The sequence below is a fragment of the Leopardus geoffroyi genome, chromosome B1, assembly GCF_018350155.1.
Source record: "Leopardus geoffroyi isolate Oge1 chromosome B1, O.geoffroyi_Oge1_pat1.0, whole genome shotgun sequence".
NCBI lineage: Eukaryota > Metazoa > Chordata > Mammalia > Carnivora > Felidae > Leopardus > Leopardus geoffroyi.
Window position 1 is genome coordinate 86,407,648 of NC_059327.1, and position 144,179 is coordinate 86,551,826.

General features: G+C 42.6%; 2 protein-coding genes and 1 long non-coding RNA gene across 4 annotated transcripts; 1 reads left to right on the forward strand and 2 right to left on the reverse strand.

Annotated features, from left to right (window-relative positions):
- Positions 1-15,341: 15,341 nt before the first annotated feature.
- LOC123592208 lies at positions 15,342-34,756 on the reverse strand. The gene is made up of 2 exons (XR_006709633.1): positions 33,819-34,756; positions 15,342-16,851 (listed from the first exon to the last, which is right to left on the reverse strand). It is a non-coding gene; the product is annotated as an uncharacterized LOC123592208 (long non-coding RNA).
- A 1,591-nt stretch (positions 34,757-36,347) lies between these two features.
- Positions 36,348-86,489, forward strand: SETD7 (SET domain containing 7, histone lysine methyltransferase). The gene is made up of 9 exons (XM_045467236.1): positions 36,348-36,674; positions 37,348-37,480; positions 44,980-45,109; positions 58,286-58,487; positions 63,135-63,324; positions 69,075-69,156; positions 72,918-73,035; positions 76,089-76,246; positions 80,682-86,489. Exons 1-9 carry the CDS (start codon positions 36,606-36,608, stop codon positions 80,860-80,862), a joined length of 1,263 nt encoding a protein of 420 aa, XP_045323192.1. The 5' UTR covers positions 36,348-36,605; the 3' UTR covers positions 80,863-86,489.
- A 31,321-nt stretch (positions 86,490-117,810) lies between these two features.
- Positions 117,811-139,064, reverse strand: RAB33B (RAB33B, member RAS oncogene family). Of its 2 annotated transcripts, none has more exons than XM_045467257.1 (3): positions 134,141-139,064; positions 133,630-133,897; positions 117,811-120,637 (listed from the first exon to the last, which is right to left on the reverse strand). In XM_045467257.1, the coding sequence occupies exons 2-3, from the start codon at positions 133,876-133,878 to the stop codon at positions 120,197-120,199; spliced, it is 690 nt and encodes a 229-aa protein (XP_045323213.1). In that variant the 5' UTR covers positions 133,879-133,897; positions 134,141-139,064; the 3' UTR covers positions 117,811-120,196. The 2 variants fall into 2 exon arrangements, with proteins under 2 accessions (XP_045323213.1, XP_045323222.1); XM_045467266.1 differs by having other exon boundaries at positions 134,093-134,256.
- Between the last annotated feature and the right edge of the window lie 5,115 nt (positions 139,065-144,179).

Below are 144,179 nucleotides of genomic sequence, written 5' to 3' on the forward strand. Positions count from 1 at the left end.
ATTCCTCCCCTGGTTGATGTCATGGGTCTCATGGCTTTCAATGCTATCCACATCCTGGTGCTTCTGTATTTATAACTCAGCCCGTACATTGCCCTGAGCTCTGGGCTCATTCACCCAGCCTGCTCAACATCTCCACTGAATGTGAAACAGCCATCTGACGCGTCTGACCCTGAGGTCCTGGACTCCTCTCCCGAATCTGTTCAGCCCACATTCTTCCCCATCTCAGTTGATGGCGAGTTCATCCTTGCAGTTGCTCAGGCTGAAATAACTTAAGAGTCGTTGCAGTGAGTTGAATGGTGGCTCCCAAAAAGATGTGTCCACGTCCTAACCCCCAGTACCTGTGAATGTGACCTCGTTTGGGAAGAAGGTCTTTGCAGATGTACTTAAGTTGAGGATCTGGAGATGAGATCACATTGAATATCTGGGTGGGCCCTAAATCCAATGACAAGTGTCCTGAGATGAAAGAAGAGATGACATAGACACAGAGGTGAAGACCGTGTGAGGAAGGAAGAAGAGACACAAGTCTTGCAGTCACAAGCCAAGGGGTGCCTGGAACCCGCCCTCCCCCAGAAGCTGAAGAGGTGAGGAACAGAATATCCCCTGGAGCTCCTGGAGATAAGGAAGCCCTGCCAGCTCCTTTGTTTCAGACCTTCTGGCTTCCAGAACTGTGAGAGAAGAAATTTCTGTCATTTTAAGCCTCCAAGTTTGTGATGCTGTGTTACAGCAGCTACAGGAAACTAATACAGTCATCTTTAACCTTTCTCTCTCATGGCCAGTCTCAGAGCAGATCTCTTAATCCCTGACAGTGGACTTTTTTTTCTTTTTCTCCTTTTCCTCCCCCTCCTCCCCCTTGCCGCCTTCTTCTTCTTCTTCTTCTTCTTCTTCTTCTTCTTCTTCTTCCTCTTCTTTTTTCTCCTCCTCTCCTTCTTCTTCCCCTCCTCCTCCTCTCCTTCTTCTCCTCTTCCTCCTCCTCGTCCTCCTCCTCCTTCTTCACACGAGTGCCGGACTTAAAGCTTTGATTACTGAGGCATCCACTTCAAAAAGACATCGCTTCAAAGATAGGTATCTCAAAAACCACAAAAAACACATTCCCAGCCACAGGACCAGATAAAGAGCCTGGCCACCGTCCCACCTTGAGGATCCTTTGTTTTGGAGGTCTTGGTTGATTTCAATATCTGACCATTTGGACCACTTGTTTTTTCTCTTCCCACATTTTAAATTCCTGCTCTTAACTTTTAAATTTACCCATGAAGAATGAATGTGATAAAACCCTAGGTCCCCAGCCTCAACCCCAGTAAAACCAGAACCCCAGGCCTATGCCTTTTCTCTACCAGTGACCTTGCTGTGTGGCCTCAGGTGTGCTGTGCAATTATCAGGTCCTATAAGTAATAAATTAACCTTAATTTTTTCAGTTTCCTGATGGTTATTGCTGAAGGATGTCTTGCAATAATAATAGGAACCGCAAGGGCTGCTCCAACCACAACATTGGTTATTGGTAGACTGACACAGAAAACATCCTATTTTCAAAGTGCACCCAGAATCTGACAACTTCTTACTCCCTCCATTGTTATCTACTTGGCTTGAGGTCTCAGCATGTCTTATCTGGAAGACTGCAATCTCACCAGTCTCCCTGGCTCTGTCTTTGACCCCCCTCGGTTATCCTTTCAACACAGAAATCAGAACGTCTTTCCTCTAGCTACCGTCTCAGAATAAAAGCCAAAGTGTTACTAAAAATGGGTTGCCATGGCCTTCATGACATTGGCTGGCCTCTTGTGTCTCTAACCTCATCTTAAGCTACTTCCCCTTTACTGCCTCTGATCCGGCCACCATGGACCCTTCACTCTTCTTTGTCCATACCAGTCATGCTTCTACCTCAGGGACTTTGCACTCACTTATTCTTTTGTCTGAGAAATAATCTTTGTCTTTGAAATAATCCACATGCCAAAGTGGCACATTCAGGGAGCAGGGGTGCTTGTCCTGAACCCTTTCATATGCATAGGGAAAATCATAGCGTATATTGGGCTCAGTACCAGTGTGGTTTCAGTCATCCACTGGTGGCCTTGGAAAGTATTCCCTGCAGGTAAGGGAGGGAGATTATAGTCATGAATAAATCAATTGAAGAAGAGGCTGTCACCTAATTTTACTTTCCAGAACCATCTGAATTTCCACTCTATCTCCAACTGAGACACTTCCCTAGAGAGATTTTTTTTTTAATTGGAAATGATCTGTCTTCTAAAATGATAGGCCAGTAGACTGTTTCCAGTTCCAACAAAAGACACAAACCACAGGGAAAATAAGAGCAGTGGTTAGAACCCTTTGGAAGAGGGTTCCACCCCTCCCATGCAAGCCTCCAGACGCTCATACCTGACAGAAACCCTCAGCTTGCCCATGGTGGAGCTGGAAACCAGTGTAACTATTTCAGCCTTGACCTACCCTCCCACAACCCAAGTAAAGAGGGACTCCTGAAGTGGAGACTAAAATATTTTTTTCCTCTTCCCCAGTTCTCTCAGATTCACTCTTGGGTTATCTCATAGAAAAGGATTCAGTAATCTGGAACTTTCAACAATGAATCAAATTTATAATAGCAGTGCTCATAAGAAGATTTTTAATGTCTTTGATTTTTATTATGTGTTAGCCACTGTGTTACACACTATATATATATATATATATATATATATATATATATATATTCTTACTTATATAAAAATATATATTTATATATAAGAATACATATACTCATTTCTTACATATATATATATATATTTAAATTTTTTTATGTTTATTTTTAAGAGAGAGAGAGACAGACAGACAGAATGCGAGTAGGGGAAAGGCAGAGAGAGAGGAAGACACAGAATCCGAAGCAGGCTCCAGACTTTGATCTGTCAGCACAGAGCCTAACACAGGGCTCGAACCCACAAACCACGAGATCATGACCTGAGTCGAAGTTGGACCCTTAACCAACTGAGCCACCCAGGCACCCATGTTTTTTTTTTTTTTTTTCTTTTTAGAGAGAGAGAGAGAGAGAGCACAAGCAGGGGAGAGGGACAGAGGCAGGAGAGAGAAAGAGAATCTTAAGCAGGCAACGTGCCTAGCACGGAGCCTTACATGGGGCTTAATCCCATGACCCTACGATCATGACCTGAGCTGAAATCAAGAGTCAGACGCTCAACTGGCTGAGCCACCACGTGCTCCCCTTATTTTCTTACTTAATCCATACACAAAGCTTTTGACATAGATTTAGTATCCCCATTTTACAGAAAAGCAAATTGAGGCTCAGGAAGTTTTTATTAACAAGACCACACAGCCAGTAAGTGCTGAATCCGGGAGCCCAAGCCAGTGTAATTCCAAAGCCTGAGCTTTGAGCTACAATGCCATGTTAGTGCTGAACTTCAGATGTAAAAATATCACCCCAAACCTTCTCTGAAAACATAAAAGCCCTTCACAAAACACAATTTTATTAATGGGTTCCTTTGGACATCATTGCAGTAAATTTGGTCTGTGTCCCAGAAAGACTTGTGTACTTGCAGGGAAGAAAACACAGGCTGGGTCAGGTCCTTCCGGGTGCTGTGATGCTGAGAAGCCTCCCGGTGTCCCAGGCCTGGACCCATGAATTGCTGGAAATGCAACTCTGGGAGAGGCATGTGTAGGAAGCAGGGGATGGGGGGAGGTGTGGGTGAAGCCACTTACAGGAAGCAGCGAGTTCCTGAGAAAGATTCTAAATCACCAGAGGATGCTACCTTTATTTCAGAAACCAAGGAGTTTTGTCTACCAGGTCATCGCTCTGGTTTTGTTCATCGCCAAGTAACTTCACTAAAGATGAACTCAGATGTGAAAAATAAAAATGGTCATTAAAAGTTTTATTACAGGGATGCCTGGGTAGCTCAGTCAGTTGAGCACCTGTCTCTTGATTTCAGCTCAGGTCATGATCTCACAGTTCATGAGTTCAAGCCCCAAGTGGGGCTCTGTGCTGACAGCATGCAGCCTGCTTGGGATGCTCTCTCTCCCTCTTTCTCTACCCCTCCCCTGCTCACGCACACTCACTCATGCTCGCTCTCTAAATAAATAAATAAATAAATAAACTTTTTTTCTTGTAACGTTTTATTATAGTACATGCCCAGTGCCTGTGTTCCCCCTCAGTGGCTGTTTTTAAATACCATCCCTTTGAAATCTTATTCTTTACATTTTTTTTTCATCAAACGATTGGAACTGTTTGATGGGTGAAGTGAAATTTCACTTTAGAATTATGTTGCTTTATAACATTTTAAAAAATGCCCCAAAAAGTGAGGTATTCATTTTAACTTTTCTTCTCATCCAAAAGAAACATCAAATTCAAGTCTGGAGAAAAGAAATTGTGACAATTTCCTCCTTTTTTTCAACATAATTGTATAAGGCTTATTTTTAAAAATCAGTTAAATTATTAACCTTCAAGAAATGAGACAGATAATGAAAACCGAGATGGCCTCAGAAGGTCATAAGCACCGGGACAGCCATCCTTGCAGGAACTGTAAATCGAAGCTTTTCGATGAAATGCACCGACAGAACCAATTCATTTGCATCCCATTTTATAGGGCACTAAACAGAAGAGCGGGTGTCACCATTTCATTATCCCTATCACTCATGCATATTGCATGATGAATTAATGCAGTGATGCAAAATCTGAAGCAACCTTAAAGGGGACAGCATGAGGCTCAGAGCCACTTACGCCAAGGTGCATGGTTCTATCAACTAAAATCTACCATCATTGTGTCATCTCGCTCTCTTGCCGCCGTAATCTAATGATATCAGAGGCATTGAATCTGGAAACGGAAGTGACAGGACAGGCCTCTATGCTGCAAGTAATACTTACGAGAACCAAGCCACTGGAAAGAAAACCCTCCCCTCGGGGAATGGGCAGCCAATGAGAGATTGCCTTGATGATGTAATGCCTTTTCTCCCTGGTGAGTCCTTGGTTAAATGAAAACAAAGATAATGATAATGTGCTCCAGGAGTTTGTGAATTCCTTCTGCCTGAACAACTCCTGGCATTTTGCAGACATCTCATTGATCTCAGGAGGTGGGCATGATCTCTGCTTAAGAAAAGGCAAGGATTTCAAACGTAGGACCAAGCTAGAGCCCAAAGCGACAGATGGACCATAGCCTCCTCAGAGCAGCAACATGACTCTCTCTGTTCCTAGGGTTTGCCCTGGGTTGGGTGGTCTGGAATGTTTTCCAACACCACTAAGCAATTCTCTATTTCTCAGTGGACACTGAGTGGGTGTCCTACAAATTTAACTCAGTTATGATACTACCTGCAAATAGCCTCAGATCACACAGGTTAAGGGCTAAAGTCCCACAGTCCCCATTTCAGACACCAATTACAAGTCCAAATGGTTGTGCTCTGAGCAGCTGGCTATAAGTCAAAGGTTCCCATGACCCCCTCCTCAGGTTTGATTAATTTCCTGCAGCACTTCCTAGAACTCAGAGATACACTTACTTACCTCTGCCAGTCCATCATAAAGGATATTGTAAGGGATACAGATGAGGAGGAACATAGGGCAAAGTCCAGCAGGGTTTTCACACAGTTTCTACCCCCATGGAGCTGGGGTGTACCACCTTCCCAGCACTTGAAAGCATGCACCAACCCAGAAGCTCATCAAATCTTCTTGCTCAAGGGTTTTTGTAGAACTTAATCGGCAGCCCCCTGAGGTTGGCTTGTGGGGCTGAAAATTCCAACCTTCTGATCAGTTGGGTCTTTCTGGCGACCAGATGCATCCTGAAGCTATATAAGTCACTGCATTAGCATAAACTCAAGTGTGCTCTAAAGGGACCCCTTATGACTACCAAAAGACCCTCCTATCACTCAGGGAATTCCAAAGGTTTAAGGAGCTCTGTGTCAGGAACCAGGGACAAAGACCAAATATATCTCCTACTATACCCTGGATGGGCATCACCAGCACTTTTCAGGGATGGTGGGCAGGGACCGGTCCAGATAAGAGAGGATGGCAACCCCCTGGGGTGAGGCCTCCAGGGTGTCGCCCTACATCCAGCCTCACCGCCTCCAGTCTCTCCCCCCCCTGATCTATGCCAGACTTGTTCCAACAAATTGTATCTCTGACGACATCTTCTGCTCAAAATAAAGTCCTGGCATCACTGAAATCTTGTCCTTCCAGATTTACCTCAAACTACTCTCTGCCCACACTCCGGGCTCCAGCCCAGCCCACACCTGTGCAACCCCACCTCTGAGCCTTTTCCATACTGTCCTTTCTGCCCACCATGCTCTTCGCCCTGCTCACGTCCCAACCCTCCCCCGTTTGCACGTGAAACCATCCCCAGTGCTTGTCCTGATTCCCTCCTCAGAAGAAAACTCTTCTTTAGCTTAAAGATAGAAAGAGGTGCGTGGTCCGGTGTGAGGGTCCACAAACATTTTTGCCTGAAGACCTCAATAAGTTTTTGTAAGACCATGTGTCCCCTCACACATTTTAAATTGACATAAAAAGATATTCATTATAAGCTTAAGTAACTGCAAAGACAGTCATTTCTGATGCAGTGGTTCTCAAATTTGTGCATGCATCAGAATCACCGGGAGGGCAAGTTAAAACACAGCTTGCTGGGCCCGTTCTCAGAGTCTCTGATTTGGTGGGTCTGGGGCCACCTGAGAATCTGTAAAGTTCACAGGTGATCCCAATGCTGCTGGCTCAGAAACCACACTGTGAGAACTGCTGTCCTGGTGTATTGTGACTATTGACATTTGAAAATAAAACTGTCCTCTTGCTCTTTTAAATGCATCCAGCGAAATCTAAATACCACAGCAATTGAGAGCCACCATCATCCATTTTTCTAACTCCTCCATTGAATTTTATGCTAATGCTAATATTTATTCTTAAAAAATATGCTATGCTAATATTTATTCTTAAGATTATTTTACAGATTATTTTTTCGTATATCCCTGCCATAAATATATGTATAGAAGTTGGAATTGAAATTTATTTCATTTTCCTATAACTAGTAGGCTGAGTGTTTGAAATGTTTACTTTGGATTACTTAGTATCACAATTATTAGTATACAACTGAAGGTATGTATATTTCTTAAAGATGAAATGTATTGGACATGTATCTCTTAATTAGATGGGCTGTTTTTTTTTTTCAATTAGTTCTTGTATTTTTTCATTAACATTCGTTATTGCAGAATGATACAAGCTTCTATATGAATTCTATTCCTATTTCTACTTTTTAAAGATATATGCACCAAAGAATATTGTTGACATGAAGAAGTAGGCGAAAAATGGAATGAATTTTGTAACTTCAATTTTACTTAATTCTCTGAATGCCTTCCAGGTTATAGACCAACAATGATATAGTGAATAACATCTAAAATTATTCTTAATGATCTACCAGCTAAAAATCTCATTAGGTTCTTCTTCAATACAGTTGAAAGCAATGAATTAGAAACACATGTGGTTTGCAAAATGCTTTGTTCGCCAAATATTTTCAGTACTGACACCATTATTTCTAATTGCACCTTTCTTTGCTGCACTGGAGGTTTTGTTTCACTTGTTTGCTGGGTTGGGATGTTTGTTTGTTTGTTTGTTTGGGGGTTTTTTTGGAGGGAGGGGTTGCTTTTTTAATTACTAGGACAGAGGCTGGCAAACTAAGGGCAGCCAAATCCTGTCTAGCCTGCTTTTGAACAGCCCTCAAGTTAATAATGGATTTTACATTTTTTAAAGGATTGTAAAACGCGTGCACACACACACACACACACACACACACACAAGAATATACAAAGGGATAGTATGGCCCACAAATTCTGAAATATTTACTATCGCACTCTTATCAAGTAAAGTCTTCCAACTGATCTAGGACAAAGCAGCCTGGTAAGAATGGAGGGTGCACATACAACTTTATTTGTAAAGTGAAAGAATGGCCTTTCTGACCATCTCAGGATGATCAATTCTAGAAGAGATACGTGTGGAAGATTAGAATCTGGAAGACGAGTCCCACATCTATTGCTGCATAACAGACCACCTAAAACTCAGTACCTTAAAACAACAATCATGTACTTTGCTCACAAACATGTAACTTGGGTAGGGCTCAGAAGAGAAAGCTCATCTCTGTTCCCTGTGGCTTCAGCAGGAATGGCTTGACCAAGGGGTGGGGAATGTGTTTCCAAAATGACTTCCTTACATGGCTGTCAAGTGTTGATGGTTGTCAACTGGGACCTCTGTCAGGGTGGTGGTCAGAGGCTTTTAGGACCTGTGCAGAAAAGAGGCGACACAGCAGGCCTGACTGCTCTCCTTAGGCGTGTCTACTTATACGGCTGGCTCTGACTGGTATTTGAAAATTTGGATTTGGGGAGGGGTCTCATCACCCTAACTGGCAAGGCTATCTTCTGGTACTTAACCTGTACAAACAACGTGGTTTAAACTGAACCCCTGCTTTCCTTCTGGGGGTCTAAAATCTTGGTACCTGCTAGGCAGAAGATACCTACATGATGAACCCCCAATAAAAACCCTGGGCACTGGAGACATTTCACATGATCATCACTGCTCATTGCTGAAAGAATTAAGCATGTCCCGTGTGACTCTCCACTTTGAAGGTTTGCACCATGTTTCCTCCTGACTTTACCTTATGTACCTTTTCCTTTTGCTGGTTTTACAATGTATCCTTTTACTATAATAAATCTGAGCCATGAGTACAACCATATGATGAGTCCTGTGAGACCTCATAGTTGAATCATCAAACCCGGGGGTGGTCTTAGAGTCCCCAGCACAGTTTCTTTGTATGTGGGTCTCTCCTTGAGGTCTGGGATTTCTCACAGCATGGTGGCTGGATTCCAAAAGCAAGCATCCTGAGCGAGAGAGCAGGTGGACCTAGCCTCAGAAGTCGTGCAGCTTCACTTCTGCCAACTCTATTAGTTGAGATGTTCACAAAGGCCTACCCCAGCTTCAAGGGGGAAGACACAGACTCCTTCTTCTTCCTGTTTGGGTATGCAGGATTCCAGAACAGCGTGTGGGTGGGAAATACCATTTAAGCTATTTTTGGAAAACAAAATTGATCATACCCTTAAAACCCTCTTCACCCATATACCCTTGAAATATCTCGGAATGCCTCTGGGTCAGGTTCCTTCATCTACTGGTACAGCAAATAAAACATTGACTTTTGAGTCAGAAAGACTGGATTTACGTCCTGGCCCTGTCACTTCCTGCCTATGTGATCTGGGGAGGGCTGTCTCTTGTTGTCTCTAAACTTCAATGATATCCATCTCAAAGTTGCTTGGAGAACCACACGAAATTATTTCTGCAAAACTGCCAACCATGAGGCTAAGATCAGTGTAGATATATTTCCTTCTCCAGTTGCCCTCCTCCTAACACTCTATCTGTGCCTCTAGCGCGCCACTTACAACTTTGAACTTTGTTCTTTAGTTATTTGCATACAAACTAACCTCCCCTAACCTCTAGTAGTAGGGGTAGCATAACTTCTTAGGGCATCAGGAGTAGCATAACCTCCTTAAGGGCATCAGGTAGGTCTTCCTCTTCAGTCCCCCAACATACACACACACGCACACACACACACACACACACACACACACACACCTCCTAACCCAGCACCTAAACATGGAAGTCATTTAGCAAATCTATGAAGAATGCTAATTTATGGACATTTTCCACTGAGCTTAATTCAGTGCCATCACAAAGAGTGCTGAGTCCATGCTTACTGATTCGCTCATTGCCACAAGTCCACAAGGCTAGTTACCCCCTTGAGTTGCACTAAGGAGAATGCTAGAGATATGTGCTCCACGTGAGTGCATGGTCGTGTGCGTGCATGCCACAGACACACCTCTTTGGGGGCGGGGGATCATGGGAGGGAGGCCTTGAGGCCCACAATTATGCTCCTGATTGAAAGGAGATGAAATGAATTGGTACCCTTTGGCCTAGTGAAGGGTGTATATGTCGTGGTAAAGCACTGGCTTTGGAGTCAGATGTTACTTCTCTCTCATCAACCACCTTTTATTTTTTTTTTTAATTGTGGTAGACATAACATAAAACTTATCGTCTTAACCATTTTTAAGTGTACAGTTTCATGGCATGAAATACGCTCACAGTGTTGTGCGACCATCACCTCCATCCATCTCCAGAACCCTTTCCATCTTGCAAAAACTCTATGCCCATCACATAATGCCCTGTTCCCACTTCCCCCAGGCAGGCAGCATTCTATTTTCTGTCTCTACGAATCTGACCACTCTAGGTACCTTACACAAGCGGAGTCATACAGTATTTCTTTTTGTGACGGGCTTGTTTCCTTTAGAGCAATATTCTCTGCATTCACCCATGTTGTAGCATGTGTCAGAATTTCCTTCCTTTTTAAGGCTGAAAAATACTGAATTATTCCAGTATTCCAATATTTCTATTGCAATATTCTATTTTGTATATATGTGTATTATATGAAATATATATGTATATACATATGTATGGAATATATGTATTCCATTTTATGTGTGTGTGTCTGTATATATATATATATATGTGTGTGTGTGTGTGTGTGTGTGTATATATATATATATATATATATATATATATATAATCGATTTACCCATTGATGGATGCTAGGGTTTCATCCACTTTTTATGCTTTTGTTGTTGTTGTTATTATTATGTTTATTTATTTTGAGAGAGAGAGAGACAGAGTGTGAGCGGGGGAAGGGCAGAGAGAGAGGGAGACACAGGATCCAAAGCAGGCTCAGGTTCCAAGCTATTAGTGCAAAGCCCAACGCGGGGCTCGAACCCACAGACCTGAGCTGAAGTCGGATGTTCAACCAACTGAGCCACCCAGGCGCCCCAGACTTTTTAGCTATTAAATAATGCTGCAATGGATATGGGTATACCAGCCTTTTTATGCCTACCTCTTCATCTAAATAGTCTCTTCTCCCCAGTTCTAGTCCATCTGTAATTCCCTTAATTTCCAACATCAAATTCTTCAATTTCTCAAGCATAGCAAGGACACAAAGCTAGCTCCCACTAAAATTGAGATACACAGATAAAATGTAGCTACTTTGTTTTGTCTATAATTAGTTTGATTTTCTTCCTTAGCTCTGACACTGTGGATGTGCCAGAAAAAAAAAAAAATTAAGTTTGTTTTGATCTGATCATTTATGTGTTTTTAGGATACAATATTTTTAGATAAAAATGCTCACTCCTCAGGACTAAGTTAATGTCTGTGGTGATAGAAGTATTCTGTATCTTCACTGGGGCATGTTTTGGTTTTGTGAGTACCTTTGTCAAAATTCAAACTATGTACTTAATATCTGTGGCTTTATTGTGTGTAAATAATATCTCTGTAAAGTTAATTATAAAACTTTTAAAACCTCACTCTTTCAGATAGCCTTTCCCTCCCCTTACTTCTTTGCTATAATGGCTCTGGGGTATATGAGGGAAGAGAATTTTGTGTCCCTGGCTTGTCCTGGGACAGAGTCTAGTCAGTTCTGCAGCAGAAGAGAAATATAGGATATGGTAAGACAAGGAAATGGGTGGGATCTGCCTTTGTCTTCCAAGAGGAGAAATGTAGGGGTTTCTAGCTTGGTAAAACCTAAGTAGCAAAATCTGGGACTGTCCTCCTGGATTGTCCCAACATAGCTGTGGTCCAGAGTTCTTTCTTTGTTGTCATTCATTCCCTTTCTGACAAACATTTCCACCTGCACCACAGCAGGATGACCAGACAGCTCAAAGATTTGTTTGGTATTTTCTGACGTGCTTGATTAGCACATGTGTTTGACTGTCCCCATGGTCCTGGGTGGAGGGTGTGACCCTGGCTTGGTGTGTGTGTCTGGATACTTGCTGACTGCAATCTGCTGGTCTCTAGACAATCTTCCTCTTTCTCCTGGTGCTACTGGCCCCAAATACTAAAACTGGCAACTGCTGGTTCAGCAATTCTAGGGCAGGCAATGCAGGAACATGGCAGGGATGGAACAGAGGCCTCTTTCCTTCTCAACTCAGCATCGTCTCAGTTCTTGCTGCAAAGTCCTAGGCTTCCCATCAGTCCATATGGCCAGCTGGTCTACCCCAAGCCCTGCTGTGGCGGCCACTCCTCTAGTGCTCAAAAAGGGCCCCATGGTAAGACCGCCAACTCTCAATTCAACTTACGCACCATGTGAAAGCTGAGGGCAGCTCAGGAAAGCTAAGCTCAGGGCCCCTCTTTTCCTGATCAGACTGCTCTACCTCTCTGTGGCTATGCCAAAGACTGGATGGGCCAGAGATCGTGTACCAGGAGAACAATGCTCACGAATAATTTCCAAGCTTGCAAACTTGTTAAAGGTTCTAAGAGTTTAGGATCATTTCCTGGAGGCCCAGAGTCCAGTTATGAAGCTTTGAGAATTTACTAATTTACTCATTCCTTAAATATTTACTGAGTGCTTTCTACAACTGTATTAGTGCCAGATGTATAGGGCTTAGCAAAACTGGCCCAGTCCTCACAGACCTCACACAAGAGGAAACAACTGGCAATCTAACAATCACAAACAAGTAACCACACCCTATGTGAAGCTCCACGAAAAGAAGAGTTCAAGGTGCTATCTCCATGAGAATATAAACTCCACAAGAGTTTTGTGTGCTTTGTTCCCTACCTAGAAGGCAGCCTGGCACGTATTAGATGCAAAATAAGTATTTGTTGAATGAATAAGAGCTATGAGATGACTTCTGAGGAGGTAGGGTGAATTCCCTGAGGAAGTGCTATTTTGGCTGATGTTAAAGATAAGAAGCTCCATTTTCTTAGCTCAAATTCTACTGAATGAATTTATATTAACCAGACTCTCAGGAGACTAATTCACACACCAGGATACACTTATTATTTTTGCAGTAGGAGATATACCTGATTTCATATTTCCCTAGGAAGCACCCAAAAAAAATTCCAAGGGGAACTATCTTTGGTGTTACTGAAATTCTGTTGAGTTGAGCAGTATTTATGTGTTCTGGGAGCCAAATTAATTATCCGAAGGCTAACACAGAAGAACTTGGAATCAGTAAAGTGGACACTACCTTGACTTAAAGGACATTCAGTGGCGCCTGGGTGGCTCAGTCGGTTTAGAGTCTGACTTCGGCTCAGGTCATGATCTCGTGTTCATGGGTTTGAACCCTGCTTCAGGCTCTGTGCCGACAGCTAGGAGCCTGGAGCCTGCTTCGGATTCTGTGTCTCCCTTTCTCTCTGCCCCTCCTCTGCTCACACTCTGTCTCTCTCTGTCTCTCAAAAATTAAAATAAAACGTCAAAAAATTAAAAGATAAAAGAACATTCATAGAAGTCATTCATACAACTTACATAAAACTACTTTCCTACTAGGGGCGTTCCTGTGCGGATCAAAGCTCCCTCCCCCCTGCCCCCCACAACTTGGTCGTACTGAGGAATGAGAGCACATCACATTACTGCAATTATTCCTTTTCCTGGACTCCAAGCTGGGAACTAATGTGAAATTTCAGGGCCGTATTATTTTGCCTTTGGCTGTCTGTGAACCTATTGTCATCAAGGCAGTTATCATCCTGAGATTGTGCCAACTTTACTTTCTTCCTAGTTCCTGAGATCCTTTTAAATCAGCAGTCTAGGACGGCTTTTGTATGCCTCTTACAGGATGACCTCCACACAGCCATATGCTCTCTCTGGGTAATAGATCTATTTCCATATGGATACGTGCATGTGCTTCTGTGGGGCTGTTCATACATCTGCATTCAGGTGCATGGATTTATGGTATGACAGCAAAGTCTTGTGCTTTACTTCACTAGCCCCATGTGAACATTTACCTCAGTGTTCAGGCACATCACCCATCTGTGGATACATACATGTGCATATCTGGGTTTTGAAAGTGTATACATAATATTTATGGGGCACCTGGGTGGCTCAGTCAGTTACACGTCTGACTCTTAGTTTTGGCTCAGGTCATGATCTCACGGTTTGTGAGTTTGAGCCCCATGTCAGGCTCGAAGCTAACAACACAGAGCCTGCTTGGGATTGTCTCTCTCTCTTTCTCTCTGCCCCTCCCCTGCTTGTGTGCATGCTGTCTCTCTCTCTCTCTCTCTCCTTCTCCCTCTCTCTCCCTCTCTCTCAAAATAAATAAACTTTTAGAAACAAAAAAGAAAGTGTATACATATATTTACTATACAAATCCTTCAGGAGCACTGCTGGCTGCCCAGAAGTGACAATCTGTTTAAACCAGATGAAAGTTGAGTCAAGGGAGTCTAGAAGGCTGGGCCCTTCTTGGACACCAGAGAATCTGTCCTTTGCTGAGCCATGGAGAAAAGCAGGGAATGAGTTAATGTGAATGCTGGCAGATCTCAGAAGAGTATTTTGCTCACAAAAACTGAAAATAGCATATGGAAGTAGGACATTTGAGCCTTATGGAAAAGAATTAAAGGATACTTTGTAACAAAATGCCATTCAGGAAGTAGGGGATCTCTACGGTCCATGTGGGCCTGAAGCACTATGGGTCCAAAGGGTCATTTCTAGCTCATGAAACACATTGAAGTTAATTTCCTTAAAATGAAGATTTTCCCCCATCCGCCTTTATAAAACAGATGTTTCTAGTCAGAGCCTTCCCTAACAACAGTAGGTTTCTCCTTTGAGCAGCAGTGCTGTGGAACAGACACCCTGGTCCCCAATAATTTTCCTGGAAGATCTGAGAAGTGAGTGCAGCTGAGCGGTGAGGAAGGAGTTAGAAGCTGCACTATCTTGACGGTTCTGGCCTTAGGACCTCCGAGGTCAATGCACTGGGCTCGATGAACCTCTCACCCCACCTCCGGCCCTGCCCCTCCCTCCCTTCTTCCCTCTGACACTTGGCTTTGCTTTCTCTTGAGTGCTGAATGTTTCTTGAATTAACCATTTCATTTAAAAAAAAATACACTTTCGTCACCATGTATTAATCGCCTCCTATGACATAGTCCTATGACATCAGAGCTGCTGCCTGTCCATGTGGTGCTTTGGGACAAATTAGAAAAGATGTCCCTTCCACCTTACTTTTCTCTAGGAAAACATTGTCATAATATACTGATTTTGTTTGAATGAGACCCGTTAGTGCCACCTGCAGGAAAACCATCCGTGATGTCTATAATGTGAACTGTGCCCTCTTAGAGTTAAAAGCACAGGCCCTAAAACAGGACAGTCTGGATTCCAATCTAATTCTGCCTCTTCCAACAGTGTGACCTTGGACAAATTGCTTCACTTTTCTCAGCACTAGGTTTTCTCCATTTGTAACAGGGGAATAATCTACCAAAGTATCAAACTTGTTGTAGAGATGAAATGAGACCATGTATGTAAAGCACTTGGCATACCTTCCTCAAATAGTACACGTGGTGCAAAAAGGAGGGGAGCATATTAACAGCACATGTGGTGTAAAGTAAAAATCAGATTTATTGGGGAAACACTAAAGGCACAGAAGTCACGAGTGTTGACGAGGCTCTGAGGTCGCACGATTCCCCAGGGTGGTGTGTCGCACTTGGCTCGGGAGGACAGCTACACTTGGGAAGATCCCAGGAAAGGGATCCGTGCCTTCAGTGCTCCACACACATTTGGAGAAAGAACAGGAACATCTGGATGACTCTGTGGTGATGGAGCTTCCTGAGCGGAGAACCAGCCTTGCTAGAAAGAGTCTCCGCCTTTGGCATCGGCCTCGTCCTCTCTTATCTGACTCCGACCAAATCTACACATCTTTTGTAGATTTCTTACTACAAAAGAGAAGGAAATGAGCCTCCAGGGCCACGTGACTTTCTCTCTGATTGTGTCACACAAGAAAACATGGCAAGGGTTGAACTCAGTTTTTCTGGTTTCTGCCTCAACTAACAGGTCAGCCTAGAAATCATCAAGCCACTGTAATTGAAACTAAGTTCAAATGTCTTAGAGCCCTACATTGAAAAGGACACATGAGAGATCATGTAATTCAATCCTACATTTGTGGATAAAAAGGAGACTCAAAGCGCATGGTTTATTTGGTTATCAGTAAAAAGTGGCTGTCAGGACTCGAGTCCTCATCTTCCAAATTCCATTTCCTCTTAAATTGCAATGAAGTGCAATTTAACCTTGTTTAGCACATCAGTCACAGACATCCTATTAAACACAAGGGACTGAAGAAAAGACAGTAGCTTCCAGAGTGAACCCAGAGAGCGAAGAGACGCAGGGATGACCAATTTTGTTCAAAGCCTTTGACTTCTGTAAACAAGAAAAGCTATATAATTTAGCAAATAATGATCAGGAGGGCACCACTTGTTCGGATCTAGGACAGGTAGTCAAAGGTTTGTTCAGAGGAAAAATTATAATCTTAAAACCTTTTTAGTTTAAGAAGAATGCATGCTAAGGAAGCAATTATTCGGGAAGATAAACTGAAGACAAAGCACAAAGTCAAACATCTAAGGAAAGTAGAAGGAAGGAATTAAAAGTAAAAGCAGAATGTCATGAAGTTGAAAACAAAATCAGTGGAACTGACCGCCAGGAGAAAATGCTGCACGTGGCTCTTGCGGCCTCTCTGCACAGCTCCGGAGCAGATGCACCAGCTACTTTGTTGCAGACCATCTTTTCAAGGAGGTTTGTGTAGCCAACAGCTTTTAAAAATAAGAGTGCCTCTGCCCAGAACCAAGGGCAGCATTCTTACCATCCGTTGTAAAAGATTCAAGTTCCCTCAGCTTGGGATTCGATTCCTCCTCCTGGAACACAAGGCGCTACGTGAGCAGGCAGCGCGGGGCGTTCACGGCGTCGACCTGTGGCAAATGGCACGAATGCCCACATGTTGGCTCTCCCGAGCCCGGAAGGCTTGCGTGTTCTGCCAGCAGACTAAGCAGTTAGCTTGCAAACAGAATAAGATCTCAGACCCTTTGCAGGTCTTCATTTCCAGCTTTGCAGGAATCCAGAGCTGATTCATTGAAAAAGACAAAAATAGCAACAATAATAAATAATCCATTCAATTAGCTTGATCAAGAAAAAAGGGGAAAATACAAATAAAGTTAGGAATTAGAAAGTGAATTAGCACACGTATATAAGAAACTACAATTCTAGGGGCATCTGGGTGGCTCAGTCGCTTGAGAGTCTGACTTCAGCTCAGGTCATGATCTTTCATGGCAGTTGGCGAGTTTGAGCCCTGCATTAAGCTCTGCACTGACCATGTGGAGCCTGCTTGGGATCCTCTCTCTCTGCCCTTCTCTCTCTCTCTCTCTCTCTCTCTCTCTCAAAATAAACTTTAAAAAACAAGAAAAGAAACTGTAATTCTTTTTTTTTATTTGTATTTGTCAATTTGAGATATAATTGACATACTGGTTTCAGGTGTACAATATAACGATTCAATATTTGTCTTTGGAAACTACAATTCTTACAAAAGAATCATTTGTACAAATATGCGCTAATATCTTGAAAATCCGAGTTAAATGGATACCTTTTGAGGAAAACATAAGATATCAAGATTCATGCCAAAAGAAGCAGAAAACCTAAACAGACCCATGTCATGGAAGCAATCAAAGGCTGAAGCCAAGGTCTGGGTCTGCTCTGCAGATACGCCACATTCTTCTAGTGCCTGCCGGCTGGCTTCTCCCTGGCCCTTGACCAAGGATCTGCTTGAACTTGAAGGTGGAGGTCAAATCTGCCAGCCTTGACTGCAAACATTATGATGTGATGAAAATGACCAAGTAAATCACATCTTTTCACTAGAAAGAGGAGATGACAGATGTTATTTTTTTATTAAGTAGCATGCATACACATTTCTTATGAAGCCTATCGCTTAACTTCAATGCACTTTTCTTTACGTATAAAATAACACTTTTGCTCCGGAAATTGATTTGACAAGGACAGCAGGATCACCAAAAGGAGTCTTCCGGTGTCTGTCAGTGCATTCCTTTGGTTGAATCCACTGCCATGGAGGGCGGCCCTTCCCTGTACACTTCACCCCACCCCACTGTCACCATCATAACAGAACAGCGGTTCTCCGCCCAGCTGCACCAGCGCTGCCTGAAAACTTGTCAGCAACGCCACTACTGAAGCAGAAACTCTGGGGGTGGGGCCCCCGCTATCCATGGTCTGACGAGCCCCTCCAGGTGTTTCTGATGCACAACCAAGTTTGCAAAGTATTATAATAGACTTCATTCATGTCATAGAATTGAGCATCTGTCACAGCCCACTTCCTGTTGGTTGCATCAAAACTACTCAGAAGGAAAAAATTCCATTGCTTTGCAGCCCCCCTCTCGCTATAAATAGTGAACACTTGCTCACCAGCAGCTGGAGTTCTGGCCCAACCTCGTTGGAGCTCTCCAGGCTCCATAAGACAGCTGCTGCAGAATACCAATAGCGGAAAGAACAAGGGCATTCATACGTGCTGAGGGGGAAATGTGACCATCTTATGGGCCGTGCTCCATAAAGCCATAAAGCAGTTTTGCAGTGGGAAGAATAGGAAAGCAAGAGTTGCCCCACTTTTTCTTCTTTTAATGAGGAAAGTTAAGGCGGAAATAATTCACAGCTACATCTCCGCCCCTTATCCTAACTAAATGTGGGCTTTAAAGAAACAGCAAGGTCTAACGCTGAGGCAACAAAACGGGAAGGATCAGGAACCTGAACCCTTTCCCTGTTTCTGGTACCAATTCACCATATGACCTTGGGAACGGGACTTAAGCCTTTAATTCTTTTCATTTGTATTCCTGTGCGTGAAATATGAGTGATAATAACCCCTCCTTCCTTCCTCACAAAAGGGTGAGTGGATTCATTATGTGATCCAGAAAAGAAGTTTGAAAAGAAAAGAGCTACAGGCAAAGCTGGCCCTAGGACACCCCAGCCCAGTCTCGACCCACCTCTCTAGAACTCAGGGAGATATTGGGGAAGGGGCGGTATTTTTCTAATTCTAATTTTATTTTTTTAATTGACATCAAAGTTAGTTAGCATATGGTGCAACAGTGATTTCAGGACTAGATTCCTTAGTGCCCCTCACCTATTTAGCCCATCCCCCCTCCCACAACCTTTCCAGTAACCCTCAGTTTGTTCTCCATAGTTCTCCATATTTATGAGTCTCTTCTGTTTTGTCCCCCTCCCCGTTTTTATATTATTTTTGCTTCAGGGAAGGGATGGTATTTTTAAAGACCCCTCCAGCTCATCCACACGCACAGCCTGAGAGAGCCTGAGCTGCCGACCTAGAACCCTCACCACTGTCAAGGCTAATTGGGCCCCTTCGGGCCTTGGCTTGTCCCTCTGACTTTGAGGATGACGGGGGAGGGGTGGAGGGTGCTTTTTCATGATTCTCTCTTATCCCATGCCCAGCCTGACCAAATGTTTTGAGCCCAGTAGAGGGATACATGCCTAGCAAATGGAAGGTACCTACGGAGAAATGAGGCTGGCTTTTTTTTAAAATCGAAAGGCATAGTTTGCATTCCCTGTCACTCCTGGACAGTGTCTCCCTCCCGAGAGGTCTGTAGTCTGCCCACCTTTCCTTCCATTGGAAGAACTGTGTCGGATCTTCGCTATTCCTTTGCATGTTCCAGGTGCTCCATACATGTTTGTTGAATGAAAGATAAAAGAAAAGTGAATGGACTCGTTCTTCCCCTTCGAGAGAGCACCTGACACATATTTCACCCGGCTTTGACCTGCTGGCTGTACTGATAACGGGTTGCTTGCGTTACCCCCACGGTGGACCGCCCTGGGCCACTGCTTCTTTGCACAGAGGATTTTCTCACAATGAGCCCTGGTTGTTGCTCAGACAACCGTCTTCTATGCAGTAAAAGGAGGCTCAGAGAGAAGAAATGATCTGGATCTCTGCTTCATCTAGAAACTCGCCCACAATGCTTCTCTAGAGACTTCGTCGTTAATATGTTAAGTGATTGGACGACAATCACTGTATCAAAGTACTTAGAAAACTTCAGAAGCAAAGCCTGGATTTGGGATTTAAACAACATCTGGACATTGTCTTTGAGAAGTGAAGAGCACACTCACACACTTGCCCCTGTGTTACTACAACTCCAGCTAATTCAGCCACAATCACAGAGAGCAAGAGAGAAAGCTTTTGACAATAAGGATGATGTGGCTTGGGTGCTACAGACCCACCTGAGCCCTTCCCAGGGTTACATTCTTGATCTACGGCTTACTTGTTCTAATCAATTTGTGAGGGAGGCCTTGGGTTTTGTCCATCTTAGAGAGGAAAAAGCTGGGGCTTGGAGAGGAGCACCCTGCCTTGGTGGGAAGGAATCCAAAGTTCATAATTAAGTCCACCAGCAGGGTGGGTCTGGACAGAATCCGAAGATACACAAGGTTGTCCCGTCTTTGCTGTGTCCCCTTCTCTGCTCCGGCCTGCCCTCCTTGCTCTGCAGAGGCGGTCTCCTGAGCCTCATGCCCGCCCCCAAACCTGTGTCTGGGGTTGCCCTCTCTGGCCTGGCATTGGGTCCTCATGACAGCCAACTACCCTTTTCTACCCGACATCTCCCGCTTGATCGCCCCTCCCAAACACAACTTGCTTCTCCTGCATTGATCTCATTTGTGCAAAGAAAAGGGTTTCTATTCCAGATCCACCAATGGCTGACTGGAAAGGGGGCCAGATGGCCAGAAACAGTGCCCCCTCCTCTGATAGCAAAGTGAGGCCACATTCACATCATACCACTTACTCCACTAAAGTGGGGTACAGGTCCACTGTTCTCCCTCAGGAAGGTATGTGCAGAAGGCCTCAAGCAAATGACAGAAAAATGTCCCCATAAGTCCCCAATACATAATTCTTCCAAGATAAGAGCACGACGATTTGTACACTGTCTACCAGAAATCAGGAACTCCAAACGTCACTACGCCTTCTGACGTATTAGTACCCCCATGTTACAGATGCGAAAACTGAGGCTCGGAGCCATTCGTAACTGTGCACTGGTGATAGAGCTTGAATCAGAACCCCGGTCTGCTGGATTTCAACACCCATGCTCTTAACTCATACATTCCTCCTCAGTCAGCCTACCTCTGAGGAGGCTGATTCGTCCCAAGCAGCACTGATAGCAGGCAGTATCTTAACGTAGGGAGCTGGATGATGCTCCAGTGGGGCCTCTTCCTCCTCTTCTGTATCCCCAATTCTCGCCTCTGTGGGGAGCTGACTTCCTGTCACTTTTCTCCCTGCCCTGCCCATACTTCCTTTAATCCCTCTACCTTTCATGGGTGGTTTCTGATGGAAAGGTGTTGATGGCTCTTTTTTAAAATTTTTTTTTTTCAACGTTTATTTATTTTTGGGACAGAGAGAGACAGAGCATGAACGGGGGAGGGGCAGAGAGAGAGGGAGACACAGAATCGGAAACAGGCTCCAGGCTCTGAGCCATCAGCCCAGAGCCCGACGCGGGGCTCGAACTCACAGACCGCGAGATCGTGACCTGGCTGAAGTCGGACGCTCAACCGACTGCGCCACCCAGGCGCCCCGATTGATGGCTCTTTATAACTATCCTTTTAGTTCTTTTTTTAAAAATGGAAAAAAAAAAGTTTATAGTTTAAAACGCGGAAGCATGGTCCAGTGAAGTAGAAAATTATGTCGGAACAAACAACAATAAAGACAGAACCCTTAGAAGGAGATGTACCAGACCTGTACAGCCCATGGCAAAGCTATTTCACACCTCAAAAGCCTCTGTGGAACCACTGCACGCAGCGGGGGTTCCTCGTGCTGTCCCTGCAGACATCACCAGGATGAAGGCCCTGGCACCATACCAGGAAACATTTGGAGCAGCAGAACCGGCCCGTCACTAGGCATCGGTGAGCTACTTAGCAACTGACCAACCTTGGTAATCCGTCAGCCTCTCTGGGCCTCAGCAGCCCGCCTGCCAGTGACTTCCAGATGCTGGTGCCAGGTCGACTGTAACCGAATCACCTAGAGAGGCTTTTAAAAATTCAGCTCCCCTCCACAACTCTTACTGAACATGTCTCAGATGAAGCCGCAGAATTGGTGTGTTTTGAAAGTTCTCTGGGTAATCCCTACCTACAGCCAGACTTGGGAACCACTGGACTAGATGATATCTAAGAGAGCTTACAACTAACTGAGAACTTAGGAAATTTCCCCCTAGTCCACTAAGGGTGGCCTGATAGCACCCTCACGGTGCAGGCATTGCCAAGTGCATCCCAAACGTCAGGTCAAAAGGGACACCGGTCTCTATTGCAGACCAGAAACTGCAAGGATGAATTTTTTTTTTTAATTTTTGTTTTTAATGTTTATTCATTTTTGAGAGACACAGAGAGAGAGACAAAGAGTGAGCAGGGGAGGGGCAGAGAGAGAGAGAGACAAAATCCAAAGCAGGCTCCAGGCTCTAAGCTGTCAGCACAGAGCCCAATGCAGGGCTCGAACTCACAGACCACGAGATCATGACCTGAGCCAAAGTCAGATGCTCATCTGATTGAGCCACCCAGGTGCCACAAGGATGAATTTTTTTAAATGTTTATTTATTTATTTATTGAGAGAGAGAGAGAGAGAGAGAGAGAGACAGAAAGAATCCCAAGCTGTCAGCACAAGATCAGCTCATCTCACAAACCATGAGATCATGACCTGAGCTGAAATCAAGAGTCAGAGGTTTAACTGACTGAGCCACCCAGGCGCCCCTGCAAGGATGAATTTTGATGACCTTTTGAAATCAAGACCCAGCGAGGGGCTTGGCTGCCACCCAAGAGAGAATGGGGTTTGGCTCTTGCCTGGCTGATAGAAGGTGGTGAGTAGTTCATTGGAAACAGTGACAATTCATAACATGTTCTTGACAGAGAGAGACCTGCTGGAAAGAAAGCTTCCCTCTGTAAACAGAGCAGATTCCTTACTTTTTCGAGTTTATTGACAAACAGAACCAACTTCAGAATTTCTTTTATGTCTAAGCATGCTTGATGAGCAAAGTCCCTGTGATGATAACATCTTGCAGGGGAAGGGATTTTAGAGAGCAAAATCTAAGACACTAGCTATTTTGGGAGAATTTTCTTAGGAACTATTGCTGTTATATGAGTTGCATTGTGTCCCCCTGCAAAAAAAAGATATGTAAAGTCCGAATTCCAGTGCCTCAGAATGTGACCTCATTTGGAAATAAGATCTTTGCAGAGGTAATCAAGTTAAAATGAGGTCACTAGTGTGGGCCCTAATCCAATATGACTGGGTTTTTATAAAAAAGGGGAAATTTAGACACAGAGACAGACACACACACCAAGAAGACCATATGAAGATACACGTGGAAAAGGTGCCATACGGGGCGCCTGGGTGACGCAGTCAGTTAAGCGTCCGACTTCAGCTCAGGTCATGATTTCACAATTCGTGAGTTTGAGCCCTGCATCGAGCTCTGTGCTGACAGCTCAGCCTGCTTCAGATTCTGTGTCTCCCTCTCTCTCTGGCCCTTCCCTATTTGTACTCTGTCTCTCTCTCTCTCTCTCTCTCTCTCTCTCTCTCTCAGAAATAAGTAATAAACATTTCTTAATTAAAAAAAAGAGAAAAGAAAAGATGCCATAGGACTGGTGTGATACGTCCACAAGCCAAGGAACACCGAAGACTGCCAACAAACACCATACGCTCAGAAGAGGCAAGGAAGGACTCCACTGCACGTTGCAGAGGGAGCATGGGCCCTGCTCACACCTTGATTTTGGACTTCCAGCCTGTAGAGCTGTGAGACAATACATTTCTGTCATTTTAAGCCACTCAGTTTGTGGTGCTCTGTTACCACAACCCCAGGACACAGATACTAAGCCTAGATTTTAAAATCACAACAACAAGGGCATCTGGGTGGCTCAGTGGGTTGAGCATCTGACTTCCGCTCAGGTCATGATCCCTTGGTTTGTGAGTTCGAGCCTCACGTCAGTCTTGCTGCTGTCAGCGCAGTGCCCACTTCGGATCCTCTGTCCCCTCTCTTTCTGCCCTTCCCCCACGCATGCTCGCTCTCTCTCAAAAATAAATAAACATTTAAAATAACAACAACAACAGCTATCATTGGTCACAGGATTTTACATGCGTGATCTCATTTAATCCCATCCACAACCCAATGAGCTGGATTTATCATCCCTGCTTTCATTTTACTGACATCCCCACTTTAGAAAAGAGGCAGGCGTGACTAAGTAAGATTAAGAAATTTGAGGGACTCCTGGGTGGCTCAGTCAGTTAAGTGTCCACCTCTTGATTTTGGCTCAGCTCGTGATCTCATGGTTCATGGGATTGAGTACCCCAGCGGGCTCTGCACTCAGCATGGAGTCTGCTTGAGATTCTGTGTCCGTCTGCCTCTCCCCTGCACATGCACAGGTGTGATCTCTCTCTCAAATAAATAAATAAATAAATACAGACAGACAGACAGAAAGACAGACAGACAGACATAAGAAATTTGCTAAATACCAGACAGCTAAAAAGGGGTGGGACTTGGAGTTCGTCTAGGGCCACCCCACTCCATATTATATTGCTGCTGACAGTGTAGAGAAGATTACATGGAAGAACCACACCTCGGGGGAGAGGGGAACTAAGCTGTTCCTAGAAAACCGCTGGGGCTGATATTTATGGCCTCATCTCATTATTTTGCTTAAAGTAAAATTGCAGATCAGAAGATAAGATAGAAAAGGTAAATACCAAAAGACACTACTAAGTGAAATGTAAAATCGTTTTAAAGTAAGTCATCTGAGATTGGCCAGACCCTGCTTCTAATTCTTAGTATAAATTCATCAATGATTGAGTCTGCATATTTATAAAGATGATTAAAAACAGTGATGTAAGGGGCACCTGGGTGGCTCAGTCGGTTAAGCGGCCGACTTCGGCTCAGGTCACGATCTCGTGGTCCGTGGGTTCGAGCCCCGCGTCGGGCTCTGTGCTGCCAGCTCAGAGCCTGGAGCCCATTTCCGATTCTGTGTCTCCCTCTCTCTGACCCTCCCCCATTCATGCTCTGTCTCTCTCTGTCTCAAAAATAAATAAACATTTAAAAAAAAAAAAAAACAGTGATGTAAGAAGTATGACCGTTTCCATTTCTCAGCCAATGAAACTGAGCCCTTCAGGGCGAGAAGTGACCGGCCTGGAGGACAAGGTTGCACCTGAGCCAGACCGGAGCCTGGAGAGTGTAAGCCTCTCCCTCTTAGTCCAGTAGGCTCTGCCTCCTTTAGAAGCAAACACATATGTGAGGCATTCCACGTACAGCTAATTATAACGAGATAACACATATAATGTGATCCTTCCTGGTTTGTCCACCGAGATTATTTTCACCGGAATTTGCCCAGTTGAATATATGAACTATTGGGGCTGGAGGTGAAAGAGTCACATGACTATAACATTTAAGATATTACTTGGGTTGCACATATATTTAAATCACCCATCACATCAGAAATATTGCTATTTTCAATCTCACATTTCACGAAACCATGTTATTCAAACACTTCACAAACATCTTCAGCTCTCATGGCTTCATTGTCAGGAGAGCCCTTTTAGGAATCACCTAACACGGTTTTCAAGAGCACATTCTGCTCCTGCCTGAGCACTTAAAATTCCATATAGAACACTGGTTGGAAGTGTTACCTCCTCTTGTATTCGCCCTCTAAATTTAGATTCCTCATCTCTACAAGTGTAACTGTTTACCAGTATTGCTCTTTTTTTTTTTTTTTTTTTTACATTTATTTATTTTTGAGAAACAGAGTGAGACAAAGCATGCGTGGGGGAGGCGCAGAGAGAGAAGGAGACACAGAATCTGAAGCAGGCTTCAGGCTCTGGGCAAGCAGTCAGCACAGAGCCTGATGCGGGGCTCGAACCCACAAACTGTGAGATCATGACCTGAGCTAAAGTCGGACGCTCAACTGACTGAGCCACCCAGGCGCCCCACCACTATTGCTCTTAAATGATCTTTAAGAATTCATCTACAATGCTACACAGCACTGCACAACAATCACGAGGACCTCTTTGGAGGAATAATAATAGCTGAGCGCCCATGTGTTAAATTTTTTTGCCTCCTTCTCTGTCAACTCTACCAGGAGATCCTCTCTACAAGCTTCCAAAATGAGGGAGGATTGGAGTTGTTCCGGGTTAATGAGTCTTTCCCAAACAGAACACTTTCTTATTCAAAATAACATGAGAAATTAGAGAACACCCTGAGAAGGAGACCTCCCTGCCCCCTGCTTTGTGAGGTCTAACTTTTAGGTGCTAAAAGCTTTGGCCACAAGGCAGTGGCCTAAAGATCAGACACAAGGGGGGAAATGCCTGACGTTACCTAGTGGTAATTTCAGTGATTTTCAATGATGAAACCAAACTGAACCTATGATTTTTTAAGTTGCATTATCATGTTTGTACTTAGATAACTCAAGCAGAAATTCCCCGAGAAGGCTCATGAGTCCGTGATTATTACATACTCAGGTCTTGGTTTTATGGGCGAATTCTCACATGTTGAGTCTAGCCTCTTGAATTCTCCAGGTGGAAGTGTTGGTGTCAGCCCCTGCCTGTCCTCTGTTGCGTGTAGACCTGGAGGAATGTTCCTTGGGACAGGCTCAGACCTGCCTGTGACCGGGCTGCCCTGACAGGCGGCCTAGCTTTTGTGCACAGCCTCAGCCCATCAGGTTTAGGTGGCCCCTGCCGCTGCCCTTCCACTCTGCTCCCCGAAACTTCCACACCCTTGGCCCCAGCCTCACCCTCCTTTGTGGGAACCTGCTTCCTCTCAAGCACTAGCATTCAAGATAAACATTTAAATTGTACTTTGCACTCATTTTCCCCATTTTGTTTCCTAGAATTTCAACATATTTTTGATACTGAGCATTGTGGGTTAAATAGGCTTTTGTAGGCTAGTCTGGGAACATTGTTTCCAGTGAAAAAATGCATTCTGTGTTAGAAACAAACAACATACACAAAGAAACGTTGGGAACACGACCTCTTTGTAGAGTAGGGACTGCCTGTCCAGCCTCATGTATCAGAGTTAAAGCATACAAGCATTCTCTTTTCAAATCTGGCAGCCTTTTTTTTTTTTTTTAAATCTCAATCTGGGATAGAAAGCTATGAATCTGGCCACATGTGGGGGACGCTGAGGAGCAGACCAGTTTGATTTTATCATCCTCTTTCTCACTAGGAGGGGGGATATAGAAATAAAGTGATACGACTGCCTTCTTCCTCTTGAGGAAAATGCCAGCCTTCTAAGGGGAAGGTGGTGGGAGGTGGTTAAATTGTTCATTCAGTTGGCAGCCATCATCCACTTAATTAATTAAATCATCCAACACCCATGATGTGCTGGACACTATTCTAGGTGTTCCTGTGAAAACTGACAAAACACACAAGGTCTGTGAGGAGACTGACACTGAGTAACAGAATAAATAAACAAGAACATGTAAAGTGGCAACAAATGCTTTTTCGAAAATCAAGCAGCGCAAGTATTAAACAGGAGAAGTGAGCCTAGGGAGCTACTTTGGGTTGGATGGCCAGGGAAGGCTTCCCTAAGGAGGAACTTTTACACCAAGATCAAAACCCAGCTATGAACAGAGAGATACAGAGAAGAGAATGCCAGGCAAACGGAACAGGGAATGCAAAGGCCCTGAGGTTGGACAGAACTTGATTTTATTCCATGAACAAAAGGGTCAGTGTGGCTGGAGCGCAGCAAATGAGAAGGAGGGAGGGTAATGTGAGAGCTGGTGCAGAGGTGGTAAGAAACCAGATCCTGCAGGGCCTTGGGGCCAGGGTGAGATGGTTAGATCTGATCCTAAGTGCAAGGGCAACATTTGGAAGGCTTTAAACAGGGCAATGGCTTATGTCATCTGACTTGAAAGGCCACTCTCCTACTCCATGAGAAGGCCAGAGGAGAGGCAGAAGTTTTAACTAATACAAAGACAGTCAGATGGTGGTGGCCATCAGCTACTGTGCACTTACCCTGTGCCTGGAACTCTTGAAAGTGTTTTTACCTACTGGGGCGCCTGGGTGGCTCAGTAGGTTGAGCGTCAGACTCTTGGTTTCAGCTCAGGTCATGATCTTACAGTTGGTGGGTTCGAGCCCCGCATCGGGCTTTGTGCTGAGTGTGCAGAGCCTGTTTGGGATTCTCTCTCCCTCTCTTTCTGCCCTTACCCTGCTCGCTCTCTGTTTCTCTTGAAATGAATGAATAAAAACTTAAAAAAATTAAAGTACTTTACATGCAATACACTGATTAGTCCTCACAACCACTCTATACAGTGGAAATTATTAGAATTTCCAAATTACACATACAGAAAATAAAAAAAAAAAAAAAGTAAAGAAACTTCTCTTTGGCTGGTGGCAGTACAAAAAAGCACCTGGGTGGCTCAGTCGGTTAAGTGTCCGACTTTGGCTCAGGTCATGATCTCGCGGTTCATGGGTTCCAGCCCCACATTGGGCTCTGTGCTGACGGCTCAGAGCCTGGAGCCTGCTTTGGATTCTGTGCCTTCCTCTCTCTAGGCCCCTCCCCATTCACGATCTGTCTCTCTTTCTCAAAAATAAATAAACATAAAAAATTTAAAAATAAAAAGTCCTCCTTTTATAATTACATAAGTAAACAATAGTTATTATTAAAAAACCATCTTAAATGAGCAAAAAGGAAAAATTAAATCACTTGAGATCATATCACTCTGAGATAACTACTGTTAACATTTTGGTTTATATATTCATAGACGTTGTGCTATGGAAATATATTATCTACTATTCTCAGAAGCATATGACTCCTTACTTCTGTATGTCACATAATTCTTAGATCACAGGTTTTTTTACATTCTTTTTATAATTTAGAAAAACAGTCCACAATCCATTTTGAATGAAAGTATGAAAAAAAAATGTTGAATTTTAATACATAGTAAATGGTGGTTTAAAATTATAGAGTAAGACTGGACTTTTTAAATGTAATGAAGTTCTCCAAAAAGCATTTTTCTGTCCTTTTCTGTGCTGACAGATCGAAAATCATCTGTCAGACATGAATTGCTCCCAAGATGGCCATACTCAGCAAGCATCCCTGGTGGGCTTGTTTGGGTCAGTCAATGGCAGAGCACGCTTTGTGGCAATAAGCCTGCACACATGTCCCACACAGCCAGCCAGCACCGTGCCTAGCATCAGGACGCCCAGTGTAGCAGCAGCAGACATAACCTCTGCCCTCCACGTCAGCCGCTAGGGCCAGAAAAACACACTGAACAACTTGGGCCCGAGGAGTATGTCATCTCAAAAAAGTAAACGTCATCTCAAATATCTCAAGGACACCTCAAGGTATCGCGTGAGACACCTCCATCAAAGTGTACTTCCAGAGACAAATTCCTCTGCCGTCCGAGTCCCCACACCAGGGGACTTGATGGCACCAGGAAATCTCATGTGAAGCTTCTCCACAAACTTTTCCTCTACTCTGCCTTCTTCCAAATGGTTTCTCCACCACTCTCCTGTTACTTCCCTTTGCTCTCTGTACATGTTGTCATAGTTTGGACAGTCATGGCTCCAATCCCACGACCACTAGTTTATGTGAACCTCAGACAAGTTATTTAAACCCTGAGTCTTGGGTTTCCTAATCGATAAATGGAGATAATTAATATTTGGTAAGATCATTTTCAGGATTAAATGAAATCATAAGGAACAAGCACCTGGGAGACAATAGACCATCCCTACATGCTGTTGTCTCCTCGCTTCTCTCCTGCCCTCCCACGCTCACCCTTAAAAGGATCTCTTACTCTGCATTAAGCTGTGTGGTATTGGTGGAAGGCCCAAATGGGCCTTGATATGAGCCCCAACCAGTCATGCTTTTGCTGTGGGATGCTGGGCAAGCCTTTAAACCCTCACGATCTTGGGGATTACTATCAGACACAAATGAGATCGCAGATGCCAAATCACTTTTTATCCAAGATAAAGCTCTTCAAAACCTAGGAGAGGATAAGAGAAACAGCCCTTGGATGAACATGAACCTTTAAATATGATAAATCCACCGTATAACCCAAAAACGTTCCACAAGCATTTTCAGCGGGACTAGTTTGAAAGGGGAAAGTTAATTGCGAAATACTCAAATCTTACCCAAGACTGGTAGAAGAGAAAAGAAAATTGACTTATGCACAACTGAGAATGAACCTAGCCTGCTTTAATGCACTACCTCTGGCCTCACCCCAATGGGTAGAGAATCACAGGGGAGGCCAGTTCAGAGAGGGAGAGCACAGGCTACGTGGAAGACGTGCTCACCTTCCCTGCTAAGCAGTAACCAGACTTCCCGCTCTGCTGGGGAACCCACGCTCAGCCCAGGCCTGAGGCATTGCCCAGAGGCCAGATTGGGAAGAGGTGCTTAGGGTTTACAGAATGCATATCTCCACGAGACCTACCGAGCTGCATTGTCCCCTGTGGAGACAGTGCAAGGCCTGCCACAGGGCTCTTCTGCGTCTCCCTCTATCTTGAGCACAGGGGCTTTTGAGCTGGGCTCTTTAAATGTGGCTGACAGATATTCCAAAAGATTAGCCACAGCATCTTTTCCTGGGAATTGATCTATGGACTTAGCAAGGAGGATCAATAGGACCTTAAATGACCTGAAAGGACACTCTACATTCAAAAAGACTGCAGAGCATGTCCCCAGCAAAGTACATTCAGAAAAGGGATGGCTTAGCATCAAGTCCCTCTGGGGATGGGCTGCTCATGGGTTAAAGTGTCATTTCAATGCCTGGGATACCAAACACTTCGTCAACTTGTCCCTGTTTGTGACTTGTTGTGACCTGTTAACAGGGCCATGTGAATATATTCATTTCTGGATAATGAGTTCAAAATCAGAGTCCTGTTTGGACAATGAGTAACACATTTTGCTGTCCGTCTATTTTCTAGCGGATGGCACCTGTACCCCTCCAGGTGAAATTTCACAGTCTAAATCATCATAGCAAAAGGCCGACCTCTCCCTTCCTGCACAGAGGAGACAAAATATCCTTTTGCTGGATACCCAACAAAACATGGACAAATCTATCACAGCCCAGAATATATGGGTCTTAATAAGCCTGATCTCTTTGTCCAAAGTGCATGGTAACCTCAGGAAGGTTAGGATGCTGGTGGTGGCCCATGGAGCAAAAATGTAGTGCTTCTCTAAGAACTCGGGAACCAGGTCGCCCTCAGAAAGTTAGACTAGCAAAATCTGCATCCACAATGGATTTGATGAGAATTCAGAAGGAGTAAACCAACACAGCGACTACATTTGTGACTGAAGAATTTGGAGATGCTCCAAATCCCCATCAAAGTGACTGGACTGTGATATCAGGAAGGTAGAAATAGAATGTGATTATGACTTTAAAAGTGTGAATCTGCCTAGTTGGCTGTAGAGAATGCTGTGTGGAAAAACCGGTTTGAGGAGACTGGAGCATACAGAAAATAAGCCCAAAGTCTCAGAGGCAGGCAGGGCCATCTGAGCAGGGATGAGTGGGTGCGGGTGGCCACATTCAGGACATTATATCAGGAGTATTTCTCTTGGGGACCACATAACTAATCTCATTTATTCTAACTCCAGGCTAACGAAGCAAACATTTGGATGGAATTTATCTTCTCAAGTATGCTTATCTACAAAGGGAGACTGTGCTTGCCAAGACAACATAAGTATTCTGGTCTATAGGTTATAATTCAGTCATATACATCAGTCTCCTGAGGTCTGATGATTGTGAATCCACTTGAGGAAGGGCAGGATCTGGTGTGGTAACGTCTGTGGTAAGTCAGTCAGCTGGAAATACCCTTCTATTCACTCAGTGCAGAGTAATATCAAAAATACTCGGGGCGCCTGGGTGGCGCAGTCGGTTGAGCGTCCGACTTCAGCCAGGTCACGATCTCGCGGTCCGTGAGTTCGAGCCCCGTGTCAGGCTCTGGGCTGATGGCTCAGAGCCTGGAGCCTGTTTCCGATTCTGTGTCTCCCTCTCTCTCTGCCCCTCCCCCGTTCATGCTCTGTCTCTCTCTGTCCCAAAAATAAATAAACGTTGAAAAAAAAAATTAAAAAAAAAAAAAAATACTATATACCCACCCTCTGCCATGGTAGCATTTGCATGTGAATGATGGCAGGACCTAAAAAATCTTTTTGCTGAATAAACTAAAATATTTTTTAAAGCAATAAAATAAAGTAATACTTAGGAAAAGTTGTTTTTGGTTTGGCGGGGGGGGGGGGGGGGGTTGTTGTAGAGACAGAGAGAGAGCAAGCACACCCGGTAGAGGGAGAGAGAATCTTAAGCAGGCCCCACCCCCAGCACAAAGCCCAACAAGGACCTCAATCTCACAACCCTGAGATCATGACCCGAGCCGAAACCAGAAGTCAGACACTTAACAGAATGAGCTACCCAGGCGCCCCAAACACATTTGGTTTTGATGGTACTTGTATTTTTCAAATTTCGGCATCCTATTGATTTTTCTGAAGTAATTTCTAAAGCAAGTGCCTCTTTGAAAATTGCTTCCCATTTGTCTTTTTTTCCCCCAAATTATGTCACTCAGCAGCTTCACCAGACCCAAGCCCGACAAGGATTTTCATATCCCACAACGCGAGGACCAAAAGCACCAGGCACACTGCGGGGGGGGGAAGAATATTTGCCCAGAGTGGACCCAGATAGGGAGATCTGGGCTGCATCTTCCCTTCCCCCATGCCCCAGAAGATCTAAATTTAGTTTACTGGCTATACTGCAATGACATTAACATGTTGCAAGAACAAGAATCAAGCAAAAGAGAAAAAAAGAAGCTTAATGTGGTGCGAGGTATTTTAATGCCATGGCAACTATGATGTCTTCTCTATTATTTAATTCACTTCCTCAGGTCAGGTTATTCTGCCCTCTCCTGCACTTCCTGTTGCCGTAACCAAATCAGGTCACCCTGAATTTGGGAGTCCTCTTCATGACTGCAGTCATGTCTATTTCCAGCAGAATGAATTTTCTCCATCTCTTCCTTTGCTCCCGGACCTTTATTTGGTGCCCTTGATGTTCCTGGTTGCTCTTTGCTGTGCACCACATGCTGTAAATGCTTCCCTTTCATGCACATCTCCTCCCCCACACCCTTCTCCTCGCTGCTCCTCTCCCTGCCCCTCCCTCCAGCTTCTGCAGTTGTCACCAACACAGACCTTGATTAGTGACTCAGTAATTCAGAATCCAAGCACCTTGGTTCTCCTGAAAGTCCCATGCCTCTCTTCCTAGAGTAAGATAAAGGTCTCTCTCTCACGCCCCCAGATCTCAGTGCCATTAAGCTGAGTTGACTTGGGTCTTGAATATTCAGTTAGTTAGAGTTGTCCTGGCTTCTTCCCCTTTCCTTTTCCTGTGCGTGTCCGTGGGGCTCTTCATGCTCTATTTAACTTTTCCCCAGGAAAATAATTTTTAGAGCCTACTTACAGTTGGAAACACTAAGGTCCAGAATGCTTAACTGTCCAGTTGCATGGCTAGTTCTTGAAGGATACAAAATAAATGGGGTGAGAATTCAATCACATTGGTGAACGTGGTGGCGGGGGGGGGGGGGCGGGGAACGTTGTTAAGGGGTGAGCAATGCCAAAATGAGACTTGATGATTATTTAAGAGTTCCTTCACCCATCCTGTTCTGGTCTCCTTGCGGGCAGTGTAAGCAAATAATCAAAGTAGAGCCAGGATATCAGCCACAGATCCAACAGGACCCCTGAGGTGTTCCTGCTTTCCTAGATCATGGAGACTAGGAAGACCACCGAGCAGGGCAGGATGAGGGATCAATGATCCTGGAGTCACTAGCTAGGGGTCACCAGCCAGCACTAGTGAATCCCACACAAGCTCCACATCCACTAGATTTTTCACAATTCACTTAGCGCATAGCGATGAATGGACAGAATTGTTGCCCCTAATTGTAGGAGGGTGCATAAGATACAAGATGCCTCTAAAAATATACTTACTGCAAGAGTTCTAGGAGTCTTCTAAGGAAGCACCAGCCTTCTCTGGGGAAAGACATGGGCAGTAAAATGAGTAAGATAACTCAGTATTGTGACTGCTTGCTGCAGTGGGAGAGGGACTTACGTTTCCCAAGCTGAATGTGAAGAGAAGGGTATCTCCTTGGATGCAAAGGAAGCAAGACCGAGCAGCTTAGAAAAGTCACGCCTCGGTGTGAGCACGGAAGCAATCCCACCCCCAGCCCTGGCTGTCAGAGGTCCTGTGCAGCCCCCTCCGCCTGCCAGAGCTCGCTGCGGTGCTCCTGGATCTGCTGAGTTAGGAGCTGGGCAGTGCTGCTGTTGCTGCTGCACATGGTGATTAAGGGCTTTATTGATTTTCTAGCCCGTGACCACATTGGTGGGGACCGAGTACGACAGAGGAGAATGGCGGGGAGCCAAGTGCAAAGTGGGTTTATGAAATGAGCTCTCAATGAAGGAAGCTGTGGGAAAGAATGCGATGGAAGCAGATTTGGGGCCAGTAGATGTGGGAAAGTAGAACAACTCAAAATCACTCTTCAGACTTCAGCTAAAACAAAGCACTTTGCCAAAACACAGGAAGAGGATCTAGTCTGTGAGCCTCGGCGCTGTTTCTATAAAACTAAATATTCCTCTGCAAAATCATCACGGACAATGCTTAACCTTCATTCCGGACCAGGCACTGTGTTGGGTTCTACAGCCGCACGTAAGAATCAGTCAGTCTAGAGAGAGAAGGCGATTGAAAACATACACAGGTAGATTTGTAAGAAGGTAAATGCATCCTAAGGGAACCATAAAAACAATTGTACCTAAACTTTGGGCCCAGAGCCAGCAGGGATGAATGGTAGGGGAAGGGGCCTGGGGCTGTGTCCAGGCTGCTGCCTGCCTCGTGTGCAGATCTGAAGAAGGTTCTCAGGGGAGCTTTCGCTCCCTACTGCCCAGTCTGGCAGGAAGGCCCTGGTGCTTCGCACCCCTACCCTTACAGTCCAGAGGGGGCCTGCTTCTGCGATAGGGGCTGTGTGCAGTGTTGCAGGTGCTTTCAAAAGGAGCAGGTGGAACGTGAGCACCTGACGGTTTGGGTGTGCAGTACAGGTGATCTCACAGCACCAGGAAACAGCTGGACATCCTCCTCTGAACCTAAAGTTAGGGGCAGGACACTTGTGACGTCACTCATCCCCACGCCCCCACATACCTACCCACCATAAACCCAGAGTCTGTAGTTACACCCGTGTGTTGGGAGGGCCGATTTCTTCCAAGCCACCTTCTCCCTGCCTCAGCTCCCTCAGCTCAGAGTAAAGGAATAAATTCTTTTTGCTTCCTTGAAGCTTTCGGCATGTTTTCTGCCTCTTGATAAACTGGAAACTGGGGAAGAAGAACTGGTGTGTTTTTGTGCATCATGTAACATGTAAGGGAGGAGATGATATGTTTGAAAAGGAAATAAGAAAAATATCACATAACTCAAAACCAATGAGAGACCAAGTTCGGTACCTGATAGCTTTTTAAAAAATCAGGGGAAAAAAAACCCTATTTCTGTGGTTCATGTTTGAAGATGATGTAACCTGAAGTAACTCTTCCATCTTCCACTTCAGGGACACCTGCTCTGCACAGCTTTGGAGCCCATGTATTTTACTGGAGGACTTTAGGGAGGTTGCACTTAAGCCAGAAGACTTCAGAGAGGTTTAGTCTAAGCCAGGGGACCTCAAAGTAGTCTAACCCCAGCTGGGGGGGGGGGTGGTAGTGGGGGAACCTCAGGGTGGTCAAGCCTAGGCTGGCAGTCCTTTGAGTGATCTAGACCAAGCTGGAAGGAACTTATACCAGCATAGCCTAAGCAGGAAGAACTCAAAGTGGTCTAGCCTAAGCCAGGAGACCTCGGAGTGGTCTAGCCTGAGTCAGGGGATCTCAGAGTAGTATAGTATATGCCTGAGCAGTCTCACACTAGAGCAGCCTAAGCCTCTTCTCCCTGGCAGGAGGAATTTTCACACTGTTCTAAAGATCCCAAGGCCCCTCGGCAGGTCAGCAACCCCAGGACCCAAGTATCCTAACTCCTGGTCCAGGGCCCTTCCCTCTGTTCCTGAAACCAGTCAAAAGAGATTGAAATTCCTGGCAGTGAATGGGACAAGCGTCCCTAACGTTGTTGTTGTTTTTGTTTCACAAAGAAAAACTGAATTTAAGAAGAAACTCACAATACTCGATAAAAATATCTAGCATTTAAGCACAAAGCCGAAAACAAGGCGTGGTCTCCGGGTGCTGGAAGTACTCTGAAATCCCCAAAGTCTCATTCGTTGTTCTGAAAACAAAATGGAACAACTTTCTTTGCTCGCTCCTGTCCCCTCCTCCCGTGCAGTAGCTGTTCTTGGCAGATGCCCAGAGCAGCACCCTGTAATTCCACGGTACATTGTGTACATTTGCATATCCATTTAACCAGCTATTTACAGCCGCCCTTTACCGCCACCTGTAAGAGGCAATGCCACAATGACAGTAAGTGGCTGGGCCGGGAACTGGGTGCCCCGTGATTTTCTCCACTTGAAGAGCCCGAATCTATGGAGTGTTTGGCACTTGGAGAAACAGGGAGACAGCTGGGGCATCACACGTACAGGGCGGAAGGCGCGAGAAGGAGGCGCGCCAGACGGAGGGTCGTTCCTCGTTAGCTCCACTCGGTGGCTTCTTTTCCGTCACCACAACCGCGAGGAGGAACCTGCCGGGCCTTCCCTGCGGCTAGTCCCCTGCCTGATAACGAGCCCGCTGCCATTTGGATTTGCTGAATTCCCGAATCACTCGAAACGCCTGACAGTCCCGAGGAGGGTGGGGACGCGGAGCGCTGGGGTGGAAGCCCCAGCCCGGAGAGGAATCGGGGCTGGATGTCACCCCCTTGAGTCTGGGAAACCTGCTCACGGATGTGATGCGGCGACGCAGGGACACCTGCGCTCCCCTGCGTGCCTCACTCGTGCAGCTCCGGGTGGCAAACGGGGTAAAGTGGGGGCGGGGGCGAGGGCGAGAGGAAGTTGAGGTGCTGGAGCGTCAGAAACGCTGCCTTGGCTTCCCTTGCTCTTTGGAGGCTGTCCCGAGGCGGGGCTGGAGGGCTGGGCACGGGGGATTTTCCAAGTTGCCCCAGCACAGCTGGAGGGCGAGAGTTCTGAGCCCCCCCCCCCCCCGGAGGACGGTAACCGGGCGGTCCCAAGTACCCGCAGGAAGCCCGGTGCGCAGGACCGCGTGGCGCTCTCGGAGCGCACCCAGCCGAGCAGAAGCAAAAGATAAACCCTGATGGGCTCGGGGGCTGGTTGGCTGGGGCGCAGAGTCAGCGCGGACCAGGAGCGCCTTTCGTTTTAAGGAGCCTTACTTCTGGGAAGGGACAGGGAACTGTCAATCAGCGAGGGAGGGAGCGCACCGGCGCTGGGTGATGTCAGCGGATCATCTGCTCGATAACAAAGAGGGGGTATTACAGGAGAAAGTTGCAGCGGCGGCGGCGGCCACGGCGGCACCCCGAAGCCTCGGCGGCCAGGGGCCAGCGGGCAAAGGGAGGGGGGGAGGACGAGTGCTGCCGCAGCAGCTTAAGACCAAGGAATTGAAAGGGCTGTAGGGGGAGGCAGTGCGAGCCAGCCCCGACTGCCCCTCCTCTTCCTCCTCCTCCTCCAAACTCGCAGGGTTCAGCCCCAGCGCTCGCTCAGCCGCCGGGAGCACCCGGACGGACGGGAGGCAGCTGCGCGGCCCAGAGCTGGGCACCGTCCCCAGCCGCCATGGATAGCGACGACGAGATGGTGGAGGAGGCGGTGGAAGGTACAAGCTTTTCTCTGGGGTTGGGGGAGGAGGCGCCGAGGGCTTGGAACGCGGAAGGAGTGGCGGGCTGCGACCCGCGCGGCGCCGGGCCCCGCGGCCGCCACTGTCCCCTACGCGGGTGGCCCGCTGCCCGGCTCGGGCACGGGCCGGGCAGCCACGGCCACGCCGCCGGGAGCGCGCACTGCGCGGTGGGGCGCAGGCCAGGAACTGGGCTCCGCGGGGCCGGGGCCCCCGGGAGGGTACGGCCGCTCCAGCCCGCCGGCCACCGCCTGCATCCGCCCTCGGAGTTGCGAACCTGCCCCGCACTCTGGCCTTCCCCCTTTGGGGGATGGAAGCCGGGGGGTGCGCAAGAGGACAGGCCCCCCGAGACCGGCGGTCTCGGCGGAACGACCCCCCGGCCCGTTTTTGGCAACCGCAAGCCCCCCTCCGGCTGCCAGCCCTTTCCTTCCGCTCGCCGCTGCGACCTGCGGTGACCGCGGCCGCGTCCGGGTCCGTCCCCCGGCGCAGCGCACGGGGCCGAACCAGGCACGTGGCAGCCGCGGCCGGGGCGGCCGCTTTTCCGAAAAGATGAAATCATTGCAGGGCAGTGAACGCCGCTCCCGACCCGGGGCTTGAACGCACGCCGACCGGGAGGCGGTGGCCCTGGCCTCTAATGCCCCCGAGCGAACTCAAACCACCCCTCCCCCTTCCTGCTTCCGAGCCCGGGTGCCGCCGCCGCCACGCTGTACAGGCGCGCCGCAAGCCCTGACCGAAATTGCTGGGTGACACTTAACTTTCTGAATTCCATGCCGTTGGCTGTGGGTGATATCACCGCCTTGGTGTCGTGTTTCTCCGCCCCTTCTCTTCTAGCGCCCCTCCCCCGACTTTTCTCGCCACTTTGTTTTGCTGAGTTTCTCCACCTCTTTTTTTTTTTTTTTTTTTTTTTTTTGCTAGTTCTAAAGAGCGAGGTGGGGACGTTATACAATCTACTTGTTTGTATCAGGAGATGTTATGATTTGGTAACACTGAATATTGGAAAATACTCTTTAGCGTGTTTATTTATTTGATTCCAACCCAGACAGTGCGTCGTGATGTTTTGCAATGTTGTGTGGTATTATTCGAGAATATTTTAAACCAAGCATCCAAGTAAATAATTTTAAGCTTTTGGTTGAGTCTGGTTTCTATCTAATTTGTATAAACAAGTGCTCATAAAAGGTAAAGAAAAAGTAGCAACACTGTACAAATGCATAAGGATACATTGATTTTTATAAAACATAACTGACTCTGTTTGCAGTGACCTCGAGGTCTTAATTATTCTGAATTTTCTCAGAATTATCCATCTTGGTGTAACTGTTAAAACTTACTCCTTTATCTGGTTTCAAAGGCTGGTTGTTGTTGTTTTAATTTCACAATGTTGTGAACTCACAGAACTGTTTGTCTAATAATTAAAGCCAATGTTGGGGGCTCAGGGGGCACCAGAGACATTGATTGAAGAGGGCTCATTGGAAGCCTTCGTTAAATTTAAATTATTGACATCTTGTGCCTTCATGTTAGGAAAGATAAATGAAAAACATGCTCTCTTCGAATTGTTAGGGCTTGTTATTCTACAGAGTTTACTTTTACTTGTAAAATTTTAATGCAAGCCCTTGATCGCAGACAGTGCTCCCCAGGTTAGACCACCTTTCTTTTTGAAGCTTTTTAGAAACATGAGGCCCAGTTGTCCACAGTCCCTGGGCTTCTTGTAAAATGCGAACAAGCAGCTTTAGAAATGTTTCTGTTGTTTTGGGGGATTCTGTATACAAACAAGAAAGAATCTCTTATATAGGACGGCCATATACGTTACTGTCCCAAATCAGAATGTGCTTGAGAGCGAGAGGGGTCATGGTGGAAAAAACTAGTTTAAGCTTTGAATGTTTGGGGCAATCCAGGACTCACGGTCACTCAGTTGTACCTGACAGTAAACAGGTAGAGCAGCGCAGAATCTTAGAAGCATCTGGAGCTCAAACTCAGTATCTACAGCATGTGTGTGTACACGAAGTGAACTGTAGCCGTTGGCTTTTCTCCAGCCATTGTTGGCCTTTTTAGTGCCTCTGTAATAGTCTTTACTTATCATCTACCACATGCATGGGAGACTGGTAAAAGGCTAGTCTGAATATCTTGGTGTCCCAAGTATCACCTACCTGTCTCCATGCACAGAGCCTCTGTTCTCAGCAGTTTGATTGTCTTCGCAATTATTATCATTGCTGTGATTGTTTAGTTCTTATTGTGTTCATGCTCTGTGCTAATGTTCCACACACACATTATCCACTCCGTCTTCTGAGGTGGGCACTAATATTATCCTAATTTTACAGAGGAGGAAACTGAGGCACAAATCCAAGGACACTCAGTGAGGTAGGAGATAAGCTTGGACCTCCAGAACCTCTGTCCCCCATACCAGACTTTCTCCCTACATTTTTCCTTTTTTTAAAAAAAAATTTAATGAGTCATTCAAATATATGAAATACTTGGTAACTGAGTGTGGAAGCAACAGTTAAGTATTCTGTCAGTATCACTTCTTATCACTCCAGAGGTTGGTTCTGACAGAGTTCAGTGACCTTCAGAAAAATGTAGGGGAAAGAGAATTTAGCTTACAGCCCCTCCAACAGACTTCTTGTTTCTTCTTTTTCTTCCAACCTAGCAGTTTGCTCTGGGGAAGAAATTGATCTTTGCAGGATCAGAATTTATATGTTGGTTCTCTGTCAGGGTGGAACTGTAGCCTAGGTGAAGTTCTAGGCTCTGAGCAGATGAGTCCCGAGGGCAAAGGTGGGTGGTGGAGGGAATATCCTGGCCTCAGAGGGCCTGACGATGCCACCTGAGATCCTGCTGTGGCTTTTGAAAAAGCTCTTCAAGGCTCATTGGTTCAGCAGGAAGTGATGTTTAGCTTTGGGAACAGAACTGTTTATTACTAGATTTCTTTCTTTGTCTACCCATGGGTACAAAGATGAATACAAGGTGGTCCTTAATATCATTTTAAATAAGCATATCATATCCAAACAGATGAATTATGGTGGCTGAGAAGAAGTAAGACTTACTTCTAGCTTGGGGAAGTGGATGGGGAAAGATTTTCCTGGAAGAGGTGGTCCAGAGTTGGTTCTGGTGGGGAGAGGAGCTCCGTGAGTGCACACACATTTGGCATCTTGTTGTGACATAGGCACATTCAGAGACGAATCATTCACTTCTGCTAGGAGGACCGAGGAGAAGAGTGGAGGCTAAGATGGGAAGAGGCTGTGTCATGGGCCGGTGAGGTGGATTGTGTGCTGAAAGCAATAGGAAGCTATATGGGCTTTTTAGAGCTGGGAATGTCAGGCCCAGAGCTCTGCTCTGGGAAGACGAACCAGCAGTGGTGAGCAGGATAAGGGATTGCCTAGAAGGTTCCTTGAAATAATCCAGATAGGTGGCTAAGCAGACAAGAAAAAATGGAAAGTCTCGGAGAAATAGAGGAGACACTGAGGAAGAATACTCAAAAGGAGGAAATGTCAGAATTTCCAGAACTATGGAGCCAGAAAGAAAGTAAGCATCTCAGTGTTCCACTGCCCCCAACTTCCTCAAAATATTAAAAATATTTTTAAGGCCCCCTAATATCTGATCCTGTCTGTCTCTAATAAGGTTGGCTCATGTTCTGTACTTGGGAAAAAGGCATGCTCATTGCACTGGGAGCACCCTCTCCCTGTGGGCCACGCATTAAAATTAGGACCCTCACAACTAATAATTGAGCTCTCACAAAGAATTACTAAAATACCAAAGTATGTTTTTAACAACCAGTGTGAATGCATCCTCACAAGGGCATGTCCTTTGCACAAAACAGAATGTATTGTGCTTGTATTATTATGCTTGTATTATTATTACTTTTTTAAAGCATCCCTGTTCTACAAAACCAACAGTGCATGTAAGGGTCTCTTGTTCTGAAGGAAACACACACACACACACACACACACACCCTGTTCTCAGATCTCCTGTGGGGTAAGCCTGAGGCAGTAAGCAGCCAGTGTCTGATCCAGAGGGAATTTCCTTTGCCCAAGTGTCCCATCATTGCACAAAATACAGGTCTGGTCTTGTGTTCTTACAAGGATACAGGAAAAAAGCTCAGAGGTAACTCCAGGGGGAGATTTTTAACTTTCTATCTGTTCAGTAGGTAATGATCTTTAGAACAGAGTGGAAAAAGTAAATTTTTCCTTCTCTAACCTCTGTAAATATTTAGAATCGTGCTGCGGACAGATATATGGCATACGAGCCAGGACAGCATTAGCAACACAGAACAGTCATTCAAGTGAATTCCCCTTGTTGTTTGGGTCTGGTGTTCAACCTCTGTTTGGTGGGAACTGGCCCAGAAGGCTGTTGGCTGTCTTGGAGCATTTTACAAATTGACCTCAATGAGAGCAAGGAGGACTGGTGTTTCTCTCTGAGTTAGGTAACGCTTGGAAGGGATAGGAATTCGGAATCAGGACATGCTGTTGAAGATCCTGGTGGTTTTTTTGAGAACCTTATTAACTACAAAGGCTTCTTCCGCTTCTCTTCCCGGGTCCTGCGGATACCTGCCCCTAGCAGTACCTTCTTCCGCCAGCAGCAAGGAAGAAAGGGCAGTTTGCTAGTGTGCCCTTCTCTAGAGAGAAAAGAAAGGATTGAAGGAATTGGGAAGGGGCTTTCAATATCATTAGCACGTTCAGAGTAGTTAGTGTGTTTCTTAGGTGCTTAGCATTGGCTTCCTCAGATGAGGCAATAAGCTTGGAATGTGGGGGGTTGTGGTAAGGTTTACTTTAGATAACAAGGAAGGACATCACCCATTGGTTTGCACACTTTTTTCTTTTCTGTATAGCAGTAGCCCCCTCCGTTAAACGGCCATTACTGACCGGACAAATATTACAGGATGTTATTATCCAAAGGGTGCTTGCATAAGAGTTGTACCAGAGGATCTTCTATGTTGAAAGGTGACGTGAGGGCGTCACATCCCGATTTCTTCTCTTCCCTACAGTTCTTTCTTTGGAAAGCCTCTTTGTTGTTGTTATTGTTTTGGTTGTGGCTGTTGTTTAGATACAAAGCTCTACAGCGAGGAGAACCACTCCAGGCTATTAAATATTCAGGATGGAATTCTTGAACGATCACAGCCTGTAATTTCTAGCTTTTTAACTGATCCTGTCCATTGATAACATCATCCTCCTTTTGGCAAAGATGAGAGGAAAACAAAACAAACGAGCCAACAAGGGGTCCCGCTGATAGAGGGACTGATAAAGGGAGAGGGAAGTGTCATATGTCACATGTCCACGGTGTCACCCGAGAAATGATGGGACATCTCTTCCTGGCCTGTGGGAAGACACATCGACATAAGCATCCTTCTTCATGGAATGGGACGGAGTGGTGTTTTTGCTTTCATCTCGCTGGGGATCAGTACTGGCCCTCACAGTGCTTTTAGTATGTTGTATGACACTTTAAATTTTCTCGAATTTTCCACTGCTGAGGATGCACCTGCAATGTATTATCCAGAAGTAGGACAGGACTGTTGTGAATGAGGAAAGGTGCAAATGAATTTACGCTGGACTTCTTCCCCCTTGGTACTCATGAGTATCATAATAGTACTCTGGATGTCAAGTAGAAGAACAAGTTTCATCATATGTTAACTTTTTAAAGTCTGAAATACGTGAACTGTTTTCTGTGGGGAAAACAGTTTCAACTAATTAGTAACTGCCTCAGTATAAGGCTAAAATGATTATGCTGATATTTATACCTAAATTATAAGTAGAGTGCTAAATTCATAGAAATGTTAATCCTAACATTTCATAGAAGAAAGCTTTTAGCTATACACTGAGTGGGTTTTTTTTCTATGAAAATACAAAAAAAAAGTATATTCAGTTTACTTCAATCAGAGAAATGTTATCTGTACATGTTTAGGAAATAATTGTCCAAATTATTTCACATGACTCAAGTATCATTGAATATGTCATGTATAGTTAGTTTCTGGGGGAGAGAAAGCAATTATGGCCTAGTAGCTTTCTAACCACTAATTTCCTGGCTCTTTGTAGGAAAAAATTTGTGTTAAGAGGAAGGGAACCATATTGATTGTGATTTATTTAAGTAGCCCTGTTTTGCTGTAATATTCTAGGTAACTCATTCTACACAGAGTCAGATGTAGCAATAAAACAGTATATTTGTTCGTTGTTATTTTATGTTTATGTAATCAATAACACAAGTGAAGAGGTTTTTTGTTCTTCATAATAATGCTTATTACTTAACCTGTTTTCTAAGGGATGATTTTTTTTTATCATGTTAGAAGAAATCATTTTAGGAGACAAAAGCATTCATTGTGGTGATATAGTTTGTGTTTTCTTTTATGTCTGTGAGCCATCTGGAAGCCACATTTAAGTGTTTAATGTCCCTTGCACTGCACACGGTGTTTAATGCTTTCATACCTTTTTCATCCATGACCCAGGTTGTTAACCCAGGAAAAGCCAGTAGATTAATTATTGCCTTCATTTTCACCCACCTCCATAAAATTAGCTCACCAGAGAAATTGGGGAGACATCAATGAGGTGACTCCTGGGTTTTAGGAAATATGTAGAGAATAATAAAAAAAAAAAACCCTAAATATGAACTGTATACATAAATGTTAGAATATACCACCAGTCTGTGATCCGGGAAGAACCAGCAATTTAAGGATCACAGTATAAGTGCTGCTGATGTTCAAAATCACTACTTAAATGGCCATGTAGATACTTCTAGCTGCATTTAAAGCACAAGCTCTCTGAACATCGTGGTAGAGGGTATATGACAAGGTTATTACTAAACATTCAAAGCTGAAATGAATTGCAATGTAAAGCAGTTAGTTCAAGGTTAAGCTTAAGTTCAGGCTTAGAAGGACTAGGAGTTCATGTGTTAGTACAATGAGGTGTATAAATGTTAGGGCAGTTTGAGACATGGCTATGTCCCTTGTTGTTGAAATGTAACAACTAACAAGCAGTGAGGTTTTCAAAAGTCACCTGGCTAGCAGTCCTCCACATCATACTATATAATAAGCTACAAAATCATACTGTATACTGAGTTCTACAATTAGATAACTTATTGCAAAGATAATGTACCTTATAATAGACTATAAACTGGTGCTCAGTCACATTTCAATTAAGCATGATAGTTTGGGGACATTACTTCCAAATAGAAGCGGTGCTTCGTAGGGAAGTACTTGGTAAATTGAAATATGCAGATGTTATTATTGGTAATAACTTTTAGTCCCTAGTAACATGCAAGCTTATTTTTTTGGTTCATATTCTGAAACGTGTGTAAGTCCCTCTGCTGTGGTCCCCATGCATTCGCAAAGCGTACCTAACAGTCAAGTTGATCCTGCTGATGCAGGCACAGAGACCTTGACATTCACTGTCCCTTCAGGCAAGGAGGGGATGCTGCTCAGGGAACTTGCTGGCAGGATCTGAACACGAACATTTCGGTGGGAGAGCGCTGAAGATGCTAAGGTTTGCCTTGCGGTTCCCTTTCTCCAGGGCACCTGGATGATGATGGATTGCCACACGGGTTCTGCACAGTCACCTACTCCTCCACGGACAGATTCGAGGGGAACTTTGTTCATGGAGAGAAGAATGGACGGGGAAAGTTCTTCTTCTTTGATGGCAGGTACCACTCACAGTTGTGTTTTGTTTTGTTTAGGACGGGGTACCAAATTACTTTACTTGAAGGAATGGTACAAATGAAATTTCAGTGGATGTTTTAGTACAACTAATAGAAAAGGCGAAAGCAACCCCAACATGTAAGCACTGCCTTGGGGACCAAGAAAGTCACTTGTGCTGCTGTGGGGAGGCCAGCCTCAGGCTTGGGTCCGTCATCACTGCCTCCTACAGTGTGCTTGACACAGCCACTCTGTCACGCCAGAATCGGGGGCTCCCGTCGCACACCAGTTGGTTACGTGGGTCCCAATTCTTTGATGGATTCCACCTGCTCCTCCAGCGAATGGATCTCCATGAAGTCCCACAAATGGGGATTGTTTTTGTCAGGGGCCAGTTTGGGCAGTTCTCAAGTACAACACACTCAGTCCACTGCATGCAGCCCTTTCTCCCAATCACGGTCTGGTTTCTTCACATCCCAAAGGAAGATGCGGCCAGCTCGTGGGTTCATGATTTCCTCAGCATACTCTGTCCTCATGAGATTAGTGAAGAAAATATTCAGCAAAGCTCTTCAGAACCACATCATCAGGGGTCATGCAGTGAGACATGTGACAGGTAAACATAGGAGGCATACAGCTCCAGACCCACGGTGTTTGAAATACTGCTCTTTGGGATAACCTTCATTATGTGCGAGACCTTAGTGCTGTCTTAACTAGTATGTTCTGCTTAAAATATGTTTCCCAGCAGAGTTCTTGTTACTGTCCTTTCGCCTCCTACCTGACAATGCTGTGAGGCAGAAGCTCCTTCCCCTCTTGAGATAGGTGGGAATGACTGTAGAAATGACTTTCTCTTTCGAGAAGAGTTGGAGTTGCACACACCCAGCCTTTGAACCATGACTTCTAAACCTTGTCAGCTTCAGAAACAAAGAGCAGCCACGTGAATTTCTCTAGCATTTGGAGGAATTCTGAGCCATGCGAGGACCAGCTCTCTTTCTGACCACTTGGTTGGGTAATGTGGAAATGGATTTAGCTAAAGCAGGTTGTAGGATTCTGCAGGGCACAGGGCAGAGCAACTGCTTCTAAGCTCTGGACATTGGTAATGAGCTGAAGCTTCCTAAAACATGGATTTCCTTTGGGAAAGGGAATGTCTAAGGTGACAGTTCAAGGGTGATCAAGGGACTGGCTTGTGATCCAGAATCCCTTTTCTATAGATGGAATGGGTTTTTTTTTTTTTTTTTAATGTTTATTTGTTTATTGGAGAGAGAGAGAGAGAGGAGAGCACACACAAGCGGGAGAGGGGCAGAAAGGGACACACAGAATGGGAAACAGGCTCCAGGCCCCGAGCTGTCAGCACAGAGCCTGACTTGGGGCTCGAACCCACAAACCATGAGATCATGACCTGCGCCGAAGTCAGGTGCTTAACCAACTGAGCCACCCAGGCACCCCTGGGGTGGGTTGTTTAAAGTTTTTAACAGTCCCTCAGGCTCTCCCATTATCTGATACAAGGAAGAGTAAGGAAAGCAATAAAAACCCATCATAGACTTTTTGTTAAATTGTATTTTCATTATTAATTCCAACCTTCTCTTTCCCATTGTTCCCAACCCCACACCACATCTCCTTTTAGCTGAGGTTTGCTTGCAAACTGTTCATTTAAATAGCCAGATATTTCCTTTATTTTGCCCTGCTGTGGATACCTGGCAGATACCTGGGTCCCACAGAGGACTCTTAAAATTTGATATCAATGCTTTCTTCTCTCGCGGTTCCTTTAACCTGTCCAGAGGGAAACTTTTCCTGCCTCATTTTCATAGCAGTTTATTTATACCTCTTTTCTGGAAAGTGTCACTTCTTACCTCATGATGCCGCAATGATTCTTTTATTTATTCATTCAACAAATTTATATCTCTGTAAATGTCTTATTTCCCCTATAAGACAGAGGTTTCCTTGAGGGTAGAATCTGTGTTTCATCTGCTACTACATCATGGCACTTTCCCTTAATTTCATCCTAACCAGAAAAAAAGTCTTGCTGAATGAGTATGGGAGCTGAAAGAAAAAGTAGAATTGTAGAATTCACCCAGAGCACCCACTCCACTCACCACCCCCCCACACACACACACACAGTCATGCTTTAAATCTGGTAGTTTGGTGATCATACCCTGTCATCCACTGACTCGGGGGAAAATAGTCCAGCAGATTTGGTTTAATTTCATGTTGGTTACTTGCTTGCTTCCCAGACCTGATGCACAGTGTTGTAGGGCTAGACTGATCTTCCACACCAGTGTGCTAAGAATGAGCTGTGTTGGCTCCAAGATACTGATCCTGTCGCCTCTGGGGGTAGCTGGGTGGGACCTGACACTTCCCAAGCACCTCCCTCCCTCTGTCAAGTTAGTAAGCTAGTCACTTCTGGCTGCGAGTAGTTTCATCCGTTTACCCCTGCGGTCAAGTGTACGTGTGTCACAACATGAAAAAGGTGAAGCACTATGTCAGGTGTTAACACTAGGCCAGTAACTACCTATGAAATAGAAATAAATTCATGGACTTTTTTTTTTCTTTTTGAAGCACTATTTCATGAGTTTTTATACATACCACGCAAACACCTGTAGAGACTTAGGTCAAATACTAGAATCAAAGAATGATGGTATTAGCAAGGACCTTAAGAGGTTATCTTTGTTAGCCTTCTTCAGATAGATGAGGGCTAATACTTTGAGGGGAGAAGGTCAGTATCACTGCTTTTATGACATGTGATGTAGTGGTGTCTAAGTTCTTAAAAGGTCACTGTCACCTTCTTTCTTAAGCCCAATACTGATCATATTATGAGACATCTGCTAAAAGGATTTGCCATAAACATTAGTGAGATAAATCTTATGACTAAAAAAAAAAAAAAAAAAAAAAAGGCAGTGGAATCTCTAAGTCTTTTTAGGGTATGAGATGTGGTCATGGAGAAGTCAGCTGTTTTTCCAGAGAATAGTACCTTAATTTACATTTGCCTATTTATTTTTCCCCCTACTACTGCTCCCAATTTTCAGGGTCTGATGTATTGGGTAAAACAAAGTGGGGACCTTGTGCTTTCACTGCCAGTCAGGAGGCTTTAGTCTGAAAAACTTCCCCCCAAAAGGCTGAAATCAAGGTTTTGAAATAGCAGATGAGGAAACAAAAGGTAAAAACTTCTAGAGTTTTTACAAGCTGTTCACACCTGTAATGCTGGCTTATGTTTCCATCAAAGGGTTTGTTTGCAATTGCCAGAACCTGTTTGGAAAATCGCAAAGTGGTAGTGACAGAAGATTTGGCCCAGTGCATTCTAATCTTCTATGAAACCTGAAACTGGGTGTGGCATTTTTAAAATCCACTTTATGGAGGTGTAATTCACCTACGATAAGCTGTACATATTTAATATATACAACTTGATGAATTTGGAGTCAAGTATATATTTGTGAAGCCATTACCACAACCTCTGCCAAAAGCTGGGCATGTGATTTATGAGAGCGTTTCAAGCAAATATAAATTTATATCAGGGAAAGTCTAGAATCACTTTTCTACTTTACATACAATATGATAATCCTGAATAAGAATTTTAAACATTGAGATCACCAGGAAAATTGGCCCTGTTAAGTTTTCAACCAAGTTCCTAGATAGAAGCAGAATATTTTATTTTTTAAAATTTGCAGGTATAGTAAATACTTTTGGAAGAATAACAAACTTTAAGAAATACACCAGTGTAAAAAGTGAACACGCTTCCCCCTTTTTCCTCACCCCCACTCCCACGCCACAGAGATGCCCGCTGTTGGTGGAGAATTGAAGCATCTTAATTAAATATATGCAAGGTAAAATCAGGAAATAGCTATCTACTTCTAAATCAATTTAAATAGCTAAAATGTACATGGTTTGCCTTTTTACTATGATCTCAGCCTCAGACTGTTCGCTAGTTTTGAGATCTTAATCAACAGTTGGCCTTTTCTTTTAGATGGCAAAATGTAGAACAGAAAAACTTATTAAAACTGGCTTAGGTCAGAAGCCAGACTCAGACCAGTCCTTCTTTACCAGATCATTTGTCCCACAAATTAGGTCCATGAAAATGGACCTTAGTTTTTAAATTGTCTTTTCAAGCAGCTTTGTTTTCCATTTTCTCCCCCTCTGTAGAGAAATGAAGAAAGTGTCCTAAGACTAAGATTAGTTAATTGGTACTTAACATCGGCTCTGGTCCTGAGATGAAGGCATTTATGCAGTGAGGAAAAAGGAATCTTGAGGCTTTGTTGATGAGGCCCTGCAGTCTATCTGGCCCAGTGGATTCGCTGGAGTACTGTGGTGGAGTATTATGAAAATGTTTACTGTGCAGAATACTTTGATGTACACATCTCTCATTTTTATACTAATCCCCAGGTCTGAATGTTCATTTTTCTAAAAATTTTAAATGTTTTTTATTTTGTTTTTTTTTTTTTAATTTTTTTTTTTTCAACGTTTTATTTATTTTTGGGACAGAGAGAGAGAGAGACAGAGCATGAACGGGGGAGGGGCAGAGAGAGAGGGAGACACAGAATCAGAAACAGGCTCCAGGCTCTGAGCGTCAGCCCAGAGCCTGACGCGGGGCTCGAACTCACGGACCGCGAGATCGTGACCTGGCTGAAGTCGGACGCTTAACCGACTGCGCCACCCAGGTGCCCCTTTTATTTTGTTTTTGAGAGAGACGCAGTGTGAGTGGAGGAGGGGAGCAGAGAGAGAGAGGGAGACACAGGATCAGAAGCAGGCTCCAGGCTCTGAGCTGTCAGCACAGAGCCTGACATGGGGCTCCAATCCATGAACCGTGAGATCATAACCTGAGCCAAAGTCGGCCCTCAACCGACTGAGGCACCCAGGCGCCCCTAATAGTGCATTTTAATGCATTTTTTCCTTAATTGTTCTCATTTCAACCAAGATTTATGGATGTAAAGGCAATTTTGCAGAACTTTTTGAAATTTTAGAATGGTAACAAGAAAGAGGTATTTGGCTTTGGGCTATGGAATATTAGGGAATTGTGTGGTTTTTAGCCTGATTATGAGTTAAAGTTGAGTGAATTCATTTAGTTATATTTTTTATATTATCGGTGCTCCCCCTTGATGTGCCAGTTAGATTTCGAAGTATTATTTACTACTCCTGGTGTTGATTCCCTACACTAATGTGTCCAGCTAAGAGGGCTTTTTGTAGTTGATCATTGGCCAAATAATCTAAGCAAAGGTGTCCATTTGGTGAGCCACTGAGAAAGGCTGCCATTTTCCAGGTGGCAGGCCCATGCAGGATTTCTTGTGTTTGGTTTTTAGAAAGCACTTGATCACATTTCAGGGAAACTGGAGCTGGAATGGACCTCTGAAGTCATGTATTCCAGCCTCCCACACAAGGCAAAAGTCCCTTCTATGTTCCTGATAGTCATCCAGGAACCGGGCTCAACAAATACATTCATCTGTATTGTAATGAACTGTGCTGATGAAAGCAACAATTCCTGTGACATACAGGAAAAGACATGGAGAACTTTGATACCATTTGTTCCACTTTGGACACGTTCCCTTCATAACAACCTGTGAAGTAGGCTTTCTAATCCTATTTTACATGTGAAGAAACTAAGGCACAGAGAGGTTAAATAACTTGTCCAAGGCCACCTTAGTCAGTAGGAGCTGCAGCTGAGATTCAGGCCAAGGTGAGTTGACTCCAGAGCCTTCCTCTTCTCACTACACCTACCAGTCTCTTCTAACGAGAAGCAAGGAAATAGCTCTGACCCTGACTGCCTTTCTTTCTTGCGTTAAGTTTACTTGAGGTCACTCATTAGCAGTAATTGTGACAAGTTCAGAGTCCTGGGGCGAATGTATTGACTTTCTTAGAGGAGCTTGAACAGCCTTGGTAGGAGCTTGGCAGATTGATGGAAAGTTTACTTGAAGAATCAACCCACAAGAGCTCTGATCTAGTGAACTTGTTTCCTCATTTATAAAGTGGGGATAATGATACCTACTTCTCCAAGTGGTAAAGATTGAATGAGAAAACCTGTAAAGACCTTGCAGAGTGGAGACTCCCTGTGAGCTAATTCATGAGAAAACATGGATTTCTTTTTGTTTACTCTGTATCTGCATTTTTCCAGTTTTATGGAGATATTATGGACATATGATATATGTAAGTGTGAGTGTACAACATGATGGTATGATACATTTATATTGTAAAATGATTACCACATTCAGGTTAGTTAATACCTCCATCCACTTATATAATTACCTTTGTTTTTATTGTGATAATATTTATTTACTTACTTATTTTTAATGTTTATTTATTTTTGAGAGAGAGAGAGAGAGAGAGAGTGAGCTGAGGAGCGTCAGAGAGAAAGGGAGACACAGAATCGGAAGCAGGCTCCGGGCTCCAAGCTGTCAGCACAGAGCCCGACACAGGGCTCGAACTCAGGAACTGTGAGAAGTCAAAGTCAGATGCTCAACTGACAGAGTCACCCAGGCACCCCGATTGTGATACGATTTAAAATCTACTGTCTTAACTTTCAAGTGTATAGTATGGTATTTATTGTTCATTATCGTCATCATGCTGTACATTAGATCCTCAGAATTTATTCATCTTATAGCTTGAAGTTTGTCTCCTTTGACCAACAACAGCTCCTCATCTCCCCCTCCCTGAGCCCCTGGCAACTGCCCTTCTATTGTCTGTCTTTATGAGTGAGGCCCTTTGAGATTCCACATGTAAGTGAGGACACACAACATTTGTCTTTGTCTGACTCATTTCACTTAGCATAATGCCCTCAAGATCAAGGATGGATTATTATTTTTATTATCTTTTATTATTGCTGTTACTATTATTTGTTGATAACAGTGGCTAGCAGAGTTTCCTTAGGATTTATTTTTAGGGAGCAAAACTAAATTTCGCTAATTGCTCTTCAGAAATGTTACTGTCAGGGGTGCCTGGGTGACTCAGTCGGTTAAGCATCCTACTTCGGTTCAGGTCATGATCTCACGGTCTATGAGTTTGAGCCCCACCTCCGGCTCTGTGCTGACAGCTCAGAGCCTGGAGCCTGCTTTGGATTCTATGTCTCCCTCTCTCTCTGCCCCTCCTCCACTCGTTCTCTCTCTCTCTCTCTCTCTCTCTCTCTCTAAACAAACAAAAATAAAGTTAAAAAATGTTACTGTCATCTTGAGCCTTTATAACAATCAGATACGACAGACTCACAGATCTATTAAAGGATAGAAAAAAACTTCAAAGGATACAACAGACTCACAGATCTATTAAAGGATAGAAAAAAACTTTAAAGACAAACAACACATTCTCTTACCTGGAAGCATGATAGTGTTCCATTCAGCTTGCATATCACACCTTAGAAGAAATTGAAGTTTCTCGCAGATACAGCCCTAGTAGATGGCTTGGGTTTGTTGTTGATGTTCTTCTTATCTTTACTTAGTTTTCAACATTTTAAGAGATAATATGTAATATAATGCTGTATGTCAATTATATCAGACTTCTAAAAATATATAATATATATTGTCATATAAAACGATTGCTGAAACAATGTTTTAATACTAAGAGTCACAATTTAATTTGGTTAGAAGTGAGAATTTAAAGTAGAATTATGATTCATTTAAAATTTCTCTCTTGGTTCTTTTTTTTATTTTAATTTTTATTAAAAAAAATTTTTAATGTTTTTATTTATTTTTGAGACAGAGAGAGACAGCATGAGCAGGGGAGGGGCAGAGAGAGAGGGAGACGCAGAATCTGAAAGAGACTCCAGGCTCTGAGCTGTCAGCACAGAGCACGACGCGGGGCTCAAACTTGTGGAGTGTGAGATCATGACCTGAGCTGAAGTCAGACGCTCAACCGACTGAGCCACCCAGGCTCCCCCCTGCCCTTTTTTTTAAGTAGGCTTCATGCCCAGCGCTGAGCCCAATGCCAGGCTAGAACTCAACGACCCTGAGTTCAAGACCCTGAAATCAAGAATCAAGTCCTAAAAGCACTTTTTGTATTCAGTGTTAAAGAAATTTTTAACATGATAATACAGTAATATTTGAATAAAATGCAGATGTGCAGGGCACCTGGGTGGCTCAGTCAGTTAAGTATCCAACTCTTCATTTCAGCTCGGGTCATGATCTCACTGTTTGTGAGATGGAGACCCCTGTGGGGCTCTGCACTGACAGCACGGAGCTTGCTTGAGATTCTCTCTCTCTCTCTCTCCCTCTCTCTCTCTCTCTGTCTCTCTCTCTCTCTCTGCTTCTCCCCCCAAAATAAATAAATAAATATTAAAAAATAAAATGCAGATGTGTCATTCTAGATAAATAATTATAAAAATTCCCCATTTCTTTTAAGTTAGTTTTTGTAATTTATTACCAGAAATTTAAGTATGAGAGCTTTGACAAAATAGGTAAAAATGGTCTGTGTGTATATGTAGGGAAAGAAATTTAATTAAAATTGATGTTTCAATTTTCTCCACATTTCTGGTTACTTGATTCAGATGCTGATGCCAGAAAAATCTAAATCAAAAGACCATTTTTGTAGTTTAACATACCAAAGAAACTGCCAACGTGTTGAAAGAGACTTTAAGAAAATACAAGTCAAGAACATTGTATTCAGTATGTTCTCATTTTTATTGAAACAGCCACAACAAAGGTGGGAAAGTACATGATATATACACAGGGGGAAAAAATCTTAAAGTGGCATATGCCAAATTGAGAAAGAGTAGTGGGAATTTCTACTTTCTACATCTTTGTAGCACTGGGGTTTTTTGGTTGTTGTTGTTTGTTTTGCAATGAATACACGTTACTTTTTTCACTTAAAGGAGCATTTATTCCATCCTGCCATGCAATGGATCACTCATAAATTACTGCAGATAGAGGAATCTTTCCTGCTTGTTTTTTTTAATTTTTTTTAATGTTTATTTATTTTGAAGGGGAGAGAGACAAAGAATGAGCCGGGGAGGGGCAGAGAGAGAGAGAGGGAGAATCAGAATCCAAAGCAGGCTCCAGGCTCTGAGCTGTCAGCACAGAGCCCCATGTGGGGCTCGAACTCATGAGCCGTGAGATCATGACCTGAGCCAAAGTCAGACGCTTAACCAGCTGAGCCACCCAGGCACCCCTTTTCTTGCTTGCTTTTAAAGTACATTTAAAGCAGTTTTATACATTTCTTTGACTATTCTAGTATCTCATAACTATTTCCCCGATGCTGTTTTAAGCCTGGTTTCTCAGTAGAAAGCTCACTATCAAACCCATGAGTGTGCATGTTTAATAATAATAGTTATTATTTATTTGAGCAGTCCCTATGTCCCAGATGATCTTCTAAACACTTGGTAGATATTAACTAATTTAATTCTTATAGTAGCTGCAGTTGACAAGTGAAGAAATGAAGCACAGAGTTTCAGAAACTTTCCTAACTTGCAGACTGTATGCCTGTATACTGCATATAAAGAATACTCCCTGCACTTGAGTAACATTGTTACTATTGTTATGTTCCCTCTCCATCTTCTCAAAGCAAAATTAGCCCAGTTTCCATTTCCATTCTTTCATTTAGAAAATAACCACTTGAAGACAGGCTGTGTCCATATGTTAGGGTGGGGATGCTTGGATGGATAATACCTAATTTGTTCCTGTAAAAGGTTTTACAATCTAGAGAAATATGACACGTAAACTGGCCATCATTAAAGACATGGACAGTCCTGTGATGGTTCATGATAAGGCTCCAGTGAGAAAGATGGACCATGGCTGCAGAGGTCAAGGTAGACTGGGGGAAGTAGGGCTCCATGCAGAGAGTGGGTAGGATCTGGGTAAACCAGGATTAGCAGACTTCCTCCAAAATGCAACTCTCAATCCAATTTCCGCAAGAAGGATTAGAAAGCTACTTCTCGAGTATTCTCAGAGAGCAACAATTTAGCTGCCACAAAACAGTGCCATTTTTTCAGTTTATTTCTTTTTTGAATAGAAAAATGCCAGAGGCTTGAGAAGACTCATTTTTATCCCAAGGTTATTTCTGTTTTGAATGAAAAACCAGAAAATGTGGCCCACAACTTTTTTCCTGGATGTGTCCTCCGGGATTTATAACGTTTGGTTATAGGGGTGCCTGGGTGGCTTAGTCGGTTAAGCGTCCAACTTTGGCTCAGGTCATGATCTCTGGGTTCATGAGTTCGAGCCCTGTGTCGGTCTCTGTGTTGACAGCTCAGAGCCTGGAGCCTGCTTCAGGTTCTGTCTCTCTCTCTCTTTCTCTCTGCCCCTCCCCCACTCGCTCTCTGTCTCTCATTCTCTCAAAAGTAAATAAACATTAAAAAAATTAAAACAAAAAAGTGTTTGGTTACATATATTTTACAGGAAGAAGGAAGCATCACATGGTATGGAAGCTAAGATATAAAGAGGTGTGCTTGGGCTCAGCGAATAAACCAGCGTGAGCGACAACTATAGAACAGGAGTCAGCAAACGTTTTCTGTATAGGGTGAGATGGTAAATATTTTAGGCTTTGGGGACCGTATCCAGTCTCTGTGCAACTCTGCAACTCTGCTATTATAATATGAAAGCAACCACAGAGGACACGGAAAGGAATGTGCGAGGCTGTGTTGCAATAAAACTGCATTTACACAAACAGGCAGCAGACTGTGGTTTGCCAGCATCCCCTGGAAGAAAAAGTTAGAATGGCAGAACCTTTCACACCAGACTAAGAAGCTTTTATTTTCTTTCCTCGGTGACAGAGGATTTCAAATTCTTGTCATTTTTATGGCCCTAGAGAACCCAGTTCATGTGATAACATGCCCCTTTTGTCATCAGATTTCATCCAAGCTATCATACAAATTTGCTAAGGGGGCTAAGCTGTTTCTTTCAGGCAGGTGCTGAAAAACAACGCAGTAAGTTTGCTCTCCGATGCCTTAAGAATTTGCATCTGTGGGGGCGCCTGGGTGGCTTAGTCGGTTAAGCATCCGACTTGGGCTCAGGTCATGATCTCAAGGTCCGTGGGTTCAAGCCCTGCATCAGGCGCTGTGCTGACAGTTCGGAACCTAGAGACTGCTTCAAATTCCGTGTCTCTTCTTTCTCTGCCCCTCCCCAACTTGCACTCTGTCTCTCTCTGTCTCTCAAATATAAATAAACATAAAAAAATTTTTTTAAAAAGAATTTGCATTTGTGTAGCTTTGTCAGTCGGGCTAAGAGGGAAATAGCTGTTTGTTTTGGTGCTATGATACTAACGAGGACAGGCTCCACGGTAAGAGGATAGGACAAACTCCTGGGGATGGTTACGGGGAAGTATGTGCAAGTCCATTTTATTGTTTCAGGGATTTGCAAGACCCATGCCATGTAGATTTGATCTTCAACCTGAGAAATACTGGCAGACTCGTCTGTCAGGGGATAATTCTGCTCAAACACACACAGGAACGTTTTGAATGCTCCCTGAGAATCTAGCCTATAGGGTTCCCAGGTTTAGCAAATAACAATCCACAGCACCCAGTTAAAACAGCATTTCAGATAAGCAACGAGAAATATTTTAGGATAACTGTGTTCCCTTCAATATTAGGGACATATTTAAACTACAGAAACTATCTGTTGTCTTTCTGAAATTCAAACCTAACTGAGCATCCTATATTTTATCCGGCCATCCTAACTGTGAAGATAGATGATGAAGTTGTTTTTCGCACCATCTACTGCATCATTGCGTCCGTTGATTTAGCTATCTTTCAACAGGGTTGTTGTTATTTTTGTTTGTATTTATTTACCTATTTTTTGGCTGTTGGGGGAGTCTAATGACGGTCAAATCTCATTAGTTCCAACCTCACTGATACAGAATTGCGATTACTTATGCAAGGGCTATACTAAAGTGCACTTCATTCTCTTCATGAATTTACTCTGCCTGTTTATCACTGGTAGTACAAACAAAACTGAAAGAGAACTATTTATCTCCTTGGGAGACTACTGATAGTGTAATTACAGTGTGATCAGGGGCTACTGTGTTGTTTAGACTGTGCCTTTCATTTAATAATTACAGCTCACTCTGTCCTTCAGTAAGCAAGACAAGACCTTACCAGGCACAGTCAGGTGCGACCACCTTAGTCCTCACAGCCCCCTTTGCGTCCCATCTGTCCCCACTACACAGTGTGTGCCTGCCAGCCTCTCCTGTTTGTTTATTTTGTTCATCAGGCTCTCTAGAACCTCCCACAATGCTCGCTACTTAGAAGGCACCCTATAAATGGTTGGTGGTTGAATTGATGAATGAACACTATCTGCAGGTACTAAAACAAACTGTCTTTGTTGCTAATAAACATCTTACATTTTAAATTTTAAAACTTATTCGAGCTGGTCTTTCCCTTATTCCAAATTGCTGTACATAAAGGGAGTTTTTGGTGAAGTTAGTTTCCTTGGTGAAGTTAATGACCTTTGAGAGGCTGAAAACATACTGAAATTCCAAAAGTGTTTTATGAGGAGCGATGGAGAAGTTATTGTAATATCACCATGAGCACCCCCGTGAGCTTGCTTCTGTTCTAGAAGTATGGGTCTCGACACTTTCGGGCTACTGATGATATTAGCAAGGCTCAGCCTGCAGTCTTCCTCACTTGCCCCCATTTGCCCTGATCATGCGCACACACACATGCACACGCACACATGCATACGCACACACGCATGCATTTACTTAAGTAAATTCCCATATATCACCCAAAGAAATGGAAGGGGTTCTTTTGATTGGCTACCAATTATGATTGTCACCCATAAGTAATACGTTTAATGACTTAAACAAACACGTAGACATTTACATTCTAAACCACTTTCGTATTATTAGATACTTATATGTACAAGCAATCTAAAAGAGCTTGAGAACTACCAGTGAGGTCTGGACCCCTCTTGAGGGAGTTAAGCATCAATGGTTTATGTGTGATATGCCACCATTTCTATTGCCCGGTATGGGTCGGCATCTTAGCCTTGAAACGTATTCAGATGAGGCTTGTTCTCAGCTTCCACCTGTACCCTTGTTCTTCTCTATTTCTGCTAGCAGAGAAGAAGGATTAATAGCAACCAGGAAGTTAAGAAGTAGATCTCTCTCTGTCTCTAATGCTACCTGTATCTCGGGAGTGTTTTTCCCAGCGATCTAGGGAATTCAGGAGATGGGCTGAATACAGGTCAGCATCAAACCAGAGCTGGGCATGCAGTGCCTTTCATGTGGTCCTTTCTTTTCAGAGAGCACAGTCATGATCTGACCATTCCCTTTTGTTCTCCCTTCTCTCACAGCACCCTGGAGGGATATTATGTGGACGATGCCCTACAGGGCCAGGGTGTGTACACTTACGAGGACGGAGGCGTTCTCCAGGGCACGTATGTAGACGGAGAGTTGAATGGTCCCGCCCAGGAGTACGACACGGATGGCAGACTGATCTTCAAGGGGCAATACAAAGATAACATTCGGCATGGAGTCTGCTGGATATACTACCCAGTAAGCCTGGTGACTGTTCATTTTGCTGGAATGTAACATGTTTCAAGCCGATGCTTTGACTCCTCACAATGAGGAGTAACATGTACTCTCTATGTTAGAAAATACCAATCTGTGAAATTTGAGACTCACAGGAGCTGAAGCCACCAGCTTACAAGGTGTGCCCCTCACTGTTACTCACTGTCCACTTAGATTGTTGATCTTAGCAACTACTATTCATTCCTCTTCAGTGGTGTTCTGGAAAGGAAAGAATAGTCGTGATTCAAACAAATCGATCGGGACAAAGTGGCTTTATCGTATCACTAATAAAGACCAAAAAAAATGCATGCTTTTTAAAAATAGTCTTCTGATATACAGAAAGAGATGGAATATTTCATTGTTGCACTTCATTCTGGTTCTCGTACAGGAGACTGATCCAGCAATCTCCCATCTTTTGGGACTTACCGCACTGTTATTACTTGATTGTACAACCCTACTCCCTACTTTATAAGTGATTTATGGCTTATGTTGTTTAAATTAAGGTGATTAAAGTTAACTTGCCTTTGAGTATTTGGTAATATTTCCCAATATTTCTAGGGTTTACTGGAGCAAAAAGATGTGGCAAAACTCATTGGGTTGGGAATTAATGCTCTAATTGTTGTTTGCATTTCAAATATCCCATCTGTTATTAGTTAATTTCCAGAAAATGTGTCAGAAAATAGACCTTAGAAAATATTTTATCTAAAATTTTATTTTGTCCGGGGCACCTGACTGGTTCAGTGAGTAGAGCATGTGACTCTTGATCTTGGGATCATGAGTTCAAGCCCCATGTTGGGCAAAGAGCTTACTTAACATAATAATAATAATAATAATAATAATAATAATAATTAATTTTGTCCAGAGCTTAAGTCAAAATACAATTTTTCTTACTCTGAGACCTATCTTCTTATGATTAAAAAAAAAAAAAGATCTATTACAGGTATAACAAGAAAAATAGCCCCCAGCTAAATCTACTTACACATTATTGTTCTTTAAAAATAAGTTATACTCGGGGTGCCTGGCTGGCTCAGTTGGTGGAGTGTATGACTTTTGATCTCAGGGTTGTAAATTTGAGCCCCACATTAGGTATAGAGATTACTTAAAAATAAAATCTTGGGGTGCCTGGGTGGCTCGGTCGGTTAAGTGGCCGACTTCGGCTCAGGTCATGATCTCACAGTTTGAGGGTTCAAGCCCTGTGCCGGGCTCTGTGCTGACAGCTCAGAGCCTGGAGCCTGCTTCGGATTCTAGGTCTCCTTCTCTCTCTATGCCCCTCCCCACTCATGCTCTGTCTCTCTCTCTCTCTCTCTCTCTCTCTCTCTCTCTCAAAAACTTAAATAAAAATTAAAAAACAATTTTTTAAAAATAAAATTTTAAAGGGGCGACTGGGAGGCTCAGTTGATTGAGCATCTGACTCTTGATGTCAGTTCAGGTCATGATCTTGCGGTTTGTGGCATTTAGTCCCATCAGGCTCTGTGCTGACAGCCGGAGCCTGCTTGGGATTCTCTCTCTCCCCCTCTCTCTGCCCCTCCCTCGCTGTCTCTCTCTCAAAATCAACAAATAAACTTTAAAAATAAATAAATAAGTAAAATATTTTTTTAAAACTTCTACTCTAGGAGCAGGGCAGAAGGAAAGAATACCGCAAAAGATCTTTTAAATGATTGCCCAGACATTTAACATATCTTCTTAGTAGGCTCTACAATAGATCAAAAGTCCTTTTAGTCACTGCCTACAGGGCAAGCAGGAAGAGGGAAGTGGTGCAGGTTCTTAACCAGCTTAGGAAGACAGAGAGTTTTGTTGTTTCAGGAGTAGGCCGATTGAGCATCTTGCCGCCTGGCGCTGGGGATCTGCCGATGCGACAGTAAATCATGGAGTCAGGGAAAGTGGAACTCTGTGCGTGCAGTTGGGTATAGGGAAGAGGCAAAATAGGGATTACCAGATCCTCCTACTACTTGTCATCTTACTTGTGACTAGGATCAATTAAAGTCTCTAGAGGAGATCACCTTTTGTATGAATCAGCCTGCTGTATTAATTATTATCTTATTAAATACCCAGAGAACACTCTGCCTTAGGAAAGAAGCACTGGGGAGTTATAAGCTTTCAAAATTAACCTGGGATAACACTTGCTTTATATACGGTATCTGTTGGCAGTGGAGAGGGCTCATGACATCCCTCTTCTCTCTGAATTCAGAATCCACTAAGAAATAGACCTAGGTGTCAGAGATCAAAAGGTCGGTTTTATTATGACCGTGTTGGGTCGGAGACGTGCTATGGACCCAAAGTCAGAATGCACTTCAGTTCCTTCCCCCTCTGAACGGAACAGTTGGACCAGCTGCAGATAGAGCTCTGGGAAGTCGCGGGTCTCCCCAGGGAAGGAGGGCCTGCCCCGGGGAGCTTCCCCAAGGAAAGGGCAGGAATGGAGAGGGGTGCAGGTGCAGCCTGAGGGCACGGACGGCTTCCAGGACAGGACCTCTGGGGGCAGCAGGCTTTGCCCTGTCACCTCCACCTAATAGAGAGATGGGTGGCGGTGGCTGTCAGACCCCGCCTTCTCACTACTCAAATGAGTGATTCCTTCTCCCTGAAGGGGAGCCTCCTAGCAAAGGAGAGAAGGCAGCAGCTTCCTCCCCAGCACTCCCTGACACAGCAGACCGGCACCTGTTTTGTGATACAGGGTCGAAGCAGAAACAAGGGGAGGAAAAAAGAACGGCTCCCCTTAGAGTATTTATAAGCTTACTCTCAGGACAGCTTCTTTCTTTCAGAATTTTACCTTGGAACAGTGACGTCATTTTCAGTTAAAAGTGTTTACGTCCTGTTGGAAATAAAAGAACCTCTGCTTTATCATACTAGACAGAGAAATTCACCACCACCACCCCCAAACCAGAAGTTTAGAGTACTAAGGAGAAAAATCTGAGACCCTAGAAGGACAGAATTCTGTACAAATAACTGGTAACTTTGGCTTACATTAGTTACAGCATATGAGAAGCAGAAACGCCCTAACACCGTTCTGCTCAGTAATCACCCCTGAAAGCCTGAAGGCAGATCTTGCAGGAAGTATCATCCCCGTTTATGCTGGGTTATTAAGAATTAACTCTGGGAGGAGAAAGAGCAGTAATATAGCTCTAATGCGCTTTCTATCCATGAAAAATGCTGCCAAGTATTTTTCTTTTTATGAAAGTGCCGTGATTCGTTTTTGAATTTATAAAGTCTTTTCTCCAAAGAGCAATCAGACTATGGAGAACTATAGAAATCACGTGCCTGATGTTATTTATTCCTGCTGTCTCTCTGTAAGCAGCCGTTGGGATCACTCAGAAGTCATCCTGTACTCCTGTCTTTGAGCAGCTGTTTCTAGAACCTTTGAGTTGGAGAAGTAACCAAGCGTTTAGAATATGTCATGGCACTACTCTTGTCATATCAAACCCAAAGAGGTCCCAGGTTTTCAAAGTTATACCATAAAGACCTTCCGCATGGGCAGTAAAAAAGGAAACATTTCTTGTAGTCTAGATTCAGTTATGTTTTGATTAGTTATTAGATTATTTTTTTGGTATCCCAGTTCAATTCAAAAAGTATTTTGTGGATCACCTACTATGTCCCTAGCGTTTGCCAGGGTACAGAATTGTATGATAGCCTCTGCTCTGAAGTATTTAATGACCTTTAGGAATGAAAGCAAGTGACAGTTAAACAGGAAGCACAGCTGGCTTCTCTCCTGGAAGGAGGCAGAAGGGAACAGTAAATAAAGAAAAGTGGAAAGAAAGTGGTGATGGGGGAGGGAATAGAATTCAGTTGGTTTTTTTTTTTCACTTTTCCTTCTAATGCCATAAAAAGTGGTGGTGTAGGATTCTTAGAAAGGCAGTGTCCAGAAGTCCTTTTTTTATCCGTTAGAAAATGCAGGGGCACCTGGGTGGCTCAGTGGGTCGGTTAAGCATCTGACTTCAGGTCATGATCTCACAGTTCATGGGTTCAAGCCCCACGTCAGGCTCCCTGCTGTCAGTCAGCACCGAGCCTGGAGCCTGCTTTTCAGATCCTCTGTCCCCATGGCTCTCTGCCCCTCCCCCACTCACACTCTCTCTCTTTCCCTCTCAAAAGAAAACATTTAAAAAAAGACTGCAGACAACTCTCTTTACTCATGTACACTAAATTAATTCTTAAACACATCTGAACTAAAGATTTTTTTTAATGGACCAGAAATCCAAAATGCCCCATAGAGAAGTGAAATGGTATGAATAGTGAGTAAAACCATCTTGCCACAGTTCCTCATCACATTTGGTATCAGCCCAAAGTAACACTTATTGTTACATTTCCTTTAAATGTTTGTAACTAATATTCCAAATACAACGTATGTTCTTCTTCAAAAACAAGCCAAGAGAGAGTGTCAGTAACTTGTGACCACTGCAAAGTGCAGCTTGGTCTCTGACTCCCTAAATCGGGCTTTCTGTGCTTCTCTGCATGTAACCTCTAGCCGTTTATTTGTATGGGGTTGGATGGGAAAGTAAGTATGTATCAGGTTTTTCTCTGAGTTCTTAAGCTGTTACGTTAGTGCTATCCACGAAGGGAGTGCACAAGAAAAATTTCTTGAAGTCGTGCCGTGTGGATAAATACTATATATAATATTTTCTGGCTTTTGGCTTCTCCCATCAGGATGGAGGCAGCCTTGTGGGAGAAGTAAATGAAGACGGGGAGATGACAGGCGAGAAGATAGCGTATGTGTACCCTGACGAGAGGACCGCACTTTATGGAAAATTCATCGATGGAGAGATGATAGAGGGAAAGCTGGCTACCCTTATGTCCACTGAAGAAGGAAGGCCTCACTTTGAACTGATGCCTGGAAGTAAGTTGGATCTGCTTCAGAAGCGTGCTCTAATTCCAAAGCAGGTTGTTAGGGCATAATTGAGAGAAGTTAATTTCCTTGTCTAGTCCACTTTAATCATGCATTAGTCAGCTTTGCTGCATAACAAACACCTTAACATCTCAAATACAGGTGATAAGCTGTACTCCAGCTGGTCTGGGGTGGGCTGGGCTGGGCATGGCTGGACTTGAGGCTTCTTATTGTATTGTGTCTTACCGGTCTTAATTCTGGGGCCATCTGAAGGGATGTTGGTGGTCAAGATTTTCCCAAGTGGGTCACAAGAAGTCAGAGCATGAGCAGACACCTATGCTGCCTCTGAAAGCTTGGCTTGGAATTGACATAATTTCACCCACTTTTCATTGGTCAAAGCAAATCACATAGTCAAGCCAAATATCAATGAGACGGGGAAATATACACCATGCATTTCAGTAGCAGATGCTAAAAGTCACATGACAAGAATATAGCTATATAATAATACAGGGAAGAATTGAAGAAATGACGGCAGTAATTCCATGAATTTCAAAAGATTAGTATATCTCAGAAAAAACTGAAATACAGTTCAATGATATTAAAGAATCAAATTAGGTAGATCTCCAGGTTGTACAGATTGTAAAGCTGATTCAGCCCGAGCCCTGATTGGAAAGGATAAATGCATAGTGGCATCTTCACAGGACACATACTGGACACAGGAGTGAGCCCAGTGGAATCATATTAGAAAAAAATCCTATTTCCTTTTAGTTTTTTTTACTTTATTTTTATTTTCATTTTTTTTATTTATTTGTTTGCTTTTTTTTTTTTTTTTGAGAGAGAGAGCTTGAGCAGGGGAGGGGCAGAGAGAGAGAGAGACAGAGAGAGAGACAGAGAATCCTAAGCAGGCTCCACACCCATTGCAGAGCCCTAGGCAGGGTTCCATCTCGCAACTGTGAGATCATGACCTGAGCCAGAATCAAGAGTCGGGTGTTTAACTGACTGAGCCACCCACGCGCCCCCCCATTTCCATATAGAAGTATAATACAGCATACTAAATATTTTTTTCTGCGTATAAAATTATTTATTGTAGAAAGTCTGGGGGAAAAAACAAAGAAAAAAAGAAGCTGTTTATATTGGTCTGATTCCTTGAAAACAATATATGCATGTATTTCCAATCTAAGTTAGGTTCTAAGAAGAAAAAAGTAAAAAAGATAATAAATCTAGGCACTCACATTCTTAAATAATATTTAGCTATTTGTGATCTGAAGGAGAATCTCCAGAGGAGAATGTCCAAAAATGGGAAATCTAGCATTTATAACTTGAGTTGTTTTAAATGTCTCAGTTTTTTTTTTTTTTTTTTTTAAGTTAAAAATTGAGGCAGCTTAAATGTGATGTGGGATTCTGGGTTGGATCCTGGAAGAGAAAGAGGGCATTAGTGGAAAAACTGGTGAAATCTAAATAAAGTCTGAAGTTTAGTTAATAGTAATGTAGCTATGTTGGTTTCTTCATTTTGACAATCATACCATGCGACATAAGAAGTTAACATTATGAGATGGGCGCCTGGGTGGCTCAGTGGATTCAGTGACTGACTCTTGATTTTGGCTCAGGTCATGATCTCACGGTTCGTGAGTTCGAGCCCAAGTCAGGCTCTGCTCTGATGGAGTGGAGCCTGCTTGGAATTCTGTTTTTCTCCCCTCTCTTTGCCTCTCTCTCTCTCTCTCTCTCTCTCTCTCTCTCAAAATAAATACATAAACATTAAAAAAGGAGAAGTAGAAGAAGTTAACATTGGGAGAAACCATGAGGGATATTGGGGAATCTCTGTACTATTTTTGCAACTTTTCTGTAAATTTTCAATCCTCCCCAAATGAAGTTGTTTTCATTTTAAGTGAAACAGTAATCTTTGCACTTCAAATTCTCATATCTGTGCTCTTCACATGTGTTCTGAAAGGAAACAGTGCCACAGTCTTTAGAAATGAAGGGACCTGGGCCAGGGGAGGATCCCCAAATGGTGATGCCAATTTTAAAACTTCACAAGTGGCAGCGTGTTTTAGTGGCAAGAGCCTTGAACTTTGGAGTCACCTCATTTAAGTTTCAGCTTCAGCATTTGCCACAGTGTGGTCTCGGGCAAGTTCTCTATCCCTTCGGAAACTGTTTCTTCATTACAAAAGACAGGTGCTGGCAGCGACTGTAAAAACACCATAATGAAAGTTATTGTTATTATTACCTTCTTCTTAGTATAAGTAAGAAACAGATTTTGGGAAGTGAGGGTAATAGTTCTCAAAGGGTATTTTTTTTTTTTTTTAGAACTCCTGGTTGTAAATGATGAACACCCTTTTCATTATAAGGCCACAGTAAAGGTCGGGAGGAGGGGCATAACTGCTGAGATTCTGGCAGGCCTGTTAATTTAAGGATACATTGAGCAATTTGGGTTTCACAAAGGTCAAGAAGCATGGCTGCTTTGGGTGACTGACAGGACACAGGTCTTCAGTGTTCTGCACCTCTCCCCACCGCACTCCCCCAGCCCCTCTCGTTACTCAGTGACTGCTGCTGCGGACTAACCTACAGATGAGGTCTGACAGGGCCATGCTGCCATCTGGTCCACCATGGGGAGGAGGAAAACGTAATGCAAACACCTCACACAAAGTACTCCCAACCTGCCCCCCGCCGACCTCTCCCACCACACCCTTTCTCTTTATGCTTTTGTAACCACAAACTGCTTCTATTTTTATTTACTTAGAGCACATGTCAGAGAGGGGCAGCGGGAGAGAGAGAGAATCTTAAGCAAGCCCGGTGCCCAGAGCGGGGCTCAATTCCACGACCCTGGGATCATGACCTGAGCTCAAATCAATAGCCACTCAACTGACTGAGCCACCCAGGCGCTTCCCATAAATTGCTTCTAGTTCTCCGCTTACCATGCGCTGATTTCTTTGTTATGCCTCAGGCGGGATTTTCTTCTTGCCTTGTCTCTTCATCTCTCAACAAAGGAACTCCTTTCTCTGTTAATTCCCATTCTGTCTTTAAGGCTTGGCTCACCTCGTAGAATTAGTGACTGTCAAGTGAATGAATGAATTCTGGTCAAAGGGCATAGTATAGACTATAGAGGAGAGGAGTAAAACTAAAGATTGTGCTCCGTTTGCCTGGAGCAGATCTAGGAAAAACAGGAAGGGACATTAAGCTGGAAAAGACCGCATCGGCTCCTTGAAGAGCAGCTGGAGGTGTTTCTCCTCTTTGCACCTGCACGGTCCCTAACACAGTGCTTTACATGTAGTTGGCACTCTGTACGTTTGGGATGAAAGGTTTAGTCTAAAGAAGGGAGGTGGAGGTTCATAGATTTTCTGTGCAATACAACATGTATTTCACAGAAAAGTTTGGTTGAATTGTGTGGGTTGTTTCTTTTTTAAACTAACTTCCTTTAATGGATTGTGCGTTGGTCCATTACCAGTTTGCTCCCAGATGCAATTCTTGTCCACGTGTCCTGCTTTCATTGCAAGGGGCTTCTGCCGCTGGCAGGCCACGTTTCCTAGGGTCGTGTGCATTGGCTTCTCTCTGGGTTTGGCCATCGGGAGGCACTGGCCAAGGGCATGGAGAGGAAAGGAATTGGGGAGAAGATCTCTCTGTGTCCAGCAGTGTCTCCAGCAGTGGCCTGTCTCCTGATTCCATCTCCCAACACAAAGGTCCCGCATCAATCCAACTCTAGAACCCCAGGCACACCCTCTCCGCCTTTGTCCCTCTGGCTTAGGGCTGTATGGCTTCCAGTTCTTGCCAGTTTCTGGGCTCGTCACCTGCCCGTTTGGCTTCTCACTTCTTCCGTGCTCTGTATAACCAATTCCCTGAGTGAAATTCTCTCTTTGAAATACTCAAATGGTCTGTTTCCTAGCTAGACCTTGACTGATCCTGATTGCTTTTTAACTTTTGGTTTGAGACATTGATTTTGGATTTTGTGATTGTACAAAACAAAACAAAACTGAAAGAGGACCTGGTAACCACTGGTAACCACCGAGGAATTGCTTAATGGGACTATTTGTGATGTCTTAGTGCCTGAAAGAATTTACTTTACAGGACTAAGCCCATCGGTTCTGAAATGTGCTTCTTTACTTACTGTACAGTAGAGTCTCGGATGTTTTCAGTGTGCTCTGGGAAGGCTCTCTGAGGCTGGTCCTTTGCGGAGAGCCAGTGTTAAATCTAGGACAGTTGTGTACCTTAGTTTCTGGAATAAATTACTGACTTGCTTCTGAACAACCTTAATAGAAATAAGATGACTGTGTTTTTGCTTTATCAAAAGCAGTTCTGTTCTTAATTCTGGTGAGGCTGAATGTTTATTTTTAGTGAAGGAGACAATTGCCAGGGCTGGGTGGTTGGAGTCTACAGACTGTGTCTACTGGGAAGAAAACCACGAGAAAATTTTAAAACCATCACTCAACCTGATCTGCCCAGAGAGATCTCAGAATTTCATGACAAAGCATTTTCTTGATTAAAAATTTTAATTGCACAAGCATTTTTTAAACCATTTGAATAAAGACAATTCAAAAGCAAAAATGGGATTTTAAGAAATACATACAATGGCTGTTCATTAAGACCTAAAAATGCAACTCAAAAGCAAATCTAAAAACCATTCATTTATATTGGAGAATTTTGGGGCGCCTGGGTGACTCAGTTGGTTAAGTATTCAACTTCAGCTCAGGTCATGATCTCACAATTTGGGGGTTTGAGCCCCCTGTCGGGCTCTGTGGTGACGGTATGGAGCCTGCTTGGGATTCTGTCTCTCCCTCTTTCTGTGCCCCTCCCCTGCTTGCTCGCTCTCTCGCTCTCTCAAAATAAATAAACTTAAAAATTTTTTTTAAATTATATTGAAGAATTTATTCCGGGTACTATGACTTTTATATACACATACACACACACACACACACACACACACACACACACACACACATATACATATATATGTGTGTGTGTATATATATATATACACGTGTATATATATATATATATATATATATATATATGTATATAATTTATCATCAAATTGGCTTCCATACAGCACCCAGTGCCCTCCTCCGTGCCCATCACCCACTTTCCCCTCTCCCCCAACCCCCATCAACCCTCAGTTTGTTCTCAGTATTTAAGAGTCTCTTATGGTTTGCCTCCTTTTCTGTAACTTTTTTCCCCCTTCCCCTCCCCCCGGTCTTCTGTTAAGTTTCTCAGGATCCACATATGAGTGAAAACATAGGGTATCTGTCTTTCTCTGCCTGACTTATCTCACTTAGCATAATACCCTCCAGTTCCATCCACGTTGCTACAAATGGCCAGATTTCATTCTTTCTCATTGCCAAGTAGTATTCCATTGTATACATAAACCACATCTTTATCTGTTTGTCAGTTGGTGGACATTTAGGCTCTTTCCATAATTTGGCTATTGTTGAGAGTGCTGCTGTAAACATTGGGGTACAAGTGCCCCTATGCATCAGCACTCCTGTATCCCTTGGGTAAATTCCTAGCAGTGCTATTGCTGGGTCATAGGGTAGGTCTATTTTTAATTTTTTGAGGAACCTCCACACTGTTTTCCAGAGCGGCTGCACCGGTTTGCATTCCCACCAACAGTGCAAGAGGGTTCCCGTGTCTCCACATCCTCTCCACCAGGTGCTATAACTTGAGTAACACTTTTCATTATTTAACTCATTCTGTCCCATGAATACAGAGAGACGCTGTAAAAGTTCTTCTCTAACTCTGTAATCCCTGGATTGAGATTTTCGTTTGCTTTTCAGGTTCGGTGTACCACTTTGATAAATCGACTTCATCTTGCATTTCTACCAATGCTCTTCTTCCAGATCCATATGAATCAGAGAGGTAATTTTTTTTCCTTGTGGTTTTAATAGCCCTGTTTATAGGAGGTTAAATAGCCCTAGTGGTGGGAACTAATCCTTCTATGTGGCTGTCTGAAAAAAAGTTCATATATTGTGATGAAGAGTGTTTTTATGCTCATATAGACTCTGTCCCTGTGAGAGAGTTTCTCCACCCATAAAGCACAGAACAGCCATGTGTCAGTCCCAGAATGAAACTTCGACATATAGACAGCTGTCGGGCTAGGCAGCCAGCTATGCCCTACCCAGTTGTCCCCTTTTTGAGGGCCCTGGTGCAATGAAAGCCACATGCCGTCCTCTAGAGCGTTTCACCTTCTTTAAAGTTCTGTCTAGCCAAGGCAGGAACCAGAATGCCTCCTTTACTTAGCATAGCTGAGGGGATCTGGAACACAAGACAATTTCTTTATTCACTAAGGGAGAACAGGCATGAAAGAAAGACAATATAAGAAGCATAAAGACATTCCAGCTTATAAATGACAAGCTTCCGATTCTATAAGCTCATTCCCCAAGTGTCAAGTCCCATTCCATTTCATCTTCTCTAAACTCCAGTGCTCAGTTCTTGGTATGACTTGCTCTGGTACTCTCCCCGAGATGCTTGTCCCCTGGCAGCTGGCCTGCTCCTGAGTATGAGTGCCATCTGCAGTTGGCCTTCTCTTTGCCTCACTCTTTTGTTAGCCTGGCTTACAAAGCATGACTCCCATTCACTTTTTGTTCTGGTCCCATCTGAAAAATGGGCCACTTCCTTGGTTTAACTGACAGGGCTCCCACCACAATGTCACAATGAATGAAAGGCCTCTTTCTTGATACAAAGCTGTGGTCCATTTACAAAGGGAAGGGTTTGGTCTCTTGTCTCTTGCCTACCGGAAACACAATAGCGCGATAATCATATGTATACATCTTTTTTGTTACTTTCGTTGTGATGATGCTGTATAATGATACCCTCAAAACCTAACAGTGGTTTATGAATGCAGAAATGTTATGTTACACTCATGATTCTGTAGGTTAGCTGAGGTTCAGCCACTTTTGACCAGGCTCAACTTGGCTCAGCTGGATGAGGCTGGACTTCAGATTTCAAGTTGGGTTCAGATCGGTTTCACATGTCTGTATTCCAAGATGCAGGCTGAAGGAGCAGTGTCCTCCTGAGGCATCTTCTTCTGGTGGAGATGAATGGAAATCGCAGAAGGCTGACAGAAATTTGCCATCCTCTTAACACCTGGGCCCTGGCATGCAGTCCTCCTGCCCATGTTCCAGTAGAAAGTAGAGCATACGGCCAAGCCCAGCATGGTCCCAGCAGGGGTGCATGGTCCACCCACCGTGAAGGAGGCACCACAAAGTCACATGGCAAAGTAGCAGGATGTATAATTCTACCACAGGGAAGGAGTAAAGTTGGAAGCAATAATTTAGTCCTCTAGTCCATAAAATAAGCGTAAGACCCATGGAACAAAAATTAAAGATGAGCATTTTTTTTTTTTCAACGTTTATTTATTTTTGGGACAGAGAGAGACAGAGCATGAACGGGGGAGGGGCAGAGAGAGAGGGAGACACAGAATCTGAAACAGGCTCCAGGCTCTGAGCCATCAGCCCAGAGCCCGACGCGGGGCTCGAACTCACGGACCGCGAGATCGTGACCTGGCTGAAGTCGGACGCCTAACCGACTGCGCCACCCAGGCGCCCCAAGATGAGCATTTTCACCAGAGTCATTAGATCACAGCACCCAAAGAACTGGAATGTTAGTTGTTCATGGGGCATGCACTCTCTTATTCAATCCAGTTCAGTAATGATGAGTGAGTGCTGTTTTCCTGTAAACCAGGGATTGGCAAACTTTTTTCTGTAAAGAGCTATATTGTAAATATTTAAGCTTTCTGGGTCCCTACTGCAACTACTCAGTTCTGCCTTTGTAACGCTAAAGCAACAAGAGACAGCAAATAGGCGTGGCCACGTTCCATAAAACTGTATTTCCAAGAGTGGGCAGCTGCCAGATTTGACCCTTGGGCCATAGTTAGTGGACATGTTATAAACCCTTTTGTTGGGAAGTGCATATTGAATATGTTTTACTAACTGTCAGTGTTTCAAGTGAAAGATTCATCTTGGGGCTTAATTAAAACAGCCTTTCCTTCCTATTTAGCCCTGACAAATGGGCATAGCTTGAATTACTTTGGAAATGTTTACTTGTCCAGGAAGACAGTGAAAACACTCATTAACTAAAAACATAATTTCTTTTTAAAAAAAACCTCTTATCAAATGTTGAGTTGCTTTATGAATACAGTGAAGCCTTGAACAACACAGGGGTTGGGGCACCTCCCCTCTCCCCCACTGCACACAGCTGAAAATCCACATATAATTTTTGATTCCCCAAAAACTTCACTACTAATAGCCTACTGTTGATAGGAAGCCTTACCAATAACATAAACAGTTGATTAACACATACTTTGTATATTATATGTATTATATACTGTATTCTTAATAAATATTAGTATTTCTTACTATTTACTTACTTAGTATTTCTCTAGTAAGCTAGAGAAAACAAAATGTTATGAAGGGGGTGCCTGGGTGGCTCAGTCAGTTACGTGACCAAGTTCAGCTCAGGTCATGATCTCAGCTCATGGTTCGAGCCCCGCATCAGGCTCTGTGCTGACAGCTCAGAGCCTGCAGCCTGCTTCAGATTCTGTGTCTCCTCTCTCTGCCCCTCCCCTGCTCATACTCTGTCTTTGTCTCTCTCTTTCTCTCTCCCAAAAATAAATACATGAAAGAAAGAAAGAAAGAAAGAAAGAAAATGTTATTAAGAAAGTCATAAAGGGGCGCTCCTGGCTGGCTCAGTTGGTAGAGCGTGCAACTCTTGATCTCAAGGTTGTGAGTTTGAACCCCATGTTGGGTGGAGAAATTACTTAAAAATAAAACCTTAAAAAAGAAAAGAAAAGAAAAGAAAAAGTCATGAGGAAGAGAAAAGACATTTGTGGTACTGTACTGTAAAAATCCCACATATAGGGGCACCTGGGTGGCTCAGTCAGTTAAGCATCTGACTTTGGCTCAGGTCATGATCTCACGGTTCATGAGTTCTAGCCCTGCATCAGGCCCTGTGCTGACAGCTCAGAGCCTGGAGCCTGCTTTGGATTCTGTGTCTCCCTCTCACTCTGCCCCTCCCCTGTTCGTGCTCTGTCTCTCTCTGTCTCAAAAATAAATAAAAACATTAAAAAAAATTCCACATATAAATGGACCTGCATAGTTTACACCCATGGGTCAACTATATATAATATTCCCCATATTTGAGAGCGTATTTTAAACAACACTCTTTTTTTTTTTTTAAGTTTTATTTATTTATTTTGAGAGAGAGAGAGTGCATGAGCAGGGAGGGGCAAAGAGACAGAATCCCAAACAGGCACTACACTGTCAGCACAGAGCTCTATGTGGGGCTTGAGCCCTCGAACTGTGAGATCATGACATAAGCTGAAACCAAGAGTCAGATGCTTAACTGACTGAACCACCAAGGCACCCCCTAGACATCACTCTTAAAAGGTACGTAAGTAGCAGTTCCTCAATTTCTAATGCCAAATGTTAGGGCTTAACTTTCCTTCCTTCCTTCCTTCCTTCCTTCCTTCCTTCCTTCCTTCCTCCCTTCCTTCCTTCTTTCCTCACTGGATTACTATGAACTGATGTTTTGGGTTCAGTAGCCATACTATGTTGATGGTTGATATAAAAAGTAACATATCAAACTGAAAGAACCATCATTTGACTGTTTTTCCTATTTAGGGTTTATGTTGCTGAATCTCTCATTTCCAGTGCTGGAGAAGGACTGTTTTCCAAGGTAGCAGTGGGACCTAATACTGTTATGTCTTTTTATAATGGAGTTCGAATTACACACCAAGAGGTGAGTGGGGTAGAAGCAGAGAATCAGCTTGATTGGCTAAAGGGCTTTGTTTCAAACACTCTTAATTTTCCTGTTAGCCCCTTTAGTATTCCCTAGAAATATGAAAGAACAGTCTTTTTTGGTAAAACTGGTGGGGTATCCTGTCTCATAGCAGTCTTTGGACTGCTGTAGCAAAAATACCATTCACAGCATGGCCTATAAACAACAAAAATTTATTTCTCACAGTTCTGGAGGCTGGAAGTCCAAGGTCAACGTATTGACAGATTTGGTGTCTGGTTGGTCCACTTCCTGGTTCATGAATAGCCCTCTTGTCATCGCAGCCTCACATGGCGGGAGGGACAGGGGATCTCTCTGGGGTCTCTTTTAAGTTTCACAGCTATTTAATCAAAAGTGGGTTATTGCCGTGAATGAGACAGCAATTGCTTTGCACTGTGCTACACCCAGTATCTGAAAAATTGAGATCCAACTGGACTCTGTTAGTAATTATTATGATCTTGCACAGGGCACTGTATAGGCAGGCCCCCTCCTGTTTGTGCAAAAGTCACACAGTAGCCTGCATCCAGCCAGGAAGTGTTCTACTGCCAAAAAAAAAAAAAAAAAAAAAAAAAACCCAAAAAGAAAACAAAAACAAACAAACAAAAAAAAACGAAAACAAAAAGTTAAAGAATAATCACCTCTTGCCTTTAATATATTTTCCAGAATTCATGTGTGTTTTTGCTTCTGTTTCTTCGCTTCACAATGAACTTCCTTACATGTCTGCCTAAGGGCAGAAAGTCGATCCTTTAGCCTGGCTTGTTGTCTCCATCTGGTCTCACTTGCATTAAGCGTGTAGGACTTGGGCTTGCTGGTTCTATTGCTCATTCGTGTCTTCACTTTTTTACTTCCTGCCGTGGACTGCTATGGGGGAAATGCCATGAAATCCTCAAGTGTTTGCACTTTCAAAGCCGTCGTACCGACAAGGATGGCTTTGCACTCAAACTGAGCCGTGGTCGGGCACGCGGTATCCCCTGGTCATAGCCAGACTTCTGTGTCTGACGATCCAGGAAATTCAGCATATGAAAGGTGGCTCACGATATTGACACGCTATTTATTTATTCTAACATTAGATAACAGGTAACAAAACTGAAGCCCAGAGAGGGTAAGCCATTTGCCCAAGGTCACAAATACAGTAACCGTCAGAGTTCAAGCAGGATTTCAAACAGCAGAATCTGGCTCCAGGAGAAACTCACTGTGCTGTACTGTATAAATGGATGGGCACCCTCCTTCATGAAATTTAGATTCTATTGGGGAGATAAGAAAAATACACAACTGACAGCAACCTAAAGTAGATGGTATCTCAGTATCACATGACAGGGCTGGAATATTAAGACCCGTGAAGATTTTTTTCACGTTCATCACTGCTATATTCCCTGCACTTGGACATTGCCTGGCATATGGTAGGCACTCAGTAAATAGTTGTTGAGTAAATATCAGGTACAAATAATAGCCCAATTGTAATTTAGGGGCAGAAGAGACAGTACACCTCTGAGAGTCAATAGTTCTATATAAAAATGTGATCCTAGGGGCACCTGTGTGGCTCAGTCGGGGAAGCATCCGACTCTTTGATTTCGGCTCCAGTCACAATCTTACGGTTCATGAGATCAAGATCTGCACTGGGCTCCATGCTGACAGTGCAGAGCCTGCTTGGGGTTCTTTCTCTCTCTCTCTCTCTCTCTCTGCCCCTCCCCCCCACCTCAAAAATAAATAAATAAACTTAAAAAAAAAAAGTGATCCTATTTACTCTCAAAAAACTGTTCGGCTGGCATCACCAGATCCTGGGCTGTGGCTTGGGGTGGGGAAGTGGCTTGGAGAAGGGAAGCCTATCAGTGAATGAGCCCTAATGTAGGTAAGAAAGCACACTGGTAGCTGGGGACTCTGCTGGTCATACTGGTCACCCGCTTGTAACAAAGGTGAAGGACTCTCCTGAAACACAGTTTTGCATTCTCAAGTTCTGGTTCCACTTGATGTTCTTACTTTTGTTTTTCTTTTGCCTCATCTTCACAGTAGGGGTCCAAGGGATTTGGAGGTTGATCAGAGAAACAGATAAGACCACAGGAGGCAGTAGCACACAGGTTTTCTTGACACTGGGCAGTGCTTAGGGCGGCAAGAGACGGGATGTGCTCCCAGCATGAAACGGTCCAGAAGCTTGTGCACGAAGGCCACAAACCGAGCAGGAGGAAGGCAGGGAACTCCCAGGAAAGAGAGGGGAAGAGAGGGGTCTTATGTGTCTAGGTGACCTGGGGTACGGTGAGGGGTCTCTGGGCCAGAGACCTCCAAAGGACAGAGGCCGTCTGGGGGCTTTATGGCGCTGGAATGATCTAATCTACTGCTGGCAGATGTGGGGTCAGGTGTCCCCAGGAAAGCAGGCCCTGAATAGCTAAAACTCTGCTTTGTTTGGGCCCTTTAAAAAACAATTGAATGTGTAATGGGGCTCCTGGGTACCTCAGTCTGTTGAGTGTCCGACTTCGGCTCAGGTCATGATCTCTCAGTCTGTGAGTTCGAGCCCCGCATCAGCCTCTGTGCTGCCAGCTCAGAGCCTGGAGCCTGCTTCAGATTCTGTCTCTCCCTCTCTCTCTGCCCCCCACCCCCACTCACGCTCTGTCTGTCTCTCTCTCTCTCTTTCAAAAATAAATAAACAACAAAAAAAAAACAATTAGATGTGTAAAAATTTGAGTTTGGTGCTGGAAGGCTTTTGAAGTAACAGGTCTTAGCCTGCAGTGAAGAAATAAACAACCTAGGGACATCTGGTTATATTTTTGTGTGTCTTTTAAGGGACTTCAAATCCTTTTTTTCATAGAAGATAAAGAAAAATTAATACAGTGTAAGTTGAGCTGCCTGGTGCTGCCCATAAATGGCTTTTGCACCATCAGTGTGCAGACAGATGCCTTAGGTTCTTTTCACGTATATAACACTCAAACCATGAAACATAAGGATAAATGAGTTAATATTGCTGATGTTCTTTGAGATTTAGGGAGAATGGCTATCTCTAATGTTTGCTTTCTTGTTTTCTACAGGTTGACAGCAGGGACTGGGCCCTTAATGGGAACACCCTCTCCCTCGATGAAGAGACGGTCATTGATGTGCCTGAGCCCTACAACCATGTATCCAAGTACTGTGCCTCCTTGGGACACAAGGCAAATCACTCCTTCACTCCAAACTGCATCTACGACATGTGAGTATGACACCGAGCTGCCAGGGCAGATCTAGGTCCTATCCGCCAGGGCCCTGAGACTGAGGAGGGCATGTAACAGGTGTCATCCTGCCCCACGGAAGGCCGCTCCCTCCAAGTACCCTCCCAGGACCCTCACAGTTATGACCTGAAACTCAGAATCTAACTAGCTCCTCCTCTGGCCTTAGTAGGCCAAGAAATGGAAAAGTGCTTGGAAGGGTAGAAATGCTACAGAAATACTATACTTTGTGTGCGCTGTTTTGTTGATGCTTTTTTGTCCTTCCGTTGTCTCATTCTGGAAAAGTAAGGGTGGTGTTATACTTGAAATACTAGAAAAATTAAAATTGTTCTGCACAGTGGAGATTAGTGAACTCTTTTAGGTGTGTGAAAGGAAGGAGGAAAATAAAACGCTAAAGCTTAGGGCACAAGGTCTCGGTGTTGGAAAAGACCCCTGAAATCAGAGTCCGCATTATTTGACAATACAGAGGAAAGAAATACTGTCACATGCTACAATGTGGATGAGCCTTGAAAACATCATGCTAAGTGCAAGAAGCTAGTCACATAAGGCCCATAGTGTATGATTCCATTGGTATGAATTGTCCACCACAGCAGAATTCATGGAGACAGAATATAGATCAGTGGTTGCCCAGGGCCGGGGGGAGTGGAGGGAAATGAGGTTAATGGCGCATGAGCATGGGGTCTCTCTTGAGGGTGGTGCAAGGAACTAAAATTAGACAGTGGTGATGGTTGCACGACTGAAACCCACTGAACTGTATTACCTCAAATGGGTGAATTATGAGGTATATAAATTGCATCTCAACAAAGCTCTTATTTCAAAAAGCCAAATAATCCTACCTCTCAGAGTTTGAGCCTCCACTTCCACCTGCTCGTGGAACCTTTTCTTGTAAACCTCCATCGACGGGGAGCCGCCCTTGAGGGCAGCTCTCTGGACAAACTGAAGATTTTATGAAACTAGCTTTTGGGCTCTGATGATTCGAATGGTGTTTCCGTGGATACTAAGTGGGTTTCCTGGAACAGCCAGCCCTTGGCCCTAATCATTTCCCTTTCTCGTGCACTGTGCCAGTCTCTCTTCCCCATAGCAGCCCTACAAATATTTTAGAAGTTTTCATATACCCCTTGAATGTCCTCCTCCCAAAGTGAAGCATCTCTGACTATTCCTTGAAGGGTATAGTTGGGATTCCTTGTACCATCATCATTGATCTCCTTAGCTCAGTTGGAGAATGCCAGATCCTCCTGGGGGCCAGGCAGCTGCGTGCAACCTTTTCTGCTCAGTTAGAGCCTGCAGTCCCTCAGTGTATTGCTTGTTAACAGAAGCAGGATTAGATCCTGTGCATTTAATCTGTGGGAAAATTGCCAGGATTTGAATGTCCCTCCTTGCATCCCTGAGATGGCTTGAAAATTGTTCTGGCAGGGACTTGCTCCCCTTGGCACCCAGAAACAAGTACTGAAGCTACAACTGCTGTTTAAAGGGCAGGTAGAAATGGCAAAGGACATGTGTCATGTAAAATGAAACGGACACTGTTATTAACTCCAAGGCTTTCGTGGCCAATGTGAGTTAGGGCAAAGCATCGTTCCAAGCTGCACACAGCTTACCAACAATCTTTTAAAGCAGTGGTAACTAGCGATAATAAATGCTACTTAGACTGCTCTTTCAAAACAAATTACTTCTGTGATTTCATTGCAAGGACATGATTTTTCTCCCCAAAAGGAAGAGAGCACAGGACACAAGGGAGGGAACCATTTGTGCAGAATCAAGTCCCTGTACTCTTCAGGGTTATTTTCTTTGAGTCCAATGTGAAATACTAGTTGTTTGGGGTAATGGGAAGACTACCTGAATAATAATATATCATCATATAAAATTCAGAGACATGGGGCACCTGGGTAGCTCAGTTGGTTAAGCTTCTGACTTCAGTTCAGGTCACAATCTCACCCTTCGAGAGTTCAAGCCCCGCGTTGGGCTGTGTGCTGACAGGTCAGAGCCTGGAGTCTGCTTCAGATTCTGTGTTTCTCTTTCTGTCCCTCCCTCCCTCACTCTCTCTCTCTCTCTCTCTCTCTCTCTCTGTCTCTCAAAAATAAACACTAAAAAAAAATTCAGATACCAATTCATGGCATTCATTTGTCTGTAAAATCGTTGGTATTATTATGCACACTTTGACATAAACAAAACAATATCCCCATAAGCTGTAGTCTGATACAAAATGCCAAATGGACTACTTTCCTAGTTGTAAATATAGGTAACATGTCACCAAGGGGCCAAATCACTCGGTGCAGAGGTTTGCTTTGACCAGTAATCGTGCTGCTGGCGTTTTCTGAGCACTTTAGGCTGGTGCTGTGCAAACAGCTTCTCCTGAATTACCTCATTTAGTCCTCCCAGTACCTCTGTGGGGCAACTTCCGTTACTGTCCTCTCACTCATGGACAGGAAACTCGGACCTCTTAGTCCAAGTGGCTAAGTGTCCTTAATTGTTGTGCCTTAGTGCTTGCCTTGGAGAATCAGCACCTGAAATTGAGTTTTTTTCAGGGTGTCCATTTTCTACTCTTTGAAAATAACAGTAACACGTAGGAAAATGAAAATAGAAGAGGGTTGTAACAGAAGTCTTAGGCTTCTCCCAGACTTTTTCAGTGCACAAGAAGATTAGCTTGAGCTCCATTTCAGGGGTATTATTATTTTTTTAATTTTTTAACCTTTATTTATTTTTGAGACAGAGAGAGACAGAGCATGAACGGGGGAGGGTCAGAGAGAGAGGGTGACACAGAACCCGAAGCAGGCTCCAGGCTCTGAGCTGTCAGCACAGAGCCTGACGTGGGGCTCGAACTCACAAACCCCGAGATCATGACCTGAGCCAAAATCGGACGCTTAACCGACTGAGCCACCCAGGCACCCCAGGGGTATTATTTTTTTCATGAAATGTTTTAATTTAGAGACAAAGAGTTGTGATTTTCATAAGGAATTCCTGAGTTCCCGGGGCAGGGATGGATGTCTGTGATGGGGCACAGTGTGAGAATTCTGTGCGTGTGCACATGCTCACACACAACGCACATGTAGTCACTTAGAGTAGCTGAGTCCTCTGTGCCAAGTATTGTGTGAGATGTTTTATATATGTGATCCTATTTTGTCACAATGACAACTCTTATAGGATTAGGATTACTAGTATTACCATGAATTTGCAGGTAAGGAAAGTGAGATTCAGAGATACGGAAGTAAGCTCTCTGAGAGGGGGCAGTAATAACATGTCGAACCAGGACTCATACCAGAGTCTTCTGACCCTGAGTCAAGAGTGCTTTCCAGGAAAGATGACACCCATGTGGGGTGAACATAGAGACCCCTGGGAGTGAGGGTGAGGTTGTTCCTTTGTCCACCACGTAAAAGATGTCCCTAAACCACGGACACACTCCTTTCCTCACCACCAATAGAGGGAACTAGCCAAGTACTTCCTATCATGGTGCATGTGCCAATCTAACTTAGGGTCTGGAAACTTCTCCTTTGGCGTCTCAATGTCCTTTGCTCACAATGTGACTATAAACGAATGAGATTTATTTGACCAATACATATAGAAATAAAGCAAATTTCTTTTTGGCCATGCCTTACATATATGTATATATCCATTTGGGGTTTTGGAAGCCGTTAGGTGAGCTAAGTCTGTTACTGACTTATCTCCTATTCTCCCGCAGGTGTTATGGGAGTGAACCGGGTTGGGAGCCTTTGGTAGAGGAACGTAGCCATAGCGTTAGCCCTGCCTCAGGTTCTGAGACACCCGCAGCTGCTCCCTTCACAAGATGCTTCACAGGGAAATATTTAAAAGGCAGGTTGGCAGAGAGGTCTAGGCTTCCCTCTTGGAAAGAAATCTTCAACTACTTTTATGCTAGAAAACAACATTTCTTCTGTCTGTATAGGTGGAATACAGAGTTTTTTGCTTTTAAAAGTCCGGAGGGCTCTTCCTTACAGCTCCCAAAGCACCCTGGTAAAGCCTTGCCCACAAGGTACAGCCGGCTCATCGCCTGCTACGGGCCACATGAGCCGAAATGCCGACCGGCTGCTCTGGATCCAGTTTCTCATTAAGGACAGATTTTTGTGGTTGACCATGATTGTTGGTTTATAAATACAGAGTGCCATATATGCTCAAAAAGGAAGATAGAACAGAGATTTTTAAACTTGAGCGTGCACAGGAATCACTTGGAGCTGTTGTTAACATGCAGATTCCAGATCAGGTCTGGGCGGGGCTGAGATTCTCCACGTCTAGCTGCTCGCAGGTGAGAAGCTGATGCTGGCCGATCCGTGGGCCACACTTGAGGACCTACCAGTGGTACCCGGGGAAGAGCTCGTGGGGGATTCCTACCCCCACCCCCACCCGCACCCAGGCTTTGCTTCTAACCTCCTGGTCTGGCCCAGGAATGACTGTGTGCATCTTGGTGTCTAGGTTTGTCCACCCCCGCTTTGGGCCCATCAAATGCATCCGCACACTCCGAGCTGTGGAGGCTGATGAGGAACTCACCGTTGCCTACGGCTATGACCACAGTCCCCCGGGGAAGAGTGGGCCTGAAGCCCCTGAGTGGTACCAGGTGGAGCTAAAGGCCTTCCAGGCCACCCAGCAGAAGTGAAAGGCTCAGCCCTGGGCTTCAGAGACCTGGAATAGAAACTTGGATCTATGCACTACGTTTTCCGACAACGGGACAACCAGGGACTGCTCATGCTGTGACATCACATCCTCTCACGCTGCGTTAGCAACGACTTTCTCGCATACTAACTAGGCTTGACTGTATTACTCATACCAGATTTAAAATTAGCTAGCCTTGCAACAACGTCCTACTGAGAGGTATCGTCGAACACTTGACACAGCATGATGTTCTTGGGTGGTTCAAGTCTAAATCTGTACCACACTCAGAGATGCCAAATGATTAGACTGAAAAAGGGAAAGGGGGCTTTTCAGTCATTTTTAGCCAGTGGTTTTTCCATGATGTTTTTTCCTACGGCCAACACCAGGTGTGTTTTCACACTTGGTGTATGTGCCGTATGGAGGGTAGAGAATTACTACATTTTTATTCTCTAAATGTAGTATAATTTGCCTTTTAACCTTTGATCTGTATCTTGCAATAGAATGGCTTTGTTTTTTTTTTTTCCTAGCGAACAGAACCCCACTTTTTGAGTCATTTCACCCCTCAGTCTCATTCTCTATCTTAGCTATATCTTTTATAAGAGAAAACTTCCAAATGGATTTCGTGTCCGTGCCAGTGTGTAGGTCTCTCTGGCTCTTTCTATATCATTGTTTCATTATTATGTCCTAATATAAAGAACTGGCTCATAGGGCCAGGGTATTATTATAGAATTATTATTCTCGCATGTAAACAAAGATATCTTTGCTTTAAGATGTGAGAAGAGATGAGTTTATGTTGTTTGCGTTAAGTTATGGAAGAGTTGTAATATATACTTTAAGAAAGGAGAGAGGGAAATTAGTACTTCTAAGCAGTAACTATGGCAATTTTGCAATATCTTTAATAGTACTAGTAATTTCTTCTCCTCGGGTACACTTTAAATGTACATAACATAGAGCAGTCTGGCTTGTGGCACAGTGCATTGAATTCAAAAGTCAAATAACAAACTAGAATTCTAACACAGAATTCAAAAGTTGATTTTTTTTTTAATTGCTACTGTTAAGAGAGACATACTGATCACTAGGTACAAATCTAAATCTTAATACTAAAACTCTTCATTATTGTAACTTCAAAGCACTTACCTGCTTCAAAGCATTGTGAATTAAGAGTAATACCTGTATAGTTTAAAAGCAATGATATCAGTAGCATTTCAGCGATTTTGCGAGCCATGTGTAACCACAAGTGCAGAAATAAGGAGAAAACCCCTGTTTTTTTAGTTTAGCTAGTTAGGTATGTAACGTATCTGGGATCGCTCTGAATGAATTCTGAGAGTTCTGGGCTTTTGCCAGCGCCCTCACCACGTGCCCTAGCCATGTCTTGTTCAGATGCCTCCACAAGGCAGCTGGAAAGTTCTGGAGAGCAGTGGTGGTTCTGAAATGCAGCTGCTGGTGGTGGCACCTGTCACCTGAGCCGGTTTGGTCTTGAGAGCGAAAGCCTTCCAAGCCACTGGGGGAGCTCTGGCTGAGCACGGATTGCTTGGTAGCAGTGAGAGGAGTAAAGAAACAGGACAGAATTTGCTCCTTCTTGTCAGGTGCACGTTGTTCTTAGGAAGAAGTTAGCAAAAGTGCTCCATCCAGCGCTGTTCACAACTTTCAGTTCAGGCGGCCCCTGGACACAGGATTCAGCCCTCAAACAGTGACAGAAGGGGCCCCTCCCTCCTTTGCAGGGCCCAGCATCCTGGAGCTCCCCGCCCCCCCCCCCAGCAGTGCCAGGGCACGTGGCCAGTGCAAGGCGTGCATCCAGGTGGCGGTGGTTTCAGGGAGGATGAGCTGAGTGTTCACATGTGAGAAGTCGTCAGGGCTGCCAGAAAGATCTCCCGCAAAAGGAACCAATAGGGTTTTTAGATGAAAACGCAGCAGGATAGGATAGCTTCTTCTCTGTAGAAAGAGACCATTCTGTAGACAGCGACAGAGGGACAGTCTCGGGACTTGTATTCTGACGGGTGCTTTAATTCAAATGCGTCCCAAAGTCAGTGACTGTCTTCAGGAGAAAGATGGCTCTACTTGGCCCTCGGCCAGTTGAGCTGTAGAGCCAGGTCAGCGAGCGAGGTCAGGATGGAGCCGGTCACACTTCCAACACAGCTGTGCCTCGAATGACGTCATTCCCGGGGACAATGTCATTCTTGCTGAGGCTGCAGTGGGGGTGTAATCTCTGACCTGATGGGTTATTGGAACTACCCCACTCAAATGGAATCTTTTTTTCTTCCTTTCTTTCCTTTGATATAAGGCATTGAAGAGTTGTAAGGAGTACCAGCTAACCCATTTTTCAAATTAGATATGTAATGACAACCCTCAGTTTAAAACCCAGCAGTGTGTCTGTGACCGTCAGACAAATCGGGGGAAACAGTAAGTACACCCAAGCCTCTCTCTCTCTCTCTCTCTCTCTCTCTCGCTCTCGCTCTTTCTCCCTCCTCTCTTCTTGTGCCTTCTGGCTCTTTCTCCTGTTCTCCAGTCCCATCTCTTTCCACTTCCTCTCTTGCCTGTAGGAAGCTTTGCTGTCCGTGTCCAGCTGATCTCTAGCTCTTTTCCATCCTCTCCCTCCCTGTTTTGAGCGTCTCTCCTTTCTTGCGAAGCCCTCCGTGCGTACCTCTGGCCATTTACTCTGGGTCTCTGCCTGGCTTTGTCGCTCCTGCTCTCCCACAACCCGCCCCCCCAAACCCCACTCCCAAATGGAAGGCTTTGTCATGGACTGGAATCAGAGGGGGGTTGAGGTTCACTGTGTTCTGTAGGTAGGTAAAGAAGTCGTGGTGGTTTGAGGTACCATAAGGAATTAATGGGTGAGAAAGGAACGTGTTTGTTCCTTATTCGAGCCGAAGTGTGACAGGGAAAGCCTCGGGATGTATTTCTCTCCTGAATCTTTACATCCACGGTGGAAGGAAACATGTCAGGAAGCAGCCAAATCTGGTAGTTTTGGTCGAATCATGACCACAGCAGAATTGTGGAAGATTCCATGTGGTGGGGAATAAAGAAATAACTTTGTGCTCTCCCAAAACACGCTGGCACCCGTGAGGGTACGTCTGGAGGAGATTCACTCAGAGCCGTCTCAGTCCAACTCCTGCATGACTAGATCTTTCCTTAGCAGCTTTTCTAGGACAAAATATTATCTTGTGTTAGAGTTAGGAATAGGAACTAATCTGTAGGAGTATGTCCCACATGGACATTTGAACGGACTAACAAGACAACGGTAAGGACTGAGTTTCCGACACAAAGGAACGATGACATTAAGAGGCAACAGGCAGGGAGGGCTTGAGTTTCGTAGTACCTATTCTTATTTTAACCTGCTTCATCCCTGGTCTACCTGAGAAACAAAGAAGGAAGTTCGTTTTTCAAGACCTCTTTGAACCTGTCCGGGGCTGTAGTTAAATGTATTTGCCTTCCGCGGGTTCTTCACACTTGAAAAACTATTTCCTTATCACCAACAACCTGGAGAGGCCAACGTGGAAGCAAAAGTGTAACCATTTACAACATTTAATTGTAACTATTAAACAGTGGCAGTAACTGTAAACAGTGAATTCAAGGGTTGCCTTCTCAGTGAGACAGTATGTGGCACTTTATAGAAACTTTCCTTTAATATATAAAATTTTAAATCACTCACTACAAAGTGCATTTAAGATCTTCCAAGAAAGTATAGTTTTCTGTTTTGCCTTGTTTTAAAACAGTTGCCTCAAGTTTCTGTCTTAAGAGTAGTGATTTAGAATCCAGACATCTTTTTTTTTTTTTTTTTTTTTAGAAAAACAAGCAAAACTACGTTGCAAGACTGATAGTTGTAATGTTTATTTGCCACAGATCAAAGGTTCACAAAATATATTAAATTTACATCTACTTGAGGTACCTTGATAGATTGTGTTTTCTTTGATCTTTCCCTTCAGGAATTTGGAGCCTTGTTGTCACTTTTTTATTTTAAAACTACTAAATTTTAATAGTTTTATTTTGCCAAATGTGTGCAGACATATTCAAAGCAATGAAACTATTTCAAGCCATACAACCACAGGGGTGGAAACCCTTTTCACAAATTTTAATGTGTTTGTATGTAAATAGATGTTTGTATGAAATATTTTCACGGTAGAATGAATATATTTAAATGAAGTTGAATTATTCCAGTGCTATTTAAACAAATTACAAAATTTTTGGTGAGAATTACCTGAGTCTATTGAGATACAATGCAGGTCAATTTTGATTTTTAAAACTCAAAAGCCTACAAATAACTCTGACTCATGGCAACTGCCCTGCGTTGTTGCATCTGACGTGGAGAGAGCTTGTAGGCTTCCCCAGTGCCTCTGCCGCTTCCTGGTGTAAGTTAGGTGCTCATGGAGGTGTGTCCACCTTTAAGTGACATCACTCCAGGCCTTTGAGGGCCCGCGAGTGAATTAGAGGCATTAGAGACACTGGTGCAGTTATCCGGAGCACAATTTCTTTGCAGGGCAGCAGAATCAGAAGCCAGATGTGGCCGTGGGAACCTTAGAACTGGGTTTTCTGGCCACCATCAACCGCCACCCTTACTGCCTAGTCACACATGTCAGGGAGGCTGCCCTCAGTGGAGTTGGGGTTCAGACCCCAGGGTGGAACTTCACGGTTTTGCCAGCAGTCCCTGCCTCCTGGCCTCCGCCTCACTGGGAGGAAGGAGGAGGGAGCCGCTGGCAAGGGGCCCATTTCTCAGCACAGTCCATTTCCCGTCTCAGCTCTGGGAGACTATGCACGCAAGCACCAAACTTTCAACCAGAGAGAGACGTCCTCGGATAATGCAAATCCTTGCTTCCTCTGTCTGTGACTTTACACACTGTTGTTAGAAGTCGTTTTAATATCAAGACCAATCACATCTCTGGGACATACCTCCCAACTCTCCTGACTCTTACGTTACTAGAACAACTCCTTTGTAACGGCATTCAACTTGAGTGGGTTGTTTGTTTGTTTGTTTTCCCTCTGCTTCGGTCCTGGATATAAAGAAATGATAAACATGACAAATTTTCACTGTGTATACTAGCAATATGTACACACACGCCAATGTATCTTAACATAGTGACTTGGTTATATTTTGGGTTCCTATAATTAACTTCGATCCTTGCATTGGGAAACCACAGGGGTGTGTGATGTCTGCTTACCATAGAAGAAATCAGGTTCATGGTCTGAGCTCCCTCTTTCAAAAGGTTTCCTCTTGGGTTTTCTACGTTCTCCTTTTATCCTGAAATGCATTTATTAGGTTGTGAGGTATGTTTAAGGATTGGAACCTAGGGGTATGCTTTCAGCATTCATCGCAACCAAAAGTTAACCCCGTCACAGTTAACAAAAGATTGGTCTTTTGTGGAATTTGAACTAAATCTATGAGCCTTATTCAAGATCTATGATTCTATGATTTTTTTAAATTATGGGAAATTAATGAAAGATGTTTACATGAATAATGTTTGCCCTTACTGTGTTATGAATGAGTTTTTTTGTAGTGTGTCTGGGTGCATGTGCAAGAGAGTAGGAAAAATGTTTCTGAAACAAAACTTGACAAATATTTGTAATGAAAAGTAAATTTAAAGATTGCTATAATTGCGCTATAGAAACAATGCAAGTATTAAACAAAATATACAATCATCTGTCAGTGTCTTTCTTTGTCATTTGGGGCAGAAAGGCAGTAACATTGTTCTTATGACATGTCTATTGTATGTCGAAATTACTAAGCCAACCTTTACATTTTGAGTTATTTTAAAATGTGGTTAGCCATTTGCCATTTTCAAAGCATTAGAGGAGAGGGGAGGAGGGGTATAAAATGGTTAGGAGCTTTGGATTTAGCACGACTCCACGTGTACCTATGAATCCAGAAGAATTATCAACATCACACAAGAGGGTCCAGTTGATTACATAAAGGTTAAGGGTATTGGATATAAATGAAATGGTCAGGGGAAATACCTGAAGGATGGGAAGCTTCGGCTCATGGTTTAAAGAAGATAATGGGAATTTTGTGAGATGTTGCGGTAGATTGTGGAGACCTTAGGACAGCTTTGAGCTGAGGAAACCGGCAACCCCTGAGTCCTCCCCAGATCACAGCTCGCATGCCCAAACTTGCCCCTCCAACATTCCCAAGGAACAAAAGCCAAAGACACCGGAGGTAAAAGTAATACTTGGCTATTGTGCCTTGTGCCCAGGGACCCAAAGCAATGGATTGGAGTAAGCTGGGTGGTCCTACGTGAAGGGCAGTTAGGCATTAAACTGAAGCAGGCGGCGAGACCTCCTGTTTTATCTTATCCCCCTCAGGTGCCCAGTCTTTGATCTTATCACACCTCCTAGGAAGAAGACCGAAGCAAGTAAGATGATTAAATCCAGCCTGATGCTGGATCAGATTCATCACTTGGATAGAGACACTTCCATGTGCTGGATCTTTTTTTTTTTTTTTAATTTTTTTTAACATTTATTTATTTTTGAGACAGAGAGAGACAGAGCATGAACGGGGGAGGGGCAGAGAGAGAGGGAGACACAGAATGAGAAGCAGGCTCCAGGCTCTGAGCCATCAGCCCAGAGCCCGACGCGGGGCTCGAACTCACGGACCGCGAGATCGTGACCTGAGCCGAAGTCGGACGCTTAACCGACTGAGCCACCCAGGCGCCCCCATATGCTGGATCTTTAAGGGGAAGTTTCACCCGCTAACACACAATATTAGTATTCTTCCTCCTTGTGCAGGAGAGGGGTATGAAATTAAAATGTAAATGCTAACGGGGTAAGTCTAAGAAGCGAAAATCTCAAAAGTGAAGGCTCAGGCAACTTTGGGGGCATTAAAACTGGTGTGGAGTCAAAGGTTGTGGAATAAGGTAAGGTGAGGAAGATCGAGACCACATTCTTTTGGTCTCAGTAATCGTCCCCACATGTACCTTCCACTAAATATCTTTCTTTAGGTTTTAATGTTTCAGGCTGTTCAGCCTGCTAGTTCATATTAGACTTGAAATTATTTCAGTGGCCATATCCAGAATTAGATAGCAGCCATTCAGAAGGCACTTCTGCTGTGGTGGACGTTTAATTTCAGCTCAGCATCTGACTAATTTGGGATGGTTCAATAAGAAAGTTCTACCCCAAAAATATTTTAGAAAGCAACTGTTGCCTTTTATATAAAACGATAATGCAAACTCTGTCTGCTGCAATGTATTGGTATATGTTTTTCTTAAAATTTTGTTTATGAAAAGCAAAAGCTATGATTTTGAAATTAGAGCTTCACTTCTTAGAGGGTACATAGAAAAAAAATGAATGGATTTATCTAGATTGCTACCCAATTTTTACTTCAAAGTGTCAGAGTGCTTCCAGCTTTAAGAAACATAAAAACAAGAAGCATAAAAACCCAACTCAATATGGCTTAAGAAATAAAGATTTATTACTTCATGTGTAAGACCCTCACAAAGCAAGACACTGTTGAGTGACGCTAGAGTTGATCACTCAGCAGCTCAACCAGGTCCTATCTTTCTGCTCTGCAATTCTCAGTCTGTCAGATTTGCCCTCAGGGGCCAGCTCACCTCACAATCACAACATGACTGCTGCAGTTCCAGACCTCACAGCCGGATTTGGCAGCATCAGTGGGTAAAAAGGAAAGTCTCTTCTGTGATCTCTACCACTGAGGAAACCTAAACTAATCATTTAGCAAGGGCCATGGGGGTGCTATGATTATCTGACTGAAGCATATAGCTGTGTGGAGATGGGTGGTTGGCCTGAACAAAGCTGGGGTTTTGGCAGCAAGAAAGAAAGGAGAGATGACAGTTAGGCTGACCACCCACAGTATCTGCCTCATCTGCGACACAGGTTTTGCTTTATTTTCTTAAGAGAAGAAAGGAGGTTAGTCTCTTTAAATAAATGAAAGGATTTTTAAATTACTTCAGATCAATTTAGAGAATTCTCAAGTGGTGCATATGAGAGAGGTTCTAAACGATACACTTATGTAGAGTGTATAAGGCAGTTTTAAATATTTAGATTATTTCTTAACAGCCATGTGCTATAGCTGCTGCTATTGTTCCATTTTACAGAAGGGAAAACTGAGGCATAGAGATGTTAAGTAACTTGCAGTTAAGTAATAGTCATGGAAGTGGTAGAGGCAGAGTATGAAGCCGGATGGCTGGGCCCCAGGCTGTTCTCTTAGCCACAACTGTGGGATCTCCTCTCTCCTCCTGCCCTTCACATGTTAAGACCATCAGTGAATAACCAGAGCCTTCCTTTTCCTCGATCATTTGCTTAGCCGGCCAATCAGCCGGTCTCCCCGACCGTGGTCCCTCCTTGGGCCAATCCATGGGATACACAGACCAGCTTCCCATGCTTTTATTCTCATTGCTTTCTGCCCTGGTCCAGAACTCCAACACCTCTCTGCCTGGATTTCCGCCATAGCCTCTCTGTCCCATCTTATGTTTCACTCCTCACTTCCACCACGTGAAGCTTCCTCAGTGACGAGACTTCCCTGTTCTTGCCCGAGGATGGTGGCACCGGGAGGGCCAGGTGGTGAGAAGGAGCTGGGCTCTACAGTGAGACTGATTTTTTGGTTTGTATTTTTATTTTTATTTTTTCCTATTTTGCCCATAGCCTACACTCTCCCTTCGGGCAGCCACCAGTTTGTTCTCTGTATTGATGTGTCTGTTTCTATTTTGTTTGTTTTGTGTCGGTGTGTGGTGTGTGTGTGTGTGTGTGTGTGTGTTTTGTTTTTTAGATTTCACACAAAAGTGAAATCATATGGTATCTGTCTTTCTCTGACTTATTTCACTTAGCATCATACCTTCTAGGTCCATCCATGTTGTCACAAATGGCAGGATTTCATTCTTTTTAATGGCTGATCAGTATTCCATTGTGCATAAATACCACGTCTTCTTTATCCATTCATCCATGTATCGATGAGCATTTTGGTTGTTTCCATATCTTGGCTATCGTAGATAACGCTGGAGTGAACATAGGGGTGCATACATCTTTGGAATGAGCGTTTGGTTTTCTTTGGATAAATACTCAGAAGTGGGATTGCTGGGTCATTTGGTAGTTCGAGTTCTAATTGTTTGAGGAATCTCTATACTATTTTCCATAATGGCTGCACCAACTCCCACAGTGCATGAGGGATTCCTTTTCCCCACATCCTTGCCAACATTTGTTTTTTCTTGTCTGTCTGACTTTAGCCATCCTGACAAGTGTGAGGTGGTATCTCATTGTGGTTTTGGTTTGCATTTCCCTGATGCTTAGTGATCTTGGGTACCTTTTCAGGTGTCGATTGGCTATCTGTATGTCTTCTTTGGAAAAATGTCTGTTCAGGTTCTCTGCCCATTTTTAATGGATGGTTTGCTTTTGAGTCAACCTGGTGTTAGTTAGCTTTGGCCCTGTGTGACTTTGGGCTCTAGGTTGCACTCTGGCAAATGTGGATAAGACCCGCTGCCCAGGGTTGCTTGGGGATTGAAAAGATTGCATGATGCATGCTACCCCTCCCTCCTCCTTCCTCCAGTGCAGACACTGGCACCTGCCTATCTTTCAAAATGCCAGGCTCACTCCCCTCTTGGGACCTGTGGGTGTCCTCCTCCCAGATAGCTGCAGGACTTTCTCCCTCCTTCAGATCTTCACTGAAATAAGGGCTTCGCTGGCCACCCACTTAAATTGCAATTAGAATCCCCAAACCAGTTTACCTTCCTTTCTTTGTCTCCATACCATGTGTCACCCCTAACTCGCTATGTAATTTAGTATCTATCATGCTTGTCTATTGTCTTCTCCCTGTAGACTGTCAGCTCCAGGTGGGCATGTATTTGAGTCTGTTTCCTTCACTGATGGATCTTTAACAGCTGGCTCATAGTAAACATTCAATAAATTGAACGAAGGAATGGGAGAGAATGGCTAAGAGAACTTTGATCATCATCTTAGGTTGAAAAAACCAGCTCTGCCACGTCCTAACTGTGTGACCTGACTTCTTTGTGCCTCAGTTTCCTTATGTGTAAAATTGCGTTAACAATGATGCCTGAAAAAACTGAAACAAAACAAAAGATTGCGTTTGACCCATGGCGCAAGCTCACTAACTGTGGCCCTGTTGCTTCGGAATGCCATTTTCTGGGCATAGCCAAAGACTACCTCCTTCCAAGAAGTCCCCAACGAAGAGACCATGTCCCAGGAAGCTGGCCTGATTCTTCAGGACCTGCCCTCGCCATTACCCCACATAGTCTGCACCATGGGGACACCGACAGGCCACACCAGGGTATGCAATGCGTGTCCTCGACTGTTCAATGAGTGAAACATCTAGCTGGCTTCTCATGTACATGACAGGCTTTGGGGGACCAGCAAGTGTATCCTAGCAGATGCATACGAAGCAGTCTCCAAATATCTGATGTGAGAACAACTAAGCCAGCATGTGTTTACTTGAGAAATCAGGTTCTGGGGGACTCTCCAAGATGGCAGAGAAGTAGGGGGACCGGGACTTCCCTCGTCCCTCAAACACAGCTGTATTGAGGTCAGAACACTTAGAACACCCAGAAACACGGTCTGCGGAGTGACAGAAAAATCACGGATTTAGGAGACAGCTTGGCGAGGCAGAGGTGAGTGTTTGTGAATTGGGAGAGAGAAAGCAGCCGGCAGCATAGGCACGGAGGGGAGGGGACCCCTTCTGTGGAGAGACAAAAGGAAGAGAGCGAGAGATCGGGAAGTGTGGGATTGTATGTGGGCAAGAGAGAAACCTCTCCGGACCTTGGGGAACCTTTCGACCACAGGAGAAAGAAAAGTACAGACAGAGACAGTTTCTACTTTGAGAACAGCCTTAAGAGCTGAAGATCAGAATTATCAGGGATGCAGGACTTTCTCCAGACCGAAGCTGCTGCTCACCTAGCGGGGAGGGCAGCCAGCCCCGGGGCACAGCAGGGATCTCAGGGGGCACTCTGGGAGAGAGCAGTCCCCTCCCTTGAGTACTGTGGGGACAGGGTATATTGCTTCCCCACAAGGAGAAAAGAGCCTGCAGGCACCAGCCAGAGGCCTTTAACAGCTAGGCGGAGTGGCACTACCCCAGAACTGGGTTCACACAGTGCGGGATCAGGGTTTGAATCCCAGCTGAGCATCTGGGACACACAGGAGACGGTGGAGCAGGGCAAGCCGCCCACCGATACCGGCACTGCTCTGTCGGGGCAGCCTGAACAGCGTGGTTTGGGATACCTGATCCAGGGAGGAGAGATCGAAGTTTCACCATTTTTCTCCCCATCACCAACATGGTGGGGCGTCAGGGAACAGGACAGAGGCCCCCCGGTGGAGGCAGGACCAAACCCTGCCCCTCCATGCCTAGTAGCTGCTTATCTACCAGAGTGGGACTGACACAGACCAAACCAGACAGCTTCTCCCCCAGGCACCAACAGACAGCTGTCCTGTGGTTTTGTATGTCAGTCTGGTTTTTTTTTCTCTTTTCTTTCCTTCTCTTTTCCCTTCTTTTTTCTTCCTTTCTATGCTCTGATTGTTTGTTTAATCAGGCATTTTTACTGCACATATAACAAACTATTAAAACATGTAAAAGACAGAAACCTAGCCAAAATGATGAAATGGAAGAATTCCCCTCAAAAGAAATTCCAGGAAGAAATGACAGCCAGAGAATTGCTCAAAACAGATATAAACAATATATCTGAACAAGAATTTAGAATTACAGTCATAAGACTATAATTATTAGTCATAATACTAATTAGTCATAAGACTAATAGCCAGACTTGAAAAAAGCATAGAAGACAACAGAAGATATTGCTGCAGAGATCAAAGACCTAAGAAATAGTCACCATGAATTAAGAAATGTTGTCAATGAGATGCAAAATAAACTAGATACAGTGACAGCAAGGATGGGAGAAGCAGAGGAGAGAATAGGTGAAATAGAAGATAGAATTATAGAAAATGGTGAAGCTGAGAAAAAGAGGGACAGGAAATTACTAGACCATGAGGGGCAAATTAGAGACCTAAGTGATTCAATGAAATGAAATAATATCCATATCATAGGAGTTCCAGAAGAAGAAGAAGAAGAAGAGAGACATAAGGGGGCATAAGGTTTATTTGAACAAATTAGAGCTGAGAACTTCCCTAATCTGGGGAAGGAAACAAACATCCAAGTCCAGGAGGCACAGAGAACTCCCTTCAGCATCAACAAAAACAGGTCAACATCACAACATATCATAGTAAAGCTGGAAAAATACAAAGATAAAGAGAGAACTCTTTATCTGGGGATAAATGGGTCTTAACCTACCAGGTAGACACATAAGGGTAGTAGCAGACCAATCCACTGAAACTTGGCAAGCCAGAAGGGAGTGGCAGGAAATCTTCAATGTGCTGACTAGGAGAAATATGCAGCCAAGAATCCTTTATCCGGCAAGGCTGCCATTCAGAATAGAAAGGGAAATAAAGGCTTTCCCAAACAAAAAACTAAAGGAGTTCATGACCACTAAACCAGACATGCAGAAGATCCTAAGGGGTTGGGGGGGGGGGGGGGAAGGTCGGGGGAGGGGGACTCTGTGAGTGGAAAGCAGCAAAGACTACAAAGGACCAGAGACATCACCACAATCATGAAACCTACAGAAAGCACAATGACACTAAATCCCTGTCTTTCAATAATCACTCTGAGTGTAAATGGACTAACTGCCCAATCAAAATACATAGGGTATCAGAATGGATAAAAAAATAAGATCTGTCTATATGCTGCCTACAAGAGACTCATTTTAGACCTGAGGACACCTGCAAATTGAAAGTGAGGGGATGGAGAACCATCTATCATGCTCCTGGATGTCAAAAGAAAGCTGGAGTAGCCATACTTTTATCAGACAAACTAGGTTTTGAAACAAAGACTGTAACAAGAGGTGAAGAAGGGCATTATATCATAATTACACGTGCTAACCATCAAGAAGAGCTAACAATTGTAAATGTTTATGCCCCCACTGTGGAAGCATGCAATATATAAATCAATTAATCACAAACATAAGCAAACTTATTGAGAATAATACTGTAATTATAGGTGACTTTAATACTCCACTTACAACAATGAACAGACCATCTAGGCAGAAAATCAATAAGGAAACAATGGCTCTGAATGACACATTGGACCAGAGGGACTTAACAGGTATATTCAGAACTTTTCATCCAAAAGCAGCAGAATACACATTCTTCTCAAGTGCACATGGAACAGTCTCCAAAATAGATCACATACTGGGTCACAAAACAGCCCTCAACAAGTACAAAAAGATAGAGATCATACCATGCATATTTTCAGATCACACCGCTCTGAAACATGAAATCAACCACAAGAAAAAATTTGGAAAGCCCCCAAATACATGGGGGTTAAAGAACATCCTACTAAAGAATGAATGGGTCAACCAGGAAATTAAAGGATTAATTAAAAAATATATGGAAGCAAATGAAAATGAAAACATGACAGTCCAAAACCCTTTGGGATGCAGCAAAGTTAGACCTAAGAGAAAATACATTGCAATCCAGGCCTATCTCAAGAAGCAAGAAAGGTCCCAAATACAGAACCTAACCTCATACCTACAGGAACTAGAAATACAACAGCAAAGAAAGCCCAATGCCAGAAAAAGAAGAGAAATCATAGAGATTAGAGCAGAAATAAACAATATTGAATCAAAAAAACCAACAGAACAGATCAATGAATCTAAGAGCTGTTTTTTTGGAAGAATAAACAAAATTGAAAAACCCCTACCCAGACTTCTCAAAAAGAAAACAGAGAAGACCCAAATAGATAAAATCATGAGTGAAAGGAGTGCCTGGGTAGCTCAGTTGTTTAATCGTCCGAGTTCAGCACACGTTATGAGCTCAGGTTCCTGAGTTTAAGCCCTGTGTGGGGCCCTTTGCTGGGACCTCGGAACCTGGAGCCTGCTTGGGATTCTGTGTCTTCCTCTCTCTCTCTGTCCTTCCCCCACTTGTGCTCTGTCTCTCTCTCTTTCAAAAATATATAAACATTAAAAAATATTTTAAGATAAAATCACTAATGAAAGAGGAGAGATCACAACCAATACCACAGAAATACAAACAATTATTAGAGAATACTATGAAAAATTATATGCCAACAAACTGGACAATCTGGAACAAATGGACAAATTCCTAGACACTCACACACTACCAAAAATCAAAAGGGAAGAAATAGAAAATTTGAACAGACCCATAACCAGCGAAGAAATTAAATCAGTTACCAAAAATCTCCCAACAAATAAGAGTCCTGGGCCAGATGGCTTCCCAGTGGAATTCAACCAGACATTTAAAGCAGAGTTAATACCTATTCTTCTCAAGCTGTTCCAAAAAAAATAGAGATTGAAGGAAAGCTTCCAGACTCATTCTATAAAACCAGCATTACCTTGATTCCCAAACCAGACAAAGACCCTACTAAAAAGGAGAATTACAGGCCAATATCCCTGATGAACATAGATGCAAAAATTCTCAACAAGATACTAGCAAATAAAATTCAACAGTATATTAAAAGAATTATTCACCATGATCAAGTGGGATTCATTCCTGGGCTGCAGGCCTGGTTCAATATTTGCAGATCAACGTGGCATATCACATTAATAGAAGAAAGGATAAGAACCATATGATCCTGTCAATAGATGCAGAAAAAGCATTTGACAGACTACAGCATCCTTTCTTAATAAAAACTCTCAAGAAAGTCAGGATAGAAGAAACATACCTGAACATCATAAAAGCTATATATGAAAGACCCACTGCTAATATCATCCTCAATGGGGAAAAACTGAGAGCTTTCCCCCTGAGATCAGGAACACAACAGGGATGTCCACACTCACCGCTGTTGTTTGACATAGTGTTGGAGGTCCTCGCATCAGCAATCAGACAACAAAATGAAATAAAAGGTATCCAAATTGGCAAAGAAGAAGTCAAACTCTCACTTTTCACAGATGATATGATACTCTACGTGGAAAACCTGAAAGACTCCACCAAAAAACTGCTAGAAATGGTAGATAAATTCAACAAAGTCACAGGATATAAAATCAATGTACAGAAATCAGTTGCATTTCTATACACCAATAATGAAGCAACAGAAAGAGATATCAAGGAATCGATCACATTTACAATTGCACCAAGAACCATAAAATACCTAGGAATAAGCCTAACCAAAGAGGTGAAAGATCTATATGCTGAAAACTATAGAAAGCTAATGAAAGGAATTGAAGAAGATGTGAAACAATTAAAAAACATTCCAAGCTCATGGATTGTCAAAACAATATTGTTAAAGTGTCGATACTACCCAAAGCAATCTACACATTCAATGCAATCCCAATTAAAATTGCACCAGCATTCTTCTCAGAGCTAGAACAAACAATCCTAAAATTTGTATGGAACCACAAAAGACCCTGAATCGCCAAAATAATGTTGAAAAAGAAAACCAAGCTGGAGACATCACAATCCCAGACTTTAGCCTGTATTACAAAGCTGTAATCATCAAGACAGTATGATATTGGCACAAAAACAGACACATAGACCAGTGGAATAGAACAGAGAGCCCAGAAATGGACCCACAAATATATGGCCAACTAATCTTCGACAAAGCAGGAAAGAGTATCCAGTGAAAAAAGACAATCTCTTTAGCAAATGGTGCTGGGAGAACTGGACAGCAATATGCAGAAGAATGGAACTGGACCACTTTCTTACACCATACACAAAAATAAATTCCAAAGGGATGAAAGACCTAAATATGAGACAGGAAACCATCAAAATCCTACAGGAGAAAGCAGGCAGCATTCTCTTTGACCTCGGCCACAGCAACTTCTTACTTGACATGTCTCCGAAGGCAAGGGAAATAAAAGCAGACATGAACTATTGGGACCTCATCAAGATATAAAGCTTCGCACAGCAAAGGAAACAGTCAACAAAACTAAAAGGCAACCAATGGAATGGGAGAAGCTATTTGCAAATGACATATTGGATAAAGGATTGTATCAAAAATCTATAAAGAACTTACCAAACTCGACACCTGAAAAAAAAAATCCAGTGAAGAAATGGGCAGAAGACACAAATAGGCACTTTTCCAAAGAAGACATCCGGATGGCTAACTGACACATCAAAAGATGCTCAACATCACTCATCATCAGGGAAATACAAATTAAAACTACAATCACCTCACACTGGTCCGAGTGGCTAAAATTAACAACAACCCAGGAAACAACACACGTTGGCAATCATATGAAGGAAGGGGAACCCTCTTGCACTGTTGGTGGGAACACAAACTGAACCAGCCACGCTGGAAAACAATGTGGAGGTTCCTCAAAAAATTAAAAATAGAACTACCCTACGACCCAGCAGTAACACTACTGGGAATTTATCCAAAGGATACAGGAGGGTTGATTCACAGGGACACATGTAACCAGATGTTTATAGCAGCACTTTCAACAATAGCCAAATTATGGAAAGAGCCCAAATGTCCATCAACTGATGAATGGATAAAGAAGATGTGGTATACCTGTATACGATGGAATACCACTCAGCGATGAAAAAGAATGAAATCTTGCCATTTGCAACAACGTGGATGGAACTGGAGGGTATTATGCTAAGTGAAATAAGGCAGTCAGAGAAAGAAGGACATCATATGATTTCACTCATATGTGGAATTTGAAAACTTAACAGAAGACCATAGGGCAAGGGAAGGAAAAATAAGTTGCAAACAGAAAGGGAGACAAATCATAAGAGACTCTTAAAATACAGAGAACAAACTGAGGGTTGATGGGGGTGGGGGGTTGAGGGCATTGAGGAGGGCACTTGTTGGGATAGGCACTAGGTGTTGTGTGTAAGTGATGAATCATTGGACTCTACTCCTGAAGCCAAGACTAACTACACTGTATGTTAGCTAGCTCAACAATACATTTTAAAAAATCATGTTCTCAGTTTGCTCATTCATTCAACATATATTTCTTAAGCTTTACTATCTAACAGCCAACTATTCTAGGACATTAACAACTCAGCACTGGACAACAAAGTCCCTGCCTTGTGGAGCTTACACGTGCATGGGGCCACTAGTCACAAATCAGCCAAAGAATGGCTGTAGGTGCCAGGAAAGTGCTGTGGGACCGGGAAGGGGGAAGGAGTGTGGGAAGAGGCGTGCAGGGGCAAGATCGGGAGCCCTCACTGAGGAAGGGAGAGCACAAACCAGGGGCTCTGGGTAGTTTCCAGGTGCAGGAAGGGCTGCAATGAGCCAAGCCCTGAGGTGGGAACTTGCGTGGAGTGTCCGGGCCAGGGTGGCTGGGAAGGAGAGGATGGGGTGATGTGCTCAAGTGCTCAGAGGAAGAGCAGAAATCCAGATCTCTGGGGGCCTTCAACGCCATTTTAAGGACTTTGTTTATTAACTCGGAGTGTAATGGGAAATCAACCCATGATATAAACTCCTTTTGTCTGTTTCTAAAAACAAATCAGCTTTGTCTAACTTAGTTTACTGTAGGTTCCAAAAACACTTTGTTTTAATGTTTATTTATTTTCAGAGAGAGAGAGAGAGAAAGAGAGAGAGAGAATGTGAGCAAGGGAGGGACAGAGAGAGAGGAAGAGAGAGAGAATCTCAAACAGGCTCCGTGCTGTCAGTGCAGAGCCCCATGTGGGGCTTGAACTCACGAACTATGAGATAATGCCCTGAGCCAAAATCAAGAATCAGATGCTTAACCGACTGAGCCACCCAGGTGCCCCCGAAAACACTTTTAAAATTTTAATTGCTATTAGCCCATCGATTGGAGTGTTCTGAATGGCAGAGTGGTAAGAGCTGCTTTCCAGCTGTTGCAGGATCACTCTATCAGTCTGGCGGTTAACAGGTGAACAGACTAGAGTGAGCATGGGGCCAGGTAACTGCAGGAAGAACAAGATGATGGTGGAGGGGAGCAAAGGGACAAGGATAAGGGGTCGGATCTCAGACATACAGTAAAGGCAGAGACAATAGGATTTTCAGAGACAAGATATGGGGTTAGTTATTTTCAAAGATATATTTTATTATTAGTCAGGTATGGTGAGGCCAACACACCAGGAGACAAGTGCCTTTGAAAGACAGTTGGCTATTCACAGTTCCCAAAAGTAGAGAGCACACCAGGACGGAGCCCCGGCCAGGGGCAAGCCACAGGGAAGCATCAATGCCAGTGAGAAGAGAGCAGGGGAAAAGGTGGGCAAGGACCTCCATTATAATTTGGGAAAAAGGAACAGGTGAGGCAGGGTAAGCAGGTTTAGTTGACTACTTTGAATAATTTCAACAGCTGTCTGGAGTCTGGCCCTGGGGTGATAGCGGCCCAGCGTGCGAGAGCCTGTAAGAGCCGAGTATAAAGAAGCTGGTTGCAGTGTGGGCCCTGCAGTGGTGTCTGGGCATGTAAAAAGCATGACTTGTTTGCTGTCTCTTGGACTTGGTAGCCCAGGGTCAGCAAGGCCCCAGATGTCAAAGTAACAGAATAAAAGGATATGCATAATACCTTGGGAAGTTAGGAGTCAAGGCTAACTCTGAATTTTGATATAAGCAACTGCAAGAATGGGGTAATTACTCGTGGAATGACTTCTGCCTCCATTACTCATACTGGTCTCACCCCAAATCACATGCGCTCTCCGTTTTTAAGTTCCAAAGCAACCCATTAATTCTTCATGGTCCAGCTCCCTCTTGTGGTAAGGATTTGATACTGTTTCTGACATGAAGATGGAAAGCAAAAAGAACTTTAGCAAAAGGATGATTTAACACGTTTCAAAGACAAACCTTGTGCTGATGTACATTCCCATCATCAGGTTGAACTTAGACTCACCAAATGAAGACACCACTTCCAGAGCTTTTTTTCTTTTTAAATCAGCCCAAATTTCAAGAGAGCTCAGAACACATTTGAAACCTGCAGTAAACTAAATTGAACAGAACGTGTTTATTTTTTAAAACAAACAAAAGTGTCTTATGGCATATAGCTCTTTAAAATCTCTATCTGGGTAGAACACAGTTTTCTGCAAAACATGGGTTATAAATTCATTAGGCCTGAATTAATCGAATCTTGTACTTCCCTAACCTATCGTATTTCTTTTTTTTTTTTTTTTTTTTTTTTTTTAATGAGTTAGCCATGAGTTGTGAGAGTCATGGATCACCAGGGGACATTACCTTCTGGTTAACCATATGCAGAAACTATGCAGAACTGAATGAAAGTGCTTAAGATACCTTCACCAATGAGCAGCTTCCTGAGTTTCTTCTAGACTCTAAAATCTAGCTCTTAGCTGAGGCAGAGGAATATAGTTTCTCCAAAACAAGAGAATCTTAAGTAGCTTAAATAAAAAACTGAGTCATATTCAAGCTTGCTATGAGAGCGGGATATACACTGGGAGTAATTGTGTTCATCCCATACCTACTAAAATTGATCCCCAAAAGGAAACTAATTTATCCTAATAGAATGGGGATATTAGAGAAATTTCTCAAAATTTCTTTACACAGTGGAGCTATTCAAAATTTAGCAATTGGTGTGGGTGTGGGTGTATACTGGAATGCCACTTATGTAGGTAAGACTTACAGCCCCATGGCCATGTGGAACACAGCCAGAAACCTGAAAGCAAGTGACTTCTGAGCAGCTAATAGCTATTTCAAAGTTCATGCCCTTTGTTCTGTAGAACTTCCCTGACACAGACACTGAGGAGCGTCACCATTACAGCCCAGAGCCTCTGACCAGTGAGATGTGGGAGGCAGCAAGAGAGAGGGGAGAGAGAAGCATTAGAAAGTGTGGCTGGTTTTCTAAAAGTCTCTTTTACAGTTTTTCAGCACCTTGGCTTAAAAAAACCACGTACTGGGGCACCTGGGTGGCTCACTCGGTTAAGCGTCAGACTCTTGGTTTCAGCTCAGGTCACGATCTCATGGTTCATGAGTTCAAGCCCTGCTTCCGGCTCTATGCTGACAGTGTGGAGCCTGCTTGGAATTCTCTCTCTCCCTGTCTCTCTGCCCCTCCCCATCTCACGCTGTCTCTGTCTCTCTCAAAATAAATAAATGAACTAAAAAAAAAAAAAAACAAAAAAAAAACCCTGTGTACTTTAACAACCTGTCACAAAATACTCAACCACTGCTTTTCCAACTCAGCGAGCAGGGTCACCTGGGAATTTGTTAATTGTGTAGACTCTTGGGCCCCAATCCCAGAGATCCTGTATGTGGGTCAGGTCCCCGGGCAGTACACAGAAAGCCTGGCATTTCTGCTTCACAGTGTAGTCTTGTCAGGGATCTGAGAATGAGGCTCCTGCGTGATTAAGGAAAGATAAAAGTAAGTGGAATGTAATCTGCCTAATGATGATGGTAATTGTTGTCAAAACATAGGCTTCCTCCAAGAACTCAAAAACGGCTCTTTGGGAGCCATTTTAAGATCAGAGCATAGATATCTAAAGTCACCAGAGTGCTCGCTTCGGCAGCACATATACTAAAGTCACCAGAGAAAGAAAAAAAATGGCTGACAAACCAGCAGGACTTGATTTGATAAAATATCTTAAGAAACGATCAGGATTTGGGAATTTACTTCAAATTCCAGTACAAGAGGTGAAGAAAGTAGACTGGGTTGTAAATAAAGCCAGACTGACCTTGTGTGAATAATGACTAAAGTGGGTGATGGGTACATGGTGGGAAGGGAGGTCATTCTCTAATACTGTGCATTTTTATGTGTTTCCAAATCTCCACAATAAAAAGTGAAAGGAAAAAATAAAATTTCAAAAGGGAAAGTTGACTATAAACATATCAAAAAACAAGTGTCCCGAAGTCAACCATTACTCATCCTAATTCTGTCCAAGTAATTGCCTTCCTTGAATTTCCTGGTCCCACTGGCAAAATAATCCCTGTTGTGAGTGGGTCTATCAGATAGCATTAAGCATTACATGTATATAAGTGAAAACTCCCTTTGTTCTCATTCCTTGCTCACCAAAGCAATCTTCTGATTGTCAATCTGCCTTCAGGGAGAAAATGCTTGATCATGCTGGAATGGATGTGACAGTCATATTCTTCATTACTTGTGACTAAATTAAGATTCTGGTTATCCGTTAGTTGTCTAATTAGTTATCCATTAGTTATGTCAGTTAGTTTTCACAATAGAAAACATGGGGCTCCATTATTACTTGGGAAAGATTACCATCCTAACCGGTTAAAAGGGAAACAAAATACAAAAGAATGCACGAAAAAGACTGTTCATTAATCTGGAAAAACGCACCTATGTTAGATACTCATTTCATATCATCTATAATGCCTTGTGAAGATATATATCTATATATATGATTAATAACCATTGTTTTTTCTAAGTAGAATTTCATTGACAGTCCCAATCTCATCACAAAGAATTGTAGTTTACCATTTAAGATAATATTGCTAGTAAATCCCCTTAAGCAGGCACTTGTAAACACATATTGCCACAGTCCACTGAAAGGGAATGGATTCCGAGGGTGCTTCTGTGCCTGTCTGACATCCAGTGTCAATTCATGTATTAAATACTAGCAATGCTAAACCTCTAAGTCTATATCATCTGTAGCCATGCAAACACAAGGTTTCAAGGTCTTTCTCCCACTCCAATGGATTGTCTTCCGCACCCCCCAGGATGTTTCTACCTCATCCTTCTGTTTGGTGGAACAGCATTTCCTGCTATAACCAAAGATACTATTTTTTATTTTATGTGTTTTCTTTCCATTTTTAAAAGCTTCTTTCCATTCCAAAGTCTGATCTGATAACCTGGCATCCCCCCATTGCTGTCCATTCAGCCGTGAGAATTGCTCAGGTACACTGGCCATTGAACAGAGTTGGAAGAATGGTTCATCCATAGACACAGCAGGACATGTATGACCAGGGTCAGCCTTTTGCAGAGCCCAGAAAGAGGAAAGGTAGTGAGAAAAGCGCATTGAATTTGATGTCAAAAGAGCAGAACTCAAGCCCTATGAGCTTTGTATGCTTTAACACTGTTTCCCCTTTATAAATGAGCCCAGTGCCCCCACTACTTCACAGGTTTAAGTATAATGCAGATGGCCCCAGTGACAGACACTGGATTGGCTACCCAAGAGCCATTCACAAACCATTTTTCCCTTTGCCTTCCTGTGCCTAAAATATTCACCATTCAAGGATCTCTTGCAGACTGACCGCCTGACCCGGTTCTGGCCAATGAGATGTTAGAGGAGTGTGGGGGCTCACTGAGGGGAGCCTCCAGGAAAGCCATGTAAAAGAGAGCCACTCCACAGGCATGTTGCCTTCATCTCTTATTCCCCCACCCGCCTTTCACCCAGCGACCAGAGTGCTATTTTAAAATAGTAAAGCAGATCATGTCATTGCCCTGCTGAAACCCCTCAATGACTTTACACTGTACTTAGAATAAACACAAACTATTTGCAATGGCCTGGCCCACCTCCCTCTCAGTGTCACTTAGTCCATTCTCCCTTTCACTGTACTCCAGCCAGACCTTCTGTTTCTCAAACTTGCCAAGCGTTTTTCTGGCACCAGGGCTTTCCACCTGCTGATTTCTTCTGCCCAGTGTCCTCCTCCCACTCTCTGTATGACTTGCTCTTTCTTTCAACAGTCAGCTCTTAAGCCATACAGTTCGTGTTAAAGGTGCCTTCCCTGACCATTCCGTCTTGGTAATCCTGCCCATTTATCCTCTAATTCATTGCCCAATTTTTTTCATTGTTATCCCTTAGCCCAATTCACAGTTATGTTGTGTATTTGTTTGCTTTTTCATTGTTTGTATTCCATCACTAAACCATGAGCCTCACTGGGGTGCAGCCTCTGTCATTCTTGTTTATGGCTATACCCTTAGCCTCTTGCATGGTTCCTGAGACATAGGAAGCCCTCAATCAACATTTGCTACACAAATGAATGAGTCTTCCCTGTGGGTCTCCATTTCCTATATTTTGCTTCTTCATCAAAGGAAATGCGAGGCTAAACAAGAGTTTGCAGCAGGAGTGACAAGGGCTTAACACAGGACATGTATGACGGTGAGATATGGCTTCCAGGAAGGGGTGATCGGGGGAGCCAACTTGGTAGCAAAAACAAAACAGAAGTAAGGGAGCAATTGTGATTGGTTTGAGAGTGGCCCCCGTTACCCCATAATTATCTGGATTGCCATGGCTGTAGGCATTTGAGGGAATCTTGAGAGAAGACGTTTCGGTGTGAGGGCGACCCGGCCAATCAAGGGGAAATGCCTGCTTTCCGCAAATCCGGCATCTCACGCCAGGTGAGGCGGCTCTCACTGTCCATTTAAATTCCCATTTCTCTTTACTTCCTCTCCTCACAGGCCTCCTCTGTTCAAATCAGCTGCTCTGATTCATCTCCACAGTGTTCCCTATACTGGATGGCTTTCAACCCGAGGATTAGACGGCAAAGATTTCTGGGGAAAGCAGAACCCGCAAAGTTAGACTATCCTTGGGGCGCCTGGGTGGCTCAGTCGGTTGAGTGTCCGACTTCGGCTCAGGTCATGATCTCGTGGTTTGTGAGTTCAAGCCCCGCATTGGGCTCTGCGCTGACAGCTCAGAGATTGGAACCTGCTTCAGATTCTGTGTCTCCTCTCTCTGTCCCTCCCCTACTCATGTTCTGTCTCTCTCTCTCTCTCTCTCAAAAATAAATAAAAACAGCTCCATCTCTTTCTAGCAGTATTAATTTAGAAAAGTGTCTTAACTTCTCTGGGAGAAGCAATAATACCTACTTCATAAGGGATATTGTGAAGAGTAAATGAGATCATATGTAAGGCAACCGGCCCAGTATAGAAGAGATTAATAAAGTTATAACTTTAAAACAAGGAGGGTGAACTTGGAGGGAATTTAATGAGGAAAGGGTGTGTGTGTGTGTGTGTGTGTGTGTGTGTGTGTGTGATATTGTGGTTTATAATAAGAAATATATATCTAGTCTTCAGCCACAGTTCCTGGCTCAAGCTCCCCAAACTCTTGGAATTTCCGAAGTAATAGGAACAAAAGGAGCATCTTGTGTAATAATACCTGATCTTTTGCCCTTAGCTCAGAGCAGTAAAGGTGAAATAGGGGTCTTGTTATTAACAGCCTCTTTCAACCACCCCTCCTGAGGCTAATGAGGCTACTTTTGGAAAATGCCTAGGTAACCCGAGGATGGAAGCTTGTCACCCACAGAACCAACCAGGTGATTAGACGGTTGAAACTTTCCATCCCATTGCCTGATGTCTAGGGAGGACAGAGGGGCTGGAGATTGCATTCCAGCACCAAAGGTCAATGATTTAATCAATTGTGTGATAATTTAATAAAGCCTCCATAAAAATCCCTGACCTATGCGGGATTCTCATTCAAGGTTGGTGACTGAGAATGTGACATATCCACGTGCCCAGAGGGTGGCCCACCCCAAACTCCACAGGGACAGAAGCCCCTGTGTTCGGGACCCTTGCGGACCTCATTCTGTGTATACCTCTTTATCCAGCTGTTCAGTCTATCCTTTAATATGCTATGTACTAAACTTGTATCTTTTAATATCCTACGTAATCAGGTGAGTAAACTGGTTTTCCCGAGTTCTGTGAGCTGCTCTAGCAAATTAATTAAACCCAAGGGAGATGTGGTGGGAACCCCAAGTTATAGTCAGTGACAACATGGACTTGTGCTCAGCATCTGAAGTGGGAGCAGTCTGACAGGACTGAGCCCCAAACCTGTGGCATCTGATGCTATCTCTAGATAGCATAGGTGGTGTCAGCATTGAGTTTGATTTGTGGGACACCTTGGCGACTGGCTGGGTCAGCTGGTGGAGCATGTTGACTCTTGATCTCAGGGTTGTGGGCTCAAGCCCCACGTTAGGTGCAGAGATGACTTAAAAAAAATAATAAAATCTTAAAAAAAAAATTGTGGGGCACTCTGCCAGCATCTGCTGAGAATTAGAGAACTGCTTGCTGGTGTTAGAAAACACATGTCAGAGGGGTGCCTGGGTGGCTCAGTCGGTTAAGCGGCCGACTTCGGCTCAGGTCATGATCTCGTGGTCCGTGGGTTCGAGCCCTGCATCGGGCTCTGTGCTGACAGCTCAGAGCCTGGAGCCTGTTTCGGATTCTGTGTCTCCCTCTCTCTCTGACCCTCCCCCGTTCATGCTCTGTCTCTCTCTGTCTCAAAAATAAATAAAAACGTTAAAAAAAATTAAAACAAAAAACACATCAGAAAAGATATCTGTGAAAAAATCTACAGCAGACCTCATATTTAGCAGTATGAGTAAACATTTTAGCAGTAAAATGTCAAAAGCATTCTTTAAGACCAGGAACAAGATATGTACGTCAGCTTCACCTCCCTTATTTAATGTTGTGTTGAACATCTTGACCCGGGCAATAAAACAAGATAAAGGTAAAAACTATATAGGAATTAGAAATAATTTTTTTAAAAAGTGTTCTTATTTGCAGGTGATTGATTACTTATGTAGAACACCAAAAAGAATCTACAAATAAATAATTAGAATTAATAAAGATTTCACTTGGTTCCTAGGTAAAACCAACATGCAAAAAATCAATTGTATTTCTATACATTAGCAACAAGAAATTAAAAAGTGAAGATTTAAAGATATCTTTAAAAAGCAACAAAAGGAAATTCCTAGAAATAAATTAAATCAAGTCCTTTAAGAAGATAATTATAAAACTTTATTCAAAGACATTAAAGAATACCTAAACAAACAGAAAGATTTACCATATTCTTGGACATGAAGAGTCAACATTGTTAATATGGCAATTCCCCTACATTGATTGATAACTTAAAAGCATCTCAGTTAAGATTCCAACAGGATTTTTCATAGAATTTGACAAGTTAAATCTAAAACTTAGGTAGAAAAACAAAGGCCCAGGAATAAATGAGGCTCTGGCTGAAGAGTAAGGTGAAAGACTTATCCTATTAAATATCAAGACATAAAACCTCTAGAAACTAAGGATGTGTAGCATCAGCCCAGGAACAGACACATAAATGGTGTCTTTATTGATAAAGAGTCATCACCACAGATCAGAAGGAAAAGGGTAGGCTACTTAACTAAATGGTGCCCAAACAATAAGATATTCATACAGAAAGAAAAAAAAATGCAAAATTGGATCCTTAGCTCATACTATATAAAACTCAATTCTAGGTGGATTAAAAACTTCAACATGCAAAACACAACCATAAAACATCTAGAATAAGATAAATGGAACATCTCTTTTTGCTTCAGGATAAGAAAAAATATTTTTACCCAAGACACAAAAACACACTGTAAATAAAATGACTGATAAACCAGCTATATTAAAACTAAGAACACCTGTTCTTTGAAAGACACATAAAAAGACTGAAAAGAGAATCCATAAATACAGAGAACATATTTGATTCACATATAATGGGCAAAGGAGTCATATTCAGAATATATTAATAATTCCTACGAATCAATAAGAAAAAGACAAAGAACCCAAGAGAAAACTAGGCAAAAGGCTTGACAAGACTTTCACAGAAAATGAAGTACACATAGAAAATAAATGCATGAGAGCACCGAATCCTAACCACGAGACCACCAGGGAGCGACAGAAAATAAATACATGAAAAGTTGCTTCTTATGAGCGGGTTAATACAAATCATAAGGGCCTATTTCATTCTCACCAGATTAACAATAACAAAAATTTAGCTGGATGGTACCCAGTGCTATTAACTCCTGCCTCAGGACTTAATTAAGAAATAGCAAGAGGTAGTCTGTTGTGTATATGGCTTTCCCCCTGTGCCTGGAATACTTTTCCTTCAAATCTTCATAAGGTTCCTCCTCCTTTCCCCCATATAGTTGTTACTATCTTGCAGAACATTTTGAAAGCAAGTTGCTGACATCAGGACACTTCATCCCTAAATATTTCCGTAAGTGTCTCCTAAGATTCTCCCACTAAACCTCAATACCATTCACATAACTAAGGAAATTAACAACCTTTGCCTAATACCACCTAGCACATAGTCTGTATTCTAATTTCCAAGCATTCAGTCTTTTGAAGGTCTCATTACACATCGTATCAAAAATGTGAAAATGTACACCTAGTACTGCTTTTCTGAAAACTTTTAAAAATGATTTAGCTCCGAGTAAACAATTTAATGTGTCATCAGTTTCTCAGCAAACATGCTACATGGGCCTTTTAAAGGGAAATAATCTAATGTCCTAATTGTTTTCAAATATAATTTTACTATTTTTATGAATATTATCATTTATCAATTAATAATATAAGTATAATTTTCAGTTTGTAGACATTTAATTAAATGTTTCTTAATTTTATTTTTATGTTTTGAGGTCAATCGTATTTTTTTTTTTTTTTTTTTTTAAGGTCTCAGTAATGTTTGTAGGTTTGGGGGAAGTTCCTTAGTCCTCGGCATGGTGGGAATGCTGCCCAATGGATAAAGAGAGCTTGCTGGGGGCAGGATAGGAGAGGGTGACTCAGCAGGCAGCCTCCAAGATAGAAACAGACTTAAGCCCAGAACCTCCTCCTCCCTGAGGCAGCTACTGTTGTCCAAGTTCCAAAAACTGGACTGACGTGAGAAGTCCTGAGGCTCAGAGAGGAAGCAAGGGTGAGAAAGAAAAGCTGCTTCTAAGAGACATCGGTTTCCTGCCTATGGAGCCCAGCGTTAATGGGTCTCCTCGGAGGGAAAAAGCCTTTAAGAAATAGCAAGAGGTAGTCTGAGCAAGCTTCTTCTTCCTTTTTTAATGTTTATTTTATTTTTGAGGGACAGAGAGAGAGAGAAAAAAAAAAACACAAGAGGGGGAGGGGCAGCGAAAGGGGTATAGAGGATCCAAAGCGGACGTCACACTGAGAGCCCGATGTGGGGCTCGAACTCACAAACCACGAGATCATGATCTGAGCCAAAATCTGATGCTCAACAGACTGACCCACCCACGCGCCCCAGAGGTAGTCTGGGCAAGCTTCTGCGCTCTGTTCAGAGACTCCAGATGGGGGCCCATGGTTTAGAAGAGTTCAGCGGTTTTTTGAGTGTTTTGTTTCTTGGAGGATATCTGGAATCAAGGGTATCTAATTTGAATTCAGTTCATAAGGCCAAAAAAAGATTCTGGGTGTAGGAAATTTGGATATGAAGGGAGACATGAGACAAGATAGAAGTTTGGATTAGAAACTGCTTTGGCAGATGCAGAATGAAGTCCCACTGATGCTAAGTAGATTTCATTAGTATAAGTCAATCTAATAATAACTGTTTTAAGGCATAAAGGGGGCAGGTTTTACTGATCCCGTTTTGCAGATTGGGAAACTGAGTCCAAGCAGCGTAACATGGCTTGTAGGAGTCTTGCCAAGATTCAGCTGGAACTGGAACTTCCTTGCCATCAGGATACAAGAGAGGAAAATGAGGACTTCTACTTTGAGTTCATTATCTTCTTTAAATTAAGAAATGCTGCTTTGTTTTGTTAAGCTTAGCAAAGGAGTTAAAAGCAGAGTGACTTCATTTTTACTTTCATGTAACAAAACTCCCAGAAGACACATGTCCTCGGCAAAGTCTTAATGTAATGTTACTACAGCGCGTGCTGGGAATGAATTGTTCATTTTCACCAAGCATGACTCAACCATCACATCAGGAAATTTTTTCCTCTTGAAAGCCCTTGGAGCCAAATTATTATAGAATCAAGAGGAATCACTTAAGAATATGAGTGATTTCTAAATGGCGAACACTTAGGGAACGAGGTGATTGTGGAGGAAACAAATGACAGTCAAATACTAGATACCGTGAAGATGTGGAGACAATACGTAATCAAGGCTGCTATAAGCAGAATTAATGAAAAACTTGTTCCTCCTCCTTCCAGGAGGGAGGGACGGAACAGAGCACGCTCACCAGGGACCCTGAAGCAGGGCCTCCTGACTCCGCCCCTTTCCACGCAGTAGAGGCTCCTAGCCACAAAGCCGCGAAGCTGGAGACACCGTGCGGCGCCGTCTGGGAAGGTCGTTTTCCAACCTGCTGGCAGTGTACAAGTCAGTGGTTTTCCAACTCTTGAGACCCTACATCCTTATCAGGAAAAGCACGTGAGCCAGCGCTTCCAATGCACGTTTACTGGTTCACCTAAAATTATAATCACAGACTGTACTGATAGCAAGAAACGTACACAAAACAGAAACTTAAGGGATGAAGTGAAACAAAGACTGTTTTTAAAGAATTATTTTACGGGTGCCTGGATGGCTCAGTGGGTTGAGCCGCCAACTTCGGCTCAGGTCATGATCTCCCAGTTTGTGAGCTGGAGCCCCACGTCTGGCTCTCTGCTGTCAGCGCAGATCCTGCTCTGAATCCTCTGTCCCCCTCCCCCCACTTGCACTCTCTCTCAAAAATAAATAAACATTAAAAAAAATCTTTAAAAAAAAAGAAGTCTTTGATTTCACTTAACCACACAAAACCTTTTTATTCTCTGTCACCCACATACAAAGGCCTATTTTGCTAATAATAAATATGCTTTATTATTTTGAAGATCTTTGTCTAATACTTCCTGATTAAGCAAGGCGAAGATCTATTTCTAAATCCAGTTTATGTTGATACTTGCAATGACTATCGGAGACAAAAAGAAAAAAAGGTAAAAAAAAAAAAAAAAAAAAACAACCTCACAAAGATTCTTGGGTCCAAATAGAAGGACATCATGACCAGGCTTATTAAACCCTGCTGCTGAGTTTTCAATTCCATCTGTCAACTATGCAAAGGTTTTTACCGAAATTCATTTGCTAGATTTCCATCTCCCCATTTTGTTCTTGCAAACTAACTGGATGTTGCATTTATATTTTTAACGAATGGATCCATAGCCCAGGGTAAGTCCTAGTTTGGAGGATTCGTAAACAGAATGGGAAATTCTAGCTTTTAAAATTGTTACTGGGCAGGGCACCTGGGCAGCTCAGTCGTGAAGCATCTGACTTTGGCTCAGGTCCTGATCTAATGGTTTGTTAGTTTGGGTCCCACATTGGGTGAAATCAAACCCCACTTGGGGTGAGCTGGAGCCTCTCTTGAGGTGAGCATGAGCCCTGCATCCGGTGAGCACAAGTCCCGCTTCCGGAACAACAGCCCTGCTTCCAGTGAGCTCTTCTCTCTCTCTCTCTCTCTCTCTCTCTCTCCCTCTGCCCCCCCTCCCCATTCTCTCTCTGCTCCTTGCTCACTTGTGCCCCCTCTCTCTCCCTCTTAAAATAGAATAGAATAAAAAAAGTTACTGGACAGAGGACCAGGTCCAAATTTAGTGACTGCTGGCCACTTGAAAGCCAATACTAAAGAAGATGACAGACTAACATCCCAAAGACCATCTTCTCAGTCCAGGTGAAGCAGGGGGCTTTTAATTTTTTTTATACGTTTATTTATTTTTGAGAGAGAGAGAGAGAGAGAAAGAAGGGGAGGGGCAGAGTGGGAGGGAGACACAGAATCCAAAGCAGGTTCTGGGCTCTGAACCGTCAGCACAGAAACCAATGTGGGGCTCAAACTCTTGAACTGAACCTGAAGTCAGACGCTCAACCAACTGAGCCACCCAGGCACCCCAAGCAGGGGGCTTTTAAGGGGAAAGTAACAGGAAATGGTGAGGGGGCTACTTGCAAGAGAAACTAGTGCTCCATAGTTAATCATTTGTACTTGACAAGGCTTCCAGATTACTCTGCTCTGCCAATAATCAAGGCTCCCAGGTGTTTCAGTAAAGGATACTTCAGCCCAATAAACAGCCTCCTGGCGAGGCAGTCCAGACTCCCCACCCTCTCCACTTCCATGCAAGAATCAAGGCTCCCAGGTGTCTTTTACTGAGAATACCATGGCCAGTGGCAGCTGTTTAAAGTGCAGTCAGACCTTAACTTCCAGAAAGTCTGGCTCTTTGTTCCTCAAGGCCAGCGTCTGTGGGATCTCAAGGGAAGTAGATTAGTTCTGCTACAAACTACCGGGTTTAGGTCAGCAAGCAAGGAATGTGTAAGCTTAACCCTCCAGACAAGTTGGAACAAAATGTTGAGATAGCATTTTACAGGTGACAAAGACTTCAGAAACAAAAGCACACCAGATGGAAACATTTCCAAACAGCAATTAGGAAGAGAGATTAAGGGTGTTGGTGTTCCTAAAAATAACTATTAAGTAGGAAATGTATTTCTTGGTATGAAATACATTCAGATGCTTGTACTATAGAAGTGATCAACAATTTGAACCACGTCTCTTTGTGAAAGAAAAATGTGTGGTGCGTCTTTCACTTTGATAAGTCTTTTAATTACTGTGTCGTGAGATAACCACTGAATCATCCAAATAGCATAAAACATTTTTATGGTCACTCACTGTGATGTTTTGTTTTGTTTTTTTTAAGTCCACAAGCTTAACAGGCCTCCATGCACACTCAGAGTTTATATCTCCTCCCCTTAAGCCCAGGCAGGTTTTTGTGACTAGGGCAGGACTTCTGAGCTAAGTTAGAAACCCCCTAGGGCTTCTGCAGGTTTGTCTTGGGCCACTTAGTCTGGGTGTCCTTGGCCACCGTATAAGAAGCCTGGCTCCCTTGAAGGCACCATGCAGAGATTCCAGAGAGAGAGAGAGAGAGAGAGAGAGAGAGTGATGCCAGATGAGCACCAGCTGTGCCAGCCCAAGTGTGGGCCTAGGGTCCCCCCTGCTCTGCCTTGAGAAAGACCCAAGCCAGAACTGCCTGGCTGGACCACTGTCTATTCCTGACCCACTACAACAGTGAGAGACAACAAGTGATTGTGGTTTTATCTACTAAGTCTTGGACAACATTGTTATGTAACAATAGATATCACACAGTCGTAACCCATTTCATTCTCACAGTGGCCATCTTGTTATTGTCAGCCCCCTTTTGAAAAACGTTTTTTAATGTTTATTTATTTTTGAGAGGGGTGGGGAGGGGCAGAGACAGAGAATCCCAAGCAGGCTTTTCACTGCCAGAACAAGACTACATGCACTCAAACCAACGAACATGAGATCATCACCTGAGCTGAAGTTGGATGCTGAACTGACTGAGCCACCCAGGGGCCCCTGTCAGCCCCCTTTTAAAGATGAGGGGACGTGGGGGCAGTGACAGATTTCACCATTAGAATATCTGGGATTCAATCCCCATGTGGTAGGACCTCGGGGTCTACCTGCGACGTGTCTCGGAAAGAAGAGAAAAAACACAAGGGTAAAAGGCAGTGCAAACAACAGATCTGGGTGGGAGACTAGATGTGGGAGATGAGGGAAAGGGGAGCCTCAGGTAGAACCTGGAGGTTTGGAGGAAACAAAGGAGAAAATATAAGTTTGTGGGAGGAGGTTTATGCGTTTGGATTTGGCCATGTTTATTGGGTGTGTCACTGGTACCTCTAAAGGAATTCAGGAGCAGTCAAGGCCCTGCAAAGAGGGTTTGGGTAAGCAAGTGCCTTCTGAAGAGGAGATCATAAAGGGAAAGACTGTTCAGCCAGGAAAAAAAACCCAGAGGAATAAGGGCAAAGGCTTAAAGAGTGCCTCTTGTCTGGTTTATGACACTACAAAGACAGGAAAAACAGCAGCCAAGAGAAATGCCCAGGTGTTGTGGCAGAGACTCTTAAATATGGGGAACGGAGGGTTGCTGGAGGTGTTGTGGGAGGGGGATGGGCTAAATGGGTAAGGGGCTTAAGGAATCTACTCCTGAAATCATTATTGCCCCATGTGCCAACTTGGATGTAAATTATAAAAAATAAATAAATTATAGAAAGTAAAAAATAAATAAATAAATAAATTTTAAAGATTAAAAAAAAAAATAAACCTCTCAAGAGATGAGGAATAGCAATATGAAAAAAATCCCTAATGGCTCCAGAGGGATACAAAACAACAGTGGAACAAATGGGAAGACCCAACATGACCTTGAACAGGAAGCCTCAAAGCATAAAGATAGCAATTCTCTTTAACCTCAAAGTTGAACATAGATTTAATAAAAAACACTAGCAGGATTTTCTTGTTGTTTTGGCTTTCGATCTTAAACTAATTCTGAGTTGGAAAAATAAGCAACAACCATGAAAACTTTGGAAAAAGATAGTAAAAGCAGAACTAATCCTACCAGATTTTAAAATAATATCCTATAATTATTAAAACAAATGGCACACGAATAGGTAGATGAATGGAACAACAGGGAAGATCCAGCAATAAGCCCAAATACATACAGAATTTAGGAAATAACCAAGTTGGCACCTCAAGTTCAAGGGGAAAGGATAGATTACTCAAAACACAGTGTTAGACCAAGTAGGTGTCATCTAAAAAGAAAAAGTTGGATTCACATCTCATATGTTTCACTGAAATAAATTTCAAATGGATCAAACATTTATACGTGAAAAAAAAAAACAAAACTATAAAAGTACTACGAGAAACCATGTGAGAATTCTTATCCCGAAACACAGAAGATTTTTCTAATTGGGACACAAAACTAAAATAATAAAAAAGACTGTTAGGTTTGACAAATTAAAATTATTATATTCATGCCAAAACCATTATAAACATTCAATTGGCAAAGAGCACACTAGAAAAAAAGATTTAAAACACCTATCACAAAAATGTTAATTTCCCCAATATATAAAGTATTCCTACAAATCAGTAAAAAGAAAAAAAAAAAGGACAAAGGATATGAACAATTCAACAGAAAAGGAAATATAAATGACTATTAAAAAGATGTTCAACCCTATTCACAATAAGAGAAATGCAAATTTTCACTATCGATCTGCAAAGATCAAAAACTTTGAGAACAGACTGCGTTGGTGAGAGTGTAAGGAAACAATGACTCTTCCCATTGCCAGTGCAACCTCTGAGGAGGGCAATTAGAAATTCCACCGGTGGGGTGTCTGGGTAGGTCAGTCGATCAAGCGTCTGACTTCAGCTCAGGTCATGATCTCATGGTTTGTGAGTTGGAACCCCACATCGAGCTCACTGCTGTCAGCATGGAGCCTGCTGTGGATCCTCTGCCCTCCTCTCTCTGCTCATCCCCCACTCAGGCTCGCTCTCTCCCTCCCTCTCTCAAAAATGAATAAATATTAAAAAATTTAAAAAAAGGAAATCCCACCCACAAATGCATAGACCTTTCATCTAGCAATGCCACTTCTAGGAATTTGCCCTTCAGATATATTCACACTTATACAAAGTGATTTATGTAAAAGATTACTCATCTCAATGTTGTCTGTAATAGCAAAAGACTGGAAACAACCTAAATGTCCACCAATAGAGAGGGCTGTCTAAATAAATTATGGCTAAAAGAATTCCATGAGACCTAAGTGAGAATGATGCCTATATATTTTAATATGAACTCATCTTCAGGATATTTTGTTGTTATGTAAAGCAACAACAAATTTATGATCCTGGTTGTTTGTGATGGAAGAACCAGGGGGCTGAGAGGAGTGGGAAGGAGACTTCACTGTTTACTCGTTTGTACATGGTCCGAATCCTGAACCATGTGAATATACCTTCTGTGGAAAATCTAATCAAAAAGAAGCCCTTGCCATATTTTATAGATAAATAAAACTCTCAAAGGATTGAGGAGCCAAGAGAAGTAATGAAATGCTTTTGTATATTCTGTTAATCCTATGGAATAAGTACCAAAATGAAAATTCAATGTTTGTTTTAGTACTTAAAGAATGCTCCAGGACTCCATGAAAAATACACAAAATCTGCTGTAATTAATTAAAGTTAAATTATTTCAAAGTGCCTGGGTGGTTGGGGTGACTCAGTCAGTTGAGTGTCCGACTCTTGGTTTCAGCTCAGGTCATGATCTCGCCGTTCATGAGTTTGAGCCTGGAGTAGGGCTCCACATTGACAGTGCAAAGCCTGCTTGGGATTCTCTCTCTCCCTCCCGCTCCCTCTCTCTCTCTCAAAATAAATAAATAAACTTAAAAAAAATAAATACTTTTTAAAAAAGTATAAACAACTAATAGCATCAGGGTATTAAGTTAATAATTTTAAATGAGAAGTTTCATCTGACTCAAAATTTTGAAAAATAAATACGGAAATGACAGATCACAGGAATCAAACTTTTGATATAGGCAAAGTAAAGCAATACAATAATCCAAAAAATAAGGCTAAAAACATTCATTTTAAAAACATCTAGCTACATACATGAATGCAGTGTGTAGCTCTAGAGAAGAACCATACTAACAGCTTTGTGAAATTAAATTTATTACCTTAGCCTTAACAACTTATATTTAATTAGTCTTCAACTCCTGGGGATTTTAACCCTGAAGCGTCTCCAATCTATATTCTTTTGTCAATGTCCTAGTGAAACCTCTTAGGTTCTTATGGTAAACTACCTGGCCACCATGGCTCCATTCCTACATACCCTTCCCATTGCTACTGGAATTTCTAGCATAAATCTGATGGTCCCACTCACCACTTTGCTTTAACACTTTAGTTATCCATTGCCTTTATAGTAAAGCTCAAATGTTTTCATGTGGCTATCCTTTTTTCCTTTCCTTCTCCAAATTCCCCCCCCACACCAAATATCCAAATATGGAAATGATCTAGTTGATTTTTTTTTTTTTCTTTTAGGCTATTGGTCCTGGGCTGGGTATCTAACATTAGCCAGGCCAAAAACAGTCCATTCCAGAAATATCGACTCAGGACTGACAATCAGTTCATCTCTCTTTGAATGCCTGCAGCATACAAAAGTTCAGAAGCAATCAGTGTCCACATTTTCTGCCAACTGAACCAGGAAAGGGGAGAAATCCAGTTATAAAAGAGAGAGAATGAGGATGTGCAGAGAAGCTTGAGCCCAGAGTTAGGAAACTGAGTGCTCAATCCCAGCTTTTCTTTGAGTCCAGCTGCATCCCTGTCCTGGAGTCCAGTGGGACAAGTCAAACCCTTCTCAATAAATCTCCGCTACGAGGCTAGTTCAAACAGAGTTTCTGATACCTGCACCAAAGTCAGTCCTAATCTACCCCCCTACCCAGTACATGACAACATGGCGGCTCAACCACAACCTGTCTTGACAGCCTCGTTTCCCACTGTTCTCACCAGCCCTTCATTTTCCCGCACTCACTCCCCTGCATCAAAGTCAAAACATGGCTCCATTCTCTGTGCTCATTGTCCTAAGTAGTTGTCTCCTTGATTACATTTACCATATTATCGTATAGAATTCCCGCTCATTTATATATTATTTTATAAGTTCAAGGACATAGTCTTATTCATTTACATAGCTCAATGCCCAACACAACTGAAAAACATATGGCAAGTACTTAACAAATGTTTGATAAATCAGATTATTCAAATCAATTAGTTCTTGCTACATAGGCTCTGCAAATTTGCTCCCAAAAGACTTGACCAACTTACTGTTTTAATACCTGATTAAGAAAGCAGTCTTTCATGAAGAACGTAATTTTCTGTTTCAACAGAATAACTTATGTGTGAAATAAACTGACCAGGTAAAGTAGTATCAACTTCAGAGATCCCAAGTCCCCATCTACACTCTTCTAAAGGGCCTGAATCAGTGACTTGAATGTAGAAATTGCAATCTTATACCTACAATGCACTTCCTCCTCTTTTTTCTCATATATAATTATTCATTCTATTAAATTGTTCTGCCTCAAGATCTAGAGATGTTGATCACTCTTACAGTATCTGCTGTTTGCCCTGAAGTGTTCTTAAAATAAGTTGATTACTCAGCCATACAAATTAGAAACCTACCCTATCAACCAATTTTAATATTTAGGGTTTTTACTGAAAAGTCTTTTATTTGTTTATTAATGTTTATTTATTTTTGAGAGAGACAGAGCTCAAGTGGGGGAGGGGCAGAGAGAGAGGGAGACATAGAATCCAAAGCAGACTCCAGGCTCTGAGCCATCAGCACAGAGCCCGACATGGGGCTTGAACTCACGCGTCATGAGATCATCACCTGAGCCGAAGTCGGATGTTTAACTGACTGAGCCACCCTGGTGCCCCTTTTTGAAAAGTTCTTTAACCCCAAATGTAGTTCCAAATAGATTTCCAATAGGTTAGTTTTTGTTTCTAGTGTATTATACTAATGTATAATTACCTGGAGGCCAGGGGGAAAAAAACAAATTTTTTTGTTTTATTCTGCAATCATCCTAACAACCAAACAAAGGGAATAAAACACAATTTCTTTATGGCAAACCTGGTTTATTGAACTTCATAAGGGAAACATTACAGTGACACTATTCCACAATGAAATTATTTAACTTTAGATTTCGTGAGGAAACATATTAGCAATATACTGTCAATAAAGCATCATCATTAATAGCTAACTACATTAGATTCTGGATTAGCTTCCTTCAGTGTTCTCAAATTAAGACTTTTCCAAAACATATCTGATGTTTTCAATTAAAGGTCACAGTTAAAATAAATTCACATAGGAGTTACAAAATGTGTGACTTGTGCTTTAAAAATTTATTATTATTTGTTTGATAGCCACCATTTTGGAAGTGACTTCTCAACAATGAAATGTTTTATAAATATTTTGGAAAATATCTAAAAGCTTTATCCCCCAACTGATAAGTATGCTCTTTTAAAAAATAAAAACATATGTAGAAAAAATTAAAACAGTAAATCATTACAAATGAGATACAAATATTTCAAAATTAATAAATATTAAAGTGAAAAACTAAGTCCTTTCACAGAACTGTAAAGGATACCTGTTACTAAGTTCTTAAAAAAAGAAATAAAGTTAAATAATTTTTTTTAACCATTATTAACAGCACTTAAAAACAGAAATGTGTGTGGAAAGTTTGTAAACTTTCTTCCCACACTTCAGAAAATGTTTTAAAAGCAATAAACAGATTCCCTTCTTTAAAAAACTGCTACACCCACCACAATTAGCACAGTTGTCATTGTTTTACTATAAAAATAGTTACAAAGCAACATTAATTTAAATTCAAACCATTTTTAATTCTAGCAAGATAAGAAAGTGGATTAATCTCCCTAGACACAGATAAAGCCAACCTGTTTTTCCTTAAGCTCTAATATTTAAAATTGAATAATTATTTTCTAAAATTATTACTTTCAGTTATTTCATTTAATAGAATTATCTTGTTTTTATAATTAGATTATCCAGTTAGGACCACTGTAATGATTAAACAAAAATCCTAAACTACACTAGATAACATAGTTCATTGATTTACCACGTTCTGAAAATATTCTAAGTACAATCATCTTTTGGCTTAATTACCTCTAGAATTATCAAGGACGGCAATCTATCAGAATCAGTGAATGTGCACCCTTCAAAGTTCATGGCTTACATTCCATTCATGTAATAGCTTTATATGCAAGCTTACTATTTTCAATGTGCAAAGTCTCAAACTCAAAATAAAAGTATTTAGGGTAAAAAAAAAAAACTTCTTGAACTATTCTTTCCACAACTGAGGGAGAGAGACAAGGTATTTTTCAATATTTAATTTATTTTTCATACTGAGGAGGAATAGTTTGTTGTGACCATAAAATTTAAAGATTTAAAAAACTGATATATTGTAACACAATACTATTACAGAAATATATGTAGACTCATAGCAATTAGAGGTATGCCCTCAGAGCTACACTCCAAATAGAAGTTGAGTTGTTAATTCAACCTTTAGTTATTAAATTAACTGACTGTGGAAGAGAACAAGAGATACTATGCCAGACATAGAGCCTGAAATTACGAAGAGCTAAGAATAGGTCTCCTGTGGTAGCCAGGAACCACGTTTAACTATTTTCCTCCCAAGTTACAACTCCTCAAATGTTTTCAATTGGTTTTTCACTAAAGATATCAAAATAAAATATAAAGCACCTTATTATGTCACTTCATTTTCATTAAAGTCAGACTTATTTTTGTGTATTTTAACAGAAATTAGTAAGAAAACAAATTATTCTTTTAAAAGTAACAATGACTTCTGTAGATATGATTGATACTGATTAGAAATATCAAGCATCTAGAATCATTGGAAAAGTCACTCTTTATGCACTGAGAACCAGAAAACATTCCATGCCTTCTCCTCCCACTGGAACGACATAAAGTCTTGGCTCTAAAATGTACCAATAATAATGCAATTAAATACATCAATAATACAAAGAAAGAACTATAGGCAGAGGCAAATACCAGGTTTATCCTATTGAGAACACTTCCCATTCAAAGGACATACCTAGGAAGTATGTCCTAAACCTTTAATTTTTTTTTCAATTCCACGAATACAGGACTGAACAGTCACTTACTCCTAAAATACTATCATGCTCTCATCTGAAGCCTCCTTCTTTGGGTTCTCAATGGAAAAATGTTCTGATTCATTCTACCTTTGCTTCATTTTCAACCTCACATGAAAACCAACTTTTTCCCTGTGTTGTCACAGTGACAAACTTAATTAAGTAGATACAAAATACAAAAAATCAGCATGACAATGATAAATAGTAAAGTGTCAGGATGATCCATTATACTTGAGATTAAATCTTATGACTTATCACTGTCATACTTCAAAAGTATTTCTTTTGTCAAAATTAGATAGTATAATAAAGACTGTTACTTAGCACCAGCATGTCATTGCAGGCTTTGGTTCAGGCTTCAGAGTAATTCCGTTATCGGGGGGTTGACTAAGCATTAATGGTTTGTGGCTCTTAAGTTTATGAGCCAAGGTCATAAATATAGCTTCCACATGGTCATTATCATTGGGGTTTTTCGCAGAGGTTTCAAACAAAGGCATACTATGTGTGTCAGCAAATTTCTGGGCCAAGTCTGTAGGTACTTGAATGGCACTTCTCAAGTCACATTTATTTCCAACGAGAATCCGTGGTATGTCACTGGCTAGCAAATGTTGTTTGCATTCTTCTATCCAAGATGGTAGGCTATGAAAACTAGCCATGTTGGTCATATCATACACGAAGACAACAGCATGTACATTTCTGTAGTAGTGCTGTACCATGCTCTTTCTAAATCGTTCTTGTCCTGCTGTGTCCCATAACTGGATCTGAAAGTGAAAAAGGAGAGAAAACTGAACATTTCATTCCAATCATACATATTGAAAATTTTAATCAACTCTGCATGGTCTTTTTTTTTTTTTTTTTTTTAATTTTTTTTTTTTTTCAACGTTTATTTATTTTTGGGACAGAGAGAGACAGAGCATGAACGGGGGAGGGGCAGAGAGAGAGGGAGACACAGAATCGGAAACAGGCTCCAGGCTCTGAGCCATCAGCCCAGAGCCCGACGCGGGGCTCGAACTCACGGACCGCGAGATCGTGACCTGGCTGAAGTCGGACGCTTAACCGACTGCGCCACCCAGGCGCCCCTCTGCATGGTCTTTAGTACGTCTTCACTTACATTACTTTGTTCCCTTCCATAATGCCTTTTCAGTGTAATTTATGGGATCCAGATTTCATGACACTAATTACCTCATAATTAATGCAAGTATCAGAACAAATATTTCAATTTAGCATTTAAATTTCAGTAAGTTAAATTTGTCTGGAGGAAATTTACCTCAAAAACTGATTCTAAAATATTAAATAAAAAAATATCAGGTTTTAACAAACACGTTAACTGTCTAATCCCTGTAAATTTGGTTACCATATGCCCTTCTCTACCTTTCACCAGACTAACTTTAAAATAGACTTGGGGCGCCTGGGTGGCGCAGTCGGTTAAGCGTCCGACTTCAGCCAGGTCACGATCTCGTGGTCCGGGAGTTCGAGCCCCGCATCAGGCTCTGGGCTGATGGCTCAGAGCCTGGAGCCTGTTTCCGATTCTGTGTCTCCCTCTCTCTCTGCCCCTCCCCCGTTCATGCTCTGTCTCTCTCTGTCCCAAAAATAAATAAATGTTGAAAAAAAAAAAATTTAAAATAGACTTAGGACAGATACCAAGAGTCATCATTAGGTCTAGTCCCCACACACTATATGTATATATACACACACATTAGGTCTAGTCCCCACACACTATATGTATATACACATATATGTATATATATATGTATATATTATATATACAATTTATACATAATATAGATTGTATATATATATATGTAATATAAATACAAAATCCTCCTTGAAAGTTATAAAAGGCTAGAAAATCACTTATTTAACCTAAACATCTCAACCAACAAAACTATTCCAATATCTCCAGTCCAAATATGGGGGAGTTGAGGAAAATAATATCTAAAGCTAAATATAAGTTATGTGTTATAATTATCTTAAAATACTGAATTACCTTACGTTTGTTTACTGCCTAAAGAAGTTAAATGATGAGGATACTGATCTCAGTGGAAAAGACTAGAGGTCGATTTGCTTAGATAACTTTTTTTTTTAATTTTTAATGTTTTTTTTTATTTTTGAGAGTGAGAGAGGGACAGAGCATGAGTGGGGAAGGGGCAGAGAGAGAGAGGGAGACACAGAATGCGAAGCACGCTCCAGGCTCTGAGCTGTAGGCACAGAGTCTGACACGGGGCCCAAACTTACGAACCGAGAGATCATGACCTGAGCCAACATCTACACTTAACCAACTGAGCCACCCAAGCGCCCCTTGCTTATTAGATAACTTTTGATTGACAGACTTGTACTATTTATAAATGTTCACAGTATGGACTGGAAGTCTAAGTCTATGGACTGGTAATTTCTCACAAAGCAACACCAAAGTAGAGGGAAATGAGAAGATTCTGTAGATGGCCGAAAAAGTAAGTAGAATATAAGATACAAATTGCTCAGGATATGGCGACATATAGTAAGTGCTCAATTAAGATGTAATGAATGAATAAATACACCTTAAAAGTGTGATTAGGGATGAAAATATTGGTCACCAATCTCTTCCATGGTATCTTAATTTTCTTAAGTTGGTTTTGTTTTTGTTTTTTTTAAGTAATCTCTGCACCCAATGTGGGGCTTGAACTCACAACCCTGAGATCAAGAGTCGCGTGCTCTTCTGAGTCAGCCATGCACTCCCATGCTACCCTAATTTTTATCAGGTTTTTTTTTTGGTAGTTAATTTTTCTTTGAAGTATTTGTTTATTTTTGGGAGAGTGCAAGCAGGGGAGAGGCAGAGAAAGGAGGACAGAGGATACAAAGCGGGCTCTGTGCTGACAGACTGACCGCAGCAGTCTGATGTGGGGCTCGAACTCACCAATTGAGAAATCATGACCTGAGCCAAAGTCAGATGCTCAACAGACTGAGCTCCCCAGGTGCCCTAGCAGTTCTTTTTGAGACCAAATTTCTCCATTTCCTTAATATTCTCCCTTTCTAATTAACATAAGCCAAATTTTGCTCTAGGCAGAAATATAAAGTACTCCACAACCTTGATTTCTCAGGCTCTTCTAGAACTAAGGGAGGCCAAATCACATAGTTCTAGCCAATAATTTGTAGACAGTCTTTCACTGGGATTTTCCAGGAAAACTACAGATGTGTGATTAAAAAAAAAAGATAGGAGCATTGGGCATGTGCCTTTTGCACCTCTCTCACCATACCCTTTCTGCCTAGAATGGGATATAATGACTGGAGGTTCAGCAACTATTGTATGAACCTCCGTGGAGAAGAAAGCCACACACAAGAATGGTGGAAGTCTACACAGACCTGGAATCACACAGTACCATCATACAGACTGCTGCCACTGGTCTCCTTATTCCATGAGAAAAATAAAACCTTACACGGTTAAATCATTATAGCTGAACTTCTCTTATATGTAGCTAAATGGCATCGTAAAATTACTTACCATGTACACTCTTTAAAACCTTTACCCCTTACACTCAAGCGGTAATTTACTCATTAAGTCACAAGGTTTTGCCTCAATACATTCCTAGAGACGTCACAAAATAAATTATTATAAAATACCCCCTTCGTGATGTAAGCAACATAACTGGCAGATAGGTCATAAAGACTTAGTATCATATAAGTCAGAGATAGAAGCAAACAGTTGTCAGCAAAGCAAATTAAGAACTACTAACAACTAAACTGTTTAAATCAACGATTATTTATTCAATGCCAACTATGTGCCAGTAGGTGACTATTTTACCTCTAGACCCTGGCTTCTTCAACAGTGAAAGCGAAGTTTAGTTTCAGACCTAAAAAAATAAGTATTAATAGACTAGCTACACTGTGCATGCAAAGAGCTAATAAAGTAAATGTATAATTCTTTAAAAATGCAACTTTTCTTTTAAAAAAAGAAATACAACTTTTTTATCTCAACTAACAGGTTAAGAATAAAAACACTCAATAAACAATTAAAAGTGCTTCAAACGATAGCTGTCAAAACTTATTAAACAGAGCTACAATAATAAAGACTTTGTGCTACTAGAGTAAGACTAGGCATATAGATCAACGGAACAAAACTGAGAGTCCAGAAATAAATCCATGTATCTGTGGTCAATTGATTTTCAACAAGAGTGCCAAGACAATTCAACAGGGGAAAGAATAGTTGTTTTAACAAATAGTGCTGGGACAACATACAAAAAATGAGATTGGACCCCCAATCTCACACCATATATAAAAACTTATTCAAAATGGATAAAAAACCTAAATGTAAGAGCTGAAACTATAAAATTCTTAGAAGAAAACATAGGGATAAATATTTGTGACCACCAGGTTAGACAATGATATTTAAACCACAAGCAATCAAAGAAAAAATAAATCGGACTTCATCAAAATTAAAAACGTTTGTGTTTCAAAGAATATTATCAAGAAAGTGAAAAGACAACTTACAAAATGGGAGAAAATACCTGCAAATAATATGTGTGATAGGGGTCTACTATTCAAAATACTTAATATCTTTTACAACTCAATAATAAAAGGACAGGTAACCCAATTAAAAAATTGACAAAGAATCTGCACAGACATTTCTCCGAAGAAAATATACAAATGGCCAATAAGCACATAAAAAGGTGTTCAACATCATTAGCAATCAAGGAAATGCAAATCAAACACAAATGAAACACCATTTTACACTCACATTAAGATGGCCATTAAAAAACAACAATAAAAAATGGCCAATAACAAGTGTTGGCAGAGATGTAGAAAAATTAGAACCTTCATACATTGCTGGCGGGGATGTAAAATAGTACAGCCACTTTAGAAAACAGTTTGGCCGTTCCTCAAAAAGTTGGACTATTACTTACCCATATAAAGGAATAAAGTACTGATATTTGCTACAACAAAGGAGAACCTCCAGAATACACTAAGTGAAAGAGGCCAGACATATATTCTGTGGTTCCATTTATACAAAATTTCCCAAATAGAAAAATCCATAGAGATGGAACACAGACTTGGTGGTTGCCAGGGCTGGGAAATGGGGAGAAACTGTTCAGGGTGAGGGGTTTTACTTCAGAGTGATTGAAATATTTTGAAACTAGACAGAGGTGTGGTTATGCAACATTACCAATCTACTAAATGTCAATGAACTGTTTACTTTAAAATGGTCAATTTTTTATTTGAATTTCACTTTAATAAATTATTTTAAAAAAGAGAGAGTTGCCATATGACCCAGCACTTCCACTCCCAGGTGTATATGAGAGAACTGAAAAGATATGCTCACATAAAAACTTGTACACAAATGTTCATAGCAGCAGTATTTGTAATAGCTAAAAGGTAGAACCAACCCAAATATCCATCAACTGATGAAAGAATAAACAAAATGTCCATATGATGGAATATTACTCAGCCATAAAAAGGAATAAAGTACTGAGACACCTGGGTGGCTCAGGCAGGTAAACATCCAACTTCGGCTCAGGTCATGATCTCATGGCTCGTTGGGTTCGAGCCCCGCGTTGGGCTCTGTGCTGACAGCTCAGAGCCTGCAGCCTGCTTTGGATTCTCCGTCTCCCTTTTTCTCTGCTCTTCCCCTACTCATGCTCTGTCTCTCTCTCTCAAAAATAAATAAACATTAAAAAATTAAAATAAAGGAATGAAGTATTGATACATGCTACAACACGGATGAACCTTGAAAACACTACCCTAAGTGAAAGAAGCCAGACACCACAGGCCACATGTTATAAGATTCTCTGCATATGAAATGTCCAGTAGAGGCAAATCCACAGAGACAGAAAGTAGACTGGTGGTGAGGGTAGGGTAAGAATGGGGAATGACTGTTAAAATGAGTACAGGGTTTCTTTTTGGAGTTCTGGAAGCAGATCGTGATAATGGTTGCACAACCTCGTGAATATATTAAAAGCCAATAAACTGTATTATTTTAACAGGGTAAATCTTATGGTATCTGAATTATATTTCAGTTTTTTAGAGTGATCAAAAAAAAAAACCCACACCAAACTGTATCTTTAACATTTAGAAAGGTATTTGGGGAATAATTTGGATGACCTATATAAAAGCTGTCCAAAGAAACTGCAGCTGACCTTTTCTCTTTTAACATTTCCTGTAGCTCAGGTATTCAAAAACCATTTCATCAATGAAGAATGACTTATAATGTTTTAAGCAGAGAATATTTATAAGTTTAAAGTAAATAAATGAAAAGCACACATGGAAATATACCAACACATTAACCATAGCTGTCTTTAAGGCAACTTCCCCCTTTATTTCTACTTTTGTTGTTCATAACAAGCAACCACTTCTATAAAAACAAACTAAACATAAAAAATTAATGCTTACACAGAATTTAGACCTGCCTCAAAGAACTGCAAAAGCCCCCAATAAACGTGATGATGAGGATGTTTATTCCTAAGAAAACCGTTTGTTTGTTTTAGGATGGGCCTGCCTCAACAGTACTCTGCTTCCCATCAATCTTTTTCAAAAGCATGCATTCTACCATATCAAGACTTCCAGGAAACAAGGGGTCTGAAATAATAACTCTTCACACTTTACTGGAAAGCCATAAAAGTAATTACTAAGTTAATGAGGCACTTACAAAGGATTATTTAAAAAGAAGCTTCAGAATTTCCTAACAGAATTGCTGACACAAGAGCTCAGGCAAAGGCACACTGCCACATGGTCTGCAGCCTTCAAGCCTGCACGGAACATGAGGCGAGGGCAAAGGGTCTGCGGGAAGAGCAGTCAGAGACTCAGAAAAGAAAGGACAGGACAGATGACAAACACTGTCAGCCATGAAGGGCAAAACAAAGTTTGACCTAGAGAGAAACCAACGGGGAGAGACTTGGTAGAGAACAAACCCCATGATAGCTTAGAAAAGTCTTGAGGTTAAGCTTTGAGCAGAGTGGTTCACAGTGTTTAACAAAGGAGAATAACACTTAGGGAACTAAAGAAGTGACACGCTTTTGTCTGGTTTAATTAGGAAGTATTTTCAGAGCAATTTTTCCCAATTTAATACTTAATATTTTAGGGGCACGTCGGTGGCTCAGTCGGTTAAGTATCCGGTTTTGGCTCAGGTCATGATCTTGCAGTTTGTGGGTTCGAGCCCCATGTCACGCTCTGTGCTGACAGCTCAGATCCTGGAGCCTACTTTGGATTCTGTGTCTCCTTCACTCACTCTCTCTCTCTCTCTCTCTCTCTCTCTCGGCCCTTCCCCCACTCATGCTGTCTCTCTCTCTCAAAAATAAACATTAAAAAAATAGTTAATGTTTTATGGAAAATGGCTAATGCATGCTCCCATAGATATTACTCCCATTTTAAACATTATATGAACATGAAACATATTTCAATAATATTTCAAAAATCTCTAAATTCCAATAGAAGTTCCAACAAAAATTTCAACCTTATTATTTGCAAAAAACTAACAGTAGATTCTTATTGTTGATGAAAGGTTTTTTAGTAGTATTATCACCAAAATGAAAGATGATCTGTCTAAACTGATTTAATACTGTTTTTGCCTGACTGAAAATGATAAAAGTTATTAATCCAAATGATCTTCCTTCTTTGATCAGCTACCAAATTTCCATTAGTTTCCCTTATCACCTCAATTCTAGATTTCCAGAGTAGCTTACCATCTGATCTCCTTGTTTCCATACATTCAACATGTACTCCCTGAGTACGCCATAGTTTAGAAACGGAGCTAGACATTCGAAAAAGTCTATGGCATTTCCAGACATGGATCCTGCTCTAAGACTGAGTAAGACTTAATAAAAGAGGAAGACGGGGCGCCTGGGTGGCGCAGTCGGTTAAGCGTCCGACTTCAGCCAGGTCACGATCTCGCGGTCCGTGAGTTCGAGCCCCGCGTCGGGCTCTGGGCTGATGGCTCAGAGCCTGGAGCCTGTTTCCGATTCTGTGTCTCCCTCTCTCTGCCCCTCCCCCGTTCATGCTCTGTCTCTCTCTGTCCCAAAAATAAATAAACGTTGAAAAAAAAAATTAAAAAAGAGGAAGAAACACCTACATAATACAATGAGGAAAGAGATAATTTAAAGTCTCAGGTAAATTGCTAAAGGGAATTCATAGAAGGAAGAAATAGAATGGAGAAGGAGGGGTGTGGTATTTTTGACAGACACACTGAGTTGAATAGGGAAGAATTACATGTGGTGAAATATGGGCAGAGGGAATGTTCCAGGCAAGCAGTGGGGCATGCAAGGGGAAAACATAGGGATCAGCAAACAAGTGGCTGGACTTTAGCGTACTTGAAGGAAATTAATGGGAAAAAAAAGTTTGAAAGGCAGTCTGGAGCAAAAGGAAGGAAGTCCTACGTTAATTTTAAAAGTTGGAATTTTACAATATAGTGGAGAACTACCCAGGGCATCTGAGGCAGAGAACATTAATCTCCCTAGAGTGCAACACTAATCTGGCATTTTGGCAACAATGTATAAAACAGGTTCACTGAAGACTGGCCATCGGAGAGGAGTTGAGCTGCTGCAACAGACCAGAGGGATTTTTAAAACTAGGATTTTGAAGAAAAGATGGATTACAGAATCATGCATGTAGAGACCCAGCTGGATTTAGGGAGCAAAAGAAAGGGAACAAGGCTGCGAAGATGAGGAGGGATGCCATCATGACAACCGAGGTGATGTGGGGAGAAACAGGATAAACAGATTTGCCAGGGAAGATGAACTCGCTTCAGACATTCTAGGCGAAGGAGAGATTATCCAAATAGCCATGTGTAGAAGACAGAAGGAAATGCACAGTAAGACAGGGAGAGAGGTGGGCTAGACAAAGATTTGGAAGTTATCTCCACGGATGTGACAGCTGACACTGAGAGACTACCAAGGGAGAGAATGTAGATAGAAAACCAGGTCAGGGGGCAAACTGTATCTTATTCTAGATTCACTCTCAATTGCTGCCACATTTATCTTCCTAAAACACCTGGACTTTTTGCCATGCATACAAAATAAAGTCTAGACTCTTTTTTTAAATAATTTTTTAATGTTTATTAATTTTTGAAAGAGTCTGTGTGCATGCATGCGTTTGGGTTAGGGGCAGTGGGGGGGGGGGGCGGTGGGGAGACAGAGGATCTGCAGGCTCCATGCTGACAGCAGAGAGCCCGATGCGGGGCTCAAACTCATAAACTTTGAAATCATGACCGGAGCCAAACTTGGATGCTTACCCGATGGAGCCACCCAGGAGCACCTGAAGTTGACTCTTTAGCTTTCTTTTTCAAACTCTTCACAAACGTTGCTACCAATACCTGCATATTCTTCTCACTTGCCACCTTTCCACAAGAACCTCTGATCCCACGGGAGCATCCTGCTAATGGTTCTTATCAGAAAACCCGCCCCCCCCCCTCAGTGGGACTGCACCTAGCACCCCAAGCACAAAGGATTCCTCCACCCACACCCAAACAATAACTTGGCACTCATTCTTCACCTGGTTTTGCTGGTCACCTTTTTAGATACATAAATCTTATCCTAATCTAGGACAGTAATTCATTTATGCACTATATCAGGGTCAGCAAACTCTTTCTGTAAAAGGTCAAAACAGTGAGTATCTTAGGTTGTGTGGGGCTAACATCTCTGTCACAACTACTCCTCTCTGCCACTGGAGCACAAAAGCAAGCCCAAAATGCAGACACGAGCATAGCTGTGTTGCCAATACTTTGTTTACAAACTCTAAAATCAGAGTTTCACATAATTTTCACCTGTCATAAAACCATATTCTTATGATTTTTCCCCCCAACCATTTAAAAAAGTAAAAATCGGGGTTAGCGTCCAACTCTTGATTTCAGCTCAGGTCATGATCTCATGGTTCATGGATTCATGCTGCTGGGTTCTGTGCCAACAATGCAGAGTCTGCTTGGGATTCTCTCTCTCCTCTCTGCCCCTCCCCTCAACATAAATTTAAAAACTTAAAAAATAAAATAAAAAATAAAAAAAGTAAAAATCATTCTTAGCTTGCAGGCCACGTAAAAATAGGCAGCAGACCATATCTGGCCCTCAAGCATAATTTGCCAACCCCTACAGTGTATCATAATTCTTGTGACTAACAAAAATGTCATCTTTCATGCAATCACTCATTAAATGTTTGTTGTACCAATGGGGGAGAGGTACTGATTATTTTCCTTTAGTTAATATTAACATCTTGTATTTAACATGGCAAAATGTCATACCTCTGTAAAGTAAGCCATCCCAATGTTCAAATAGAAACTGCTGCCCCCTAGTGAGAAGATGGACCAAATGCAACATGATTCTGCTGGTGTCTCACTGTAAAATGCTTGTATGAAAGGAATACAGCTAGGTATGGCGGGGATACACATTACAAGGATGGAGCATAAGGATTAGGGTTGAGTCTTAATTTAAAAATCAAATGTATTTTTATTTAAGGAATTCAGTTTATAATTTTATTCAACTTCAAAAATTTTGCAAACAAGATTCTGCTCTTCCAACCATACATATATAGTACTTAGGAACAGATTAACAAATATAGACTTTGTTACATTTCACAAAACATTTTAACTGAAAGGGCACTGCCATAAGACACACTCTCTGAAAAATTTCTAGTCCGGAATTAGAAACATTCAACACAATATCTCACTTTTACCAAATAAAAATGTCTAGAATATCATTTTATCAGTAAAGTAACATAAAGCTTTCCAGCTTTCCATTGAAGATGAAAAATGAAAAGACAGGTCATTTCAGATCAGGCTAAAAATTTTCCAAAGAGAAAATATGTATGAACATTTCAGCAGCACTTAAGATGTATTGCAGATTAACAAAGAAAAAGCAGGAGCAGCACATGACATAATTCTACATTCACTTCAGTTTTTTTTAAGACACTAAAACAGTTTTTAAAAAAATGTCCAATATATAACATATGGCTGCTTTGCAATGTCTGTGTTTCTTAAAGCTTTGGGAAAAAAATGTCCAATATAGTCCTATCCTTTTCTACTACAGAAATCTCAGAATATTTCTGTAAGGGGGGCACCTGGGTAGCTCAGTTGGTTGGGCGTCCGACTTCAGCTCAGATCATGATCTCAAGGTCTGTGAGTTCGAGCCCCACATTGGGCTCTGTGCTGACAGCTCAGAGCCTGGAGCCTGCTTCAGATTCTGTGTCTTCCTCCCTCTGCACTTCCCCTGCTCATGTTCTGTCTCTCTCTCTCTCTCTCAAAAACAAATAAACATTTCAAAAGCATTTTTAAAAAGAGTATTTCTGGGGGCGCCTGGGTGGCTCAGTCGGTTGAGCGTCCAACTTCGGTTCAGGTCATGATCTCACGGTCCGTGAGTTCGAGCCCCGCGTCGGGCTCTGTGCTGACAGCTCAGAGCCTGGAGCCCATTTCAGATTCTGTGTCTCCCTCTCTCTCTGCCCCTCCCCTGTTCATGCTCTGTCTCTGTCTCAAAAATAAAATAAAACGTTAAAAAAAAAAAATTAAAAAAAAAAAAAGAGTATTTCTGTAAGTGTCTTTTTTGACCACAAAAGAAATCTTTCAAGTCAATGGCTAAGGCCTTAGAAAGAAGAAAAAGGAACTCAGTTTCCAGGCCTCTACCAACCAAACAGGTTAAGCTGAAGCTCAGGAGGAATAATCCCAGAAAAAAAAATGTTTTCTCCTTATTCCTCTTTTTTTTTCCTTTAATATCTTTTTTTTTTTTTTTAATATGCTTACTTACCCTTGAAAGAGAGATCATGAGCAGGGAAGGGGCAGAGACAGAGGGGGACAGAGGATCCAAAGCCGGCTCTGTGCTGACAGCAGTGAGTCCCATGTGGGGCTTGAACTCACGAACCATGAGATCAAGAACCGTGAGAACCGTGAGCCGAAGTTGGACACTCAACCAACTGAGCCACCCAGGCACCCTATCATACTTCTCTTACCCAGAAGAATAAACTCTTACTCCCAGATTCATCCATTTATGGTTCTGGTTCACTTATGACTGCCAGCACTTACCCCAGGAGTTAAGTATTCAACTTAGACACTAGACATGTTTTGTATTTTTTCAATATAAATACCGCTTAAATTTGCACCTGATTCATCTGAGATGTTAAAGTGCAAATGGCAACCCAAAAGTAGGTAAGGAAGGAAATTCCCAACTCCTCTCCTGCCTCCATTCCCTCTACTTATTTCTTTAAAATCATGCTTTTGGGGGAATTTCTCTCACCTTTTGCATATGCCCTACTTTATCTGTGCTTCACACTCTGGGTGCACAGCCACAAAAATGACTGTGCCAAAGAGGAAAAATGATGTAAAGCCACCAGAGAAGAATCATCTTAAGATTATCAGTTGTAAATCAGGTGCTTCCTATATGTTCTCATCTAATCTCTTATGGCATTATCCCAATTTTTCAGAAGAGAAAATGGTCTCTGAAAGATTAAGCAACCTAAGGACTACAGTAACCAACCACCCCAGTTGGCCTGAGACTGAGGGGGTTCCCGGGATGTGGGACTTCATTGTAAAACTGGGACAGTCTTGAGCAAACATGGTCACCCTTCTGAGGACATATAGGCCATCCTTACCCTTTCATAGGTTCAGATCTGAGCCGAGCCAGTTGGGCTCCAAAGCCCATGCACTCTCTCCCAGGACTTCTGTTTTTCCCCAACTAACCTCTCTCTCAAACTTCAGAAACCCCAATATCTTCCTCACCCCCAGGCTTCTGGGCCCAACCTAATTCTGATGAAAAATATTCAGTCTCTTCTTACCAGGTCTTTTCCTCTGTAATGCATACAGGTCTTTCTTAACTCCCTATTACAGTATACCCAAAGGACCACCACTGGCGACCTGAATGGGATGATAAAAAATTAAAGTAAAAACTAAAAGGCAAAAGGACCTATAGAAGGCTGATTTCTTTTCAATCCAATTTCTCCTTTACATCATTAGCATTTAAACCCCTTTGAGGATGGTGGGGAAGGGCAGTGGTTAGAGAACAAATAAATTGTTCTCGCCTCAAGGATGTGAGGGAAAGAATGAAGACATGAATCTATCCCGCCCCCCCCCAGGGGGGGGGGGACCGAGGTAAAGATGAACATCTTAATTTAAAGCAAAAAAGTAAATGCAGTATACGGAAGGCAGAGCTTTTCCTGGGGTCTGAATTAAGAACTGGGAGAGGGTGGCACCAAGAATGCGTTTTTGGCAAACCAAGTAGGAACTGTCATGTATAGAATGTTTCTGCAGGAAAATAGATTTTTCTAAACAAGTCAATGGCATACAGAAACTTCTGTGGCAAAACTGCATGCAAGAGAATACCTAACTACTTCCTCAAAGGCAACAAGGTTTTACTTCCACAATGTCTAGGGCAGTGCTCAGATGCCTGTTTAATAAGTAATATTTATTAAACGACTTTTCCATGCTTGAGAAATTTCATTTTTTCCTTCAGTCTTACTTCACTGACTCCCAACACAGGAGACACTGCCAATGGATACCTTCTACACTCTTGCTTCTCAAGGTATGGTTCATGGACTAGTTGTATCTGCATCACTTGATTCCGTACCGAATTAGAATCTGCATTTTTAAAAAAAAACACAAGTTGCCCAGGTAAATCGCGGGGCATTAAAGTTTGCGGAGCACTGCCTTATAAGTTTGTTATACATAAATCCTTCCAATCCCCAACTCCAATCTCTACATCGGCTTGAGAAAAAACGGAGCGCACACCTCGCACACGGCCAGCGATTAACTAACCACAGTGGGGTTGGGAACTGTCACCCCAGGGCGTCCTTCCTCCCTGACAGTCCCCCATACGCTCACCTTGATGCGCTCCCCATCAATCTCCACCGCTCGTTCTCGGAAATCCACCCCGATAGTAGCCTCGGTGCGGTCCGGGAAGCGGCCGGCGCAGAAGCGGTAGGTCAGGCACGTCTTGCCCACATTGGAGTCACCGATCACGATTATCTTGAAGATACGGGAGCGAGCCGGAGGCAGAAATACTGAAGCCCCTGACACCGCACCGCTGGACGTGAAGCTTGCCTCGAGAGACGACTCCATCTCCGAAGCCATTCTCCGGACCCGCCCCAAACTGAGGCGGAGGAAAGGAGACGCAGAAAGGCTGAGAGATTACGCCACCGCCAGCGAGCGCGCCCAGCCGGCCGGCTCGGCTGCGCAGCGTCGCAGGAGCCACCGCCCTCCAGCCCGGCAACGCGCGTGCGCACCTTCCCGCCCCGGCCCCGCGCAGGTGTGGCGCCCACCAACCCGGGCTCACTGCTCCTCCCACCTGGCCCGCGGCTCCACCCCGCCGTTACTCGGGCAGGGGCCAGTCTACCTGGAAAGGCAGGGGACCGGCCGGAGGCTGGACGGCGGGTGCGGAGGGCCAGCCAAGCGGCCAAGTGAGCCGAGCGGCCAAGCAGAGCGCCCAGGCCCGGCAGCCAGGCTGGCCCGGCCCCGCCACGTCCAAGGCTCCCGCCCTCCGGAGGAAGCCGCGCAATCACTCTGGGGGCGGGGAGAGAAAGACAGCTGAGGAAGGAGGTACCACCAGGCACTCTCTCGCGAGAGGGCTGAAGAGCCGCCTTCAACGGGTGCCTGGTGAGGGGCTGCGAAGTCTTCGGAAGGCTGGGATGGCGAGTTCGGCGTTGTAGTCGACGTCGTTGGGGATTCCCCGGACTTGGAGGTGGAAGCGAGTTCCCTTGGCTTGCAGCTGGGAGGTTGTGGTGTCGGCTGTACCCCCTGCCTCCTCCGGACTCTCTGGACCCCGCGAGTTGGGACAGCGACAGGGACTGGAGGGGGTGGGGCGTGAGGCGCCGCCGAGAGGCCTCCCGTCGCGAGATGCGCTTGGGGACGAGCTCCTGGTCGCTTGGGGTATTGCCGCCTTCCGTCGTGGCTGGCGCGTGTTTGGCAGTGAGCAGGTGGGAGTTCGAGGCCCCTGCCGCCTTGGCACAGAGGACACCCCTTAGGCCAAGTGAGGGTATTCACGGGACTCTGGTGCCTTGGGCTCGTTTGGCTAATGCCCCAGGTCCAGAAAGTAGAGCAGATCCCATGCGGGCCACTCGGGGGTATTGAACGGGGAGTCTTGACCAGACGCCCTCTCTAGCGAGAATAAAACCCATTGTGCCCTAGTTATGTCTTAGTGCCTGCATGTCGGTAAATATTACTGAGTGCACATAGTTGTCTTCGGCACACTATTTAAGGAAAACATTATTAGACGGGACCACTCAACCTTAAACAATCTTCTCTGGATTACTGTGAATTCTTCAGAGGAAACCTATCATACATTAACAAACACAAAAGGCCCAAATGTGCGAACTCTGCTTTTTGTGAAACGTTGTGTTGTTTTGCAAAAACAAGACTGTATTTTTTTCTGTTTGAGCAAATGGTTATGTCGTTCGTAAAGTCAGGGGCTATGGAGAGGAGGACACGGCAGGATTTAAATAGAGTGAGAGGAATGGTAGAGCACTCCAGAGTTCTAGGAAAGGAGATAAACTGCTTATTCTATTAGATTACATGAAAATGTAGTCAGAAGAAATTAGAGGTAGAACCCGAGTGTGCCCAGAATTAACAGGAATTTGCAAAAGCCTTAATATATAGTAATTTCTGTTGCAGTAGAAAAACTATCCAGTCACTAATATGCCAAGCTATGTTAGCCAGGGAGAAAAGTTTACCCGTCTTCTTGAATGTGTATGCCAATTACATTTATTCACTTTCCTGCTAGAGAAACTTTCAGATTCGAATTGTTTATTTGTGAGGTTGTTATCACGAAAATTAATCATTTCCCAAACTATTAGAGGGCCTTGGAATATATTCCTCTCATTTACTCTACCTGTCCCATTCAAAGGAGAGAAGCTGAAGATGTAAGACAAAAAGCAGTTGAAGAATTCAAAGCTGTGGATAATCAGGTAATTTCAAAGGATGAGTAAAAAAAAAAAAAACAGCAGTATCTTTGCACCCTAAGACCCTTGCTCTTTTATATTCAGACCTTTTCAGTTTAGCTCTCGCTAAACTATCAGAAATCCCTTTTCTTGTTTGTTTTTCCAAATCCTATTCATATTTCACAAGTTTTATCTCTGTGAAGGTTTTCCTGATTCCTTTGGCTTAGAATGTTCTTTGCTTTATTCTAAAACTAGTACACTTTGGGGGGTATTACTCATTTGGTATTTGAAACTTATTTTCACTGTTTAAGTTGTGTAATTATGCGTTGTGTCCTACCAGCCAGATTGTCAGCTCTTGACTACTGACGGAAAGCTCATTGTTATTCAGCAAATGATGAATAAGTTAGTGAAGTGAGAAATTTCTTCTTGCGTGAAGTTTGTCAATTTGAGCCCTTTACCAATTATACACACTTCAATACTACTTAAACAGAAAAAAATACTATAGACACTTGACATTGTTATCAGGAGTTCTGCATTTTCAGCCTGCAGTTTGAGAGACTCTGTGTGACTGAGGTATATACCACTCTTAAGTGAATAATCCCAGACCTTCCAGGTTTGATACTTGGAGATTCTACTATTGGGAAGAGTGGATGGATTTGCAGCCATATTTTCTGAGAATTCATTTTGTCCTTGGAATTCTTCACTCCTTGCTGTCACGACCACCTGACCTCAAAGTAGAAGGATGTAACTTTTTCTTAATACTTTGCTACATAGCTGAGAAGAGACTAAATTTGAATCTTTAGCAGTCCAACTTCATCTTGAACATTATAAATGGTTTAGGGTATTTATTTTGATTTATAGATTTATAATTTATTTAGGGTATTTGTTTAGATATATATTTAAAAATACTTTTCTAATAGAAAAAACTGAATGAGTATTAGAAACATAAAATAAGGGGAACCTGAGTGGCTCAGTGGGTTAAGCGTCCAACTCTTGATCTGAGCTCAGGTCTTGATCTCAAGATTGTGAGTTCAAGTCCCATGTTGGGCTCCATCCTGGGCGTGAAGGCCTACTTAAAAAAAAAAAAAAAAAAAAGGACGACGAAGAAAAAGAAGAAACATAAAATAAGGGTAGTCTTCAGCATTGTTTTGTTTTGCTACAGAGATGTCACCTCCCTGTGGCAGAGGCCACTCTTAAACTGATCTTAACCAAGGAATAGCTCCTAGACAGTTTCACTCTTCAGTTCAGGCCTGAGCACAGAGGACAAAGGATAGTTTTCTTGCTTGCCTAGTTAAGGGCTTTCAGTCTTGGCACTGTTGACATTTTGAGCCAGGTAATTCTTTGTTATGGGAAGCTGACCTGTGCATTGTGGGATGTTTAGCAGCATCTCTGGCTAGTACCAACTACATGCCAGTGGTATTCCATTCCTAGTTGTAACAACCTAAATCTCTAGACATTAGCAAAAGCCCTTGGGGGGCAAAATTGTGCCCCCTTCCCACTAATGGAAAAGCATGGCCTATATAAGGGCCCTTCTCACAATTCTGATTACCTGTACATCCTGACTCGTAGTATGAGTCATCTCTCTCTTAAAGACAGAACTCTAATTCCCCAGAGAAGTACAGTATTGGTCTTATTGGCCTCCACCAGATTACCATGATATTTATGTAATATCATAAAAAAGATATTACAGTATAAGTAGCAGAATTTAACTTTAGTACCTAAATAGTAAATTGCCATTATAATTTTATAGGTTAGCTTACTGAGTTTTAGAATTAAATCCAGAAACACAAAACAGATCAAAAAAGGAAAGGGCTGGTTCTTCGCAATGATCAATAAAATAAATACGGCAAAATAAAAATAGCAAAGATTTTTAAACCAGAGAGAAGATGTTAGGGAGGAAAAAGGAATTAAACTCAGATTCAAAGGGAATTATATTTTAAGTAAGCTCTACTCCCAATGTCGGGCTTGAACTCACAACCCAGAGATCAAGAGTCACATGCTCTGCTGACTGAGCCAGCCAGATGTCCCCAAAGGGAATTTTAAATATAAAAGAATACAATGTATAACTCCATGTTCTCATAAAAATATTTTATTGAGCACCTACCACATGAGAGAAAGGCACTATATGAGTTGCAAAAGATACTATGGTTAACAAAAAGACCCAATTTGTGGAAATTATTTAACAGAGTACCAGAGAAGAAGGGGGTTGTCACCTCTAACCCTGCATTGTTCAAGGTTCCACTGTATATCTTACATTATATGTGTTGTAGTATGATAGTACTTGGAGGTAGATTGTGATAAATTAAAGATTCATATGGTAAAACTTAGAACAAAAGCTAAAATAATAAAACAAATAAGCATAGCTAAGTAGCCAGCAGAGAAATTAAAATGGAATACCACAGGGGCGCCTGGGTGGCTCAGTTGGTTGAGCGTCCGACTTCAGCTCAGATCATGATCTCATGGTTCATGAGTTTGAGCCCCATGTCAGGTTCTGTGCTGACAGCTAGGAGCCTGGAGCCTGCTTCAGGTTCTGTGTCTCCCTCTCTCTACCCCTTCCCCACTCATGCTCTGTCTTTCTCTGTCTCTCAAAAATGAATAAACGTTAAAAAAATTTTTTTTTAATTTTTTAAAAAATAGAATACCACAAATTAGTCCAAAAGAAGACAAAAGGAAAAATAAACAAAATGTAGATTGGACAAATAGAAAACAATATATCAAAAATTAAATTAATTGTAAATGGTCTAAACACTATGATTAAAAATAAATACAAAAGCAAGGCCTAATTATGTACTACTGACTACAGAAGAAAAAAGGCATCATCAACATAAAGACACAGATAAGTTCAAAGTAAAATGATGGAAAAAGATATACAAACAGAATAAAGCTGGAATATCTACACTAATACCAGATAAAGTTGAGTTCAGGAAAAGGAATTTGGCCCATCTTCAGGACAAGAGATAAAGAGGGACACTTCATAATATAAAAAGGTCAATTCATCAAGAAGATACAGCAACAAAGCTTAAAGTTACATGAACTAAAAACTGACAAGACAGAAAAGAGAAATAGACAAATCCACAATTATAGCTGGATTTCAACATTTCCTTCTCAGTATTTGATAAACAGGTAGATTTTAAAAATCAGTAATGATAGGGGCGCCTGGGTGGCGCAGTCGGTTAAGCGTCCGACTTCAGCCAGGTCACGATCTCGCGGTCCGTGAGTTCGAGCCCCGCGTCAGGCTCTGGGCTGATGGCTCAGAGCCTGGAGCCTGTTTCCGATTCTGTGTCTCCCTCTCTCTCTGCCCCTCCCCCGTTCATGCTCTGTCTCTCTCTGTCCCAAAAATAAATAAACGTTGGAAAAAAAAAATTTAAAAATAAAAAATAAAAATAAAAATCAGTAATGATAAAGAGGACTTGAACAATATTATCAACCAATCTGACCTAATTGGTATTTAGAATTACATCAAACCATGGCAGAGTACACATTTATTTCAAAATGCACATGGAACATTCACCAAGGTAGGCCACAAACTGGGAGATTTTTTTTCTTTTAATTCACAATAAATTTAAAAATAGATGAAAATTGTATTAGGGTTCAGTCAGGAAATAGAAACTACATAGTAATTTGGCCATGTAATGTTCAATAATTATTAACTGTGATGGGTTTGAGATAAGGGATTTAACTAGTAGAAGATAGAGAACTCTTAAATATTGTAGGGATATCAGATATAAGAAGTAGTTAACTACCCCTAGGGCTAAGATAGACTCCCCAAAGAACACATACACACCTGCTGATCCCAGCTCCAGGCTGAGATCTAGACTTTGTTATAGCGGAAAAGACCCTGGCTTAATGACTGTTAGAGAATTTGCTATGGTACTGTGCCAGTGAAACATGCTGGTAATTCACCCTTTGGAACTTGCTGAAAGTCCACCTGCTAGGGTGCCAGAGAAAGCTGTTCATGGGTAGGTATCTTGCAGAAGCCACTCTGCTACAAAACAGTCTGAAGGTGGGCCTGGGGAAGCTGCTGGGTACTGGACAAGTTGCCCATACTGCAGGAGCCAGGCAAAGGATAGGGGGTGCCAGAGAAGCTATGTGTATTGCAAGTGCCAGCCAAGCAAGCAAGAACAAGGAAGGAAAATTCTTACCAGCACCCTCTACTGACATAGCTTAACACCGTGCCAGCTGGCAAAGGAAAAATGTTTAAAGAGCTTAGTTCCAGTTTTAGAGCAAGCAATGAATCTAGGAGATAGAACAATTCTTAATAAACAGCTTAGAGAAGAAAAATCTGTCATTGTCTTTACAGATGCCAAAAAGATATCTGATCTAAAGTTTAACATCCATATCCAATTTAAAAATCTTTGGTAAATTAAGAATTGAAGGGTACTAGTAAAGAATATCAGACATTTTCTAGAAGTATGGCTAGTAAGGTTCTTTGAGGGACCCTCCTGCCAAACAGCTATAATCTGCATGAGAATGCTCTATGAGGCATTACTGGTCCCCAAGAGATTGAGAATATCCTAAGGAATTCCCACTACTATCACATACACACAAACCCTTAGCCCAGGCTGATCAGCAAGCAGATAGGAGAACATGTGTCTAGAACAACTGGAATCCAGATACAGAGTCCTAAACTAGCTACCAAGTGGAAAAGCCATACATAGGAGGTGCTCATTTTGAATTAATTTGAAGTCTGTGTTGTTCTCTGGCTATGAGCAGAAAAAGAAACAAAACCTCTCTGGAAGAAAACATCCCAACTTAGGTCAAGAAGACTTTCAAAATTAAGGTGAAGCAATAAGCTCACAATCAAAGAACTCCAAGCACCAAGAAGCCAAACTATTATGAGTATCTGCAGGAATAACATTCAGTAGGTATGTAACTCCAAGGCCATAGATGGTGGAATTGACAGAGTACAGAATATCTATGTTCCAAATGTTTCAAAAAGTATAAGATGTAATCACAAAGATGAGCAAGAGACTACCAAGAATGAACAGGTATGCTGGGAGGCAGGTAGGAGAGGAGAGACTTTCTAGACATTAAAAATACAGTTGTCAAAATGACAAAACTTAATATAAAGATTAGAGAGCAAATTAGATACAGATAAAGAGAGAATTAATAAATGAGAAGATATACCCAAAGAAATAATCTAGAATATACTATAGAGAGACAAGGAACTAAAAATACGGAAGAGATATTTAAAAAAACGGAAACTTGGATGAGAGAGTCTATCACATAACTAATTGGAATCTAAGGAGGATAGAATAAAAGACAAACAATATTTTCCCCCCAAATTCTGTAAAACTTCAAACATACAGAAAAGTGGAGAAATTGTACAGCAAATATTTATATCCAGCATCTACATTCTAGAATTAACATTTTGTCTCATAAATGACATCATTTACCCATTCTCCTACCCATCCATCAATGCATTATATATATATATATATATATATATATATATATATATATATATATGTTTATTTTTGAGAGAAAGAGAGTGCAAGCAGGGGAGAGGCAGAGTGAGAGGGAGACACAGAATCTGAAGCAGGCTCCAGGCTCTGAGCTCCTGATGCAGGACTTGAACCCAGGAACCATGAGATCATGACCTGAGCTAAAGTCCGGGGCTAAACTGACTGAGCCACCCAGGCCCCCCCCCACCATGCATTATATTTTTTTTATCCATTTTAGGTAAATTGGCAGATGCCATACTTAAAGATTTCACTATGTTTACCATTAACTAGTGTTCAAATTGCTTTATAGGTTTTTTCCCCTAGGTAAAATTTATTTATTTGTTTGTTTGTTTATTTTTAATTTGAGAGAGAAGGGAAGAGGGGCAGAGGGAGAGAGAGAAAGAATCTCAAACAGGCTCTGCACTCAGTGCAGAGCTGGATGCAGGGCTTGATCTCACAACCTTAGGATCATGACCTGAGCCAAAATCAAGGTTCAGATGCTCAGCCAAGTGAGCCACCCAGACGCCCCTCCCCAGGTACAATTTATGTACAATAAAATGTACAAATCTTAAATGCACCATTCACTGAGTTTTTACAAGTGCATATACTGGTGTAACACAAACTCCTATCAAAAAATACAATATATCCATCACCCCAGAAAGTTCTCTCATCTTCCTTGTCAGTCAAGCCCTGCCCCTACCTCCCACTGGTAACCACTGTTATATGAGGCAATATTTAAAGAAATAGTACCATGACTTTTGCAGTAATGATGAAAAACATGTACCTAGGGGTTCAAGAATCACAACCAAAACAGGATAAATAAAAAGAAATACATAACACACTGTAAAGAAATTGAAAAACTCACACACACAAAAAAATATCTTAAAAGCAGCCAGAGAGAAAGCCACTTGCCAAAAAAACCCAGCAATTAAAATCACAGGGGCGCCTGGATGGCTTAGTCAGTTAAGCATCTGACTCTTGGTTTTCAACTCAGGTTATGATCTCATGGTTCGTGAGTTCAAGCCCCACATCAGGCTCTACACTGACATTGCAGAGTCTCTCTCTTTGTCTCTCTCTCTCTGCCTCTCCTGCTCTTGCATGCTGTCTCTCTTACTGTCTCTCTGTCTCTCTCAAAATAAATAAACTAAAAAAAAAAAAAAGAAAAAAGAACAATGAGGGGTGCCTGGGTGGCTCAGTTGGTTAAGTGACTGACTGCTCAGGTCATGATCTCACGGTTCTTGGGTTCGAGCCCTGCATGAGGCTCCTCCACACTGACAGTGCAGAGCCTGCTTGGGATTCTCTCTCTCCCTCTCTGTCCCTCCTCACTCCCTACCCTTCTCTCTCAAAATAATACATAAACTTTAAAAAAAGAAAAAAGAAAAATATTTTTTTTTTAAAAGAAATGGAAAGGATCATTAATTTTTTTTTAAAAAAAAGGTTTCATTCACCGGGAAGATAAAATAATTCCTTATTTTTTTATTTTTTCATTTTGTTAAAAAAATTTTTTTAACATTTTTTGAGAGACAGAGAGAGAGCACGAGCAAGGGAGGGCAGAGAGAGAGGGAGTCACAAAATCCAAAGCAGGCTCCAGGCTCTGAACTGTAAACACAGAGCCCAACATAGGGCTCGAACCCATGAACATGAGCTCATGACCTGAGCTGAAATCAAACACTCAACTGACTGAGCCACCTAGGCACCCCTATTTTTTTTATTTTAGAGAGAGAGTACGCTGAAACTGGGAGAGGGGCAGAGAGAGAGAGAGACGGAATCTCAACCAACTCAAGCAGGCTCCAAACTCAGCATGGAGCCCGATGCAAGGCTTGATCCCATGACCTCAGGATCATGACCCAAGCTGAAATCAAGAGTCGGACACTTAACCGACTGAGTCACCCATGCACCCTAAGATAAAATAATTCTAAACCTGTTTGTAACTAATAAAAATGGGGTTGGAATACGTACAGGAAAAAAAAAACAAAAAAAAAACAAAAAAAAAAAAACAAAACCAAAAAACTACAGAGGGTGGCAAATGTCCATGCAACCTTCTCAGTTTTGATAGGTTAAGCAAATGAAAAACCAGTACACTGGCCTAGGCACTGAGTATACTGAAGACAGTGAGGCAAACCATTGCCTTCATGGAAAACCTGTATGCTAGAGGAAGAGAGAAACATTTTAACAAGAATATAGTGCAAGTTTGGTTAATGATAAATGAAAGACGAAAAATAAAGCAAGATAAGAAGTGACAGCATGCCTGGAAGAGGTAGTTATCTTATATGGGTGGTAAGGGAAGACTTCTTTGGGAAACTGGTATCTAAGCAGAGACACAAATGAGGTGAGATAGCAAGTAATGTGTATATATGGGGTAATGGTTTTGCAGGCAAAGGGAACCACAAAGACCCTGAGGCAAAAACAAAGTTCGAGGAATGCAAATACATGTATTTAAAATTTTAAAACCTACTTAGAATCAATACATATATTTTTACATTTCAAGTGAAATGTAGAATTTTTACATTTCAAGAGGCCCACACACCCTCCTCTTTATGTTAGAGTTGTCATCAATTACACCGACATGTGTGGAAAACTCCCTGAAACACTGTTGTAGCTTTCGCTTTCAACGTCAAACATATTTTCAAGAACTCAGGAGGAGAATTCTCTACTGTACTTCTACAGGCAATTTACCATTTCTGGTGCTCTTCCTTCATTGCTGGTGTTTCAAGTTTCCTTCCAGGATACTTCTCTTCTGTCTGAAGAATTTCCCGTAGTAATTTTTTTAGGTCTACTGGCAATGAATTCTTTCAGTTTTCTGCATCTAAGAATGCTATTATTTCCCCTGAATTTCTGGAAGATATTTTCACTGGATTATGCTGTTACGTGTTGACCATTATTTTCTTTCAGCACTTTAAAAATGTTGTGCCACTTTCTGCTGGATTGCATGGTTCCTGGTGTAGTCAAATTGTTACCCTGCAGATAATACATTGTTCTTCTCTGGCTGCTTTCAAGACTTTGTCTTTATTTTTCAGCATTTCAATTATCATATATTTGGGCAGAGATTTCTTTG

Excerpts from the sequence above, each read along its gene's own strand:
- SETD7 (XM_045467236.1), top strand. The coding sequence starts at position 36,606 with ATGCGGCGACGCAGGGACACCTGCGCTCCCCTGCGTGCCTCACTCGTG. Across the intron at positions 63,325-69,074 it reads CTTTGAACTGATGCCTGGAA|GTTCGGTGTACCACTTTGAT; the intron begins GTAAGTTGGATC and ends TTTGCTTTTCAG. Across the intron at positions 73,036-76,088 it reads TTCGAATTACACACCAAGAG|GTTGACAGCAGGGACTGGGC; the intron begins GTGAGTGGGGTA and ends TGTTTTCTACAG.
- RAB33B (XM_045467257.1), bottom strand. The coding sequence starts at position 133,878 with ATGGCTTCGGAGATGGAGTCGTCTCTCGAGGCAAGCTTCACGTCCAGC. Across the intron at positions 120,638-133,629 it reads TTGATGGGGAGCGCATCAAG|ATCCAGTTATGGGACACAGC; the intron begins GTGAGCGTATGG and ends TTTCACTTTCAG.